Source organism: Loxodonta africana, chromosome 1, assembly GCF_030014295.1.
Source record: "Loxodonta africana isolate mLoxAfr1 chromosome 1, mLoxAfr1.hap2, whole genome shotgun sequence".
In the NCBI taxonomy this organism is placed as follows: domain Eukaryota; kingdom Metazoa; phylum Chordata; class Mammalia; order Proboscidea; family Elephantidae; genus Loxodonta; species Loxodonta africana.
The window spans coordinates 106,884,529-107,024,754 of NC_087342.1; the positions used below are offsets into that span (position 1 = coordinate 106,884,529).

The following is a 140,226-nucleotide window of genomic DNA, read 5'->3' on the forward strand; positions in this document are numbered from 1 at the left end:
CCTGGCACATAGTACATACCCAGTAGCTATCATAGCAACCCCACATGACAGAGTAGAATGGCCCCATCCAGTTCTAGGGTATAATCTTTACAAGAACAGATCGCCAGGTCTTTCTCCCACGGAGCCGCTGGGTGAGTTCAAACCATCAGCCTATCTGTTAGCTGTCATTAGGAAAGTACAAAAAGGCTCTGGGAGCAAAACCCCCAAAATAAACCACACCCTGACCTGGGACCCTTAGGAAGGGGGTTTACAGAGTAAGGGGCAGCAGAGGATCTGAGGCCACAGACCAGGGTGAGCTCTGTTCTCACTGCCCTCATATCTTGAAGGGGAGGGTAAGACAGCCACTGCTGCCATGCTGGCATCTTCCTGGAGGGTTCTGGGGGGTCCTGGGGGAACTTCTCTTCACCTCATGCCCTCCTCATTCCAGAGAGGGGAGGGACTCACCCAAGGTCACTCTGAGAGTCAGGGCAGAGGCAGGTCTGCTAACCCCAAGCCAACCTCCTCTTCCCAATGAGGCACGCTGCCTTGCTCAGAAGGAGTAGCCAGGGGCAAAGACTCCCTCAACTCCATGAGAGGGAAAGGACCTGGAAACCACATTCAGGAAGCACAGATGGAAAGCTTCACTCCTATTTCCACTCAGGGCTTTCACTAAGAACTCTCATGCCTCCTCCAAAGCCCAGACTAAAGGCGGCTTCTCTGGGAAGCCCTCCCTGGCCAGCAATGGAAGTGGGTCCAAGCTGAGTCCTGTTTGTGGTCTTCGAGGCTTTGGCCTCGTCACCACCCTGGTCCGTGAACCTGCTTCCCCCGACTGAGCTTGGAGTGTTTGAGGCCGGGGACAGGGTCTTAACCAGGCCTGAGGGAGGCTCCAGACCCAGGCACCAGGGTCCAGCATAGCACCTATGGGTGTGGAATAAACGAACCATGACCAGGATGGGCCAGGCCTGCTAGGGGCAAGAGGCCTCCAGGGGTGGTGACGGGGCTCTGTAGCAGTTGTCAGCCTGCTCCAACTTGCCCCTCCCTCCCCCCTTGCCTGGGCCCTGTGCTAAGAACTAATTTTTGGTGCAGGCTGTACCCTGTCCCACACGCCTGGCATTTACCAAAAGGGCAGGGACAGTGAGAAGGGCCTCACTTGTGCCATCTACTCATGAAGGAGCCAGTCACAGGCGGCGGGGGAGAGGAGTTAGATTTCAAAGTGCCTGAAGATGACAGAGGGACAGTGGATGCTCGCCAAGTCAGACCCACAAAGGACAAATACTGCATGACCCCGCTTGTATGAAATATCTAGAATAGGCAAATGCAGGGAGACCAGAGTAGATTAGTGCTTACCAGGGGCTGGGGGAGGGAGGGAAGAGGAGTTTTTGCTTATGGGGTACTGAGCTTCTGTTCGGGGTGATGAAAAAATTTTGGAAATAGATAGTGGTGATGGTTGCACAACGTGATGAATGTAATTAATGCCACTGAACTGTACACTTAAAAATGGTTCAAATGGCAAGTTTTGTTACATATATTTTACCACAATAAAATTTATTTTTAAAAATTGACAAAGGATTAATATCGGGACTAAATGATACAAGGAGTGTCTGCAGAGCAAAACGAGAGGACGGCAAGCGAGCCTAACCAAAAAAATGGATAAAGGATACAAAAGGCAACTAAAGGAAACAAAACCCTAAACACTCACAGGCATAAGAAGAGATGCTGAAAATTCTGAGATATCACTTTGCCTCAGGTAAAAAGATGGACAAAAATTAGAAAGCTGAATAAAGCCGGGGTTGGCAGGGATGCAGGGACACAGGAGTCCTCTGCTCTGCGGGTGGCAGGGTAGGCTGGGCAGCCACTGTGGATCGGAGCTGGCCATGCTTAGTCAGATTAAAAACACACATGACTTGTGACCCAGCAACTCCACCCAGGCTTACATTCCGGGAATGCTAACTCTGGTCCCAAAGGGCAGGTGAAGGGGTGATCGGGACAGCCTCATTCATGGAAGGCGTGGGCAGGAAAATGTGGGGTTGGTGTCATGGAGCGTAACACAACAAAGCTAAAATTTAAAAACAATGATCTATAATACAATAATATTTACCCAAGTCTTAAAAAAAATTTTACAAAACATTTACAGGAATAATACACACAGAAAGATCCTCATTGAATACTATGAGGGGAAACGGGAAAGAGATGAAAAGGAATAAACCCATAAACAAAACAAGAAAGGCCAGTGTCTTAGTCATCTAGTACTGCTATAACAGAAATACCACAAGTGAATGGCTTTAACAAAGAGAAATTTATTCTCTCACAGTCTAGTAGGCTACAAACCCAGGGTGTCAGCTCCAGGGGAAGGCTTTCCCTTTCTGTCAGCTCTGGAGGAAGGTCCTTGTGATACATCAGTCTTCCCTTGGTCTGGGAGCATCTCAGCACAGGAACCTCAGGTCCAAAGGATGCCCTCTGGTCCCAGCGTTGCGTTCTTGGTAGTATGAGATCCCCCTGTCTCTTTGCTAGCTTTTCTTTTATATTTCAAAAGAGATTGACTTAAGACACTATCTAACCTCGTAGACCTCATCAGTATAACTGCCACTAATCCATTTTATTACATCATAGTGATAAGATTTACAGCACATACGGAAGTCACATCAGAAGATAAAATGGTAGACAATCATACAAGGGAATCATGACCTAGTGAAGCTGACAGATATTTTGGGGGAACACAGTTCAATCCATGACAGCCAGTAATGCCAGCATGCCTGCTGTGAACTGAGTAAGATCAACTCTACACCTGAGGTCCACAAAGAGAAGGACAGTCCCCAAAGGTGTCAGCACAAGCTCGCAGGTGGATCCAGGAGTCTCTGTCCATGAGGTCAGAGCCAGGCCTAACCTCAGAGGTTGCCTCTCCCATGGCCCTCCACAGCCAAGCCCTGGGCCCTGGCCCTCAACACTGAGGCCCAAGGGCTCAGGTACAGGAACCACACCTAAGCAGACCTGGGTTCCGGTTCCAGCTCCACCTTGCGTGTGACCAAGTCCTTGGCTTCTCACTTTAAAAGCACCTGCTGGAAACAGAGGAAATGCCCACTGGTCTATTACCAGTGGGAGAAGTCCCTGCTGGCCCAGCCCCTCCCATCCAAGTCTCTCTTCTTATTGTGATTATTCACCACTGCTGCCACTGTCTCTCGTCTCCCCGTCTGTTTAATGGGGACTAGAACCACCAGGTGATTTTGAGGATGAAATGTGGCATCGTTTCATAAGTGCTCATAGTGAAGCTGTTGCTCACTCTGGATCCTGCTGCTGACTCCTGTTCGTCTGACCTCCAGTTCTTGAGACTTGAGCTAACAGATTACCTGCCGTCTTGCCTGCTGATTTTCGGATTCATCGGTCTTCACAGCCTGTAAGCAAGAGCCCTGCTGTCTGATCTGCTGCTCTTCGCTCGCCAGCCCCTGTGGCTATGTGATTCAGGAGAAGCCTCTATCCTAATCTGTGGACTTAGGACCACTCCAACCTCTACAGCTGCATGAGCCGTTTCCTTGATATAAATCGCTCTATATATATTTATACGCTTTACTGGTTTTGCTTCTCTAGAGAACTCAGCCTAAGACATTTGAAGTTGAAAAAGGATTTTACTTTACTTGGACCCACGATCAATGCCCATGGAAGCAGCAGTCAAGAAATCAAATGACTCATTGCATCAGGCAAATCTGCTGCAAAAGATCTCTTTAAAGTGTTAAAAAGCAAAGATGTCGCTTTGAGGACTAAGGTGTGCCTGACCCAAGCCATGGTGTTTTCAAAAGCCTCACATGCATGTGAAAGCTGGACAATGAATAAGGAAGACTGAAGAAGAATTGACACCTTTGAATTGCGGTGTTGGCAAAGAATATTGAATACACCACGAAACTGCCAGAAGAGCGAAAAAATCTCTCTTGGAAGAAGTACAGCCAGAATGCTCATCAGGAGCAAGGATGGAGAGACTTCATCTCACATACTTTGGACATGTTATCTGGAGGGACCAGTCCCTGGAGAAAGACATCATGCTTGGTAAAGCAGAGGGTCAGTGAAAAAGAAGAAGTTCCTCAGTGAGATGGATTGACACAGTGGCTGTAACAATGGGGTCAATCATAACAATAATTGTGAAGATGGCACAGGACCAAGCACTGTTTCTTTCTGTTGTACCTAGGGTTGCTATGAGTCAGAACCAAATACAGGGTACCTAACGATAACAACATGGCATCACCAGGACCCGAAAGAGGAGGGAGATGGCCAGGGTCACACAGCCAGGTAGTACAGAGCTGGGTGGTTTACCGGACACTGAGCTGGCACTCCCCCCTCCACCATGATGCCCACAGGCTGGTGGACAGAATGTCCTCAGCCAGAGTCTGGGGTGGTGTCCCCAAGGCCCTTGCCTACAGTTCCCAGTCCCACTCCTAGAGCAGCAAGCTCAGAGGAGCACCAGGAACCCTACATGGGCAAGATATAAGCCAGGGAGGGGAGGGCTGGGGAAAGAGGGAGGCAGAAGGCTTTATCCTGCTCCACAGGAACACAGAGGGGTCCAGAGACATTTTTCTGGGTGATAGTGCCCAGCTTCAGGGGCTCTATCATGGGGCTTCTGCGTGGCTCCTAAGTCAGGAGTCTTGGCCTTACCTGTCCTCTTTTTTCATAATAATAGCTAACATTTTTATAGCTCCTACTATGTGTGAGACAGTGTTGTATTTGCTTTGTGTATATTATCTCATTTAATTTTCACAGCAATCCTATGGGGCCAATGATATTATTGTTCCCATTTTACAGTTGGGAAAACTGAGGCACAGAAAGGATAAGTAATTTTTCCAAAGTCACTCAGCTTGTAAATAGCGGAGCTAGGATCTAATCCCAGACAATCTGCTTCAAGTCTGTGCCCTTAACCATCCAAATACACTCTCAGAGAGCATGGCCTTGACTTTTCCTGAGGCACTGCTTCTGATTTCCCGGGGGTCTTGTGGCTGCAGACAGGATGGAAAGAGGGGCTTGATCACACAATTGGTGGCAGGTCAACAGTCATGCTCATTCTCCAATGGAAGCCTGGGACACCACTCTCCATCTGCCCCCTGGGAGCCCACATGGTGGGGGGATGAGGCAAAACAGCAGTTGGTGCTACGTTTACACAACACATAGGTGGGGCCTTCACCCAGGGATAGCAATGCTGGATGTGGGCAGGGCCTCCACCTGACCCTGCTCCCCTCCCTGGAAAGCAGAGTGGAAGGTGAGTGAGTGGGAAGAGACAGCACCAGTATCAGAGAGGTGGGAGTCACTCTAACTTTTTTTTTTTAATTGAAGTCATTCACAAATAAGTTAACCAAGATCTGTAATAAATTACTTGTGAAACACCCTCACAACTGGTCAGAGCCCTGCCCTGGAGAAGCTATCCTCTAAGGAGTGGGAGCAGCTGGGATATCCTCCTGCACCCCTCTGTCACTTGCCCCTCCACAAAGAAGAGGTACACAGCACAGTGGTGAAGAGCATGGTCTATGGAAGCAGACAAAGCCAGTCTTGGGGTCAGTGCTGCCACTTGTAGCCATGCAACCCTGAACTACGTATTAGTTAGCCTCTCTGGGTCTCAGTTTTCTTACCTGCAAAGTGGGGATGATAATAGCATCTCACTCAGAGTTGTTACAAGAATTAAATGAAATAATGCATGTGAAGCGTACAGCCTCGTGCCTGACAACTAGTAGGTGTGCAGTGTTGGCTATTAGCATTACTGTTGCTATAAGGTGGAGCCCTGGTGGTGCAGTAGTTAAGAGCTACAGCTGCTAACCAAAAGATCAGCAGTTTGAATTCACCAGCAGATCCTCGGAAACCCTATGAGGCAGCTATACTCTGTCCTATAGGGTTACTATGAGTTGGAATCGACTCGACAGCAACGGGTTTTATTGCTGTCAGGACCAGCCCCCAATCAAGCAGTGAGCTCCTTTGGGGAAGGCACCACATCTTATTAACTTTTGTCTATCTCAGCATTCTCCACAGAGCTTAGCACACAGTGCTCTATGTCTTAGGTTGGGTTCTTCAGCAGCAGGCCCTGAGACGAGGATCCTTGGCTAATGACTCACCCAGGCGGTGCTCCCGGCGGAAACTTGACAGAGATTGGAGGAAGCTGGGAGGGAAGGAAGAGGCCAAGCAAGGGTGAGATTTCACAGAGTATGACTTCAGCCTGATTCTGCAGAGGGACTCTGGAGTATAAGTGACATCTCAGGGTTGTGTCCTCCAGAAGCAAGGGAGCTCAGTGGTCTCGTGCCTACACCCCAGTCATTGACTAAGGACTGCCTTGGGGGAGGTACACTTCCAGCACTTTCTGCTCTGTTCCAGTAGCCTGTCTCTCCATTTCCAGTCTGCAAAGGTTGGTGGAATGGAACAGGAACCAGACCTGACGCAACCTCTGAAGGGTCATGGTCATGCATAGCCCAGGGTGGTTGAGGCAGAGTGTGGACGGCCAGGCAGAGGGGAGCAACTCTAACTTACACACAGAGAGTCCCAGCTGGCCAGCCAGAAGGGTCCCCAGAGCAGCCAGTCCTCAACCCTAGCTGAGCAAGGACTGGCTGGGGCTGCCTGAGTCAGTCTTGAGAGCCCTACTATGTGCCTGGGACTGCTGCTAAAGTCTCTGCACGATTCACTCATTGAATCCTCACAACAGTCCTAGAGAGTGTCCCAATTTAGAGGCATAGAGAAGGTAAGGGACCTGTGAGGCACCCCAAAAATTTAAGGGGACTACCACCAATGACTGCCCAACAGGGAACACAATAGAGAATCCCTAACGGAAAAGTGAGATGTAGACCTCAAATTGTAGTAAAAAGACCAGACTTAATGGTCTGACTGAGACTGGAGGGACCCCAGCAGTCATGGCCCTTGGACTCTCTGTTAGCCTAAAACTAAAACCACTCTCCAAGCCAATTCTTTAGACAAAGATTAGACTGGACTATAAGACAGAAAATGATACTGGTTAGACTGGACTATAAGACAGAAAATGATACTGGTGAGGAGTGAGCTTCTTGGCTCAAGTAGACACGAGACTATGTGGGCAGCTCCTGTCTGGAGGCAAGATGAGAAGGCAGAGGGGGACAGGAGCTGGTTGAACGAACACAGGAAATATAGGATGGAGAAAAGAGTGTGCTGTCTCATTGTAGGGAGAGCAACTAGGGTCCATAACAATGTGTGTATAAGTTTTTGTATGAGAAACTGACTTGAATTGTGAACTTTCACTTAAAGCATTAAAAAAAAAAAAGAGTTAAGGGGAAAGATGAACAAAGTCATTAGTCATTGGGGAAGTGCAAATCAAAACCACAGTGAGATACCACTCCACACCTGGTAACCAGGCCAGCTGTTATCAAAAAACCTGTTGGCTAGGATGTGGAGAAAGGAGAACCCTCACGTGTTGCTGGTGGAGGCATTGTGGAAAACAGCCTGGCAGTTCCTCAGAAAGTTAAACACAGAATTACCATATGACCCAGCAATTCCACTCCTAGGTATATGCCAAAAAATTGAAAACAGGCATTCGAACAAAAACTTGTACAAGAGTGTTCACGGCAGAATTATTCACAAGATCCAAAAGGCAGAAACAACCTAAATGTCCATACATTCGTTTACGAATGGATAAGCAAAATGTGGTATATCCATACAATGAAACATTATTCAAGTCATGGAAAAGGAATGAACTGCTGTTACATGCCACGACATGGGTGAGCCTCCGAAGCATGCTAAGTGAAAGAAGCCAGGCACGAAAGACCACATATTCCATTTATAAGAAATATCCAGAATAGGCAAATTCAGAGACAGAAAGCAGAGTAGTGGTTGTTAGGAGATGGGGGAGGGGGATATGCAGAGTGACCGCTAATGGGTGCAGGGTTTCTTTTGGGGTAATGGAATGTTCTGGAACTTGATAGTGGTGATAGATTCAGGACATTATGAATGTACTAAATGCCACTGAATTGTATGCTTTAGAACGGTTAAAATGGTAAATTTTATGTTATGCGTGTATTTTAAAAGGAAAAAGAGTTAAGAGCAGGGCCGAGACCACAACAGCTCTGACCCATCCCTCCTCCGGGCCTGGGAGCTGCCGATGCAGGGTCAGCAACAGTGTTTCAGGATAGAAAGAACCAATCAAAACCAAGTCTGCTGGACTCTGTGCTGACACAGAGACGGGACTCCAGTTGTTTTTAAACATCTTTGTGTCTGCGGGGAGATAAAAGCTCCAGCCTGAGTTCAGACGGGCCTAGATGTAAATGCTAGTCTCACCACTGGCTGTGTGAGTTCGGCCAAATCACTGTGTCTTTGGGGGCCTCGGTTTTCTCATCTGCAAAATGGGAATAAAAGTAGGAAGCTTCCTGAGTTGCCGGAAGAATCAAATGAGTTAATCTGTGAAAAAGCCCCGACTATAGGATCTGACACACAATAAGGACAAGGCAGCAATGGCTGGTTCCCTTCCTCCTCCTTTTCCCACACATGCCCTTGACATTTATTGCAACCAGATTTCACCTGTACAAACACCTTCCTGGGAGGCTGTGTACATACAGAATTGTCCAGCTTCCCTGACTGACCCTGCCCATGGGATATCTGCACTTTCAAACAGAAAAAAAGTTAATTCACAGAAAGCCTACCTGAGAAAGGGAAATGAAGGATTTCTGAATTTATTCAGGAAATGTTTAGAATGGAGGACGTCTCCCTTTACCCTCCAATCACACCACTTAGGCAGCCACCTGCATAACCTCCATTTCCCTCCACGCGCACACACTCAGACATACACACCCCCAACCCACCAACTCCCTGATGGTGCTCCCACCTGTCCACAGCTCCAAATGTCCATGCGAGAATCCCAACCAACATTTCTAGGGAAGGAATAGGTATTCTGTACAGTATTTCTATTTGGTGATATTAAAATGTTCATTTTTCCAAATGTAATAATAGGAAAAAAATTTTTTTAATTATCCTTATGTCCATATTTGGCAAAATAAAATGCCAGCAACCCTATGTCAGTTCCCAGAACGACTTCTGGGAATTCTGTTGGTAAATTCTCAAATCCGAGGAGCACAGCTCTGCCCTGCTCCCTCAAGTCTCTCTCCCTCCTCCTGCAGAGATTGAGTCCCGCCCCATCTGTTCGGTGGGTGGGAGGAGGGCAGTGGGCCCTGGGTCCCCTCCTTGCCTGGTGGCTCTCTCTGATCCCCTCTCATTCTCACAGAAGCAGACAGGCAGTGGTCCTCCCTCCTCCTGGGAAGCAACAATTCCAGGCTGAGTACCACAGCTGGAGGGCTGCCTCTGCATCCCAGCAGACTGGTCCCTATGTCCTGATAACAGAAGCTGCTCCTCCCACATCACAGATGGGTGAATCGGAGCTATCACCCTCTCCTGTTTAAGAGACCTCTGGTTCAGCTGAAGAAGGGACAACTTTCCTCTTCATCAGATAAGGCCATTAGACCATGTGGACCCCACTCAGTCTGCACAACTACAGCCCAAGCTCCCCATCTGAGACAGGCTGGGCATCACCAGGCCGTTCTGGCCCTCTTCAAGCTCTCAGGTCACTCTGGGTCACTGTCCCACCACACAGGGTGATGCTGAGGGCATGATGAGAGAGGGGCCAGGGCCTCTAATACTACAGCCAGGAATGTACCCCAAGCCGCCAATTTAAAACCCTGTCCTTCCACTATTATAAGAACTCGAAAAATAGTTTAAACAGAGAAGAAAATATTCTTTGATGGTTACGAGAGTGGGGAGGGAGGGAGGGAAAGGGGTATCCACTAATTAGATAGTAGACAAGAACTATTTTAGGTGAAGGGAAAGACAACAAGCAATACAGGAGAGGTCAGCATAACTGTACTAAACCAGAAGCAAAGCCGTTTCCTGAATAAACTGAACACTTTGAAGGCCAGCGAAGCAGGGGCTGGGGTTTGGGGGCCATGGTTTCAGGAAACATCTAGGTCAATTAGCATAATAAAATCTATTAAGAAAACATTCTGCATTCCACTTTGAAGAGTGGCATCTGAGGTCTTAAACGCTAACAAGAGGCCATCTAAGATGCAGCAATTGGTCTCAACCCACCTGGAGCAAAGGAGAATGAAGAACATCAAAGACACAAGGTAATTATGAGCCCAAGAGAAAGAAAGGGCCACATAAACCAGAGACTACATCAGCCTGAGACCAGAAGAACTAGATGGTGCCTGGCTACATCCAATGACTGCCCTGGCAGGGAGCACAACAGAGAACCCCTGAGGGAGCAGGAGAGCAGTGGGATGCAGACCCCAAATTCTCATAAGACCAGACTTAATGGTCTGACTGAGACTAGAAGGACCCTGGAGGTCACGGTCCCTAGGTCTTCTGTTAGCCGAAGACAGGAACCATTCCCGAAGCCAACTCTTGAAACAGGGATTGGACTGGACTATGGGATAGAAAGTGATACTGGTGAGAAACGAGCTTCTTGGCTCAAGTAGACACATGAGACTATGTGGGCAGCTCCTGTCTGGAAGGGAGATGAGAGGGCAGAGGGGATCAGAAGCTGGCCAAATGGACACGAAAATAGAGAGTGGTGAGAAAGAATGTGCTGTCTTATTAAGGGAAGAGCAACTAGGAGTATATATAGCAAGGTGTATATAAATTTTTATATGAGAGACTGACTTGATTTGTAAACTTTCACTTAAAGCACAATAAAAATTAAAAAAAAAAAAAAAGTTGCTCCCTGATCCCCAGCATAGCAAAGAAAATAAAAAATAAAATCCTGTCCTGGGCTTTGAAACCAAGTGAGTGGCAGAGATGTGGGGCCTGGCTCTGGGACGCTCCCACTGTAGAGTGTCAGCTCCCACCTGGCATGCATTAGAAACCATCAGAACCATGAGGAGCCGTGAAGAGAAAAGAAGGAGGAAGAACAAGGACTGAAGGGCAGCCAGCAAATATCAGCTGAGGTCCTACTATGGGCCAGGCTCTGAGCTCAGTGTTAGAAATGCAAAAATGAACAAGACATAACCCCTGGTGCCACCCAGGGGAGGAGGAGAGGTCAGGACTAACATTTACCAAGGGCCTGTTCATCTTTCCTAACCCCGAAGATAAGAGCCCCATGCCCACGGAGCTGGCAACCAAGTCAGAAAGTGGGAACATTACAGATTGGGATAAGCCCTAGAAGAAAACGAACAGAAGCAAGACAGAGCAGAGTGGGCACAGCCATTTAAAGAGGGTACTCACAGAGGGCCTCTCTGAGGAGATGACATTGAAAATGAGGTGGAGGATGAAAAGGAAGAGAGTTCCAAACAGAAAATAGCTGTAGCAAAGGGTGGGGGACAAGAAAGGACTTAGTGTGGTTAAGGAAGAGCAAGGAGGAGAGTATGGTTGGAGTGTGGAGATCCATGGGGAGAGAGGAGGAAGGCAGATCAGGCAAGACCTCACAGTCTATGGTAAGGAATGTAGATTGTATAATAAGAGCAGTATCCCCATTTAGCAGATGAAGAAACCAAGGCTCAGAGAGGTTATAACTAACTTGCCCAAAGTCACACAGCTGGCAAGTGGCCAAGCTGAGATCCCACCACAAAGTCTGTTGAAAAATCCACACACTTTCTTTCCTCTGTCCACTGAACAGGCACTGGACTGGCTGTGCCAGAATGGGTTACCTGGTGATTAATGACACCTGGTTTGATAACAGGGGCATGGGAGATGGCCAGTTTGCCAGGAACAGCTTCATACAGGAGCTAACAACTAAACTGGGCCTTGAAGGATGAAGAGGATTTTGCCACGTGGAGAAGTGGGAAGAAGAGCATTCAAAGCAAAAAGAGCAGCTTGAGCAAAGGCCAAGGTGTGGGACACATAGCCTGTTCAGGGAATGAGAGGCAATGGCAGTTGCGAGTGTAAACGTAGTAAAGACAGTGTGAGAAGGCAGGTTGGGGTCCAACTATGTTGGATCCTGAATGCCTATCAAGGCATTGACTGTGCTGGCAATGGGGAGCCAAGGAAGATTCCTGAGCAGACTAAGCTGCTCTGTGCTTTAGGAAGATGACTCTGGCGCAGGAGCTAGAAAAGGCTGGGAAGCAGGGCTTCACACCAGTTCTTTCTGGTTCAGTCATGGCCAAAGACAGGAAACTGGAATAGACCTAAATTTTTAAATTTTGGATGAAGCAGAATGGGAAAAATTATGAGACAAAGCCCTACTAGAAACTTAATCTCCCTGTTAGAAAACAAGGGCAGCGTACTCATTGTATAGCAACCAAATCTCTTTCCATCTGATTTTTAGCAGAGTTGGAAACTGCAGTGCCCCGCTCAAAGATGGCGGCCTACTGCACTGCTTTGAATGTGTGTCACTCTCCACAGACCTGCCAGTAATCCAATCTCATGCATCAGGCTCCTGAAAGGCTCACTTCACCTCCTCAGAGTCTCTCGTTCCAGGGTTTTGACTTGAATTTTTCTGTTGTAGTTATCATTCTGGATCACCCAAATTGTAAAAATTTGGGTCTGCTCTGATTTCATCAGCCATGACTGAACCAGTTCGAACTGGTTTGAAGCCCTGCTGAGAAGTGAGAAAAGTTAAATTAAATGAAGGAACAGAGTCTGGAGGGCAGGAGGGAAGGAAAGAAGGGGGAAGTGGTGAGTATGGGCTGCAGAGGAGGTGGGGAAGAGCAGGGTCCCTCAAACCCCAGAGGTAACCAGCACTGCTAGTTTCTCCTGGACAGGGACATAATTACCCTGATCGCACATATCGTTGACAGTGTGGTTGATGGGTACTTGTGGGGGGACAGAGGAGCTCAGGCAGTAGACAGGGAGGCATTTTCAGAGGCTCCAAGAATGGGGTGTCCTCAGCCCCTAAGCCAGTAGCCCCAGGCCTCACCTGCTTCACTCCAGCCCCCCTCCCCAACCCTGCCGTGGGGCCATGGCCAGAGCCCAGCCCAGCCAAAAGCACCAGGCCTGCTCCCAGCGACCCCCATCTGCCCAGGGCACAATGCTTACCTGGACTGGGCTTTCCATTCATGCCCATGGCCCCAAGCCCATTGTCTTCCTCAGAGCTCCCAGTCTCAGGGGAGCATGAAGGGCAGAGTGGTAGCTTCACAGAGGGGCTGGTGACCCTCAGATACAACAGCAGCCAACACTTCACAGCCCTTACTCTGAGAAGGGCCCTGTTTTAAATGCTTTCATTTACTCATTCCATCCTCAAAACACCCTACAAGGTAGATTCTATTGTGTTCCGTGGAGGGGAAGCTGAGGCTTGAGGGCCTTCCCCAAAGGGTTTGGGCCCTGGCAGTGTGGTGCCAAGTCTATGCTTATCGAGTCCCCTCTGTGCTGCGTGTTCAGTCAGTCACTGTTCTCTCTGGACGTTGAGCATCTCGCCCGTCTTTATTCTCTCCTCTTTGCTTTCCTGAGGCCCTGCCAGATGCTCCGCTTCAGGTCGCAGGGAGGGCTGCACGGGGATTTGGCATCTGGGCCTCAGGAACCACCTGCCTGACTGCACAGCAGGCAATGACGAGCTTGCCCTGACGTTAGATGGTCCCTCCGGGAGGCAGGCAAGTCTGACTGTGCCCTCCTGTCTCCCTGTACCCGGTACAGGTACCAGAGCAGTATTCACCTGAACCTGGCCCCCAGCCACCCCCGCTGGACCTCACCCTCACCCCAAAGGGGCACTGCGTCCTCTGGCCCCAGGCTTCCAGCCCAGGCAGCCTCTGCTCAGGATGTCCTGGTGCCAAGGTCGTGGCATCTGAGCCCTCGTGCCCACTAGATGGCATGATTTGCACAGAAATGTGGGCATGAGCCGCCCCTCCCACCTGCAGAGGGATTCGATTTTCACAACCCTCCCTTCTCATTGATCTCAGTTCTACCACCATTCCTCATCCACACCCATAGGCAACCATTTGTTTGTGTTCTTGCAAAACAAGTATTCTCTCAAGGGCATGTATTTTTTAGGACTTGAACCTATCGATTCCAATTTGAACCCCTACCAAAAATTTGCATTTCTAACAAGTTCTCAGGCAGTGCTAATGCTGCTGGTGAGGGACCAAGTCTGAGAACCACTAGTAATACAGCAGTGGGTCTCGAAATTTATTACACGTAAGAATCACCTGGGGATCTTGTTAAAATGTAGATTCTGATTCAGTATACCTGGGGTGGAAACGAAAAGTCTCAGCAGGAGTTCAAACTAGAACTGGAATGAACCAGTCCAAAGCCCTGGTATCTGTTTAATTTCACCCTTAGTACATGATGTTGTTGTTGTGTGCTGTCAGTCAATTCTGACTCACAGCGACCCTGTAGGACAGGGTAAAACTGCCCCATAGGGTTTCCTAGGTTGTAATCTTTATGGAAGCAGGTCATGAGATATTTTCTCCCTCGGAGCAGCTGGGTGGGTTTGAACTGCCAACCTTTCAATTAGCAGCTGGGTGGTTAATCATTTGCGCCACCAAGGCTTCTGATTATTACTTACTTTTTCATTCAGCACCTTCTTTTAAAAACCCATCCCTGTTGCTGTGGGCACATCTCATCCCTGGTGGGCACCCTCTACATTTCTGCACTCGCTCTGTGGGTGACAGGCACCCAGGTTCCCTCCAACACCCCACACACAACCTTCCATGATCATCATTGTGCATGACCCCTTGTGGCCCTGCCTGAGAACATAGGAGCAGATTTGCTGGGTCACAGATATGCACTGATTAATTTCACACAGCCAGCTCTTAGCTCACCCAATTCTTAGAAGGTCCCTGGGGGAAAGACTCCCACCCAGCCCCATATCTCCCCACCCCTGCTGCTTGGGCCCTAGGGGACATGGAAAGGAGCTGGCCAGAGGCCTCTGTTAAGAGCATCTTGCAAATGTCAGACCTTTCAGTGCTGCTGTCTCCCTAACAATGACCATTCAGATGGCTTTTGGAGTCCAATACCAAAAACAGGGCTGAAGTGACACATGCAGACCTCCTTGCACACTTTAACACGTGTGCACTGTGACACACGTGACACGTGCGGGAGTGGACAGTCACCTCGTCTCATGTGTCACACTGCTAGTGTCTCATAGAAATTCTCAGCCTCGGAGCCTCTGCAGGCTTCAGGGGGCTTCAGACCCCAGAAATTGTAGGTAGTTATCTATGTGTACCTGTGCCTGTATCAGCGATTCTAGGGAGAAAGCCCATAAACCAAAACCAAACCAAACCTGTTGCTGTCGAGCCAATTCCAATTTACAGCAGGACAGAGTAGAACTGCTCCATAGGGTTTCTGAGGAGCAGCTGGTGGATTTGAACTGCTGACCTTTTAATTAGCAGCCAAGCTCTTAATCACTGGGCCACCAGGGCTCTGGAGCCCATAAAGCACCCCCTAAAAAGCTAAGCAACACTGACAAGCTGGCAGCAGACAGCCCCTTCTCTCCCAGCAGTTTTGCCAACAAGGATTCCATTGACTGCTGAAAGAGAGGATCTTCGGAACCAGGCCTGGATCCACCCCTCACTATGTGACCTTGTACAACTACTCAACACCCCAAACCTCAGTTTTCACATTACAAAACAGGACACACAACACCTGTGTCATGGATTGAATTGTGCCCCCCAAAAACATGTCAACTTGGCTAGGCCTTGATTCCCAGTATTGTGTGATTGTCCACCATTTTGAGATTTTCCTATATGTTGTAAATCCTGTCTCTAAGATGTTAATGAGAAGGGATTAGTGGCAGTTACATTAATAAGGCAGGACTCAATCTACAAGATCAGATTGTGACTTAACCCAACTTCTTCTGAGATATAAGAGAAGTGAACAGAGAGACATGGGGACCCCATACCGCCAAGAAAGTAGCGCCAGGAGCACAGCGTGTCTTTTGGACCTGAGGTTCCTGCATTGAGAAGTTCCTAGACCAGGGGAAGATTTATGACAACGACCTTCCTCCAGGGCCGACAGAGAGACAAAGCCCTCTCCTAGAGCTGGCACCCTGAATTTGGACTTGTAGCCTCCTAGACTGCGAGAGAATAAATTTCTCTTTGTTAAAGCCGTTCACTTGTGGTATTTCTGTTGTAGCAGCACTAGATGACTAAGACTGCCTTCTTCACAGGGTTGTTGTGAAGATTCAATGAAATCACTTGTGTCAAGCATCTAGCACATTAGCTTCACTGCTGGCCAAGATCTCTAGGCAACCAGGGCCCTCTGAAGGCCAGGACCAAACTCGCCCAGAGTCTGCAAACCCTGAGCTCAGAGCCGCGGCCTCGCCCAGCCTCCTCTGGATCACGCCACAGCAGCACCGCTGGGAGGCCAGGACAGGGCTTGTGCCTGAGGTGGTTCTGCTCAGGGCAGCTGCAATTGACATAGTGTGACGTTTGGGTGCATGTGCAAGTGTGCATGTGTGGGCATGTGAGTTTATATGCATGTATCTGAGTGTGTATGCACGTGTATGTATGTGTGTGCATACATGTGTGTGCATGTGTGTATGAGCGTATGTGTATGCATGTGTAAGTATATATGTGTGTACATGTGAGTGTATGCATGTGTGTGTGTACTGTTATTGTGTGTATGCATGTGTGTCAGAATGTGTGTGCACGTGTGTGTGAGAGTGTGTGCACATGTAAGTGCATGTGTGCCCATGTGCTGGGGAGGCAGAAATGAAAGCCAGGCTCAGGAATTCCAGGGAGGCAGGAGTCCTGCCCCTCCTTTTGAGGCGTTTCCAGGCTGATAGAACAGATACGTGCCAGTTACTGCTCCTGCCCTTGAGGAACTCACAAACCAAAAAAAACCAAACCCAGTGCCATCGAGTCGATTCCGACTCATAGTGACCCTATAGGACAGAGTAGAACTGCCCCATAGAGTTTCCAAGGAGCGCCTGGCAGATTCGAACTGCCGACCCTTTGGTTAGCAGCCATAGCACTTAACCACTACGCCACCAGGGTTTCCTAGGAACTCACAGCGGGACAAAAACAAGACAGCTTCTTTAAAGCAACATTTACAGGTGCCAGACATTGTATTAAGTGCTGGACATCCAAAAGAGACACGTTCCCTGCCCACCAAAGTCATACTTGACGTGTGCACTAGAGATAGACAGGTAATTCAACAAGAACAACCCTGAGCGTGGCAGCTGAGTGTTCAAAACACATGAAGAGTAGAGGAGGGTGGAGTTAACTGTCCTCGGGAAGCAGACCCTCTGGGACAGAGGGGGCAGTCCCCTGCCCCTGCCCTGCAGACCCTGACCCAGGAGGCCCCCAGCGCCTTCTATCCTCCCCCAAGCCCCACGCGGCCACTGAGGCCTGCTGGACAGAGCCCTGGACTAGCCAGGTGGGAAATCCCAGGACAATCTTTTTCCACCCTTGGGCAGCTTCCTCCCTCTCAGCAGCTGATTCCCACACCCACCCCCACACTCAGTGTGCAGCCTCCCTCTCCCAAGGCCTTTCACATGAACAACTTCATGGTCCTGCCCCCCAAGTACGCACTCATCTCCGGGAACACCCAGGCCACCCTCCAGGTTCAGGGAGTGAGGTGCCTTTCGCTTGTTCTGGTCCCCTGCTTCCTGGAGACCACCCATGCCCCCTCCTCAACTTCTCCCCCTTCAGGGATAAGTGCAGAGAGGCAGCACCAAAGGGTGGCTGGTTACATATTCCAGCCCCAACACTCCCGAACCCCGTGACCTCAGACAAGAAAGTCCACTTCTCTGAGCTTCAGTTCCTGTGTCTATGGCCCAGGGCAAAACCCAGTGAAACTGCCAGCACCCTCCTGAGGCTGTTGGGAAGATGAAAAGATACCAGGCACATAAAACACTTAGAACCATGCCTGGCAGGTAGAGGGTGTTCACTAAGTGTTATTTTTGTGCTTGTGACCCCTCAGCAACACCCACCATATGTGAAAGGGCACAAAGGCCCCATTCAACAATCATCAGATGATCAGAGACACAGTCTAGGGGATGGCGCCAAGCGGCTATCTTCTTTCGCCATCAAACCACCCTTCATCTGGCTGAGGCTAAGTCAGGGGCAGCCCTGGAACCCATCCCTCCTGGGGTCTTCCACTTAGCCCACCCAGGTCCCTGCTCTCCATCTGTCAGATGTGCTCCACTTTCTTCCTGGAGGGTCAACTTCCTCAGGCCTGCAGCGTGAAACACAGACCACACTAAAGGGTGCTATCTTGCCAATAATACTGGCAACTAGTCCTTACGCTGCCATCTTCTCACCAGCCAGCCCCTCACTGCAACAGGGAGAATCCATCAGTCTATAAAAAGCTGCTCCAGTCTCTCTTGTCTTAACAATCTCCTTGTGCAGCCCCTTCTCTCACCTTCCTTCTCAGCCACGCTCCTTGAAGAAGTCATGGGGCACTCCTGGTGACCCTCTCCTTTCTCCCTATCTCCTCAGCCCACTGCAGCCCACCTTCGGACCCCAGATCTCTCCCCCACCCCATGACAGCCATGTGTTCACTTCCACCTGTCCCACTGCAGACCTCTTCTCAAGGGCCTCTCTGCCACATTTGATGAGATTGACCGCTTACTTCCTCCTTGAAACTCGCCTCCTTGGCTTCCAGGACTCCACTCCTCCAGTTCCCCTCCTCCTTCCTCAACCATTTCTTCTTGATCTCCTGCCCAGCTTCCTCCTCTTCCACCAGCTTCTTAAACATCATAGGTGTTCTCCAGGGCTCTGCTCTTGGCTTACTGCCTCTCTCTTTCTCTCTCTCCCCCTCTCTCTTTTCCCTCCCTCTCTCCTTTCTCCTTAGGTGACCTCATGAAGTATCGCTTACATCCTGATGCTTCAGAAACCTCTGTTCTCCCCTGACCTGTTCAGTGTATCCCACTATCCCCAAAGCACTTACAACTCAACAGCCAAAAAACTCTCTTCTTTCCGTCCCCCCAACCCCTCCCAGAGTCCTGGACTCCATGAGGAGCCCATCCAGCCTCCCAAGCTGGACCTGGAAGGCACCTCACCTCCCTCCACCTCCAAGCATTTACCAAATCCTGTCCATTCCACTGTGTGGGTACTTAACAATTGGATGGCCCAGTCACTTCAAGACTCAAAGTGTAGGGATGCATGGATGCATTCTATTCCAAAGATAAAAGTACAGAGAAGGAGCATGCTCCTGAGTGCAAGGGCAGCAGAAGAGGGTAAGCTCCACATTCAGGCCACACGGCAGCCTGACCAGGCCCCATGGCAGCCTGACCAGACCCTGAGTAGTCTGCCCTCGCTGGACCAGGGATACCATGGCATTTCCCTCCCCTGTCTCAGACGAGGCCTCCACCAGCCTGGAGCTGGCTATCTTCCCTCCACAGCCCAGCCTGCCTGCTTGGGGGAAGCTTGCCCATGCTCACCCCGCCCATCCTCCTTCACTGTTTCCTACTGCACGGCTCCTCTGAACTCAAAGCTCACACTTCATGACCTATCCCACAATTACTTCCTCATCCCAACTTGAATTTCCAGGACCCCAGCCCTAACTTCCAAATGACTCCTCTAGGACAAGCTACTGCCACCTGCTCAATACCTGTTTCCCCAAAACATTCGATTCCCATCCTCCATTGCACCTTGCCCTACCATAGTGCTCTTACCCATTCTTGGACTTACAGATTCCCCTGCCTCCTGTCTGGTCCCCTGCCACCCCCAGAGAGGGGTTCTGTGGATGGCAGCCAGGGCCATCTGGACAAGTGTAAACCTGAGCTGAGGAACCATTAAGTTAAAGCACGGCCATGACGTGGTCAAAGCCTGCCCTGACTTGGCCTCTCCCTCCTCCTCAGCCTTGTTGCCACCACCCCCCTCTTCAAATGCCACCCTCTAGGAGGCCCAAACTTCTGGTAGATCACAGTTCACCCTGCTCGGTGTCATACTCTGGCTTTGGCTGGGATGGAAGTTGTTCCCACTGTAGGCTCCCACTTCCTCATCGAATCTTCTAGCTTCCCATCTCTCCTCGGGAAGTCTTTTCTGAATGCCCCAGGCTAACAGCTGCTATGGCACACATGCATCCTGACACTCACCATAGCGGAATTAAACTACTCATGGGCCCCTCACCCTCCCAGGAGCCTCTCCAGGGCAGAAGCCCGTCTCATCTGTCTGGGTACACACAGTAAGTACTGCCTCAGTCAGGCGCCAAGCGGGTAGCAGGTGGGCTGCTCTGATTAGGATAAGCTGAGGAAAGCTTAATAAAAGGACTACTTACAAAGGCAAGGAGCCCTGGTGGTGCAATGGCTAAGCGCTCAGCTGCTAACCAAAAGATCAGTGGTTCCAATCCACCAGCTTCCCTGCAGGAGAAAAGACCTGGCGATTTGCTCCCATAAAGCTTACAGCCTAGGAAACCCTATGGGACAGTTCTACTCTGTCCTACAGGATTGCTGTGAGTCGGGATCGACTCAACGTGGGCACAACAGCATTTACAAAGGCACAGGCCAGTGTGTGCAAACTATAAGGTACTGCAGTGCTATGGGGCCAAGGACCCTGGAAAGAGAACGTGGAGAGACAGCTGCCTTGAGAGGAACTGTGACCTTCAACTGAGGGATAGGCCAGCCCTGAAGGAGGAAAGCTGGAGGTGGGGGGGAATGACAAACACCCCAAACTCTTTCTTTCTCCTGTCCTCCCAGCTCCTGCTGCTACCTCCCACTGGCCAAACCCAACGGGAGGTCACTGCTGCAGTCCATAAAGGCCAGCCTCCAGGACTCAGAGCATGGTAGGAAAGAGCAAGAGCGACCCTGAAGGACAAACTAAGATGTCCAGCCCAGGGCTCCACAAATATTAGTTCATTAGAATTCAGCTGATGAGATGCCTGGGCAGGGCTCCACAGGGTGACTGACCACTGTTCCAGGGAGAAAAGGGCATTCTAACCCAAAGACATGCAAAGGCACACATGCTGGACACAGAGGCAGCAGTAGAGTGGACAGGGTTGGAAAAACAAGGAGTGAATTAGAGGTCTCTGAGCAGGTCAAGACCCCACCTCCATACCGAAAGGGACAGGTGAACAGAGCTCTTTGCCAACCTACAAAGGACTTCCTTGGCCTGGGTTCTCCCAGAGATGAGGAATTGCATTTGGAAAAGCAGAGAGGCAGCCTTTCACTGGAGCCCTGGAGTGGTGCAAACAGTTAACACCTTGGCTCCTAACCAAAAGGTTGGCAGTTCAAATCCACCCAGAGGCACCTCGGAAGAAAGGTCTGGTGATCCACTTCGGAAAAATCAGTCATTGAAAACCCTATGGAATGTATGTACATGTATATGCATCTGTGTGACTATATGCACATATATTCAGATACATAATAAAGCACACGAGGCACAGTTACAGATATTACTTAGACGTAACTAAACAACCTATAGGATTGTATTTCTGGGTTTGAAGGATTAGGATCATAGTCTCATGGGACATCTCAGTCAACTGGCAAAATATAGTTCATAAAGTTATGTTTTACATCCTAGTTTGGTGAGTAGTGTCTGGGGTCTTAAAAGATTGCAATTGGTCATCTGAGATATAACTATTGGTCTCTACTCATTCAGAGCAAAAGAGAAAAAAGGAAACCGAATAATCAAAAAAGAAACTAGTCTATAGGACAGTAGTCTCCATGAACCATGGCCTCATTTACCCTGAACCAGAAGAACTAGGTGGTGCCCGGCTACCACTACCAACTGTTCTAATCAGGGCCACAATAGATAGGCCCTGATAGAGTGAGAGAAAAATGTAGAACAAAACCTCAAATTCCTTTAAAAAAACAAATAAGTAAAGACCTACTGGACTAGTTGAGACTGGAAGACTCCTTCAGACTACTGCTCTGTGATACTCTTCGAACATTGAACTGAGACCAATCACTGAGGTCACCTTGTAGCTAAATAGTGAATTGACTTAAAAAATAATGAGGATCACCTATAAGTACTGTGTTCCTTTAAAAAAAAATCATCTATATGAGACGAAACAGTCAGCAATTGCTTTAAAACAAAGATGAGAACGTAAGGGGGCAGGGAAACTAGATTAATGGAAACGGGACAATCAGAATGGAAATAACGAAAATGTTCATGTACTGCAAAGAATGTAACCAATGTCACTGAACAACATGTGTAGAAATTGTTGAATGGGAACCTAAACTGTTATGTAAATCTTCACCAAAAACACAGTATTTTTTTAAAAAAGAAAGAAAACCCTGCGGAGCACAGTTCTACTTTGACACACATGGGTTGCCGTGAGTCAGAATTAACTAGCCTTACATTGGTAATGGGGAAGGGCCTCCACCCTTCCTTTGATAACTCACTCAGCAAACACTGAGAACCCACTCGGTACTGGGTGCTAAGAATACCATGGCGAGCTGAGAGAAGGCACCATCCCTAGGGAGCTCACAGAGGACATGATGCACAAGGTGGAAGACAGATGTCCAAGTTGCAGAATGACAGGAAACAGGGCTGTTAAATAAGGCAGGGAGCAGACCTCCACAGGAAGCACTGTGTCCAGTTTAAGCTGGAAGGAGCTGACCTAAGAGGCAACTGAAAACAACTGCAAGTTTCTGCAGTGGTCATCCAACTGATGCTTCCGGAAAATGAAAGCCTCCCTTTAACAGCTGAGGGAGGGCACATTACCAAGAAATATTTCCATAACAGATCAGTGCAGCAGAAAGAGCAGGAGCTATGAGGTCAGACAGTCCTGACTTCAGATCCCAGGCTGACACTTGACTACAAGTGTCTTAACTGTTTTCAGCCTCGGTTTCCTCCCTCAGAAGTCAGGCGTAACAATAATCGTGTGGTGTCACTGTGAGGACTACATGCAACACAATACGTGAAATGCCTAGCATAAAACTGGCACAAAGTAAGCCCTCAATAAATTAGATTCTCTCCTCTGCTCCTACTCCCAGGTGCTACAGACTCCAGGCTGAAAGAGAGGTGGGTCCTGCCTCCAATAGCTGCCTTGGGTGGGCATTGTGCCAAGACAGAGTTGGTGCCAAGTTCCAGAGGAGGAGTAATCCTGGGTCTAACATACGTGAATGGGCAGGACTTTGTGAAAACCAAAGACAGAAAGGGAAAAGTGGGACAAACCCAAAAGCAACTCCAAAGCTGTAAGGTTTGTAAGGTTGGAAGGATGCTGGTGCCACTACTAGGGCAGTCATGGAGGAGGGCAGGAGCAGAAACCAACACTCCGAGAAAAGCGACTAGGCAAGGTGATCCAACATGTCAGCGAGCAGCTGGGCCAGAGCTGAGCTTGGCCCCGACCCCCAGCCTGGATCAAGTCCCTCCATTGCATCGTTTGAGCCAAATGGCCTCAGCCCTCTGATGGCCTTGACTCTGTTGGTCTATTTCTCAACCCTCTGGCGATCCTGCACCCTTTCTAAATTCTCCATCAGCTGCTCCAGTTTTACGGCTCAAATCAATGGGTGACTGTAGGGTTTCATGGATTTCAGCATGGGTTTTGTTCCTATAATGTTATATGGTTATTTATGAACCAATGATTCACTAGAACTCCCAGATGCTCTCTGTCCCACTTACACACAACAGGTCTCACTTCGTCTTACCCCAGGGTTTCTCACCCTTGGCACTCTCAACATGTGGGGTCGGATAATCCTTTGTTGTATGGGTGGGGGGCAGCTGTTCTGTGTACTGTAGGATGTTTAGCAGCATCTCTGCTCTCTGCCCACTAAGTGTCAGTAGCAACTCCCAGTTGTGATAATCAAAAATGTCTCCAGACATTGCCAAATATCCCTAGCTGAGAACCACTACCTTATGCTTTGCATAACATTTTGTTGTTGATGTTCCTAAGCTTGGTGAAGAGTAAAAGACTCAACTTCAGCCATCATTAAGCTTGTTTATTCTACATCATTAAGGAGGGAGCAAGTAAAGGAAACAAGGTAGAGGGAGGTGGAGAAGCTTTGTCAACCAGAAGCAACCAACAGCCTGAACACTGCAAAAGCACTGAAGCCAAATGACGGTGACACTGTACCATTTTCCATTCCATGCACCTTGTTCTCCTCCCTTTCTACTGCTTGTGCTCCCTTTCTTTCTTTTCCCTGCCTGCCTAAGCGTGAAGGCTGACAATAGATGGCTTCCAAGGACGTCATTTAGGCCCACTGCACTTTAGCCAAGGATTGAGCTATTTCAATTTCATTTTACCCCACCCGTCATTCAATCGATCTTCACCCCCCTCCCCGAAGTGACTGCTCCCTGCCGAACCCCTGTGGAAGCAACTGCTTCATATGCCACCCTGGGACTATCTTTTTCATTGTTGTCTTGGACATTTGAACATATTAATATTTTTGTATGATTGAAAGCAAGTTTTGCATTGTCGTTGGGTGCCGTAAAGTCGATGCATAACGAACCCACACGAGAGCAGAACTACCCCACTGGGTTTCCTCGGCTGTGATCTTTGTGGGAGCAGATCACCGGGTCTTTGTCCCACAGAGCGGCTGGATGGGTTCAAACCGCTGAACTTTTCCTTAGCAGGAGAGCACCTAACCACTTGTGCCACCAGGGATCCTTAAGTTTAGGATAGGGCACTGTATTTTGTACTTGGAAACAAAAGAAACCAAGGTCCCCAGGTTCCAGTTAAGAGTTCCTTTGTCATGCTCACCTAGTCCTGGATAGAGACATCAAAGGTATAAGGTCACAAAGCCATGCCTCATCATGGGTTCTCTCCAGGGAAGCACACATTGATTCTTTGAACATGAATATAACTCCAGTTTAACCGGGTTACTGGTCTAGACTTGGCATAAAAGAAGTCCTATGAGCAGGAACCCCTGGGCACCCAGCCAGCGTGGATGAAGTCCAATTAGGGAAGGAGCCACGCAGAGATATGTGACCCCGTCCAGCACCATAAAACCAAACCCATTGTCTCTGAGTCACATAGACCCTACGGGACAGAGTAGAACTGCCTCATAGGGTTTTCAAGGAGTGGCTGGTGGATTCGAACTGCCGGCTTTTCGGTCAGCAGCTTAATGTTTAACCACTGTGCCACCAGGGCTCCAGCACAGTTTCTTGTAAAAACTCCATAAATGTCTTCATTTTCATTCACCCTCATTTTAGACATCTATACGCACACTTGCCTCAGTTAAGAATTCCAAACTTTAACCTACGAGCCTTCAGTTTTTTTTGTGCATATACTGAGCACCAGGGCTACAGCTGTAAACAAGAGAAACACTGCCCCTGACCCCATGGAGCTTGCACAACTATTAAGTGGTGTGACAAGTGTTGTGTTAGGGAGGTACTGGGCACAGCAGGGGGCCCACAGGGTAACAGGAGGAACACTGGGCCTGACTCCACTGCTTACTATTAAAATGGGGACATCAGCCCTACCTGAGGTTGCCCCTGAGGCCTGGAGTCAGATGTTCAAAGCTGGAAGAAACCTTAGCATAGGGATCCAGTAGGATCACAAAGGTTTGTCAGCAGTGATACCCAGAAATCACACGGATCCCAATAGAAGTGCCCTACTACTCAGAGAAAGGAAGAGAAAGCAGTGAGGTGGGCTCTGAAGCTCTCGGGCCTAGTGGAGAATGAAGTGGTCAAGGGAGGTGTCACAGACCACATCATCACACATGTCCTGCCTCCACCACCCCTTCCCAGCCACCACCACCCCTGTGCCTTGACAAGCTCAAACTGTCCAGTCACACCTGTGGTGAGGGGAACCTCACAACCAGCAGAGCAGATGAGCTCCTCCCAATTCTTTCCAAGTATGCCTGCTTCCAACCCCTATAGGCTGAAGCGGTATGGCCCCACCCAAAAGGGTACTTCAGTATCATATTTTTAAATTCAGTGATAAAAGCAGTGCTCGGTGATACTGTGTAATGCAGCAACAAGAACTGGGCCGGGAATCAGAAAACCCGAGTTCTTGTTCTGAATCTGCTACTTTCAAAAATCTGTGACATTCGGAGGGGGGAGGGTGCTTTTTGGCCCCCACGTCTACATAGTCTTTGTGATACTAAACTGGTGACTTCAGCCTTGTTTTGAAGTGAACTGTTCGTAAGTCCCGGGGGATGAACGCTGACAAATCCTTGCCCTTGGTGGAGAAAGCAGCCCTACTCATTCCCTAAAGCTCAGGACATGAAAAGTAAAAAACAATGCAAACACGATACTAACAGCAGTTACTTAGGAAGCGAAAGTCTTTTTCCCTTTAAAAACACGAGCAGAAGTAATCTGTTGATCCAGCATTTCCTGCATACCTACCTTGTACCAGATGTTGGGAACACAAAGTAAGAAGGGATGATATAGCCACATTCCTAAACTGAACGGAGGAGAGAATACAACCTAAGCCCAGGCCACGAGGAGTTGTGTGCTGTCGAGCGGATTCTGAATTCCTAGCAACCCCATGTGACAGAGTAGAACTGCCCCATAGGGTTTTCTTGGCTGTAATCTTTACGGGAGCCGATTCCCCCAGGTCATTCTCCAGGGAAGCCGCTGGATGTGTTCAAACCACCAACCTTTCAGTTAGCAGCCAAGTGCCTAACAATTGCTCCATCAGGCTATGGGTTGAGGAGAAGGGAAATGAGAAACATAGAGCCAGAAGCTAGCACGTGGCCAGTAGCAAGGGGACTCAGGCAGCCCCAGCTCCTGTTATCTGCACTGTTCAGTCCATGGGCTGTGCAGCCAGCCACAAGCTCAGATGGCCCGACCTGGGGAACAGCCAGCAGGAACACACATCAAACACAGGTTCGGTTTTATTATCAGAATTTAAAAAAAAAAGGGGGGGGGGAGGGGCTGTAATTTTTTATTATTTTTATCCCTGATGTTTTTTGAAAATGCCAAACCAAAAAAATTTGAAAGAATAGAACAATCGCCATACACCCCTCATTTAGATTCATCAGTTGATAGTATTTTGCAGTTATCATGATGCTTCACCCCCCAAATAGTTCAGTAGCAGTCTTTTAAAAAATGTAAATACATGATCTTATAAATAAAGGAAATGGGTAAGACTAAAATTAATTTTTATATATAACAAAAGGAAGAAAAAGTCTATATTGCCATCGAATCGATTCCAACTCATAGCCACGCTATAGGACACAGAGGAACTGCCACAGGATTTCTAAGACTGTAATCTTTACAGAAGCAGATTGTCACATCTTTCTCCCGTGGAGTGGCTGGTGGGTTTAAATTGCTGCACTTTTGGGCTGAGCGCTTAACCACTGCACCACCAAGCCTTCTTATATAGCAGTTGGGTATTTTTTTCCTTCATTTTGTTACATGTAAAAATTAATTTTTCGATATAGCAGTTACCCACTGCCATCAAGTTGATTTCAACTCACAGCAACCCTACAGGACAAGAGTAGAACTGCCCCACAGGGTTCCAAGGAGCAGCTGGTGGATTCGAACTGCCGACCTTTTGGTTAACAGCCAAACACTTAACCAATGTGCCACCAGGGCCCCAATATAGCAGTTAGCAAAATTAATTTTTACATGTAACAAAGGAAGGAAAAATACATACAGCAATACAGGTAGCAGTTACCTACCAAAAAGCAACTTAAGTCCAAAGGGAAGTCTATGGGACAGGCGATCTGCAGCAAAGGCTGTTCAAAGTAAACGGGCAGCTATGTAACTAATTCTCAGTTATTTGTATGTTGTGGGGACTCAATCCGGAGAAACAAAATCCACAGGGAATTTGAAAAACTCATTTCAATCAAGGGTTTCATTTTTTCTCTAGCAAACCTTTAACCAGAGCTGGAGGCAAGTAGATGAGTTTAATGCACTTGGTTAAGGACACAGTGTGCCTGAGTGTGCCTGCCTCGAGGGCGACGGCCACTGGCAGCCAGGAAGGGCACTCGTTTAGCCTGCAGGGTGGGATAGCACAGCCCATTCCCCACCTGGGAAGCCCATTGGCGGCCAGGAAGGGCGCTGGGTTAGCCTGCAGGGCGGGGCAGCACAGCCCATTCCCCACCTGGGAAGCCCACTGGAGGCCAGGTGCAGCATCTCTTGGAAAGGCCATTGGCTAGAAGAAAAGGTGACTTTGCTCCCTCTTCCTGTACCAGGTGGCTCCTCGGGAGGTGGTGCCAGTCAACAAGGAGCCCTGAGTGGAGCAGAGCGGATGACTCAGGCAATGGGCAGACCACAGACTGGATCATCAGTTCTGACAGACCAAGAATTGCCTCAACTTGTCATGTAAACATATGGCCTCAAATAATCACCAGCCCAGGTTTTGAAAAAAAAAAAAATTTTTTTTTTATCCCAATTACTCAGGAGCCCTTGTGAAACCCTCAGAATAAGATACATTTCAATTCAGTTGCATTAAAAAAAAAAGATCTTGTGGTATGTTTCATGAGACAGGCTGTCAAAATATCAAGCAAATGACAACAGGTTATCACTGTTCCTGAATCGGACTGAGAACCACTGGCTTTAAAAAATCATGAAGAACTGACTTGATGCTGAAAGATGAGAAGCAAACACATCACCACTTTCAGCCCAGAAGCCCAAATAATTTGGAAAACTACTAATATTTGGAAAAATAATATGACTGGGAAGTGGCCATAATGCTCAGGAGAACTGAGACTATGACCAATAATCACCCTCCAGAAGTGAACTGTGATCAATCGTGGGAAGGATTTCTTTTCCTAATCCTGCCACTTCTTTTTTTTTTTTAAGACTGAATTACAAAATTAGAGGAAGGAAAGAAACGAAGCTGCAGGGATAGACCTTGATCCCAGTATCATGCAAGTTTCTCAAAAACAAGAATTGTCAGCAGCTGAGAAATAACATGAGAGGACACTAGATGATGTCAGTAAAGGCAAGGAGACTGGAAGCACCAGGCAGCTACAGAGGCCGTGCATAGGTCAGGTCAGCATGGAGCAGCTGCCTGGCTCCTGTCTGCACCCTATCTAGGATGTTGCCCCGAGTAATCCCATTGCTCTAGCAATGCCCTGGGCACTCACTCCCCCCAGGTGGACCTTCTCACTGACAGAGGAGGAGGCATATGTCGATGAATTCTACCTAACGCTTTCAGAGCGGCCCTCACTAAAGCAAGTTGGGCTTGAGCACTTCAGGCAGGAACTGCCAGAGGTGGTTGGCTTCACCCTGTTTTTCTGGGAGTGTTGATGGCAACAGATGATCTCTGCACATTCTTTGGCTAGGTCCCATCTACAGCCAAGGGCACACCCTTCAGGGTGGCTGGGGTGAGGGCTGCAGTCAGTGGCCATGACGAGTCTACTCAGAGTCACACCCGCCAGCTGGGGCTCCTGAGCACCAAGCCATCCTACAGGCAGGTCCCCGGCTCCCCCAGCAGTGTGCCTTCCCAAAGTTACACAGCTCGTTAGCAGCAGGGTCATAACTGGAACCCACGTTTCCCACACATCATCTACAGCTTCCCACCACACTTCTTCAGCAGCAGTCTACCAGAGGGGGTCAAACCATGGGTGGAACTGAACATCTCAGCAAAGATGCTGCAATGAAACCTATGGCCCCAGAGAGATGAGGCTCTTTGACCTGCAAGAGGCAGCTTTTTAATGGCACAGAAGGGAAAAAAACAAAAGCAAGTTTATACTCATAGGGAAACATAATCTGTGATTATAAATATTTCATGAGCAAAGGAAGCTGTACTGGCTGAGACTAGGGTGGGGAGAGTGGACAGTAAATTAGATCCCAGTTTGCAAAGTGATAGGGCAGCTGGAAAAAAGCATAGCTGAGGCTATTCTGGGCTATGTGCTAAGGGCCTGCGTCATTGATGGAGTGCCTCCGGCCATCCAACTTTATTGAAACCACAGGCTTCCAGCGGTCAGCATAGAACACCTTGGGAGGAGTGGCTAGGTCCATGCAAGACACGAGGAAGGGGCATGGAGGACAGAGGCGAGTCATTTGAATGACTTTGGTAAGCCTCAGCAGCAGGGCGGCTGGTGAGGGGATGCTGCAGAGTGGCCAGCACCCAGTGAGCACGTGAAAGGATCAAGACACTGTGCTGACTAAGGGCCAAGGAAGAAGCAAGCCCAACCTCAGAAACCAAGTGACCTGAGAAGCCACTGGGCAGCTCAGGTCAAGCGGTACACGTTAGAGCAAAGTCCCAGCCCCTGAGCAGGAGGTGGTGCCAGGCTAAGAACAATTCGGCCTTCACTTCACCTCAAAAGAGGCTCTTCCTCCCACCACTTCTGGGAAGCTGCACAGAAAACAGAGAAGAGTCTGCTGAGTACCAGCTGCTACAGCTGGGAGAACACTCATCTCTGGCAAAGCAGGCCCTGGTTTTGGTATGATTCCTCCTCCTCCTTGGACATGTTCAACCACTGCAGCAAAGCATGTCAGCCACAGATCCTACCAGCCCTTCCAGAGGGCCAGGTGGAGAGGGGTATTAGCTCTTAAAATATCCAGTGGTCCTTGAATCAAGTTTAGTCAAAGGAGCCCGGGGGAGCAGTGCTCTTTTTCATTGAGAAGATATAGAACCAGTAGCCTCTCCTACCTTGCAGTCAAGGCTTACAGGGCAACAGGCTCCAAGGTATGTCCACTGAATTCAGGGAAAATCAGAAAGCCACCCTCTAGGACCTCAGATGGAGAGGACTCATCAACTGCAAAAATAGGACCCAACAATGCTGTGGGAAGATCCCTGAATTGGAAGTCACAGAATCTGGTTTTGAGATCAGCTTTACCACTTATTGGGGCCCTGGTGGCATAGTGGGTAAGAGTTCAGGCTGCTAACCAAAAGGTTGGCAGTTTGAATCCACCAGCTGCTCCTTGGAAACCCTATGGGGCAGTTCTACTGTGTCCTATAGGGTCACCGAGTTGGAATCAACTCCACAGTGATGGCTTTGGTTTTTTTTTGTTTTTTTTTTACCACTTATTAGCCGTAGGACCCTGAGAAATCACATTTCCGCTAAAACTCGGTGTCCTCATTTTAAAAATGCCAAGACTAAGGACTGTGATGAACACCAAGAATGCACATATGCAGGAGTGCTTTCAAAATATATTAAGAGCTATTCTAGTTAAAGAAACTATCTATACCCAGCTACCTGACAGCTCTTGGATGTTCCAAAGGAATCTCCATTCAGCTTGCCCATAACTCCTCAGGCTCCCCCATCCTCACAACCATGACCCTCTCCCAGATCACCCTAAAATCCATCCGTAGCCCTTCCCCATCATATTAATCCATTACCAAGCCCATTCTACTGTACCTCCTAAAGGCATCTACACCCCTCCACCACTACCACCCTGGTCCAAGATGTCATTATCTTACAGGAGGTTCACTGCAAGAGCCTGTTCTCGTCCATTCTGGCCTCTCCCAAGCCCCTCTCCACAGAGCCAATCTCATTATGTCTCCCCTACCAGTGCCCCTACTCCGCTGCCAAATACAAGTATATACCAATGCCCTCAGGATAAGACCTCGTTTGTGGGGCTTACAAGGCCCTTGCTTCTCTCCCCAGCCTTATCCTACACCATGTCCCTCCTATTCCGGCCGCGCTGGATTTTTCTTTCAGTCTCTGGTACTCATCCCATTTCCTCCTGCCACAGGGGTTTTGTATATGCCCTCTTACCCAGCTACTCATTTATTTTTATTAAGGTCTAAAGTATACAAGGAGCCCTGGTGGCCCAGTGGTTAAGAATTTGGCTGCTAACCAAAAGGTCGGTAGTTTGAATCTACCAGCCACTCCTTGGAAACCCTATGGGGTAGTTCTACTCTGTCCTATAGGGTCACTATGAGTCGCAATCGACTGGATGGCAACGGGTTTGGTTTTTCGTTGTAAAGTACATAAAGAGTAATAATGTGTACAACTCAGTAATTTTCTAATGTATACGCTCCTTTTTTGTTGTTGTTGTTACACACTCCTGTAACTCCCACTCGGATCTAGAACCGTTCCTGTACCCCATACGGTTCCGTCTTGCCCCTTTCTAATTGATGCCCACCCGTCCTTTCTCCCCGCCCCCGGTAACCACTACTCTAATTTCTATCACAACATCTATTCATTCTTCAGACTGCAGCTGATGTAACCCTTGCTCAGGGAAGCTGCCTCCAATCCCACTGAGAGTCTAATCCCTTTCTCACAGGCACTTGTTACACTTTGGGTTTCACATTTGTTTGTGTAAGTATGTGATTCATGTCTGTCTCCCAGGGGACAGAGTAAGCTCCAAGAGGGCAAGAACCATCCCTGCTTTTACTCACCTGTTTTCCCAGTGCTAACACATACAAGGCAGCAATACCACAAAGCAGCTAATACTTATTGAGTGCTTAATATTGCTAGGCACTAACTTCAACCTCACATCAATCCTATCAGGTATGTACCACTATCACATTCCCATTTCACAAATGAGAACACAGAGGCGCACAGCTAACTTGCCCAAAGTCATGAAGTGTTAAGTGGTAGAGTCAAGATTCAAGCCCAGGTAGCCTGGCTAGTCTGTGTTCTTAACTATTACACTATTCTGCCTCTCAGAGGCCATTTAGATTTAATGAGTAAGTGCTTGAGATATTTTGAATGAATAAATGAATTTATAAATGAGTTGATGAGATTCTATTGAAAGAACTAAGGAAGCCCCAAATCTACCCCAAGGAGACCAACAAATAAATGGAAGATAAGTTGTTGTTGAATCACCTGCACAGGCCCGAGACTATATCAGCGGCAAAACACGAGGACTTGCCCATTTCTCCGGCAGTCACGGGAGGAAGCGCTATGCTAGTGGGCTCAGAGGGGCCCTCTGGCCCCCAGGGGAGGGTACGGCAGGTAGAGAAGGGATTACAGCCTAGGTTCTACCGCAGCCTAAAAAAAATGTTATCCTAGATTAAACGAGGCCCTCTGCTCTTTTTCCATGCTGATACAGTAATATTCGTAACTATTTAATGTCTCGAGCCCTCTGACAGGAAGAGACTTTTACCTGGTTAGAAAGTGACAGACTCTACTGTATGTTTATAAATTGGCATTTGGTTTGTCCCTCAGTTTTCCAGAGCCTGACCATCCTGGATGAACTCATATTATAGGGTCCAAACCAGAAAAGCAAAGTTCAGACCCTGGCACCAACGCTACTCATATAAAGACAGCCATCTAGTATGGCATGACAGGCGCCAGCCACGTTTTAACTGCTTCCACACCATTCATCTCACAACCACATCCCAGAAAGCTCAGGAGGAAAACATACATGCAAAGGTTTATTTTCTTACAGGACACCATTATGCCCAATGTGAAGGGGGCAGCCACCTGGCCCCAAGTTCCCTCTCAGTGGAGGTGCAGTTCTCGTAACTACCGCATTCAAGAGCCCACTGCAGCCCGTGGCCTGGGTTGTCCTCACACAAAGTTCTGAGCAATGGCCAGCACCTTGGAATACTCGCCCTCTCTCTGGCGTAGGCTGGTGGGGATGGGTGTCTTAATTCGGGTCCCCACAGGGTTCCCATTGTCCTCAATGAGGACCACATTGTTGGAGTCGAACCTGGGGGTCATCTGGGGACCAGGCATGCGATGCCCCACAATGAGCGCCTTTCTCTTCTCTCCCCTGATGGCCAGCAGTATCTGGTCACCCACCTTGCCCACCCCATTCTTGGTATAGACGTGGATGCAGCGAGGAGGGCGGTGGTACGAGGTGTTCCCCAGGGTGCTGTTGTCCACCACACGCACCCGGGTCATCTTCTGAATGGCACTGAGACTCTCGGTGGTGCTGGCGAGAGAGAGAAAAAGGAGTCTGAGGTCAATGTCTCTCCTGGTCAAGGTGCACAGGCCTCCTAAGAGGTAAGGCCCGGGACAGAGTGTGCATCCGCAACACACAACCTGGGCACAGTACAACTTGGGTGGGTCCTTGGGAGCCTTGACAGAAGTCAGAAGGTTGGGAATACTTATCTGAACAAGGGGGCCTGGTGGTGCAATGGTTAAGCACTCAGTTGATAACTAAAAGGTAGCAGTTCGAACCTACCCAGTGGCTCTGTGTCAGAAAGACCTGGAGATCTGCTCCCGTAAAGATCACAGCCTAGGGAGCCCTATGGGGCAGTTCTACTCTGTCACCTGGGGGTCACTCGAGTTGAACTCAATGGCATAGAACAACAATACATCTGGGGCAATTAATTATTCGAAGTGAAATAAGAAATAAAAACGACTAGTTCTTACTTATCTGTACCAAAAACAGTCTCCTTGGCAATCACCAGCTTCTGCTGTTGAGTAAAGATGTCAGTTTGGATGGGTTTAAAGAGAATCCAGTTTTTCTGTTACAATGAACTCCATGACAGCCTTAACTTAAAGGTTTCTGTTTCCAAAAGGACTCTGAAGACGTAAAGGAATCCCTTTTATGGGCCAAGCCTTATTCAATGTTTATTCTACAAAATCTGCTCCCCAGAGCAACAATTTTTTTTCATCTAGATGTTTTGGGGAACCAGAAGACAAAAATAAGTAAGTTTGCTAAAGGAGTCCTTTTACACAACACAGCAGAAACTGGAAGTAAGTCAAGGTAACAATCTTTTGTTTGAACATTTTTTTCTCACCAGAAAGGAATTATTTTTTTAAAGAGTACCAATTAAAAGGCAGATAAACTATTAAGCGATCTGACTGATGTGGGATTTCTACTTTTCTGATGCTGGCACCTGAATGCTGGTGTTCTCATTCTACTTGCCTACTCTGGGCAAGTCTATCATCCCCATTGCTTCCAACTAGCAAATTCCAACTCCAGCCCCACGTCTCTCCCACACTCTATATTTCCACTCTCCTGAACTCTCCACAACAATCCTACAGAGACTACAAACTCTAGAGGGCCCAAACAGACCTCACTGTCTCCCCTTGCAAACCTCCTCCCGTTGCTGCATTTCTATCTAGACAACAGCTTCTCCAGACTTCAGCTCCCAAGCCATAAGCCTCTCTCCACCAATATCCACTGGCCACCACATCTTACTCACACTACCTCCTAAATACCTCTGTCCTTTCTCTCTGCCCCCCTGCCCAGAGCCTACTCCCCCTTCTCCTTTGGGAAGGCCGCCTCTCCATTTCCCTTTCCACCTCTTCCATTTGCAGCTCCTGTCTCAGGCATCCCAAAGCACCCTATGAACCTCCATTACTATACTCGTCACATTTTCTTGTAGTTATTTGTTTTCAAGTCTGCTACATTGGCCAACTGTGAGCTCCCTCACACAGGGAGTGATTCTTATTCATCTCTGTATGGCCAAAGCCAGGCATACCAATCAGGCACAGTACTCAATAAAGACTTGAGGAATGAGTGTGCAAAGGGGGTCAGAAGGCGTGGTTTGCCAACAGGAATGCAACCTGTGCTCTCCGTTCCTGGCTTAACCTCTAAAAGAAGGGGAGGTTGTCACACTTCCATCATGCTTCAGGTGTAGGCAATAAGCACGTATTGCTAGGGTAATTATTATTACTATTTTGTTCTTAAAAGAGAGAGTTTTAATACACTGGGGGAATGACAGGGTCCAGAGATGTCAGATTCACTACAAAAATCTTACGAAGACTGAAAATTCTACCATATCCCATTCCCTATCCCACCTCCAACAGCAGCATCATCTCCTAACCTATACCCACCACTGTGATCTCAACAAATCCCAGCTCAGCCTGATTCCCTGAGATTCTCCTGACCCCCATGCCCATCTCCCTGATTCTCTATTCCCCTTCTAGTCATCACAATCCCCAGCCCTGGCTCAAAACACTCACCTACTGCTCAATAATTTAGCCTACCCTTGATGTCTATCTCCCAATTGCTTCTAGATGAAGTCTGAATTGAAGGGAGAGAAAACATAGCATGCTCAGGAGGGCTTTCTCGGTAGGGAAAATTACCTGAAGCAGCGCTGGCTGAGGGCTTTGCTTATATGGGCGAGAGTGCCCCAGAGCCCAGGACAGAAAGCCATGGAGATCCCAAGATGGCAAATCCTGCAAGAAAAAGGAAAAAAAAAACAGATTTATTTCTAAGTTGGAGTCCTTACTAGAGCCAGTTTTCTTTATAAAAGAGTCTTGGGGACTTGTGTGGGAGAGACAGCCCTTCTAGTGCAAGATCATCAGTCACTAAATATGAATCTCAATGGTTGGAAGAGATACAGATGATTAGACAGTCCAAGGAACTCCAGCTCCAGTCTTGCCGATTCACGTTCTAACACTGGGGCTGGATAGTTGGAATGGCCCACAACAACACCGAGGACACCTTCATCATTGTATCACTTCCACAGGTAGAAGGAAAGCAGGAATCTTCTGGTATACATCCAGCCAGTGACCACTTCCCAAGTCCACTAAGGAGGAAATACTTCACACTATTGTCCTTGTGCACACTTGTGTGCCTTCTGAAACTTGAACTTTAACTCCCTGAAAGAAAGCATGTTATCTAAACAACTGGCCAAGTTTGCGGCCCAAGCTGTTACCATGTCACCTTTTCCCCAAATGTACAAGCTAGAACGTGTGTATAGCTCAAAGCTAGCAAAGCAGAGCTAAAAGCTGCCTTTGCTAAGTCACTGACCAAGGTCTACATTTGGGCTAAGCTCCCAAACAACACTGGAACATGGAAAAACCACATGCACCATATTATAGCTGAGAGCAGGGTTTAGGAGAGCAGGTTTGGGATGAAAAACCAAAAACCAACCCAAGATTCACAACTCCAGCTTGCAGAAACTCAACCCCATTGTTCCCTAACTAACATGCCAGTCCCCAGTTTAAGGGCATATTTAAGAAAAACTGACAGTCAGCTAGTAATTCTAGCTGCATAACATGCCTATTCTTCCATCTGGATGTTTGGCTACGGAGGGCCTCATTCAAGAGCTCTGCTGAGAAAGACTCTTGAGACTTGACCACTGAAGTATTTACCCATAACTTTGCCTTCCAGGAGTTCAAGGCACCTCAGATCAGATCTTATTTAATAAGGGTGGAGGAAAACAACCACTATTTACTGCCATAGGAATACCTAGACACTCCCTATATGCTTGACTGCAGCTTAATCTCCAATCTACATCTTTACACTCCAGTGTTTTCCTTAAGACAGCTCATGAAGCACTGGCCAAAATATAATCATGATCAGAAAATTAAATCAAAAGAAGGCAGCTAACTTCTTGAACTAGTAACATTTGACACTACAAAACCAAAGACTATCACATGAAGCCAGGTTTCCCTTTACTAGCTAGGTGACCCTGGACAACTTCTGAATTTTGGTTTCCCCATCTGTTGTGGTTATTGCTGTGAGATGCCATTGAGTTGGTTCCACTCACAGCGACTGACATACAACAGATGAAACACTGCCCAGTCCGGTGCCATCCTCACAGTTGTCACTATGTTTGAGCCCACTGTCGCAGCCACCGTGTCAATCCATCTCATCAAGGGTCTTCCTCTTTTTTGCTGACCCTTTGCTTTACCAAGTAAGCATGATGTCCTTCTCCAGAGACTGGTCCCTCATGGTAACATGTCCAAAGTATTTGAGATGAAGTCTCGCCATCCTCACTTCCAAGGAACACTCCGGTTGTACTTCTTCCAAGACAGGCTTGGTCGCTCTTCTGACAATCCATGGTATATTCAATATTCTTCAGCAACACCGTAATTCGAATGCATCAATTCTTCTTCTTTGGTCTTCCTTATTCATTGTCTAGTTTTTACATGCATATGAGGCAACTGAAAATACCATGGCTTGGGTCAGGTACACCTTAGTCTTCGAGGTGACTTCTTTGCTCTTCGACACTTTAAAGAGGTCCTTTGCAGCAGATTTGCCAAATATAATATGCCGTTTTTCTTGACTGTTGCTTCTGTGGGTGTTGATTGTGGATCCAAGTAAGATGAAATCCTTGACAACTTCAATTGTTTCTCCATTTATCATGATGTTGCTTATTGGTCCAATTGTGAGGATTTTTGTCTTCTTCATGTTGAAGCGTAATCCACAGGTAAGGCTGTAGTCTTTGATCTTATTCAGTAAGTGCTTCCAGTCCTCTTCGCTTTCAGCAAGGAAGGTTGTGTCATCTGCATATTACAGGCTGTTAATGAGTCTTCCTCCAATCCTGATGCTGCATTCTTCATATAGTTCAGTTTCTTGGATTATTTGCTCAGCATACAGATTGAATAAGTATGGTGAAAGGTTACAAGCCTGACATACCTTTTCCGATTTTAAACCATGCAGTATCCCCTTGTTCTGTTTGAATGACTGCCTCTTGGTTTATGTACAGGTTTCACATGAGCACAGTTAAGTGTCCTGGAATCCCCATTCTTTACAATGTTATCTATAATTTGTTATGATTCACATAGTCAAATGCCCTTGAATAAAACACAGGTAAACACCTTTCTGGTATCATCTGCTTTCAGCCAAGACCTAATAATGGTAACTACTCAGAAGGTAGTTACGAAGATTCAACAAGATAAGCCATGTAAAGCACTTAGCACAGTACCTGGCACTCAATATGTAGCCCTTTATACCCATTAGCTATCATCATAATCATTTAGTCCCATCTCATTTCATAGATCAGAAAACAAAGATATGGAGAAACTAAATAACTCATTTAAAGCTTCACAACCAGTCAGGAGCAGAACCAGTAGACCCAGCTTCTAGTCCAAGAGTCTTTCCACCACACTCAGCAGCCTCACACCGCTGTGCAAAGCTCATTTCCCACAAACAAACTCAGGGTGTAAAGCAACTTCAAGGGTCAGCTGGTCTCTGTTTTCTTTCCTCAGGATCACTTATTAGGCAGTTACAACGTGTCAGGTACTGGGCTAAGTGCTTTACATGTAGCCGCTAATTTGAATCTCACAAAAAAATCTATGAAGTGGGTACTATTTTTACGCCCATTTTATATATGAAGAAATAAGGCCCAAAGAGGTTGAATAATTTGCCCAAGGTCACACAGCTAGGAGTGACAAAGCTGAAATTTGAACGCCAGTAGTCTGCTTCCAGAACCCATGCTCTTAATCAAAAGAGTAAACCAGATGATTTTAATTTAAATACTGATATTGTTCCAATTGTTAAACCATTCTTGGGCCATCAAGAACACTCTGAAGTCACAGACACGCTCACACTCAACTCAATGCTCTGTCGAATCAACTGAAATGCTGACAAATGCCAGGTGAAAATTGTTCACTCTACTCAAATCTTAGTTTTGAAGACAATTTTTAGTGTAGTTGCAAGAAGTGCTCCACATTCTGAGAAATAAAAATTGGCTTAAAAAAGAAAACATAGCTCGGAAAGCAGCCCTTCTGGTCCAGGCTGTGGTGACCTCCAATCCCAGCCAAGCTTTCTCACCGGATCCTGGGAGAGGAGAGGCTGCTCACCTATTCCACAGAACCCTCAAGATTAACCCAGCACCACCCACGTTCCCTCTCCTGAGAGATGCGACACCTGCCTCTCCACACTTGAGCTGCTTCCTCAAGAACACTGATGTTTGGCCAAGAAATGCAGAGGCGTCTAGGGGCTTCCCAGAACTTTGCTGACTTGAGTACAATAGAAAACCCCACTACACAAGGCACCCCCTAAAATCTGCAGGGCTGTCTGTGCACAAACAGAAAGGGAGCCTTCCCAAGGCCGGGCCTCCTCCTGGAGCCTTGCTCACAAGCCACCCCCACAACCTCCGCTCATCTCCACCCAGCGAATCTGGCGACCCAGCTCCAAACACGCCTCCCCCAAGAAGCAACCCCTGTGAGAAGACTGTGTTCAACTATGGCATCGGTCCCACCTGTCCTACACGCCGAGGACACACAGGTCTCCTCTCACCACTCCACCTTTCACTAACTGGACTCAGACACTGAAAAAATTTGGATTTTTTTTTGTTGTTGTTGTTTTTTGAGATAAAACTGACATCCCTCAACATCCTATTTCCTGCTACTCACTCTCCAAGACTCAGAAACCAGAGATCCTGATATCACAGCACCTGAAGTCGCTAGAGGAATTCGGAAACCCAGGAGTTCAGGAACCCGCAGACTCATGGCGTGAGAATTATCACTACAGCCCTGGGTCACAAGAGTAACATTTCCATGACTCCAGGGAGCACGTCTACTCTCACAAGACTCGATTCAGTGACTTCTCGCTGGCTCTTTGGTAGATGTTACTGACCTCCAGACTCAGACCCAAAGGACTTAGACACCAAGCGGCCAGCAGAAAGTAGGTATTCCTGTGAACTTGAAAGCACAAAAGAACCAAATGTATTCATTTACTGTAAGTCTGTCTCTTATACAATCTCCCTCCACTCTCACCCCAGCGAAAGGCCCTAGCGGATTCTAGCACAGAACTTGATGGTAGGAGCACCATAAATATTTGTTGAATAAAACAAATGGGGTAGCCAACAGAAAGACAGACTCCCACCCAGACCCATGGCTCCACACAGAAATCTGGACACTGCAGAGCTCCCATGTGCATACCAGGAACCTGGACATGGCACACAAGCATGCTGTAAGACGCGGATGGTGCTGCTGGTGGAAGTAGCCCATGTTATGGTTACAGGGTCCAGGACCATCTGCCTGGCCTGATGCCTACACTGCCCACTGTGGAAAATGCCTCATCCCATCACTAAACAACTGGTTTCAATCAGGGAAGAGTAATGGAGGCAGAAATTTATCTCAAAGCAACTTTGAGCTTGATGTTATTTCCCAGCATAAATCCACCCTGTGGACACAGGCCCTGACTCACTCCAGATCCGGTCTATATATAATGGTTTCTTTCACAAGTAATGTTATTCTGAGTCTTATGTTTGCACAGGAGGCTAACCGGGATGACATTTCCTCCTCTACAACACTCTCACTTAAAGGAAGCCAGGTATTTGGACGATTCCAGAACTAGAGTTGGCTTTTCATGCCACTTCCTGGTCAACGCTGAGCATTACTCTCCCTTTTTATGGTACGAATCACAACCCCTCCCATCAAAGCAAAAATAAATAAAGAAGAGGAAAGGAGGGAGGAAGGGGAAGGAAGGAAAGAGGGAAGCAGAAGGAGAGAGGGAAAGAAGGAAGGTAGGAGGGGGGGAGGGAGGGAGGAAAAAGAAATGATCCAGTGCAATCCTAGAGTCCCCGCTCCTGTTCCATCTTGATTTATCAACACTTCCCTGTAGCTGTGAAGCCCAGGGAGGACCATGGATTTTGGAGACATGGAGGTGAATTTCTCACTTGGCATCAACTTATAGGTGCCATAGAACGTGGGCTCCATGAAGGCAGGGACTCTGCTGGCCCTGTTCAGCACTGTGTGTTCAGAGTCCAGAACAGTGCCCGGTACTTAACTGGAGTTTAGTGAATATTTGTTAAATTAATAAAATTAATCAGCAATTCATCCTCTGGCTCCAGAGATGCACCAGGTTTGCTAGGTTGGTGGTTTTCTTGTTCCCTTCACTCAGGCTCCCAGTGATTTGGGGGTGCCACCCATGCAAAGAAAACTCATTTTAGCAAGTTTTACTAATAGTGACTAACCTGGAAAAGCATAAAGAACCTACACCTTTGGTGGTTTGTGGAAAGTCCCCATTATATGACCTTTGAAGATCAGCAAAATGTTGTACTTAGTATCACAGCCCTACATATAATTATACATTGTTTCTACACAAACAATTTCAATTTTTAGGTGCCTGTTTGTTATACATTTTTAAGCCCTTTCAAGAGGAATGGGCCCTTTAGAAAAAGGACAAAACAAAAATATCAGCACAATCACAAAGGAATACTTAAAGTGAGATTCTGGTAGTATGTAACAAAAGGGGAAAGATAAACATTAAGAGAAATCGAATGCAAAACCCAGGCACAAAAAGGACAAGTTCCACTGAGTATGAAGGTGTAAATTTTCTTCTTAATCAAAGTACGGAAAAGCAGAGGTCTGGATGCTTCAAGGAGTCCAAAAAGAAACTCCCAAGACCCTCCAACCTGTCATCCAGACACAACCCCTCCCCGTCTACGGGCAGGTATCTCCCCACATCATTCTGGACCAGTAAGACTGGTAAGTACTATCCTTTATTAAAGGCTTGCTACTGTTTTGTTGTCCAACCTTACCCAAGTACAACATATTACAGTTCTCAAAGCACTTCCACACAGTTCCCGTTCTGTGATGATTTCATTCTTGAGCACCCAGTGCAAACAACAAAGACAAGAAAGAGTAATGGTGTGCAAGGAGCTCAACTGGCTAAGAATTTTCAACAGCTCTGCTGGTTCAATAGTCAGAATGAAATCAGACCCGCTAGCAGACTTGTCAACTTGTCCAAGCGGGCGGCCAAGTCCCAACTAGAGCCCAAGGCTGTTAGTCCACCCCGTACAATGCCTGTATGAAGATGCTGCTTTAACCACTGAAACCTGCCTGGAAACAGACACCCCACACGTACAGCCCGTACTCTTTCCCCCCCGATAAAAAGTATTCCAAATGAGGCTGCCACATAATCTCAATTTACTCAGGAATTAAAAGCTGCTTTTTGAATAAATATGGGCACTACATCCAGCAGCGCCTCAGTCTAAAACTGAAGCTGATTCTGATTCGCCCCGCTGAGGTGTGAGCTCACAGTGCCACTCTCGTTAAACAAAGCACCCCTCAATAGCCCGATGGGCTCCTTCTACCACCAACCAGAACGAGCTGCCATAGAGTTGATTCCAACTCATGGTGACCCCATGTGTGGCAGAGTAGAACTGAGCTCCACAGGGCTGGTTTTCAATGGCTGATTTTTCAGAAGCAGATCAGCAGGCCTTTCTTCCAAGGCACTTCTGGGTAGGCTCAAACCTCCAACTTTTTTGTTAGCAGCTGAGTGCAGTAACCATTTGCAAAAGAACCCACTTCTCAAGTTGATTTACAAAGAAAAAACATTCCCAGAATTCATGCCCTGTATTTGTTTAACTTATTCCTAACCTTGCTACAGAAGTATTTAAAGCAGAGGTTCTTAGTTTTTCTGGTAATTCTCAATTATTCAAGCTAGTTTTTCAACATATAGATTTTATCTGCTCTAGCTTTGCTCTCCACCTGCTGCCACCCATAGTCCAGAAATATTTAACAATCTCGGTATGGTCAAACTCAGAAAAATTGTACAAGGCAAAATTCTGCTTAATTAAACACATACGTCCTTCCTGTTAAGAAGCCCTGGTGGCATTAACAGTTAAGCACTTGGCTGCTAACTGAAAGACTGGCGGTTCAAACCCACCAGTGGCTCCGTGGGAAGAAAGACCTGATGATCTGCTCCTGTAAAGACTGTGGCCTAGGAAACTCTACGGAGCAGTTCTACTCTGTTATATAGGGTCGCTATGAGTTGGAATCAACTCAACGTCACCTAACGACAGCCCCTCTTCCTATTGGGGGCAGTGGTGGTTCAGTTGTAGAATTCTCACCTTCTATGCAGGAGACTGGGGTTTGATTCCCAGCCAGAGTACCTCAGGTGCAGCTAAACCCGTCGGACAGGTGAAGGCTTATGTGTTGCTATGTTGCTAAACAGGTTTCAGCAGAGCTTCTGACTAAAATGACCAGGAAGAAAGTCCTGGCAATCCACTTCCAAAAAATCAGCCAATGAAAACCCTATGGCTCACAACAGGACAATCCCATTCTGAATGGGGATGCCATGAGTTGGAGCTGACTTGACAGCAGTCAATGGCAACCCTTTCTGTTAGGACCTACACTTAGTCAGTGGCAAAGAACCAGGTTTGTGGAGATGTCAGGTGGGCAGCTGGGAGAAAGAAAAACCTAGGGGGTCCCTGACTCAAAGCAGGAATGCTGCTGATGGAAACCATACCTTCTCCACCCCCATCCTCTCCTTCTTTCTCCAGGCCTCAATGACTCTGTCAACCAGGGGTCCCTGAGAAGAGTAAAACAGACACAAAAATGAAAGTGCTTTATCTTCATTCATGTAAGGCACTGTTTTAATGTGGGGAGTCCCTCTCTGAACCATTCAGTGGGAGCCAGGCCTACAGAAGCAGCAGTTTGTTTCCCAGATCCTGGCTGGGGAGAACAGCATGGCTCCCTGGTTCTCAGGGCAGCACACAAGCATCTCTTTAAGACCACTCAGCTTTGAAAGTGTTTTTCAGCCTAAAGTGGACGTGGAGAAGCGCTCCATCTTTTCTAAAGACATGGATGATTTTTAAGTTTTTGAGGAGGCAAGCTTTCTTACTCTGAGTTGTGTTCTACTGGTGAGTAATAAATTTCCTGGTACTTTTCTTAATTAAGACAGCACCTTACCTGATCCAGAGCAACATTTCTGAGATCTGAACTGGAGTCCTTTCTCACACAATGGCTGCCTTTGAAAATACACATAAAATCAACTCAAGAAAAGCCACTAGCCTCTACAAAGGAAGGCTAAACCATAACCTGATTTTCAAGACCCTCCCAAGTCCCTACATAGCCACAAGAACTATCCAAGTAACACAAACAATAGGAAAACCACCCATCTTAGGTGGGTCTAGGTGTCACAATCCCTGAAAACAGGATCAGGGCAAGAAAGGGTTTAAAAGACTCTTACATCCTCTAAGATTCTATGAGGCTGAAAGACAGCTGCCGTGGAGTCAACTCTGACTCATGGTGACCTTATGCACAAGAGAACAAAACCTTGCCTGGTCCTGCATCATCCTCATGATCACCAGCATTTTCAAGTCCAATCTATCTCACCAGGCCTCTCCCTCACCTTCCCTGGCCCTCCACTCTGCCAAACATGATGTCCTCCTCCAAGGATCATTTGCTCCTGATGACATACCCAAAGCAAGTGAGACAGACGATATTCTGTTGGCTAATTTTCAGAAGCAGATTGCCAGGCCTTTCTTCCTAGCCTGCTCTTAGTCTGCTGAAACCTGTCCCCCATAGGTGAGCCCGGTGGTTTCTGAAATATCGACAGCATAGTTTCCAGCATCCTAGCACCACATAAACTAACACAGTATGACAAAGTCAACAGACAAGTGGTAGCTAAGGGCCTGAGGAGAGTCTAAACAACTGTGTTTAGTACCTGCAAAATGGACTCCAAAAAAGGTTTTCACCCTTGCTATTCAGGAGCAATAATAAAACATTTTGGCCACTGTCCCTTCACGGATTCCACAGTGCACTGATTTCGGTTCTCATTTCAGGCTGTCTGAAATGCTCCCTCTTCTTTCTGCCTGGAAAGTGTCATTTGATGGCATACACACTTCTTTAGGTCTGTTGTTATTATGTGGTGTTCCCAATTAGGCACAGGCAGAAACAGGTCAGGCATCTACCGCATGTTCAGATTCACAACTGTAACATTGAATTAAAAAAAAAGACATTTAAGTGATCCTCAGAAGGCTAAAAAGCAGGTAACTATAGCCTCCATTTCCAGCTTCCAGATACCCATTATCAGTGCTATTTGGACTCAAAGTGAACATTACCGTTCCATACAAGCAACAGACCATATCAACTTTTACAACCATCAAATCAACACAATATTTTAAAAGTTCCACAGAAAATATACACCCAAAAGGCTCAAAGGGTAGAATAAACAATTTCTTCCAAGAAAATAACAACCAGATTCCTTTTCATCTAAACTGTTCCTACCCAAAACAAATCCAAACCGACAAAGACTTCTCCCACCAGGCAGCGTACCAAACCCAGCTTCATCCCCATCTTCAATCACAGATGAAAAACTTGTTAGTTCCCCTCGAGTCCAGTCTGACTCACGGTGATCCCATGTGTGCAGACAGAACCGCCCCCAAGGGGTTTTCAAGGCTGTGGCCTTTTGGAAACAGATCACCAGGTCTTGCTTCTGAGGCGTCTATGTGGGTTCAAACTGCCAACCTTTTGGCCAGTAGTCCAGTGCTTAATCGTTTGCACCACCCCGGGACTCCTGATGAAAAACCACACTTCCCTAATTAGGCTAATCTACTTCCTAACACAGAGTCCCTGGGTGGTGAAAACAGTTATGTACTTGGCTGCTAACCAAAAGGTTGGAGGTTCAAGTCCACCCAGAGGTACCTCGGAAGAAAGGTCTGGCAAGCTACTTCCAAAAAAATCTGGCACTGAAAACCCTATGGAACACAGTTCTACTCGGACACACATGAGGCCACTGTGAGTTGGAATGACTCCACTGCAACTACTTTTTTTTTTTTTACTTCCCAATACAGACAAATCCTAGATATATTTCTATCCTCAACAAAAGCCTTGTTTTTCAATTGCACTGAATGAAAAGTAAACTGTCTTTCTTCCTGGGCAGTAAGTAACCTTTCTGAAGAATGAGACCCACACTTGACCATATGTTCCTAGTCTGCTAACTGAATTCTAATGGACGATTTTAACTGACTGAAAACTCAGGACAAGGAAGGCAAGAGGGCTAATAAAAGCATACAGAAGACCAGTGCTTTTCAAACTTCTCTGTGATGTACAGAAACATTTTGCACAACACTTGCTAAATATATTCATACATGAATACCTGAAACAAGTTAGTGTCAAGGAACAATATTTACCAAATGCAATGCACTCTTGACATTTTCTATTCTATTTCATTATTTTTAAAATGATAGTTGTGATCCACTAAACTGATTTCCACCTCACTAATATGACTCACAGTTTGAAATACACTGCCATAAACTGAACCCTACAGTTGCATCCCACAAGCTATTAACGAACTCTTTAAAAAGCCAGTGGACATCAACTGGCCTAACACAGCTCAGAAAGATAATGCTCTACATCCTAGGTTGGTGAGTAGCATCTGCGGTCTTAAAAGTTTGCAAGCAGCCATCTAAGATACAACTATGGGTCTCTCCCCTCTGCAGCAAAGGAGAGTGAAGGAAACCAAAGACTCAAGGAAGCAATTAGTCCACAGCACCAACTGCCCACACGAACCACAGCCTCCTCTAGGCTGAGACAAGAACTAGATGGTGCCTGGCTACCACTAACAACTGCTCTGACCCGGGACACAATACAAGGTCCAGGTTAGAATGGGAGGAAAATTGTAGGAACAAAACTCAAATTCCTAAAAAAGGTCAGACTTACTGGACTGATTGTGATTACAGGAACCTCCAAAACTATCGCCCTAAGATATCCTCTGAACTTGGAACTGAAGCCACTCCTGGTGGTCACCGTTCATCAAAATAAGAGATCAGCTTGTAAACACTATCATCATCGTGGTGGGAAAAAAAAGCCAGTGGACAGCAAAGACGCTGACCAATCACAGCAGACACTCCCAGGTAGGCTGTCTCCCTCCTATGTCTGGCAGCCACAGCTAGCCAGCTCCCCACCATCACCAGCAACCTAGGTTTAAGTATCTCCTAAACTCCCCGCTTTTCCCAGGTAACCCAGGGAGAATCTGTCGTATGCCTTTTTAAATCTCTATAAATTCAATCCATTCAATCTCTCACGGTGACAAAGTTGATTTACTGCCCACGGTGGAAAGCAATACTTCCTTTACATGCCCAAACCACCTCCCCTCAAGCTTAATGAAAAGAATGCCTTTCAGGAAGCCCAAGTGAAATGAACAGGTTGGTGCTCCTCATGCCTTTGTGATTTGTGTGGGTGAGCTATAGACAGAGTATGCACACATCTCTCAGCGCGGTGTTCATCTTCTCAGCCTTCGTCGTTGGCAGATCCAGCCTCTGGTGAAATGAGAAACCAGGAAACCCCCTGGATCCGGGGAGCCGCTCATCGGCCTGATTGACGTGAAACCAGGAAACTCGCTCACGTCCCACTGCACAGAAGCGCCTGGCAAACGAGTCAAAGCCACTTCAAGCCCCAAATCCTGAGGAGGGAAGGAGACACTCGAGGAGACGCGCCGGCGTGGCCGGCCTAGTTCAGGGACTAAAGCGGCTCGCCAAGGCCCGAGCGCAGCCCACCTTTCCCCAGGCCGGCCCCACTCCTGGGAAGGCAGGTGAGCGCGGGCCGCGGGGGACGCAGAGGCCGCGGGGACCACCGGCGCCCACGGGGTCGAGATGAGGAGCGTCCGGGTCAGGCCCGCGCTCCCCAGGACCCCTTCCACTGGCACTTCGACCCCAAACGGCCCACGACCCTTCTGCTGCGGCCTCCCCTTACCCACCCCCGAGAACTGAGCCTCCCCTACAGCAGAGAAGAAGGAGATGGGGGAAGAAGAGTTAGGAACGTGACGGCCCCGCCATACCGCTCTCGCCGCCCGGGAAAACCCCGTCTCGGGACCCCGGCCAAGCCCCGCCCTCCCCTCCCCCGCGTGGCCCCTCCCCTGCGCCTGCGCGCCGGGCCCGGCGGGGGCGGTGATCTGAGAGTGCGCGCGCCCTGCGTGTGCTGGCGTGGGGGGCGGGACCTGCGGGGCCCCGCCCCCTGCTCCCCTCCCTCCTCCCGCTCCCCCTCCCCCATACACTGCCGCGGCCGCCGCAGGAGCCCGGAGCTCCAGCCGCCCAGCGACTCCCCCTCCCCCTCCCCCAGCCCCGCCCCGCCCCAACCCGGGGCTCGGAGCCGGAGCCGAGTCTGCGCCTGGGGGTGAGTACGCGACCCCTCCCCAGCCCCCTCTTTTCTTTGAGGATCCCCCCACCACCCAAAGAAAAAAGCTGGACTCAGCTACGCGTCCCCTCCCTTCAACCTCCTGCGGGACCCGGAGGTACCCGGGCCCGCGGGACCCAGCGGTGGCGCGCGCTGTCCCCAACCCCGCACCATCCCGATCCAGATGTGAGTCCTCAGACCCTGCCGAGTGTCCAGATGTGCGCCGCCTTCTGTCCCCACCTCCCTGGAGATCCCAAGGGGTGGGACCCCCGGCCCCGACCTCCTAGCGCCACTCTCCTCCTACCTGCCCAGTCTAGGTGCGCGCGCCCTCGGTGGGTTCCAGCTGCGCCCCACCAGCTCGTCGCCGCTGTGGGGAACCAGCTGCCCCCGCCCCCGAGTTTTGGATTCTGGGGTCGCTGAGTACGATGCCCTCGGTCGCTTTTATCTTTTCTCCTGCTCCCGGATCCGAATATCTCCGAAGCCAGCCCGGGGTTGGAGCAGGGTTCGCGGGTGCTGGCTTGAGGCCGCCGCTGCCCGCGGCCGGTCTGGGGACTGGGCGGCAGGCCGGGGAGGTGGCGGGCCCCGGGAGCGTGTCCTCTCCTTGCGCCCCACACAGTGCAGTTCATTCATGAGCCGCTCGGGCCTGCGTTGGAGGGTGCGGTGGGGAAAGGACTGAGCCGCCGAGCAGGGAGTGGGGCAAAGGCCCTGCTGGGGGGAGGGGGCCACGCTTTGTTCTTCCTGGCCTTCTTCACTGCCGGGGGCGGACAGTCCCAGGGCTTTGGCCTCTTATTCCCCCAGAAAAGGAAAGGGCGCTTGGGAAATGGGGAGAAGAGGTCAGAGGGGCCGGCTGCCCTTGGAGCTCTGTGCCACCACCTGCCTGGGTCCCCTGGGCAGAGGTCTGGCTGCTCAGGGCAAGCCTGAACACTTCACCACCCTGGGGGCTGGGTTGTCCCTACCCAACACCACTCTCTACCTCTCCCTGAGTCTGCAACAGCCCAGGAAGAATGAGGCTATACCCAACCCCTCTCCAGGAGGGGCCCCCAGTCCTGCCTCCCAGACACAGGTGAGGAGGGGAATGGGAGTGTCTGCCAGGCTTCAGGTAGAGTGTCAGGTCAGCATGACTTGTCTTACAGGGCACCAAAAGGTCCAGACTCTGGCACGCCCTGGGTGGCACATCCTGGGGCCTGCTGTTGGCTCACCAGACACATCCTGGCCGGTGGGTTGGTAGGTGGGTGCGTAGAAATGTGGCAAAGCAGAAGGCAGGTGGTGGGTAGCTGAAAGCCCCCTTTTGGACATGGTACAAGTTTCCTCCAATTATACAGATTTTAGAGACCTGGGTTCAAATTCCATTCTACCATTCATTAGCTGTGTGACCTTGACAAGTTACTAAACCTGCCTGAGCCTCAGTTTTTATTAAAAAGTATGGTTACCACCACTTTCTTCCAAGGTTTATCGTGGGGTTCAAACTTGGTAACACAGGAAAAGAGCCTGGCACCTTGCCTGACAAGTGATCAATAACAGGTTCTCTTCTATGAACTTTTGACCCATCCTGGCATGGCATCACCCTGCCATGTCCCACCTCCCACCCTGCTGCAGATGGATCAGGCATATTTGAAGAGTTTGGGAGTATTCCCTGCCACTCAGTGACAGAGCACCTCAAACCTAAAAAAACCAAACCCATTATTGTCAAGTTGATTCCAACTCATAGTGGCCCTATAGGGCAGGGTAGAACTGCCCCGTAGGGTTTCCGAGGAGCCTCTGGTGGATTCAAACTGCCAACCTTTTGGTTATCATCTGTAGTTCTTAACCGCTGTGCCACCAGGGTTTCCAACAGAGTACCTAGCACAGTATAATCCCTTAGATCTGAACAAGAAGCTTCTCCTGAATGAGGGGTCTTATATTAAAATCTGTTTTTCCTTTTATTTTGATTCTTACCAGTTTTCCTCCACTAAACCAACCCCTTTTATTCCACACCTTATTTTTTTTTAAATAGCCTATTATGTGCCTTGAACGTATTAAGAGCTTTATGTAAATCATGTTTAATCCTCAAAACAACCACACAACTGGATTAGTAGCCCCATTTTACAGATACAGGTGATTAAGTAATTTGCCTAGGTTAGAAGCCGGTCTGTCTTCCCACTCCTCAGGCTGTGTTGCCTGTCCCCTATGCCTACCTCAGAACCTCGAATCACAAACCCAGTCCCTGAGCGAAGGGTCTCAGAGCCTGGGTGGAGGGTCTAGGAGCAGTAAGCAAGAGGGAAGTTGAGTGGGTTGAAATAGTGTGTAGCATTTCTCCAGAGTAAAAGCTGACAACTGCCAACCCCTGGCTCCCTGGTAGAAGTGGCTCCTGTGTTTGGAGAGGCAGCAAAGTGCAGTGGTTAAGAGCTTAGATTCAAGCAAGGCCGCCTTGGTCCATATGCGGATCTACCACATACTGGCTGTATGACCTTGGTCACCTTATGTACCCTCTCTGTACCTCAGTGTCATCTGAATTAGGATGGGGAGTAATTGAATTAATATTTGTAAAGTACTTAAAAACAGTGCCTGACAGAAAATAAGAGTTATATAAGCATTTAATAAATGCATTCTTTAACTACTACTTTTATTCTTACTTGTGGATACATATTTGCACAGCATCCTTCTAAAGGCCTTAGGGCAAGGATGTTAATATCCCTTAGTTACAGATTAGAAGACTGAGGCCCAGGTTACATAGTAACACAGCTCACTTCCGGCTTCTTTTCCGCGGTCAGGCCATACTGCCTTCCCATGATCCAAAGCCCTATATTTAATCTTCCCAAGTAATTCTATAAGAGAAAAAAAAAAAAAACTTTTAACTTACACCTCCCTACCCGCATCATGCACACACTTCTTAATGATAAAATAACCTTAAGTTAGCCTAAAATTCAGCTAGCTTCTGTCACTCTCTCTACACATTTCCAGCTAGTCTCAGAGCCTCAGTGTCAGACTAGAGAAATTCCAGGATATAACTGGCTCAAGCACCCCTGTAGAGGGGAGGAATTGCTCACCCCTTCTATCCCCCAATATCTGCCCAGGGGCAGGTTATCCAATAGGTACGGTAAGCATGGTGCTTACCTTGCTTACCACATCATCTGTAGTGAACAATTTCACATTTTTTCACCACATCAAGTGTTCTGCTTCCGGGTATGGCTGGCATCTCTCTCTCTCTCTCTCCCAACCCCACATCACCTTCCTACAGAATCAAAGCCTCTTTTCAAATTTACAATCCCTAACGGGGGCCGAGGAACCATGGTGGCGCAGTGGTTAAGAGCTATGGCTGCTAACCAAAAGGCCAGCAGTTTGAATCCCCCAGCCACTCCTTGGAAACCCTATGGGGTAGTTCTACTCTGTCCTGTAGAGTTGCTATGAGTCGGAATCAACTCCACAACAACAGGTTTGGTTTTGGTTTAACAGGGGCGGATGACCCAGTAAGCAAGGTAAACACGGGCATACTCGTGCTTACTTGCTAACCTGTAAACAATTTCACATGGGTTCATCAAAGATGTGGTGAAACCCATATGAAATTGTTCACTACAGATGATCTGGTAAGCAAGATAAGCACCATGCTTACCTTGCCTATTGGATAATCTGCCCTTGATTTCTGCCTCAGTCTTTTATCCTCTCAGCTGCTCAGCCCAGTGCTGGCTTTGAGAGCAGCTGGCCTTGATGAAGCTCAGCCCAGCAACTCCACCCCCTCAATTACAGAGGTTAGAGTAATCCTGTCAGCAGGCAGAGCCACAGCCTGGCCTCCACCCCTTATCTGCTCTTCCTCCCCTGTAAAATGGGCCTAGTGATCAGCATGTGCCCTGCCTTCCCTTCCACTTGGGATGGGTGAGAGGATCGGATGCAATTGAGAAAGGAAAAGTGCTTTGTGACTGTGAAGAGGGCGCAGTAGATGGACATGGGCATTTCAGTTACCAAGCACCTAGCTGGACCCTTACTCTCCCTGCTGGGTCCCCTTAATGTAGAAGTTCCTAGAATGTTCTACCTTCCTTAGGAGTGGAGAAGGAGCCTTGGTGGTGCAGTGGTTAAGCACTTGGCTGTTAACCAAAACTTCGGTGGTTTGAACCTACCAGCTGCTCTGCGGGAGAAAGATGTGGCAGTCTGCTTCTGTAAAGATCACAGCCTTGGAAACCCTCTGGGGCAGTTCTACTCTGTCCTGTGGGGTCACTGGGAGTAGATGGCAGTGGGATGGGTTAGGAGTGGAGGTATAAGGGGATGGCACTCGGGGAGGGGGGCACTGTACTTATTACATCCTGACCTGGTGGAGCCTCTGAGTTTGGGGAAAGAGAGGGGCAAAAGGTAGGAATGGTTGTAGCGATTATTTCTGGAGTGCACTGGAGCTGGGAGTTGAGAAGGGAGACTAGCGTAGAGGCCTGCTACAAACCCAAGATACCTGCACTTACCTTTCACCTTCCCTGACACACCATGGCTCTGCACATTTTCCGTTGACTTACCAAGGCTCCCAGACACACCCATGCACACACCCCACTTAGAGGCCAAAAGCTCCCTTCACTTCCGTGAACTGACATGCAGTCGCCTAGCTCCCCCTGCACACAGACACACGTCGGCATGCATTCGCATACCTGAACTCTCACATCCCCATAGTGTCCTTGTGTTCTCTGGCCAAAGAATGTTTAATAAGCATTTATTATGCTTCTGTGGTCTGCAGAGTCCTGTTCTGGGCACTTTAGAAAAGTATGGTGCCCTGAAAAGTGTCCTAGCTATAGAAGGAAGTTGACCTAGTTTTGAATTCAGGGTCCATTATTTTTTTCACAGTGTGACCTTGGGGAAGTTACTTAACCTCTCTGAGCCCCTATAGCGTCAGCTTTTTTTTTTTAAAGGAGGTAAATTTAATTTTATTAATATATTTTATATAATCCAATATATTCAAAATATTATCATTTTAACATATAATCAGTATCAAAATCATAAATGAAGTATTTTACTCTTCTTATACTAAATTGTTGAATCAGTTGTGTATTTTATACTTACAGGCCCATGGCCATTGAGTCGATTCTGACTCATTAGCTTCATCTTAAAATGGCAATGACATCCAACTCATAGAATTGTCAAGGACTGAATGAAATTGTGTCTGTGTTATTCCTGAAACAGTGGGCACTCAATAAATAGTGCTCACTACAATGACTAAATTAGTGGGTTTTCTTTGTTTTTTAAGGCGGATTGGGCTGGGAAGGAAAAGGGAGCCATATCTCACACAGAGCAGTTACTCACTTAGCCTTTCTAAACCATGCTTTCAGAGACTCCCTGGGACCCATGAAACAGATAAACAACCTCAGCCTCCCCTTTTACCTGAGAGCTTGAGCCTCTTGCCCTGCAATTGGGGCACCAGGAAGAGGACGGGGGGTGGGAAAATAGGAACTGGTGGGCAGGAGAAACACTGAGTCACCCCAGGGGGCTGAGGGACCCTTGCCCTTAGCGTTGCTGTCATTCGTTCTAGGTTTGTTGTTCTCTCTCTTTGTCTGGTTTCTTTTCTCCCCTGGGGACCCCCTCCCCCCAAGGCAAAACTTCAGTGTTGTCAGCAGCAGGAGTCCCCAGGGGCCCCCAGTAGGGCGGGGGTGGGGCACCAATGCCCTGGCCACACTATTCCTCCTCTTCCTCCTCCCTGGGAGCCTCCCCAGGGCTGGCTCAGCTCTGTTCCCAGACACTTTCAAGAGCCGGTGTGTCCGAGCCTCATTGCCCTTCAGGGGGAGATGGGGACTTTGTCCATCCATCCCTTTTCCCCCAAGATCCACCTTGAGGAGTGAGTGATGAACTGCACAGCCACAGCCGTGGCAGGGATCTGGGCAGAAGGGCAGCACCCTGGCTGCCAGGGCCTTGGATGGGCTAAGAGGCCTCGCCCACTCTCCTCTCCTTTGCAAATGGAAAAACTCACTGGAGGGCATGGCATTCCCAGCTTGCCCTGCTCTGGAGGCAGAAACACGGCACTCTGGGAGTTGTAGTTCTCATGCCACTCAGGTGATCCCTGTGCAAAGATTGTTGGGGAGAGGTGAGGGAGCTAGAGGGGAGAAAGGTGTAGCTGCTTCTGCGCCAGGGAAGACAAGTGAGGGTAAGCAGGAATGACTGGTGCCAGGCAGGTAACACAACTTAGAAGTCCTGCTTTTTAAGTGACTTCCTACTCTGACTCCATCCTCTGACCCTGACTCTGAGGGCAGAGGGGCAGCTCTGGAGCAAAACACCTTGTTTTAAAGCCAGTTATATTAGAGAGGCGATTTAAGGAGTTGAAAACCCTAAGTGAGTGAAATCATGCCATTTTTCTAATAGGGTAGAGATTATGATGAGGCAGCTGCTCCTGACCCATCATCCCCCAGCCTGGGGGCCCTTCCTCTTAGCCCCAAATCTTCAGGCTTAAGACCCCTCCCATCTTCCCTTAGGCTCAGCCCTGCCCCCTGCCAGAGACAGAGAGAAAGAGAGTGTGTGTGTGTTTGTATATGGGGGGTGGGGGGGAATGATAGAGAAGCACAGACAACTTCCAGCTTTGAGGAAGTGGTCTCCCCAGTCCAGGCCCAGCCTAGCATCTGGGCCAAATTCTCCCAGGCCCAGGGTGGGGCCACAGCCTGGGGCCATGGAAGTAAATCCACATGACTCAGCCCTCTCCTCCCCAAGCCCTTATCTCTGTAGGCCAGAGCTTCTACCTACTCAGGCAGCCTGGGGATCAGCCCTCACTGCCCCCCCACCCCACACCCACCCTGCAGGGACCACGAGGAGGATGGGGGTGAGCCCGCTGATCACTTTGCCCTCTGCCCAGGAGGACCATGCGGCAGTAGCAGCCATGCTGCCCTTCCTGCTGGCCACACTGGGCACCACGGCCCTCAACAACAGCAACCCCAAGGACTACTGCTACAGCGCCCGTATCCGCAGCACTGTCCTGCAGGGCCTGCCCTTCGGGGGTGTTCCCACCGTGCTGGCTCTCGACTTCATGTGCTTCCTTGTGAGTGTTCACATGCCACCCCCCACCCCTGGCACCCACACGCTGTATATACATGACAAAGATCTCTAGTCCTACCACTCTCCTATCTGACCCTGACTCCCTAGGCTTAACAGCAGGGAGAACCCCTACCAACCAGACACCAAACCCTAGCCCAAGCCTAGCCTCTGGCCATTCACCCAAGCCAGGATCAGCCCCTTCTAAGACAAGATTATTGCCCCTTTGCCCCCACACCCCATGGCCAGCCCCGTGGGTGGTAGCCTCTCCCCCTGCCAACCACCCCCTCTTCCCTCAGGCACTGCTCTTCTTATTCTCTATCCTTCGGAAGGTGGCCTGGGACTATGGGCGGCTGGCCTTGGTGACAGATGCAGACAGGTAAGGCTCTGGGGCCCTTTTCCTATCCCTACACATGTACAACACCCCTTGTTCCACAGTCCTCCTCAAGGATAGGAAAGAGCCAGCCCTCACTCATCCCCCTTTCTTAGGGGGATGAAGAGGGACCAGTCCTGGAGGAGCAGGCATGGGGGCATGCAGGGCCCTTAGTTGGGACACTGCCCCTTGCCAGTCCTCAGGGACTTTCCGCCACCCTTGCTAACCCTGTCTGTTCTCTGTCCCCAGGCTCCGGCGGCAGGAGAGGGACCGAGTGGAGCAGGAATAGTATGTGGGGCACCCGCCCCCTGATCCCTACTAAACCACCTTTTCCTTTTCTTCTCTAATGCTTCTCTTTTCTTCCTGCCAAGTTGCTGGTTTCTCTTTGCAGTTTTCTCATCTGCAGGCTCATGTTTTGGATTAACGCAGGCGGTGTGCTTTGCAGGGCAAGGGGCTCCCCAACTTGTCTTTGCCTCCCCCTCCTCCTTCATCTCTCCCTCTGGCTCTGTGTCTGGGAAAAATCCCTCCCTGTGTGCCCTAGCGCTTCTGGCCCTGGTTGGCTGGAGGGAAGGGGCCATCCTCAAGGAAGTACAGCACAATTATCCCATTAGCAGCAGAGACAAACCACTGAGCATCACCGTGGTTTCCCTCCCCCTAATAGCTAGCTCTTCATATTTCAGGCTTCCCTGCTCACCTCTTCTGGAGGCCAGGAGGGGGGCTGCCCGAGGAGGCCCCAGTCTGGCCCTTTATGTTATATTGTGGTCTCTGTCTATAGAACTGGAGCTGGATTTGCAACAACTGCTGGAGTCAGGGAAGAGGGAGGCTAGGAGCCCAACCTGGAGACGGCCCCTTTCTCCCCCAACCTCTCCAGGATTCTCCCAGTACCTCCTTTCCATCTCCTCATGGCCCTTTGCTTAATATTGTCTTTGTTGCGCCCTCTGGTGGTCAAGTCCAGAACTTCAGGGCCCTTTAGTGTTCCTGCTTCAACTTCTGTAGAGAAGATAATGAAGATACCCTCATTCCTTAAGGCTGCCTAGTGTCAGGTCCCAGGTTCCCCTGAAGGGAAAAGGGATATTTGAGGGGGGCAGGGTAGAGGGCAGGCATTCCTCCTCGCTTCAGCCTCTGCGCTTTTCTGTGCCTTTCTGTATCCCTGGAGCTCAAGAGTGGGAACCTCCCCACTTCATCCCTGCCCCCAGGGGCTCAGACTCACCAAGAACTCTGATCTCTCATCTCCTCACCCCCAGTGTGGCCTCAGCTATGCACGGGGATAGTCATGACCGGTATGAGCGTCTCACATCTGTCTCCAGCTCCGTTGACTTTGACCAAAGGGACAATGTGAGTGCCCTCTTCACACTCCCTTCTCCTCCAGGGCAAGTGGGCTCAGCAACCTCTAACTTCCAGTGATACGGAGTCAGGGATGCTGGGGTGGCCTTCTGTTCCACAGGGGAGTGACTTGTCTAAGATCCACAAACCACCAGACCTGGAACTCCTGCCTCCTGTCCAACATGTCACAGCCTCTAAATGAGTGTGACCCAACATCTGGGAATTCCAAACGTTGTTTGACACAGTAGAGTTCCATGCCCACATCTGCTGATTAACCCTGTTGTTGTTGGGTGTTGTCAAGTCACTTCCTACTCCTAGCGGCCCCATGTAACAGAGTAGAACTGCCCCATAGGGTTTTCTAGGCTGTAATCTTTATGGAACCAGATGGACAGGTCTTTCTCCCATGGAGCTGCTGGGTGGGTTAAAACTGCCAGCCTTTTGGTTAGCAGCCAAGCACTTAACCATTGTGCTACCAGGGCTCCTCTGATTGATCTTAAGGACACCTTTTCCTCAGATGTGGTTTTAAAGAAATAATAATGAACCTTCCAGCCCTGCTTAGCAAAACATAGAGAATCCATTGTGTTGCTCAAAGGTTGCAGACTCGTTGCCCTTGGTTGTGTGGGGCCAGTTGACGTGCTTATGGATCAGAGCTGAGTGGTTGCAGCCCCTTTAGACACGGCATATCCATGGTGGTCACAGCAGTCCCCACTACTCCCTTTCACATCAAGCCTTACACACTGGTGTTACCTGCCTTGTCCCTAACACTCTGTGAGGGTGAGAACCCTGCTCAGGTTCTCAGGTGAGAACCCAAATCCTCAGACCCTGGGGTGGCCCTGATTAGCCCGGCTAAGGCTGGGGGCCCTTGCAGCTCCCATAACAGCCCCAGCAAAAGAAGGTGGTCGGCTTCCTGAATTGAACTCCTGCTGGTAAGCGGCAAGACAAAGGTAGCATCCCGCCAGCCAGAGGTGTGTAATGGTCCCCAGTTTCAGGTGATGTTGGCAGCAGGCTACATAGTCCTGCAGCTTGGCTGAAGGGCACCTTTCTCCCCCATCCTGTGCTAGCCTGAACTTCTCCTGGTAGGAGGCTAGGAGAGGGTTCTGCCTGGCCCTCCCCCCACACCCAACTCTCCTGCTGGTCCCTGCCTGAGGCAGACCTGGGGGCTGGCAGGGGGGAGCTTGCAGCTCACAGTGGCCTTGTGTAGCAGACCCTCCCAGATAGGTGGCAGAAACATGGGTATTGAGACCCACCCTCTGCTTTCAGTCATCTGGAGGTCTGGGGGTCCCTACCTCCCTTCTAGAAGCCCAAAACCCACCCATTCTTAACCTAGCCCACACAACTGTAGAACTTCCTTCCAGTTCTGTTGCCCCATTGGGTATTTGCAGGGCTCTATGGCTTGAGACTGAGGGTCTACAGATAACCAGCTTGTCATTGGTCCTTTTTCTTCTTTGAAGCCTGGGACTTTGCCTCCCCTTCCTTCTCCCCTCATGAGCTTGTTCCTGGGTATGATTTTGGAGGGGGTGCTATGCCAAAGTGAGCCACAGCCTAGGAGTAATTGTGAGCATGGGTGGGTGAGACTTGGGGAGGGAGGTTGAGGCTGGCAGGATAGGGGCTCCAGCTGATAGCCCTCTGTCTCCCCAGGGTTTCTGTTCCTGGCTGACAGCCATCTTCAGGATAAAGTAAGTGAACAGTCTTCAAGCTCTAAAGAAAGAGAGAAACAGAGAGAAACTTCAGAGCCTGTCATCTCCCTACAAAATGCAGAAGCCAGCAGCTTTGAGGGCCTTAGCGCTCCTAGCCAGCCCAGCACCCTCTTCCTTACTCCAGGAGGCCAGGGCCTGGGGGCCCCAGCCTGTGCTGTCCCCTCAATGCTCACTTGCCCCAGTCTCTTCTGTGACCTTGCCTGGGAGGCCAGCTCTGCCCTCATCTCTCCCTGCCCCTGCCCCTCCTTGAGAGCAGGGGCTGGAGCCCCCACCCAGAGCCTCCTCCGTGCAGCCAGCGGGTGGGGGCAGCAATCAGGCTGGAAGCAGCCAGCCAGCCACAGGCAGGAGCAGAGCCCAGCAGGCAGAACTCAGGAGACCGAGCCAGAGTCCGGCAGGCAGGCAGTGAGCGCTGAGAGAGGCAGGAAGCTCGGACAGGTCAGCACCGCCACAGCCCACTCCCCCTGGCCCCCAGGGCCCTCCCCAACTCTCCCGGGCTTTGCCACGCCAAGCCCACCCAGCACCCCTAAAGTGCTGCTTCTTCCCTGGACCCCCATCCTCTCTCCTCCTTTGAGTCCTCCTCCCTCCACTTCCTCCCTTTTCAGGTCTTTCTCTTTTCCCTTCCCTTCTCTATTCTCCATGTTTCTTCCTCCCCTTCCTCCCTCTCCAGTCTCCCTCCTTTATTCCCTTTCCTTCCTTCTTTCCTTCTCCTTCCCTCCCTCTTTCCTTCCTTCCTCCTTCCCTCTTTCCTTCCTCTTACCCTCCCTCTTCCACCCTCTCTCCATCCCTCTTTCCTTCCTTCTTTCCTCTTTCCCTCCCTCCTTCCTCCTTCCCTCTTTCCTTCCTTCCTCTCTCCCTCCCTTTTTCTTTCCTTCTTCCCTTCTTTCCTCCCTCCCTCTTTCCTTCCTTCTTTCTTTTCTTTCTCTCTCTTATCTCTTGCCTTCTCCCTCCAGTCCACCCCCTTTCCTCCCTCCCCTCCCAGAAAATAGGGGACAGATACCATTTCAACCCCTTACTGCTGCCAGTGGGCAGGGGCTAGGGTGGAGGGGGCGCAGGATGGGTAAGGATAGGCACGTTGTGGCCCCTCTCCACCTGGCCTTTACCTCTGTGCTCCCTGCCTGCAGGGATGATGAGATCCGGGACAAATGTGGGGGTGATGCCGTGCACTACCTGTCCTTCCAGCGGCACATCATCGGGCTGCTGGTTGTCGTGGGTGTCCTCTCTGTGGGCATCGTGCTGCCTGTCAACTTCTCAGGGGACCTGCTGGGTCAGTGAGGACCAGGGTGGGAGCGGGGCGGGGACAGGAGAGCGCAGGACCAGACGTGCCCTGATCCTTTCCCTCCTCCCACCACCTAGAGAACAATGCCTACAGCTTTGGGAGAACCACCATTGCCAACTTGAAATCAGGGTAAGGCTGGGAAAGTGGTCCATGTGACTGAGGTCCGCAGCCAAAGTCTGGGCCATAACAGGGAGGAGAGGCAAGGGGTTATGTCCAGGAGAGGAGTGACTGAGACTGCAGAGAGGGCTTTGGGTCCCTGAGGGTTTAGGTTGGAGGCAGAAGGGGTAGATCCCTAATGAGGATCCCCAGGATGATAGCATAATGAAGAGGGGGTGGGTGTAATTTTGGGCCGGGAGGGCTGGCTGGGGGCAGCTGGAGGACAGTGTAGCCAGCAAGTAGGACAGGGAGAGAGGTCCTCTCAGGGACATTCCAGTTGGAATGGAGCAATCTTGGCCTCTGGAGGGATGTGGGACATAAGGCTCAGTGCCTGAAGACAGGTGGTAGTAGAGGGGCCCTATAGCGAGGGTTTATCACCAGGAAGTTGGGGGCATCTGAGTGTGTTTCCAGCCCCAGTGGCCACCATGTGCCTCCCTGCACTCCCCCAGGAACAACCTGCTATGGCTACACACCTCCTTCGCCTTCCTGTACCTGCTGCTCACCGTCTACAGCATGCGCAGACACACCTCCAAGATGCGGTACAAGGAGGACGACCTGGTGAGTGGGCGGAGCCCGGGTCCTCCACATCCCCAGCCTCCCAGCCTCTTCCCTCCCTTCCAGGCCCCTCTTGCCTCAGCTCCAGAGTTAGGCCAGCTGGGTTTGAATCCTGCCATAGCAGCTCAGCTGTGGAACCTTGAGCAAGTTACATAAGCTCTTCAAGCCTCAGTTTTCTCATCTGTAAAGTGGAATCACAACAGTACTTCTCTTAAAGTTGTTGGGAATGGTGAAGTGAGGCAACATGTGGAAACCCCCCATGCTGTGCCTGGCACTCAGTAAACATTAGCTGCGGTCGATGTGATGATTTTGATTATTCCCTCCCCTTCTACATTCATTCACCTAGCCAGTACTGAATGCCTGCTCCCTGCCAGCACTGTGCTGGGTCCTGGAGCCTCACAAGAGTGAAGTCAGACATGGCCCCTTCTCTGGGAGCTCGTGTCTAAGGATCTGAGAGTACCTCTTCCAGTCCCCCACTAAACCCCTCAGAGAACAAGAGACCAGATGGCTCATTCATTAAGCTTGCTGCCTGATTTCTGTTAGAAACTCTTCACCCACTTTCCCTCGGACCTGGCTTACCCTTGAGGCCTCCTCCCACCCCTGTCATCTCCTCTGTGTTCATCCCACTCCCCATCCCTCAAAACACAGCATCCTCCCACAGCCCCTCCCTCATCCTCTGGGGTCAAGCCTCAGGAAGACAAGCCCACTCCCCTGTCACCCAGGTGAAGCGGACTCTCTTTATCAATGGAATCTCCAAATATGCAGAGTCAGAAAAGATCAAGAAGCACTTTGAGTGAGTAAGCACCCTCGCCCCCTTGCTCATATTCCAGCCCCAGGAACACCCTCACACTCCTCAACTTGGAGGTGCAGGGTTACGGGGGGAGGGAGGAGGTTGGGCTAAGTAGGAACTCTGACTCCGAAGTGGTCTAGCACTTGGGCTGGGTGGTAGGCCTGTTAAGAAACAGTAGAAATACTAGAAATACTTTAAGGCTTCCTCTTCCTTCTGGAGTGGACTAGGCCATGGGTTATTGACTCAGGGTCCATGGGCCCTTTGAGACGTATGTCTTCGTCAAAATTGTATGTGACATTCTGGGGTTCATGTGCAGACATGGCAGGGAAAAGTTCTGTGGCTCTCAGTGTTCTCAAGGAGTCCAGGAGAAGCTGGGCTAGATATTCTCAGAGGTTCTTTTCTGCTCTGGAATGCTGTCTTAGGAGAGAGGGGAACATACACCCCAGATTGTAAGGTGGCCAGAAACTGGAGAAAAGGGAGGAAACCCCAAGAGGCAAAGGGAGAACTCATCTGCTTGCCCCATGGCCAGGGTGCCTCTTGGGGCAGAGTTCATGGGGAGGAGGAGGAGGGATGAAGTCAGAAGGAAAAGACCATCAAGGGGGATGGGATCCCACCACGCATTCATCTGTTCCCTCAGCAAACGTTCTCAAGTGCCATTAGCCATAAGTCACCTAGGTAGGGGGAGGGCCCTGACACTATCTCTCAAGGGGTTCATAGTATGGTAGTCAGCCTTAGGAGCAGTCCGGGATCTGATCAGAGATTGACCTAAGGTCATGTCATTGGGCAGTTTGGGGTCAGAATTAGGAGTTGGTCAGTGGTCATGATAAGGGACATTTGTGGTCTGAAGTCAGAACCACGGCTCAGCCTATGGTCAGGATTAGGGCTCAGTCGATGGTCCAGATCAGCTGTCAGCTTGCCTGGATCAGAGATCAGTCATTGTCCTGGATCAGGACATACATGATACGGTCAGGGATAGTGTTTGGGCAGGATCAGATCCTAGGCCCCTCATGTAACAGAATTAAGGATCAGTTTGTTACCAGCATTTAATGGATGAATACTCGTTTATTTGACATGCATTAGACACAGGTCCTGCTTTTATACAGTTTACAGAATGGTAGTCAAAATCAGGTTATCCTTCATCAGTATGAGAGAACCATTTGAGATCGTACTGGGGGTTCAAGCTGTGATCAGCATTAGGGGCTGGGTCAGGATCAAGAACAGTGTGTGCTCAGAATTAGGTGAGATCTTAATATTACCATCCAGTTGGAATCAGCTGTCAGTTTGTACTGAGATCTATTCATTTAATAACAAATATCTATTGGAGCATCTATTATGTGCCTGTACGGAGTAGAAGCTGGGGATACAGCAGTAAGCAAACAAAGACAAAGCTGCTGCCCTCCTTTTGCTTACGTTCTTGCAGGGGAGAGAGGTGTACAAACAATGAACAATTGAACCAGTAATAGATACTATGTCAAGTGGAGATAGGCCCTAAGAAGAAAATCAGAACTGGGTCAGGGGCAGGGTGAGAGTAGTCAGGAAGGGTCACTATGTCAGATAAGGTGGGCAGGATGGGCCCCTGACAGGGTGACATTTGAGCAGAGACCTGCTAGTCAGTGCTCCATTCATTTACACACTGTGTTGTGCACCTTCTGCCAGGAGACCAAGAAGAACCAGACTGACTGGTGTCCTTGGGGAGCTCACTGTCCTGATGGTCTGTTTAAATGGGTGGTCTGTGAATTTGTTTAGGAAATGATCTGTGACTAAAATTAGTGGTCAGCCTATAAACAGGAGTAGGGGAGAATACTAATTAGAGTTTTCGGGATCTGTGGGGTATTATGGAATAGTCATTTCACTGATCCATTCATTCAGCTTTTTTTTTCTTTTTTTAAATTTTTATTGTGCTTTAAGTGAAAGTTTGCAAATCAAGTTAGTCTCTCATATAAAAATTATATACACCTTGCTCTATACTGATAGTTTCTCTCCCCCAAATGAGACAGCACACTCCTTCTCTCTACTCTCTATTTTTGTGCCCATTTGGCTAGCCTCTGACCCCCTCTGCCCTCTCATCTCCCTCCCCAGACAGGAGCTGCCCATATAGTCTCATGTGTCTACTTGAGCCAAGAAGCTCACTCCTCACCAGTATCATTTTTCTATCCCATAGTCCAGTCCAATCCCTGTCTGAAGAGTTGGCTTTGGGAATGGTTCCCGTCTTGGGCTAACAGAAGGTCTGGGGACCGTGACCTCCGGGACCCTTCTAGTCTCAGTCAGACCATTAAGTCTGGTCTTTTTCTGAGAATTTGAGTTCTTCATCCCACTGTGCTCCTGCTCCCTCAGGGGTTCTCTGTAGTGTTCCCTGTCAGGGCGGTCATCAGTTGTAGCCGGACACCACCTAGTTATTCATTCAGCATATGTTTATTGAACACCTCCTGTGTGCGAGCTATTGGGCCAGGTCCAGGTATACAGTCATGAGTAAGTTGCAGCCCTTGTCCTCGTGGAGTTCCTTGGCTATTTGTCAGTATTAGGTAAGGCCTGCAGTCCAGGTCCATAAAGAAAACAAAAATCCTCACAACTGGACCGATAAGCAACATCATGATAAGTGGAGAAAATATTGAAGTTGTGAAGGATTTCATTTTACTTGGATCCACAGTTGACACCCATGGAAACAGCAGTCAACGAATCAAACAATGCATTGCATTGGGCAAATCTGTTGCAAAAGACCTCTTTAAAGTATTAAAAAGCAAGGGTGTCACCTTGAAGACTAAGATGTCCCTGACCCAAGCCATGGTGTTTTCAATTGCCTCATATTCATGAGAAAGCTGGACAATGAATAAGGAAGACAGAAGAAGAATTGACACCTTTGAGTTGTGGTGTTGGAGAAGAATATTGAATATACCACGGACTGCCAAAAGAACGAACAAATCTGTCTTAGAAGAAGTACAACCAGAATGCTCCTTAGAAGCGAGGATGGCAAGACTTTGTCTCACATACTTTGGACATGTAATCAGGAGGGATCAGTCCCTGGAGAAAGACATCATGCTTGGTAAAGTGGAGTTTCAGCGAAAAAGAGGAAGACCCTCAAAGAGATGGATTAACACAGTGGCTGCAACAATGGGCTCAGGCATAACAACAATCATGAGGATAGCACAGGTCCGGGTAGTGTTTTACTCTGTTGTACACAGGGTCGCTATGACTCACAACTGACTCAGTGATACCTAACAACAATAAAAACCACGTGGTCCAGATCCAGGGTCTGTTTGGTTTGGAGGACTGTCTCAGCATAATTAGGGATATCCAGTGTACAAAATCAGAGGCCTTGTGTGGTTGGGATTAAGTAGGGATTAGTCTCGTAAGAGATTCCTAGGTGGTGCACATGGTTTGTGCTCTTTGACTAACCAAAAGTTTGGTGGTCCGAATCTACCCAGGGCCACCATGGAAGAAAGGCTTGGCAATCTGCTTCCAAAAGGTCTTAGCCATTGGAAAACACATGGAGCATTGTTGTACCCTGACACACGTGGGTCAACATGAATCGGAACCAACTTGACAGCAACAAGGTTTTTTTTTGGTTTAATCTGATAAGAAGGAGGGCTCAGATTGTCACAGGGGCTGAAGGCCTTTCCAAAGAGGAAACCTACAATGGTCTGAGCAACGATAGTGTCAGGGGAAAGGTCAACCTCCTGGGAAGTATGTTTACAAAGCCCCATCTAAGACTGAAGTTTCTAAATTCTCATGGGTTTATGAGGTCTGCCTTGCTACTTTGGAACCATATCTCACATATCTTTAATACTTAGTGATCCTTCATTAAAAATAAAAAGATGGGGACTCAGCCTATGTTAGGATTAAGGAGCAGTATGTAGTCAGAATTGAAAAATAACTGTTTCTTCACTCAGCCAGCAAGCATCCCTCCAGCCCTGCCAAGTACAGGTCCTGGTGCGCCTGGACAGGCTGCCTGGTCAGATTAAACATGGGTCAATCTCAAGTTAAGGTTGGGGTCAATCTCAGGTCAGGGTTAGAGCAGATCTCAGGTTTTGGAGAGAGGTCAATTAAGGGTCAGTCTCTGGCCAGGGTTGAAGTTCAGTCTCAGGTCAAGGTTCAGGATCAATTCTGGTCAGTCTTTAGACAGGGTCAGAGATCATTCTGTAGGCTGGGGATCGATTAGTGATCATTACTTGGGGTCAGTCTGTGGTCAAGGCTAAGTGATGGACTGTGGCCAGGACTTCTGGAACAGGGTTAAGGGGACAGCCTATGATTGGATAGTTTCCCTCAACTTGAAGTTCACAGGCCTAGGCACGGTCAGATGCAGCCTTGGCTTCACCACCTCCATGCCAGTGTGTACTCATGTACCCAGGCGTCAGCTCACCCACAGCCCCTCATGCGTACAGGCACACTCTCCCCACTCACATAGGCATGGGGAGAAATTTCAAAGTCTGTTCTTGGGGAGCTCTCATTTTTGTAGGATAAAGGAGTGCAGATTAGGAATGCGTGTTTTACAGGTCATAGGGTCATGGATGAAAGTCAGGGGCAGGTGAGCAGGGTCCCTGCAGGAGGTGATGGGGGTGCTGTGTTTCAGGGAGGCCTACCCCAACTGCACGGTTCTTGAAGCCCGCCCATGTTACAACGTGGCTCGCCTTATGTTCCTGGATGCGGAGAGGTAATGAGGGCTATACCCAAGGGGCCCTGCCCATGGTGGAGGGTGTCCTCGCTGCCACAAAGGAGCCTGGTTCCCCTTTCAGGTTTTTCCCAGAGCATTTGGTATTAAATTCCACCTATGGAATGCCTGTTAATTCAGCTCCAGAAAGAACAAGGCCTGGGTGTTAATTTGTTGCAAGAGGAGGAGACCTAAGTCCCCACCCCATCTGAGCACATACTCTTCTTCAGTTACAGCATGAGAAATTCAGGGCAGACAATAGGATGAACTTCTGGACCGCAGGGGATGACTAGGGAGACCCTGGGCTGGGGGTGTGTCTGAATCATGCATCCTAAACAAATCCAAGAATAACAAGATAGCCCCTGTCCTCGGGGAGCAGACTAGATGACCCCCAGGCTGGGCTCCCTGCCATCCTCCCACCCAGAAGCAGCCCTGGCTGGGTGGTGGGTAACTAGGCACCTGGGTCCTGCAGGAAGAAGGCCGAGCGGGGAAAGCTCTACTTCACAAACCTGCAGAGCAAGGAGAATGTCCCCACCATGATCAACCCGAAGCCCTGTGGCCACCTCTGCTGCTGTGTGGTGCGCGGCTGTGAGCAGGTATGATGTGGGCTGGACATGCCACATGAGCCTGGGAAGGAGTCGGACAGGTCCAGGGGAGACAGGTCACAGCATACAGATGGACGTTTCCCATGGTGGAGCCCTGTCCCACAGCCCCAGGAACAAACACACACAAGCAGGCCTTGTACAGAAACACCCATATGCAGGTAGACTCCCAGAGAAGGCAAGGCTGGGGCCTGGAGGGGAGCAGGTTACAGCCCCTCCCTCAGGGAGTCCCACCTGTCCTTGTAGTCCTTGAAGCCCCAGTTCCCCTGTCCGCACAGTGACCAAATATTCAAACCCCGAAACACAGGAGGTCAGCCAAGGGATAGCATTGTGCTGGACTTACTAGCTGTGTGACCCTGGACAAGTTTCTTAACTGCTCTGTGCCTGTTTCCTCTTCTGTTGAATGGGGCTAAGGAGCCCTCGTGACTTGACTGGTAACCCAAAGACTGGGCAGTTTGAACCCATCCAGCAGCTCTACAGGAAAAAGACCTGACGATCTGCTGCCATGAATACAGCCAAGAAAACTCTATGGGCCAGTTCTGCTCTGTCACATGGGGTTGCTATGAGTCAAAAATGAACGAGACAGCACCTAACAACAACAGCAAAAAAATGGGGCTTATTGCCCCTACCTTATAGGGTTGCTGTGAGGATGAAGGGAGTTGATACATATAAAAGAGCTTAGAGCAGCGCCCGGCATAGAGTGAGCTCTGGATAAGTGTCAGCTGGGTGCCACAGGCATGAGCCCTGCCCACACCCACCCTTGGCAGGTGGAGGCCATTGAGTACTACACAAAGCTGGAGCAGAAGCTGAAGGAGGACTACAAGCGGGAGAAGGAGAAGGTGAACGAGAAGCCTCTTGGCATGGCCTTTGTCACCTTCCACAATGAGACCATCACCGCCATGTGAGCCCCCACCCCACCTGCCCTCCCCGGCCCTTGCCCCCAGCTGTTGGGGCTCCCAGGCCCCTGCGCTCACCAGCAGCCGTTGGCAGTGGGGCTCCGGCTGGTACCACAGTAACCCAGTGCCCACCCACCAGCATCCTGAAGGACTTCAACGTGTGTAAGTGCCAGGGCTGTGCCTGCCGTGGGGAGCCGCGCTCCTCATCCTGCAGTGAATCCCTGCATATCTCCAACTGGACTGTGTCCTATGCCCCCGACCCCCAGAACATCTACTGGTGAGTGAACAGTGGGGATAGCAGGGGCAGGCCAGGTGGGACCTGGGGTGGGCTCCAGTGGGTGGATGGGGGGACAGGGAAGTTGATGGGGACGAGTCAGGCCCTTGTTCCTGGGGCGACCTCCTCTCTGCCTCTCCAGGGAGCACCTCTCTATCCGAGGCTTCATCTGGTGGCTGCGCTGCCTGGTCATCAATGTCGTCCTCTTCATCCTCCTCTTCTTCCTCACCACCCCGGCCATCATCATCACCACCATGGACAAGTTCAATGTCACGAAGCCCGTGGAGTACCTCAACGTGAGGCCCATGCCCCGCCCCCCACACCCCCTACACTGTCACAACACAGATACCAGGCCCCAACTCCGTCTTCCAGCAGGAAAACCAGAGCACACCCTGCCCATCCTGGCTCCTGTTCTCCTTGGTCTAGCCCCAGCCCCACCAAGGTGCTCCCACAGGACCTGGGGCCTTCAACCCTTGGGCTCACCATCACCTTCCCGCATTGGCTTTGTACACACCTAGAGAAACATCCAAGAGTCCCTGGGTGGCTCAAACGGTTAAGTGCTCAGCTATTAGCTGAAAGGTTGGTGGTTCAAACCCACCCAGAGGCACCTTGGAAGACAGGCCTGGCAATGTGCTTCTGAAAGGTGACGGCCTTCAAAACCCTATGGGGCAGTTCTACTCTGCACGCATGGGGTTGCCATGAGTCAGAATCAACTCAACAGCAATTAACAACAGATATCCAGGGAAGAAAAAGAGCCTGGTCAGCCTTGATTGGCCACGTGACCTCAGATAAGTCCCTTCCCTTCATCTCTCCATTTCTCCAACTGAAAAATGGGAGGTTTAGACTAGATCATTGGCTTGCTAACTTAGATTCTGACCCCTTTTTTGTAAGGCATCTTACATGACACCCAACATGGAAAAGCAAGGCTGCCCAGATGCAGTAGGATGGGAGCCACTTCTGCCTGTCCCCCCTCACCCCTCCTGCCACACACAGCATACCTCCCTGGATCCTCACAGTTCAGAGGAACACAGTGGGAAAATCACTGAGTGATGATAGCTTAACAGATACTACCCAGACTGCCTGGGTTCAAATCCCCACCCTACTGCTTACTGGCTGGGTAAGCTATTGAATCTCTTTTGTCTCAGCTTAGGCATTTTAAAATGAGGTAATGTCATTGTTTTGAGAAACGGTACATACAAAGTATATGATCAGTAGGTATGCCCTTAATACTGTTACAGTTATTCACCCTGGGGTTGACACCCTGGTCCCCACCCTCACCCCTGACCTCCCAGATGTTCTGGACCTCTGATATGAGGCCCTGGGAGCCATGGGACCCAGAGCTCAGTGGGGGAGAGGGTGGGTAAGCAAGGCAAATAACCTGCTAGACTGCCCCCACCTTGTGCCCCTCCTGCAGAACCCCATCATCACCCAGTTCTTCCCTACCCTGCTGCTGTGGTGCTTCTCGGCCCTGCTCCCCACCATCGTCTACTACTCTGCCTTCTTTGAAGCCCACTGGACACGGTGAGACACCCCCACACCCCGTGCCTCACTGTGACCTCTCCTAGATGTAGCCCCGTCCCCACTGGACAGCTCTCTGTCCCTTTAGGGTCCCTGCTCCGGGCAGTTCCAGAGTGGGCAGAGGAGGGATGGTACCCAGCATCCTCACCTTGGGAAGCGCACTTTTCCTGGGGGCCCGCACTGATGCGGGAGCAGGCATGTGGCCAGGCTGACCTGACCTCTGTCCCGTCCCCCCTGCCCCACAGCTCCGGAGAGAACAGGACCACCATGCACAAGTGCTACACCTTCCTCATCTTCATGGTACTGCTCCTGCCCTCGCTGGGGCTGAGCAGGTGAGTTCCGGGGGATGGGACAGAAGCCAGGTCGTGGGGGTTCACTGCTGGGTGCAGGGAGAAGGGGCAGCCAGGCTCCCCTCTGCTCCTTCCCTTCCCCACCTCCCCCACAGAGCAAGGGGCACAAGACCAGAAGCCTGGACATCCTCAGACATCTGAGTTACCTGCCCCACATCTGGGGGACTTCCCCAGAGGTTCCCCCGAACCCCAGCGTTCTGGGCCATTCTGGCTCCTCACCCCACCTCTTCTCCCCTCCAGCCTGGACCTCTTCTTCCGGTGGCTCTTTGACAAGAAATTCTTGGCTGAGGCGGCTGTTCGGTTTGAGTGAGTCACCAGGGCCCCCAGGGGAAGGGTCCAGATGGCAGGAGTGGGCTTGCCTGGGGACACTGCTAGCCCCCTGGGAGGCAGCAGCAAAGCTTCAAGCCCTGGGATGGGGAGGAAGAGCTTCCACTCCAGGCCTGACCCGTCATCTCAAAGGAAGCCACATGCAGGGTGTCTTGGGTGTATACATGGGGGGCATCCCTGGGGTCTGTGTTGGGGCCCATCTCTGGGAACATCTCTGGATTCTGAAGCTCACCTTCACAGTGTGTTTGGGGCCCTGGGGCCCACACTTAAGGTGCTTCTGTGGGGGTCTCTGGGGCTCATATTCTGGGACTAACTATAGGAGCCTCTGGAATTTCACTTGAGGGGAAGGGTTTGGGGAGGTATCTGTAGTGGGATCTGAGCTCATACTTTGGGAGTGACTTGGGGGTCCTAGAGGTGTCACTAAAGGTCTCTGGAGCTCACACTTTTGGGTATCTATGGATGGCTCTTAGGCTCACAACTCTGGGAAAGTCTATGGGGACCCTGAGTCTCACACTTTGGGGTGTTTATAAGGCATATGTCTGGGAACGTCTCGGGCTCTTATCCAGAAGTGATTGTGGAGTTCTTTATGGGCCACCTTCTCTGGGAATCCCTGCAAGGGTGCTTTGGGAGGCACATACCATGGCTGTATATATGGGCACAAGCTGTGGGGTCTTGCTCTAGGCCATCTGTGATCATCTTGGGCTCACACTTGGGGTGTCATGGGTATCTGCAAAGGTTCAGACCTCTGAAGATGGTCTGAAGCTTATGTTCTGGAGGTGTCTGAGGCTCATGTTCTGGAGGTGTCTGAGGCTCACACTCTGGGGAGTCCAGGGGGGAAACTTCTGGGTGTTCCTGGGGCTCACACTCTGGGGAGTCCAGGGGGGAAGCTTCTGGGTGTTCCTGGGGTTCACACACTGGGAAGTCCGGGGGGGGAAGCTTCTGGGTGTTCCTGGGGCTCACACACTGGGGAGTCCAAGGGGGGAAGCTTCTGGGTGTTCCTGGTGCTCACACACTGGGGAGTCCAGGGGGGGAAGCTTCTGGGTGTTCCTGGGGCTCACACACTGGGAATCTTTGGTGGTCTCACCGGGACTGTCTAAGGAGATCTCAGGCAGTCTTCTCCTGAGCACTCTGGTGGCCCTGAGGGTCTCGAGCACTCTCTCCCAGGGTCTTTATGGGGCATGAATTCTAGGATTCCCTCTGGGCTCACACACTCGGGGTGCCCATTCGCAGTCTAAGGGTGTCTGGGGCTTACTTTGGAGGCATCTGTTCACACTCTGCTGTCTGTTTCTGGGTTCACACTGGGGCAACTGGACACAGGTGCTTGAGGGGTTGGGCTAGGGGGCCACATGGAGAACGGCATGTTGGGGGTGAGGGCATGGTGTGCCCTTAGGCCAGCAATGGGCAGGTGGACACCGGGCACCCAAGGGTGCAGTACTGGAGCACCTGGTGCCCGCAGGTGCGTGTTCCTGCCGGACAATGGCGCCTTCTTCGTGAACTACGTCATTGCCTCTGCTTTTATCGGCAACGCCATGGACCTGTTACGCATCCCAGGCCTGCTCATGTACATGATCCGGCTCTGCCTGGCGCGCTCGGCCGCCGAGAGGCGCAACGTGAAGCGGGTATGGCTGCCTGGGGCAGCAGCGTCCTGCACAGCGCCCCCTTGTGGGCCCAGCAAGAAACAGCAGTAGTCAGGCTAGGGTGTGAGGCCCAGGGTGGGCTGGAACTTGGGGACCCCAGTTTGGCTTCTACTACCTGTGTGGCCCTGAGCCCACCCCTTCCCACCTGGGGCCTCAGTTACCCCATATGTACAGCAGTGGGTCGACATAGATAACCCAGAAGGGTCCTGTCCATTCTGATAGTCTAGTGTTCTGTGATGGGAATTGGGCAAGATCTGGGTCCCTAGGAACTCTGCTCTAACCCCACAAGGGGGTTCTGGGCGTCTCATTCCCATGTCCACGCGACTCTTCCCTCCCACCCACCAGCCCAGCCCATTGAAGGCCCCTCCTCACCCCCGTCACTGCTCCCTCCCTGACCTCCCTTTCAGCCACAGCCCATGTCTCCATCTGCTCTGCCCTCCCTACCTATACATGAGATTCCTTTTCCTGATGGCTGTGCTCCTGGCTCCCGTCCCCTTCCCACTGGCCTTGTTCCCCTTCCAGCCTACCCCTCCCCTCCCTCAGTCTCCACCTGCCCGTCTCCCCCCCAGCATCAGGCCTACGAGTTCCAGTTTGGCGCAGCCTACGCCTGGATGATGTGCGTCTTCACGGTGGTCATGACCTACAGTATCACCTGCCCCATCATCGTGCCCTTCGGTAGGCACCGCCGCGCCGGGACCTGGGCCCTGCTCGGGGGGACCCAGGACCTCACCCACTCCATGCTAGCAAGGCAGGCCACCCTGAGTGGACAGGGCCCGGCTGGGAGCCCGGCTCCTCGGGCCTCCCGGCCAGTCCCTGGCTCAGTCTGGGGCCCGGCCTGGGGGGAGGAGGGAGACAGCCAGCTCAGCACAGGCTAGACCCAGCTGGTATGCTGGGTCCTTGGGAAAAGTCACCCCAACAAGGCCGTACTCCACTGTCTCTACCCAACTGGATACTTGAATACACACGATATACCCACTAACCTGTTCAGGAACACACACAAAACACACACACACACACCCCTACACAGGCACCACGGGCACACCGTCCACAGCCCTATAAACTCAGAAGAGGCCTTTGGATTCCAGCGGGGAATGGGTCCTTGCTCCTCATTGAGATACTTGCCATAGCTGAGCTGCGTGATGGGCAGTCTTCTCCCTTTCTGAAGAAGTTAGCAAGTTTGTCTTCAGCTGTTCCCCCTGATAACATCCCAACCCCTTAACCAACCTCCCTGATTATAGAAGGCTCCACTCCCAACTCCCAAACTAACCTCCCTACCCTCCTTCAAAAACTCCTGTTCCCTCTGCCTCCAGGGAAATAGAACTTATCACCTAACTTATGCTCTTCTGTTTAGGGACAGGGGTAGGAAAAAGGCTATAGGTTTCAAGAGAATGCTTATTGGCCCAAATGAATGCATTTCTAATAGAATTTCTAGTGAGGGGCTGCAGAATGGGGGTTGAACCAGAAGAAGCTGAAGTTCTGTGAGGATGCCTCCTTGAACTGGGGCTGGGGTAGGAGAAGGGAGGCCGACCTTTCAGTGATCTCGGAAGGACCAGGACAACCTGTGGATGGACACACAGCTGTCCAGCAGCACTGGTTCCAAGGTCAAGGCCCATGTGGCTGTCCCCCAGGACTCATGTACATGCTGCTGAAGCACCTGGTAGACAGGTACAATCTCTACTACGCCTACCTGCCGGCCAAGCTGGACAAGAAAATCCACTCGGGGGCTGTGAACCAGGTGGTGGCCGCACCCATCCTCTGCCTCTTCTGGCTGCTCTTCTTCTCCACCATGCGCACCGGTGAGGGCCGCCCACCCACCCTCGGGGAGCTGTGGTGGGGAGGGGCTGCCCCCAGCCAGCATCAAGGCAGAGCAGACCACAGAGGGTCCGTGATGGCCGGGGTCTCAGGCAGGGGCCTGGGAGAGGCCCAGGCAAGGCTGCAGATAGCACAGGGTAGGTGCTAGGAGGGCGGGGGATGGCACTCAGATAGTAGAAGTGGGGTGGCGAGTCCCCTGGGAGGCACCTCAGCAGAGGTGGCAGCCCCTTTCTTTCCCCCCACACCAGGGTTCCTGGCCCCCACGTCCATGTTCACGTTCGTGGTCCTAGTCATCACCATCGTCATCTGTCTCTGCCACGTCTGCTTCGGACACTTCAAATACCTCAGTGCCCACAACTACAAGGTGTGGTGCAAGGGGTGGCAGGGATGGCTCAGGACGGAAGCTCAAGGAGCGCAGAGGGTGGAGGGTGGTGGTTGGGAGCCGAGGGGTGAGGCTGGATCAGCAGGGCTGCCGAGAGCTGGAGGGTATGGGGGTCATGAATGTGGCTGGGGGCAGGGGCATGCCCCGTACACCCTGACTCATTCTGGCCCCATCAAGATTGAGCACACGGAGACAGACACCGTGGATCCCAGGAGCAATGGACGGCCCCCCACTGCTGCCACTGTCCCCAAATCTGCGGTGAGTGCCCCACCCCATGGCCGAGGGTGGGAATCGGTCCGATTGAGACACACCAACTCCAAAGATGGCGTCCCATTAGTCCCCCAAAGGAGGAGACTATTCCAGACCCCAGGAACAGGGAGAGATCTGGTCACTGGAAGGCTGCCTCCCCTCCCTCTGCAGGCCTGTCCTCTTTGCCGTCCTCATAGGGCCCTGAGATACCCCAGTCACCCACTGAAGGGCAGCCACTGTTCACCTCACCCCCCTCTTCTCCTCCTTCAGAAATACATCGCTCAGGTGCTGCAGGACTCCGAGGTGGACGGGGATGGGGACGGGGGTCCCGGGAGCTCGGGAGATGAGCCCCCATCATCCTCGTCCCAAGATGAGGAGCTGCTAATGCCGCCCGATGGCCTCACGGACACAGACTTCCAGTCTTGCGAGGACAGCCTCATAGAGAATGAAATTCACCAGTAAGGGGAGGGGGGCCCTGGTGGCCACCCCTGCCCCCACCCCACCCCCACCCCCATGGACACTAAAACGCTAATAATTTATTAGATCTAAAGCCCCCTCCTCCCCAACCCCTTGCTTTCATTAAAGGTATTTAAACCTGGGGATCTTGCCCCCCTCCCCCACCACGGAGAAGGGGGAGTCCCCCAACCTCAGTGAGGAGAGCCCCGAGCCGGCCCCGGGGCAAAGAGGGGTATGGAGGGAGTTCCCTAGATCATTGCACCCCAGGCTAGTAATGTAGCCAGGAAAGGGTTAATGAGAGCCAAGAGGAGTACCTGGTGCCATGGCTGGAGACCTGGGGTGGCAGGCAGATCAAGGGGCTGCTCCCCAGTTCCACCCTCCCCTAAGTCCCCCCTGGGATCTGCCAGTCCAGGGAAGTGGAGCCTCCTGCCCCTACAGGTTGCATGAGAGGGGAGGGGGTGCTGAGTGGGAGGAAGAGCCAGGCCCCAAGCCAGGTGGGTGACCTGGGGGTGGGGGGTGGGCATGGCTGACACTGGAATATGGGTTTTTGCACTGTTGTTTTTTTTGTTTTGGGGTTTTTTTTTTTTTTTCCTTTAAAATAAAAATGAAAAGAAAAGCTCTGGGGCACGTGCCTGATTTGTGCTGCTGCCCTGGCCACATGGACTGGGGCCGCTGCACCCTCCTGTCAGTCTGGAGTGCCTGTCCAGAGTCCCTGCATGACCTAGCCAAGGGACATCATGCTCAGAGCCTTGGTTTCTCCATGAGGGAAAGCAGCAAGTGGGGGGCCCAGGAGATACTTCAAGGGGCTGTCAGAGGCAGAAGGGGCCTGCTGCTCTGCACCAGCTCTGACCCTTCCCTGTGTCTCTCAGTTCCACCCACCCCTGCCCTGCGGAAAGTATGGGACCAGTCAGACTGAGGGACAGGATACATGCCTACACTCTGAGTCCCCAGGAGAGACAAAAACGGGACAGAGATGCAAGGGAGAAAGACTGTGCAAAACCATGAGTTCGACGCTGGTCCAGGGAGACAGCTTCTAGCAGACCTGCTTCTAGAAAGGCTGCTCTGGAGGGGGAGAGGCAAGAAAACAGGGCCACAGTAGCTGGACCCAATACTGCAGGGCATTTGTTATCATTGCTACAATTTATTGAGGGATATGTGCCTAAGGAGCCCTGGATGTTGGGCACTCAGCTGCTAACTGAAAGGTCAGTGGTTTGAACCCACCAGCTACTCCGCTAGAGAAAGATGTGGCCGTCGGCTTCCGTAGAGATTACAGCCTTAGAAACTCTATGGGCAGTTCTACTCTGTCCTGTAGGGTTGCTATGAGTCAGAATCAACCTGATAGCAACTGGTATCGTTTTATGATGTGCCTGGGCTTATGGTAAATGGTTTACATGCTTTATCACATTTACTCAAAGAGCTTGCTCAGGGGGGTCAGGCATGGGCTTGCTTTGAGGATTGCATGAGATAACAGGCTCACTTGGCCTAGGGGCTGGCACACAGTCAGCACTCAGTAAATGGTGATGTTGTTAGGTGCTGTCGAGTTGATTCCAACTCATACAACCCTGTGTACAACAGAACAAAACACTTTCTGGTCCTATGCTATCCTCACAATCATTGCTATGCTTTGAGTGTATTGTAGCCACTCTGTCAATCCATCTCACCGAGGGTCTTCCCCTTTTTCGTTAACCCTCTACCTTCTTGTGTTGTTAGTTGCTGTTGAGTTAGTTGCGACTCATAGAGACCCTATGTACAACAGAACAGAACCCTGCCTGATCTTGCACCATCCTCACGATTGTTACGCTTGAACCCATTGTCGCAGCCACTGTGTCAATCCATCTCATTGAGGGTCTTCCTCTTTTTTGCTGACCCACCACTTTACCAAGCTTGATGTCCTTCTGCAGGGACTGGTCCCTCCTAATAACATTGCTTCTAAGGAGCATTCTGGCTATACTTCTTCCAAGACAGATTTGTTTGTTCTTCTGGCAGTCCATGATGTATTCGATATTCTTCACCAACACCGTAACTGAAAGGCATTTTTCCTTCTTCAGTCTTCTTTATTTATTGTCCACCTTTCGCATGCATACAAGGCAATTGAAAACACCATTGTTTGGGTCAGGCACACCTTAGTCTTCAAGGCGACATCTTTACTTTGTAACACTTTAAAGAAGTCTTTTGCAGCGAACTTGCCCAATGAAATGCATCATTTGGTTTTTGTTGTTTTTTTTTTTTTTTTAATTTTTATTGTGCTTTCTGTGAAAGTCTACAAATCAAGTCAGACTCTCATACAAAAATTTAAATACACCTTGCTATATACTCCTAATTGCTATTCCACTAATGAGAGACAGCACACTCCTTGCCTTCACTCTCTTTTCGTGTCCATTCAGCCAGCCTCTGACCCCCTCTGCCCTCCCATCTCTCCTTCAGACAGGAGATGCCAAAGTAGGCTCATGTGACTACTTGATCCAAAAAGCCCACTCCTCACCAGTACCACTTTTTATCCCATAGTCCAGTCAAATCCCTGTCTGAAGAGTCGGCTTTGGGAATGGTTTCTGTCTTGAGCAAACAGAAGGTCTGAGGACCATGACCTCCGGGGTCCGTCTATTCAGTCAGACCATTAAGTCTGGTCTTTTTATGAGAATTTGAGGTCTGCATCCCACTGCTCTCCTGCTCCCTCAGGGGTTCCCTGTTGTGTTCCCTGTCAGGGCAGTCATTGGTTGTAGCCAGGCACCATCTAGTTCTTCTGGTCTCAGGCTGATGTAGTCTATGGTTTATGTGACCCTTTCTGTCTCTTAGGCTCATAATTACCCTGTGTCTTTGATGTTCTTCATTCTCCTTTGCTGCAGGTGGATTGAGACCAATTGATGCATCTTAGATTGCCACTTGCTAGCATTTAAGACCCCAGATGCCACTCTTCAAAGTGGAATGCAGAATATTTTCTTAATAGATTTTATTATGCCAATTGACTTAGATGTCCCCTGAAACCATGGTCCCCGAACCCCCGCCCCTGCTGCGCTAGCCTTCAAAGCATTGAACTTACTCAGGGAACTTCTCTGCTTTTGGTTTAGTCCAGTCGTGCTGACTTCTCCTGTATTGTGTGTTGTCTTTCCCTTCACCTAAAATAGTTCTTATCTACTATCTAATCAGTGAAAACCTCTCTCCCTCCCGCCCTCCCTCCCCACTCTCCTAACCATCAAAGAATATTTTCTTCTCTGTTTAAACGATTTCTCCAGTTCTTATAATAGTGGTCTCATACTATACTTGTCCTTTTGGAACTGACTAATTTCACTCAGCATGTATTCCAGATTCCTCCATATTATGAAAAGTTTCACAGATTCATCATAGTTCTTTATCAGTGTGTAGTATTCCATTGTGTGAATATACCATAATTTACTTATCCATTCATCCGTTGATGGGCACCTTGGTTGCTTCCATGTTTTTGCTATTGTGAACAGCGCTGCAATGAACATGGGTGTGCATATATCTGTTCCTGTAAAGGCCCTTATTTCTCTAGGATGTATTCCAAGGAATGGGATTGCTGGATGATATTTCTAGTTTTTTAAGGAAGTGCCAAATCAATTTCCAAAATGGTTGTACCACTTTACGTTCACACCAGCATTGTTTAAGTGTTCCAGTCTCTCCACAACCTCTCCAACATTTATTATTTTGTGTTTTTTGGATTAATGCCAGCCTTGTTGGAGTGAGATGGAATCTCAGTGTACTTTGATTTGCATTTCCCTGATGGCTAATGATCGTGAGCATTTCCTCATGTATCTATTAGCTACCTGAATGTCTTCTTTAGTGAAGCGCCTGTTCATATCTTTTGCCCATTTATTAATTGGGTTATTTGTCTTTTTGCAGTTGAGTTTTTGCAGTATCACGTAGATTTTAGAGATCAGGTGCTGATCGGAAATGTCGTAACTGAAAACTTTTTCCCAGTCTGTAGGTAATCTTTTTACTCTTTTGGCGACATCTTTGGATGAGCATAGGTGTTTGATTTTTAGGAGCTCCCAGTTATCTGGTTTCTCTTCTGCATTGTTAGTAATGTTTTGTATACTGTTTATGCCATGTATTAGGGCTCCTAACATTGTCCCTATTTCTTCTTCCATGATAGTTATCGTTTTAGATTTTATATTTAGGCCTTTGATCCATTTTGAGTTAGTTTTTGTGCATGGAGTGAGGTATGGGTCTTGTTTCATTTTTTTTGCAGATGGATATCCAGTTATGCCAGCACCGTTTGTTAAAAAGACTATCTTTTCCCCTTTTAACTGTTTTGGGGCCTTTGTCAAATATAAACTGCTCATATGTGGATGGATTTATGTCTGGATTCTCAATTCTGTTCCATTGGTCCATGTATCTGTTGTTGTACCAGTACCAGGCTGTTTTGACTACTGTGGCAGTATAATAGGTTCTAAAACCAGGTAAAGTAAGGCCTCCCACTTCATTCTTCTTTTTCAGTAATGCCTTATTTACCTGGGGCCTCTTTCCTTTCCATATGAAGTTGGTGATTTGTTTCTCCATCTCATTAAAGAATGTCCTTGGGATTTGGATCAGAATTGCATTAAATGTAGAGATCGCTTTTGGTAGAATAGACATTTTGACAGTGTTAAGTCTTCCTATCCATGAGCAAGACATGTTTTTCCACTTATGTCGATCTCTTTTTTGGAAACCCTGGTGGCGTAGTGGTTAAGTACTATGGCTGCTAACCAAAGGGTCGGCAGTTCGAATCTGCCAGGCACTCCCTGGAAACTCTACGGAGCAGTTCTACTCTGTCCTATAGGGTCGCTATGAGTCGGAATCGACTCGACGGCACTGAGTTTGGTTTTGGTAGGTCTCTTTTGGTTTCTTGTAGTAGTGTCTTGTAGTTTTCTATGTATAGGTCTTTTACATCTCTGGTAAGATTTATTCCTAAGTGTTTTATCCTCTTGGGGGTACTCTAAATAGTATTGATTTGGTGATTTCCTCTTCAATGTTCTTTTTGTTGGTGTAGAGGAATCCAACTGATTTTTGTATGTTTATCTTGTATCCCAATACTCTGCCGAACTCTTCTATTAGTTTCAGAAGTCTTCTTGAGAATTCTTTAGAGTTTTCTGTGTATAAGATCATGTCATCTGCAAATAGAGATACTTTTACTTATTCCTTACCAATCTGAATGCCCTTTATTTCTTTATCTAGCCTAATTGCTCTGGCTGGGACCTCCAGCACAATGTTGAATAAGAGTGGTGATAAAGGACATCCTTATCTGGTTCCTGATCTCTAGGGAAATGCTTTCAGACTCTCTCCATTTTGGGTGATGTTGGCTGTTGGCTTTGTATAAATGCCCTTTATTATGTTGAGGAATTTTCCTTCTATCCCTATTTTACTGAGGGTTTTTCTCATGAATGGGTGTTGGACTTTGTCAAATGCCTTTTCTGCATCAATTGATAAAATCATGTGGTTCTTGTCTTTTGTTTTATTTATGATAGATTACAGTGATTGTTTTTCTAATGTTGAACCATCCCTGCATACCTGCTATGAATCCCACTTGGTCATGGTGAATTATTTTTTTGATGTGTTCTTGAATTCTATTGGCTGGAGTTCTGATGGGGATTTTTGCATCTAAGTTCATGAGGGGTATAGGTCTGTAATTTTCTTTTTTTGTGTTGTCTTTACCTGGTTTTGGTATCAGGGATATGCTTGCATCATAGAATGAGTTTGGGAGTGTTCTATCCTTTTCTGTGCTCTGAAATATCTTTAGTAGTAGTGGTGTTAACTCTTCTCTGAAAGTTTGGTAGAACTCTGCAGTAAAGCCATCCAGGCCAGGGCTTTTTTTGTTGGGAGTTTTTTGATTGCCTTTTCAATCTCTTCTTTTGTTATGGGTCTATTTAGTTGTTCTACCTGTTTGTGTTAGTTTAGGTAGGTAGTGTATTTCTAAGAATTCATCCATTTCTTCTAAGTCTAAGGTGTGTCTTTTGTAGGCAGCATATAGACGGATCGTGTTTTTTTATCCATTCTGCCACTCTCTGTCTCTTTATTGGTGCATTTAGTCCATTTACATTCAGCATAATTATGGATAGGTATGAGTTTAGTGTTGTCATTTTGATGACTTTTTTTGTATGTTGTTGACAGTTTCTTTTTCCCACTTAATTTTTTGTGCTGAGTAGTTTATATATTGTCTTTTCCTCTTATTCATTGTTGTTGATTTTGTTTCTGCTGAGTCTCTATTTTTTTCTTTATTTTATTTTGATGAGTAAGATAGTTAGTCTCCTTTGTGGTTACCTTAATACTTACCCCTATTTTTCTAAGTTTAAACCTAACTTTTATTTCTTTATATCATCTTGTCTTCCTCTCCGTATGAAAGATCTATGACTACATTTCTTAGTCCCTCTTTATTGTTTTAATGTTGTCTTCTTTTACATAATAACATCACTGTTTCCTTGTTTTGAGCATTTTTTAATCTTGATTTTTGTGATTTCCTTGTCTGGGCTGACATCTGATTGCTCTGTTCAATGTTCTAGTCTTGGGTTGATACCTGATATTATTGATTTTCTAGCCAAAGAACTCCCTTTAGTATTTCTTATAGTTTTGGTTTGATTTTTATGAATTCCCTAAACTTCTGTTTATCTGGAAATGTCCTAATTTCACCTTCATATTTGAGAGACAGTTTTGCTGGATATATGATTCTTGGTTGGCAATTTTTTTCCTTCAATGCTTTATATAAGTCATCCCATTGCCTCCTTGCCTCCGCGGTTTCTGCCAAGTAGTCTGAGCTTTTTCTTATTGACTCTCCTTTGCAGGTGACTTTTCATCTATCCCCAGCTGCTCTTAAAATTCTCTCTTTATCTTTGGTTTTGGCAAGTTTGGTTATAATATGTCTTACTGACTTTCTTTTAAAATCTACCTTATGTGGAGTTCAATGAGCATTTTGGATAGATATCTTCTCATCTTTCACAATATCAGGGAAGTTTTCTGCCAACAAATCTTCAACAATTCTCTCTGTATTTTCTGTTATCCCTCCCTGTTCTGGTACTCCAATCACTTGTAGGTTATTTCTCTTGATAGAGTCCCACATGATTTTTAAGGTTTCTTCATTTTTTTTAAGTACTTTTATCTGATTTTTCTTCAACTATATTGGTGCCAAGTTCTCTATCTTCAAGCTCACCAATTCTGCCTTCCACTTGCTCAGTTCTGCTCCTCAGACTTTCTTTTGAGTTGTCTAATTCTGTAATTTTATTGCTAATCTGAATTTCTGATTTCTGTTTTTTTTTTTTTTATGGATTCTTGCAGCTTATTAAATTTTTTATTATGTTCTTGAATAGCCTTTTTAATTTCTTCACGTGCTTTATCTGTGTGTTCCTTGGCTTGTTCTGCATACTGCCTGATCTCATTCCTGATGTCTTGAAGAGTTCTGTATATTAATCTTTTGAATTATGCATCCAGTAATTTCAGGAAGACACCTTCATCCAGAAGATCCCTTTATTCTTTGAGAGCTTGTTGAAACAATCATGGTCTGTTTCTTTATGTGACTCGATATTGACTGTTGTCTCTGAGCCATCTATAAGTTATTGTATAAGTTTATTTATGTTTGCTTACTGTATCCTAGCTTCTTGCTTTGTTTTGTTTTGATATGCCCAAATGGGTTGCTTGAGTGAGCTAGCTTGATTATTTTCACCTATGAACTTCTGATGTCCTGTCCTCAGATGGCTAGAGCTGTTATCAGGTATATCAGTCTAGGAGTCCATTCATTCACTTTTCTTGTATGAATTCAGCTCAGGTGTCCAGGTAGCTGATCATCAAGTGTGTGGTACAGGCTCTGTCCTACAGTCTTAGAGGGGCAGGCGTGATTGGTGTAGGTAGTGGTATCTGGTTGCAGCAGGGGGTCATGCTGTGAACAAGGCAGGGGGCTGAGAACCATCCCCTGAGTGTCTCTGAGGAGAGCACGTCCCTGTTCCCTACAGCATACAGGTGGGTGGGTTCTGCAGACAGACCATGGGGACCCAATGCTTTTGGTTGTAAGGACTGGGAGGTACCAGTTATCCTTAGACCCCTGTCACGGGTGGGTGGGTGACCTGAGTGGAGCCACCAGTCCTTAGGCCCCTGATGTGGGTAGGTGATGACCCTGTTTAATAGGCAAAGCGTGTCAAATATCAAACACCCACCTCTCCACCACACAGCTGAAACAGCTGCAGTTCGCCAACAAGGGCCTATGCTCCTGAAATAGGCCCACACAGGTCCATGCAGTGGGGAAAGTTATTCAAAGTCCATGGACCGTTTACGCCTGGACGGGAGCCGCTTCAATCCTGAGCTCCCTGGGTTAGTGGAGTTGGCAAATTATCTTTTCCCCCAGTTGTGAATTTATTCCTTCTCCAAGGCCGGAAGCATGGCTCCTCTAGGCACTCAACAGGGCCTATCTCAGGCCCAGGGAAATCCACAGCTACTGAAGCCCGCTTGGGGGTGGGGGATATGGTAACGTATACACAAATAATTAGCTTTTGCCGAGAGCGCCATTCTTCTCTGGTTCCGGAGGTATGAGTAGGCTGTGCAGCTGGCTGGTTCTCCCTGAGGAAACTTAGGCCGAATGCTACTACCAGCCCACTGCAGCCTTCCAAGGAGCACTCTGGCTATACTTCCAAGACAGACTTGTTCATTCTTCTGGCAGACCATGGTATATTCACAATTCTTTGCTAGCACCATGATTTAAATGTGTCAGTTCTTCAGTTTTCCTTATTCATTGTTCAGCTTTCACATATATACAAAGCAATTGAAAATATCATGGCTTGGGTCAGGCACACCTTAGTTCTCAAAGTGATATCTTTGCTTTTCAACACTTTAAAGAGGCCTAGTGCAGCAAATTTGCCCAATGTAATATGTCATTTGATTTCTTGACTGCTGCTTCCATGGCTGTTGGTTGTGGATCCAAGGAAAATGAAACCCTTGACAACTTCAATCTTTTCTCCATTTATCATGATGTTGCTTATTGGTCCAGTTGTGAGGGTTTTTTTTTTTTTTTAGTGTTGAGTGTAATCCACACTGAAGGCTATAGTCTTTGATCTTCATCAGTAAGTGCTTCAAGTCCTCCTCACTTTCCGCAAGCAAGGTTGTGTCATCTGCATAATGCAGGTTGTTACTGAGTCTTCCTCCAATCATGATGCCGCATTCTTCATATAGTCCAGCTTCTCAGATTATGTGCTCAGCATAGAGACCGAATAAGTATGGTGAAAGGATAAAACCCTGATGTATACCTGTACTGATTTTAAACCACCCAGTATCCCCTTGTTCTGTTCAAACAATTGCCTCTTGGTCTATGTACAAATTCTAAATGAGCACAATGTTACCCATAATTTGTTATGATCCACACAGTCAAATGCTTTTGCATGGTCAATAAAACACAAGTAAACATCTTTCTGGTATTCTCTGCTTTCAGCTGAGATCTGACATCAGCAGTGATATTTGTCATTCCATGTCCTCTTCTGCATCTGGCTTGAATTTCTGGCAATTGCCTTTCGATGTACTGCTACAACCCTTTTTAAATTATCTTCAGCAATATTTTACTTGTGTGTGATGTCGTTCGATATTTTCTGCATTCTGTTGGATCACCGTTCTTTGAAAGGGGCACAAACATGGATCTCTTCCAGTTGGTTGGCCAGGTAGCTGTCTTCCAAATTTCTTGGCATAGATGAGTGAGCACCTCCTGCTCTGCATCCGTTTGTTGAAACATCTCAACTGGTATTCGGTCAATTCCTAGAGCCTTGTTTTTTACCTGTGCCTTCAGTGCAGCTTGAACTTCCTCCTTCAGTACCATAGATTCTTGGTCATATGCCACCTCCTGAAATGGCTGAATGTCAACCAGTTCTTTTTGGTACAGTGACGGTGTATTCCTTCTGTTTTCTTTTGATGTTTCCTGTGTCGTTCAATATTTTTCCCATAGAATCCTTCAGAATTGCAACTTGAGGCTTAAATTTTTTCTTCAGTTCTTTCAACTTGAGAAATGCCAACTGTGTTCTTCCCTTTTGGTTTTCTAACTCCGGGTCATTGCACATTTCATCATAATACTTTACTTTGTCTTTTTGAGCCACCCTTTGCAATCTTCTGTTCAGCTCTTTTATTTCATCATTTCTTCCATTCGCTTTAGCTACTCTATGTACAAGAACAAGTTTTTTTGGTGTTTTCTTTCTTTGCTGTCTCTTTAATGACCTGCTTTCTTCGTATATGATGTCCTTGATGTCATTCCACAACTCATCTGGTATTTGGTCATTAGTGTTTGATGCATCAAATCTATGCTTGAGATGATCTCCAAATTCAGGTGGGATATACTCAAGGTCGTATTTTGTCTCTCGCGGACGTGTTTTAATTTTTTTCAGCTTCAACTTGAACTTACATATGAGCAATTGATGGTCTGTTCTGCAGTCAGCCTCTGGGCTTGTTCTGACTGATGATATTGAACTTTTCCATCATCTCTTTCCACAGAGGTAGTCAATTTGATTCCTGTGTTTTCCATCCAGTGAGGTCCACATGTATAGTAGATATTTATGTTGTTGAAAATAAGTATTTGCAATGAACAAGTGACCGGTCTTGCAAAATTCTATCATGCAATCTCCAGCATAGTTTCTATCACCAAGGCCATATTTTCCAACTACCAATCCTTCTTCTTTGTTTCCAGCTTTCACATTCCAATCGCCAGTAATTATCAATGGATCTCGATTGCGTGTTTGATCAATTTTACACTACAGAAGTTGGTAAAAAAAAATCTTCAGTTTCTTCATCTGTGGCATTAATGGCTGGTGCATAAATTTGAATAATGGTCGTAATAACTTGTCTTCCTTATAGGAATGTGGTTATTACCCTATCACTGACAGAATTGTAATTCAGGATAGATCTGGAAATGTTCTTTTTGATGGTGAGCATGACGCCATTCCTCTTCAATTTATCATTCCCGGCATAGAATACCATACGATTGTTTGATTCAAAATGGCCAATACCAGTCCATTTCAGCTCACTAATGGCTAGGATATCGATCTTTATGTGTTCCATTTCATTTTTGATGACTTCCAATTTTCCTAGATTCATACTTTGTACATTCCACATTTCAATTTTTAATGGATATTTGTAGCTGTTTCTCCTCATTTTGAGTCATGCCACATGAGCAAATGAAGGTCCCAAAAGCTGGACTCCATCCACGCCATTAAGGTTGGCTCTACTTTGAGGAGGCAGCTCTTCCCCAGTCATGTTTTGAGTGTCTTCCAACCTGAGAGGCTCATTTTCTGGTACTATATCAGACAATGTTCCACTGCTATTCCTAAGGTTTTTACTGGCCTTTTTTTTTTTTTCCCAGAAGTAGACCACCAGTTTTTTCTTCATAGTCTGTCTTAGTCTGGAAGCTCTGCTGAAACCTGTCCATTGTGGGTGACCCTGCTCGTATTTGAAATACTGGTGGCATAGCTTCCAGCATCACAGCAACATGCAAACCACCACAGTATGACAAACTGACATAGGCATGGTGGCAATAAGTGTAAGCTATCATGAATACTGGTATTATTATAAATCAACCCTGCAAGGCAGGGATGGCTTTCTTCCTTTTGTGGATGAAGACACTGAGGCTTAGGGAGACTGTGGGGTTTTTCCAAGGTTACTGGCCTGGTAAGGATCCTCAAAAGTCCCTGCTGAGACACCAGAGGAGCCAGGGCCCATTCCCACAGTCACTTCTTCCTGAGTGCCTGAGGCCTTCCTGGAAAACCCCCTTCCACCTCCCAGGTAAATCTTACCCATCCTTTTAAGACCTAACTCAAATTCACCTTCTCTAAGAAACTTCTTGTGACCACCCTAGCCTACTTCAAAGGCCTATAGAGCCATGTAGTCAAACCCCAAACACACAGCATGTACTATGTGTACACAGGAGCCAGGAGTCCAGGTTCTGTCACTCACTTGCTGTGAAAGCCCAGCAAAGGTGCCTCTCCCCTCTGGACCTATTTCCTCATCAGTCAAATTAGGGACTATGACCAGGTGTCCCCTAAGGCCTTTTGGAGCATCCTTCTGCCTGCCCCCACCTGTCACCCTCCACCTACCACCAGGACCCAGAAAACAAGAAAGTGAGTCAAGGAACTCCCAGAGGGAAGAAGAAGAGAGACCTTGGAGGAGGAAAAGAAGAAACAGGCACTGCAAAGGCCTCCAGTCAACAAGGATCGACCAGCAGTGGGGACAGCAAACATCCCAAGGAGCTTGATAAAGACGGCCGAAGCACCTCCAAGGGACGTGAAGGCAAAGAGTGCCCAGAGTCAAACCCAGGCCATAGAGAGATACCATCTTCACTACAAACATGGTGGAGGACAGTGTTGACTGGCGGCTATGGGCAGTGGGGATAAAAGTTGGGGCCCTGGCCCAGGCTTTAGACTTCTCGTGTACATCTGACCTGCGGTCCTGTGAAATGAGAACTCTCAGGTGGGGTCCCCAGAGTCCTGGGGCCCAGGATGCTGCCAGACCAGGGCTGAAGGAGCAGAGTTCCAGATGGTGGGTGGGCTGTGAGTTTTGAACAGGGAGCAGGCGCAGCAGACCCTGCAGGTGACCAACAGCAACCTTGCCCTCAGTTCCTCCACCTAACCCTCCTGAGCACCTACTGTCCACTAGCCCTGCCTGCACGGGGTACAGGGGATACAGTGAGGAGAAAGGCTGGTCCCTGCCCTCCAAGCACCCATGGCCCAGTGGCAAGCCAGACAGTTAGACACAGTTCCAAACATTCCTATGTCTAACTGTTCCCAGTGCTCTATATGAGTTAACTAATTTAACTTGTCTTAGCTAGTGCTACTGTTAACACAAATAGCACAAGTGGGTGGCTTCAAAGAACAGAAATTTATTTTCTGATTCCGACTCATAGTGACCCTATAGGACCGAGTAGAACTGCCCCATAAGGTTTCCAAGGCTGTAATCTTTACAGAAGCAGACTGCCACATCTTTCTCCCTCATAGTGTCTAGAACCAAAAACCAAACCCAGTGCCATCAAGTCGATTCCAACTCATAGCGACCCTATAGCCGGGTTCAAACCATCAACCTTTTGGTTAGCAGCCAAGTGCTTAACCACTTTACCACCAGGACTCCTTCCTACACTGGTATGGCCTCATCAACATATCAAAGAAAACCCTATTCCCAAATGAGATTACATCCACAGGTCCAGGGATTAAGACTCCAAAACATATTTTAAGGGTACACAATTCAACCCATAACAAACCCTCAAAGAAGCCCCAGCCCAAATGTATAGATGAGGAAACTGAGGTACACAGCAACGCTATCACTTGCCCCAGCTAACACAGAGGAGCTGGGATAAAAGGGAAGAATCTGAGGATGCTGTGGGAGCTCAAAGGCAGGATACCTTGCCTCATTTAAACTTTTCACTTTACAGCTGAGAAAATTGAGACCCAGAGAGGAGTGACTGCTCAGGGGCCCACAATCAGTAAGGCCAAAGTGCCAGTGTGGTGCCAAGCGCCATTGTTGGGGTCATTTAGTTCAAACCAGAAATACTCCATTGCCTGCTCTGAGGCTGGGAATGGAGATGTAGGCTGCGAGGTCTCCCCTCATAGGGTCAGGCTGAAGTTCATGGGATAAAAGTCCAGGGAAGGCCAAGTGAGGCTGAGGAACTGGGGTGGGGCAGGGAATGGACAAGTGGGGGATGGGACTCCCAGGCAAGGACTGACTGGCACTGCCTGTGGAGGCTGAGGTAACCAGAGAAACTTCCTGGAGCTGGCGCCCTGGGGGTGGCCTCCAAAGGTTGCACAGCCTCCAGATAAGTCCATCTGAACATAAGCAGAGGAAGGAACAAACCAGATGTGTTCAAGAGACTGGTCATCTGGAAATGACAACCGGTGTTGACTGAGAGTGAGGTCAAGGAGGGGTCCTAGAGGACATGCTTTAACAAGCTGCCAGGACCAGCCTGGCTGTGTGAAGGCCCCTTGGTGTCCCGAAGCCTGTTTTCTACACCGCAAAAAGCTGCCATTTGCCTGGCAAGCCCACTGTCTGCACAGAGAGGCCTGGATGGACCTCAGCCCAGGCCTCTGGTCAGCCAAGACCCCTCATTCCCTCACATGCCCCCATGCCTCCTCTTCCCTCAGTGGAGGGTCTCCCGGAATCCCACCTCACAGGGCTTCCTGGCAGGGCCTGAAGTTCAAAGCCATGCTCAAGTGTTTCCAGATGTGAAACTCCAGATAATGCCCAAACAACACAGACAGGGCAAGGATTGGAGAGGGCCCTACCCTAGGGTGGGAGGCTGTAATGGGGGAGAACGGCCATTCCCACCCACACCCTGTCCCTGGCGCCTCCTCACAGACAGAGCCCTGGACAGGAGGGGACCAAAAAAAATGAAACCTCTTGTCATAGTGTTGATTCCGACTCATAGAACTGTCCCGTAGGGTTTCCAAGGAACGCCTGGTAGACTCGAACTGCCAACCTTTTGGTTAGTAGCCGAAGCTCTTAACCACTGCACTACCAGGGTTTTGGTTTGAGAAATGTTTGTTGAGCAGGGACTGAGTACCTGGCTCTGTGCTGAGTGCTGCAAGGGGCACAAGAGGTACAATGGTGAAATCATGGAAGCGGGGAGGCCAGTGAGCCCCAAAGTCCACTTCATGGCCTCTTCTTACAGCTGGGGGCAGTGGCGGATAATGGCTAAGAGCTGGGGCTTTAGGTTCAAATCGTAGCTCAGCAACTAGCTGTGTGACCTTAGGAAAGTTGCATCACACCTCTGAACTTCACTTTTCTCATCTGTAAAATGGGAATAATGATACGGCTTCATCTAGCATTTTAAGGATTAAATAAATGGAAAGTTCTTAGCCTAATGTTTGGTACATAATAAGCATTTGTTATTAAAAAAAAAATTTGTTATTAGGTACTGCCAAATCAATTCCTACTCGTAGTGACCCCATGTGAGAGAATAGAACTGCCCCACATGGTTTCCTAGGCTATAATCTTTACTTGACCAAATCACTGGATTTTTCTCCCAGCGAGTCACTGGGTGGGCTCAAACCACCAGCCTTTCAGTTAGCAGCGGAACATTTAACCATTTTCACCACCAGGACTCCTTAATAAGAACTTAAAACACTCTAATATTCTAACAATTGAGGAAACTGAGACCAACCCAGAAGACGAGTGGGCTGTCCAAGGTCAGCTGGCGTTGGAGCCTGCAACGAAGCTCCACATAATGCCATTTGGTTGCTGAGCACCCACCCTGTACCCAATACACCACCCGCCAGGGCTGAGGGGGACTGGGTGACCTCCTCAGTCCCTGTCTACAGTGAGTGTACCTGCTGGTGAAGACGGTAATGTGGACAGAGTGCCCAGAGCAAAGAGCTCACCTTTTCGCTTGAAGAGGCCTGAAACAGACCAGTGGCCAGACTGCAGTCAATCAGGAAGGGCTTCCTGGGGGAGAGGGCCCTGGAGGTGGTCTTCGAAGGAAGGGCCGCGGGCCAGACCATACATGGAGGCCGTTTATATGCAGTTAGGGCACAGCTGGTGGTGGCCACAGCCCCCGGTCCTCCTGTTCAAAGCCGCCTCCTGGATTAAACACTAGGTCCCTGTGTGGGGCAAACAGCTTGCACTAACCTACTAACCTAAAGGAACGCTGGTGGTACAGTGGCTAAGACCGTTGGTTAGCAGTTCAAATCCACTAGCTGCTACCTGGAAACCATATGGGGCAGTTCTATTCTGCCCTGTAGGGTCACTATGAATTGGAACTGACTTGACAGTAATGGGTTTGGCTTTTAGATTACCAACCAAAAGGTTGCCGGTTCGAACTCACCCAGTGGTGCCGCAGAGGAAAGGTCTGGTGATCTGCTTGCATAAAGATTACAACCAAGAAAACTTTATGGGGCAGTTCTACTCTGTAACACATGGTGTCACCCTGAATTGGAATCAACTTGACAACAATGGGTTTGTTTGTTTGTTTTTACTAGGCTTAGGCACTGTACCCTGTGCTTTAGTCCATGAGTCCTCATCATTCTCACAAAAGCCTCTTTTACAGAGAAGGAAACTGAAGCTCAGTGCGGGTAAGTCACTTGTCCACAGTCACTCAGCTGAGAAGCAGGAAAGCCAGGATTCAAGCCCAGTTCTGACTGGCGCCAGAACTGGGGTCTCCTCTGCACCCGCACTCCAATGCAATTGGCTGGAAGAGGCACTGTGCAGCTAGGGAGGAAGGCCCCGCAGTGCAGGAGAAGGAGCGGGAACGGACTAACGACACCATGGCCAAGCCTCTCCCAGGATATGCTGCTCCCAGATTGCACCGGGATGCCACACGCACCAGGAGGCGGGGTTGCAGGGCCCAGGACCTCCCCACACTGTCAGAGGAGCCACAGAGGAGTCATCAGGGAGGCCTGCCATTTGGGTGCCGGGTACACACCTGCCAGGCCTCCTTTTCTGGGCGCCTCCTGAGAGAAGCCAGGCCAGCCCTGGGGACAAACATCTGGCAGTAGGTGTCAGGGGCTGAGCTGACACAGGGCACCTCTTCCTGGTTGTGACCGAGGGTGTCCAGGCGGGTCGGGGGAGAGGCAGTTGGTCAGTGGGAAGGTGGCTTTTGGAAATGAGGCTTTCAGGGTAACAAGGTCAAGTTGGACAAGTCCATCCTGGAAGCCTTGGGCTGAAGGAGAGGGACTGGGACCTGCCCTGATGGGGTGACATGTGAGGACTGCCAGCCTGGAGGCTGCCCAGGTGGAGGGTGCAGGGCTGCCTGTCCCCACAGGGGGATGGACCTCGGGCTGGCTGATCAGGATTGGGCAGAAGGAAAGGGGCTATGTTCCTGGAAGTCTGCAGGGAGGCAGAAGAGAAGGGGCAGGCAGCTGTTAAAATGCTATGTGAGAGTTCTGAGGTGGGGGTGGGGTCTTCCCCTCCCACCAGAACCTTCAACTGTCAAGTACCATCCGCCAGCATGTTCTACTCTGCAGGTAGGTGCTAATGGGGCTTCTCCCATTGCTATATCTCCTCCCTCATTAGACAGGGTGCACCTCCAGGGTGGGAATTGTGGCTCCTCCATCAGACAGATGCTCCCTGAGGGCAGGGGATGGGCTTCTCTCAGACTTTCAGAAAAGAATGGGAGGGGAGTCAGGCCTGCTTCCTGCTTCTCTCCACTAAGAGGTTGGAATTGGGGAGTGGAAAGGGGCCTTGGGTCTTCCCATTGTCTGTGGCTGCCTGGGGAAAAGGGTTTGTGTGAGCGAAGTCCTAGCAGCCATCATCCTTAAGGCCACTGAATTTTCTTAGTCGGGGCCAGGAGCCTCCAAGCCCTGGAGACCCCAAAGGGACCCCACCAAGGCCTTGATGCTGTGACCAGGGCCTTCCCTCCTTCCCGCACCAGCTCTCTGGTTTCCCTGGGCTGAGCCAAGCTTTTATGTGTCCTGAGCCCACACGTGGGCCCATGGTCAGTACTGAGTTGGAGTCTGGTGTCCCACCATCTACTGGCCCCTGCTCTGGGATGGGAATCCCTGAGTCAGCTGCTGACTAAAGTGTTGGAGGGTCAAGTCTACCTGCTGGGGGAGTGGGGGGAGCCTTCCCGAATGGACAGGAGGATCCCAGGGATGAGCCACGTGCACAGCTACCCCTTCAATGGATGGCGTCCAGGCCCTCCTCCTGTAAGAGAAATTCCTCCCTTCCCGGAGCCTCTGGGGAAAGTTATTCAAAACATTTACTGAGCAGCTACTATGTGCTCAATACAGCAGCAGGAACACACCAGCAAACAAAATGGACAACAATCCCTGTCCTCATGAGCATTCATTCCAGTGAGGAAGGCAGACAGAAAACAGGATACACAGTCTATCAGGGACTATATTAGGGGGAGGGACTCACATTGAGTCGAGTCCACACGGGGTCGCCAAGAGTCGGAATTGATTCAACGGCACCTAGTAAAAAAAAAAAAAAACTATGTCCTAAAGGAGCTAGAAGAAGTAAGGGGCTCAAATACTCACTCAAAGGTGGATGTGGTGGTAACTCCATACCTGCTGAATTAGAGAGGGTCTGTGAAAGCTAAGAGCTCATTTCAGGGGCTACCATAGGGTCATGGCCTAGGACAGTGATGATGACAATGGAAAATTAGGGTCCTGCCCTAGGAGGGGACTTACCTGTGCAGGACTCAGTAGCTATTTTGATGTGGAAAGATGGTGTGTTGGAAACTTGGGGGACTGGGAGGACAAGGGTCGTTTCCAGAACTAGGGAAGTCCTGAGGGGCACTGACATGGAACAGGAGGATGTGTTTGCTTGGTTGGGACAGTGGGAAGAATAAGGAGGTGTCAAGAGATCAAGTTCAGTAACAAATCCCCTGTGGATCCCCTTAGTTAACAAAGATAGCTGGCCAAGCTTTCCTGCTGAGGAGAAACGCCTCCCCCCACAAGGCAGTATGCATAATAAAGGTTACAAGCATAGTTTGGACCCTGGAGTCAGACTTAATCCCATGCCCAACCCTTACTCTGTAACCTTGGGTGAGCTACTAACGGTCTGGGTCCGCTCTTCCTATTCTGGTTGTTGGGGGGTTTTCATGACCCCTCCGAAAAAATATATATATATATTTTTTTTCTCCTAAGGCTGCTGTTCCTGGTACAGAGTTTGTGCTTAGTACTGTGTTAGCTCTCTGTTATAACTATTCTCCTTGTGCAGTTAACTGGAGGAAAGAAGAATAACTGAGACCCCCTCCTTTTGCCTCTGAGGAACTCAACACTTTGTTGGTTCAATCTAGGTCTCCCAGAGCCCTCTGGCCCCCTTCTGTAAGCTGCCTGCCCATCTTTTCCTTGCTGTAGATGTCTCCCACTTCCCCGAGCTCCATCTGGGATCTATTTAACTTAGACCACAGCTCTCCCTATCCCTCATCTCTTCCTTACTGTCATTTCAACAGAAATTGTTGCTATTATTTGAGAGGACGGGGAGGATGAGGAGGGAGAGGAACCTCTTCAGTTTGAGCTGCATCTCACTACCTAGGTGGCCACTCTCAGGCTGGAGAGGAGGGGAGGGCTTGATGGTAGCTCTCACATTCATCACCATCTCACAACTCCTCAGGGGCAGAAACCCCCAGAGAGGGGACCTTCATACCCTGAAGCTCTCTAAGCCTTGGAGATACCACCAATGTGTCCTCTGTCCCAAGGCTGGTTAGATGCTCTGTAGAGGACTCCAAATCGAATGCCATTTCCAGTACCCTACAGCTTCTCTTCTCATTTTCCATCTCTCTTCCAGGGATCTTCTCCTCAGGCGGAGACCCCAAAGTGTGTTTTTCAGATTGAATCCAACCATTAGGGCTGGTGGGGTCTGATGGCAGGGCCTGATGCCCGAGGGGAGATGGATGGGGTGGGAGGGTGTGGGGGCTTGTGGTCCTATGCCCCCCCCACACCAACAGGGAACCTCAGAGTTGTCTTCCAGTTTTACCTGCCCCCTCACTTCCCAAGTGAAAGTTAAAGGCCAGGATTGCAGGGGCCTTGTCTGGGGGAAGGGTGCTGGAAACCACGTCCTCCCTCGCCAAAGAAGTGAGTCAGTCCCCAAGTGACCCCTCCTCTCCTCAGTGTGCACCTCCCACTGTGTCTCAATCTCTCCAGAGAGACTCCTGCATCTTTGCATGTTCCCCAAAACTGAGTTCATAGCATAGCAAACAGCTGACTTGTTGACTGTGGCCAGCCAAGGGGCACCCCTGGTGTGTGTGGTTTGGATTCAAAAGGACAGGCCCACAAGGGACAAGGAGGGTGACAGGTGACTCTGGTATAAGTGAGGAAGCTGGGGATGCCCAGGCCCCCCACCCCAGCTAGGTCGCATGTCACCTGCTGCCCACTCACCAGGCTGCTGGGCTAACAGCCCAATTGCTGGCAAGGGCTCTGGGGGCTCTGCCCAGCGCTGCCTGGCACCAGAATGGTGATAGTGATCACCTCTTCTGCCACCACACCCTTCTAGCCCAGGCCCCTGCCCTTCCACCCCACCCAGGCCCACTCCTCAGCTTTTCCTTCTCATCCCCTTCTCAGGCTTAGAACAGATTCTGTTTAGTAGGCTCGGACCCAACCAGATATTGAGCTTTTTTCAGAGCCCTGTGTACCCCATAAGGAGCCCTGGTGGCGCAGCGGTTAAGAATTCGGCTGCTAATCAAAAGGCTGGCAGTTCGAATCCACCAGCCCCTCCTTGGAAACCCTATAGGGCAGTTCTGTTCTGACCTATAGGGTCACTATGAGTCAGAATCGGCTCAATGGCAATTGGTTATACCAGGGCTTAACACCAACGGACCTCTTTTGCATGAGAACTTAAAATATTTTTTAAGCCGCTGGATACATGTGGTTATTATATCATATCCTTCATAAATCAAGTCCTGGAGAGGTCTCAAATGGCGACGGGTTTGGTGGTTTTTTAATCTTTATGGGAGCAAATTGCTAGGCCTTTTCTTACAAAGTACCACGAAACCAAACTCATTGTCGTCAAGTTGATTCCAACTCGTAATGATCCTATAGGACAGAGTAGAGCTGCCCCACAGGGTTTCCAAGGAGCAGCTGGTGGATTTGAATTGCTGACCTTTTGGTTAGCAGCAAGCTCTTAACCACTGTGCCACCAGAGCTCCCACAAGGTACCATTGGGCAGGTTCACACCTCCAACCTTAGGTTAGTAGTCAGCACAAACCTGTTTGCGCCGCCTAGGGACCTTTCTTGTCCTCTACACCCCATTATTTCCACTCTCACCAACAGGACAGCCTTGGATGGTCTGAAGGCCTTTTTTTTAAAAAAAAAAAAAAACAGCTTTATTGAGATATAATTCATATACCACACAATTCACCCATTTGAAGTATAAAATTCAATGGCCTCTAGTATGTTCACAGTTGTGCAGCCATCACCACAATCAACTTTAGAACATTTTCATCACCCCAAAAGAAACCCTGTACCCTTTAAACAATGCCCCTAATCCTCTCTAGGCAAGCCCTAGGCAACTGCTAACCTGTTTTCTGCCTCTATAGATTTACCTATTGTGGACATTTTATATAAATGGAATCATACAATATGTGGTCTTTTTTGACTGGCTTCTTTCTTTTAGCATAATTTAGCAAGGTTCATCCCTGTTGTTGCATGTATCAGTACTTCATTCTTTTTATTGCTGAGTAATATCCTACTATACGGATATGCCACATTTTATTTATCCGTTCATCAGTTGACAGACATTTGGATTTTTCCCGCTTTTTTACTATTATGAATAATGCTGCTATGTACGTTCACATTCCGGTTTTTGTGTGGACATATGTTTTCCAATTCTCTTGGGCATATACCTCGGGGTGGAAGTGTTGGATCATATGGTAATTCTATCTTTAACCGTTTGAGAAAGTGCCAGGCAGTCTCAAAGCACCTACACATTTTATATTCCCACCAGTAATGTATGAAGGCTGCAGTTTCTCCACATCCTTTCAGCAATTGCTCTTATTTCTCTTTTTTTATTTTAACTATCCCCGTGGGCGTGAAGCTGTGTCTCATTGTGGTTTTGGCTTGCATTTCCCTGATGGCTAATGATATTTGGCATTTTTTTATTGTGCTTATCAGCCATTTGTCTATCTTCTTCAGAGAAGTATCTATTCAGGTCCTTTGTCCATTTTTTTCCTCCTTGCAGATGCGTGACAAGTTCCTTTTTTTTTTTTTTGTGGTAAAAATATACACAACAAGACATTCACCAATTCAATAATTTCTACATGTATAAATCAATGACATCGATTACATTTTTCAGGTTGTGCAACCATTATCTCTATCCTTTTCCAAATTATTCCACCACCATTAACATAAACTCAACACCTCCCAAGCAAAAACTCCTCTCCCTTTAGCCGCTGTAACTACTAATAATTTTTGGTTTCTACACACTTGTTTATTTCACATAAGTGAGATCTCACAGTCTTTGACCTTTTGCGACTGTCTTATTTCACTCAGCATCATGTTTTCAAGATTCATCCATGTTGTGGCATGCACCAGGACTTCATGTCTTTCTTTTTTTTTTTTTTTTGTAATAAAATTCTATTGTGTTTTTGGCAAAAGTTTACACAGCAGTTTAGATTCCCATGCAACCATTTCTACAGAAGTTGTTCAGTGACATTGGTTACATTTTTCACATACGTGAACATTCTCATTATTTCTGTTCTGGTTATTCTCTTTTCATTAATCTAATTTCCCTGCCCCCTTACAGTCTCATCTTTGTTTTAAAGTAATTGTTGACCCTAGGGATTCATTTCTTTTTATGGCTGAGTAATAGTCCACTGTATGTATATATTACATTTCATCCATTCATCTACTGATGGGCAGTTGGGATGTTTCCACCTTTTGCCTATTGTAAAAAGTGCTGAAATGAACATTGGTGTACATTGGGTTCCTGCTTTCACTTCTCCTGGGTATATATGCCCATTTTTTAAATTGGGTTATTTGTGTTTTTATTACTGAGTGGGGGTCATTTTTGCTAGTAAGGGAATGGCGGCTTCCATAAACCGTAGCCGACTCAAGGCCAAGGGCCTGGGCCAGCACAACAACGCTGAGAACTACAGAAACCAGAACTTTGAGGAGCTGCATGCAGCCTGTCTGAAGAAGGGGGAGCTTTTCGAGGATCCCTTATTCCCTGCTGACTCCACTTCCCTGGGCTTCAAGGAGCTGGGACCCAAGTCCAATAATGTGCAGAGCATCTCCTGGCAGAGGCCCAAGGTAGGCACTGGGAGGGTGGCACGGACTTGTGGTGCCAGGCCCCAGTCACCGTGGTAAGCTCCAATCCTCCACCACCCCAGCCTGGCCCTGGCACTAGGCTCCACCTCCATCAGGGCTGGGGATAATTCTGATCACTCTTAGGCAAAAACTCCCAGATAACTCTTGGGAAAGTCACCATAGCTCCCACCAGCCTTTGCTATCACAACCTACAGCTATGCTAAGCTGACCCTGTGCCCTCCCCACCCTCCACCATGTCTTCCCCTAGAACTTCAAGGTGGGCATTCCCGGAGGGTGGGAAGGAGGTCGGGGGAAACTATGTCCTGAGCTCCCTGAAACCACGATTCCTTCACTGCAGGAAATCATAAGGAACCCTCAATTCATTGTAGATGGAGCCACTCAGACAGACATATGCCAGGGGGTACTCGGTGAGTGGGGAGCAAGAAAGCTGGTCTCCACCAGGAGAAAGGGATGGCTCAGGGCAGGCGGCTGAGTGTCTTTTGAGGCTGGAGAACTGAAGCCCCTAGGTTCAGACAACCTGCTTCCATTTCCTTGTCCCTCTCCTAAGAGTGTCAGCTACATTTTCTCTGCCCCTCCCCTAGTCTGAATGCCACCCCCCACCTGCTGCAGTCTGGATCTGGGGAGCAAGCTGGGGTGGTGTTATTACTTATATAGTACTACATAATAAATTACCTCAAAAGTTAGTGACTTAAAACAACAATAAACATTTATTCTCTCACATTTTCTGTGGGTCAGGAATTTGGAAGCAACATAGCTGGGTCAGTCTGGTTCAGGATCTCTCATGAGGTTGCAGTCAATATGTCAGCTGGGGCTGCAGTCATCTGAAGGTTTGACTGGGGCTAAGAATTCACTTCCAAGATGGCTTCCTCATATGGCTGTTTGCAGGGGGCCTCAGTTCTTAAGACTACTTGAGTGGCCACACAATATGACAGTTAGCCTCCCCGAAAGTTGGCATCCCCCTGGAGCCCTTTGAACCTCCAGTATTATGTGGGTAACCTCCGGGAGAGAGGCCTTGGGCCCTTAATCACTGCACCATTGCACTTATGGGGTAAGTGTGGGGTGTGAGGGGAGGTGACTGGATTTGTTCAAAGGATGGGAGAGGCTTAGTTCTCTCCCAGAGAAAACAGGTCCCAGAGTGAGGAGCAAGACCTTGAGGGTAAAAATACTTCCTCCCCAGACTCCAAAAGCGAAAACATTTGGCTCTAATTTGTGAATCTCTTTCTACCCTAATAGAAAAGATGCAGAAACTCACTTCCCTGGAGCCTGTCCCTCTGCCCTCAGTTTCTCCCTACTGGCCTCCTTCCTGAACACTCCTTAGGGGGAGGGCAGAGGGAAGGTACAGCTCTGCCTGTGCCCCCCGCACCCCACTCCCACAGAGCCAGGTTCCTGCTCCTCTACGGCCTGAATTCCAGAACCCCACCCCACTCACACACACACATACAAGGGTTCTCCAGAGGGCAAAGCCTAGTGGAAACACCCCTGGTTGACTTTTCAGGGGACTGCTGGCTGCTGGCTGCCATCGGCTCCCTCACTATCAACCCCAAACTGCTGAACCGAGTGGTGCCCAAGGGGCAGAGCTTCAAGAAAAACTATGCTGGCATCTTCCATTTTCAAGTGAAGTGAAATTTAATAGCTACAGTTGCTTTGTGGGGTGTGTGTGTTAGAGGAAAGAGAAAGAACTTGAGCATGTGCTTTGAAGTTTGTCATTTTTCTTTACTTTTTGAAAAGTAACATTTATTGGAGTGAGTTTTTTCCTAATTATCAGAGAAATATCTGCTCCTTGAGAAACTGTGCAAGCTGGTTTTTTTTTAAAGCCCAAAAAGAAAATCACAATTGTTATCAGTTTGTGGTTCTCCTCCTCCTCCTGCTTCCCTCTCTCTCTATACATATGTGTATATATATATATATAATAAACTGCTCTTTAAGTTGAGCAACATATGGACAAATTCCCCATGACATAAAATATTTCTAAATAACAAATGATAAGAGTTTTTAAGATCTTGGAAAACCTAAAGTCCAGCTGTCTTTTTTTAGAGAAGGGCCTAAAATCAAAAGGTGGGTGAGGTCACCCTGGAGACTGTGGCAGAACCTGGGGAGGAGTCGGGGGTCTGAGTTCAGGCTTGTCACTGCCTTTCACAGACACTCTATGGGGTGGGACTGCTGACACTGGTGTAGAACCCAGATGTGACCACCAGGAAGCACTCTGATGACAGGGTTCCCATGCAAGGGGTGTGTGTGTGTGTGTCTGTGTGTCTGTGTGTCTGTGTGTCTGTGTGTATGAGTCTAGTGTGGGAGGGACAGAGGGACTGTGAGGCCAAAAGATGCCCCACGTTCCACTGAGACCCACCTTGCTGCCCACAGATCTGGCAGTTTGGGCAGTGGGTAGACGTGGTGGTGGATGACAGGCTACCCACAAGAAATCACAAGCTGATGTTCCTGCACTCAGCTGAGGCCACTGAGTTCTGGAGTGCCCTGCTGGAGAAGGCATATGCCAAGTGAGTGCCCAGAGCCAAGGAAGGGGGCTTGCCTTCATGCCTCCCCAGCAGTTGGCAGTCACAGGGGTAGCTGGAATCAGAGGAAGGAGAGGGGTGGTGGCAGGGCATCTCTCCTTCCCTCTGATGTCCATGTTCACACCACTATCCCAGAGCCCAAACCGTGCCCTTTCCATGCCCACAGGCTGAACGGATCCTACGAAGCGCTGACAGGGGGCAACACGGTGGAAGGCTTTGAGGACTTGACTGGCGGCGTGGCCCAGAGCTTCCAACTCCAGAAGCCTCCTCAGAACCTGCTAAGGCTCCTTAGGAAGGCTCTGGACCGATCCTCTCTCCTGGGCTGCTCCATCGAAGTAAGCCAAACACCAGTCCCCTCAAAGGCCAAGTTTGGTCCTGCCTCAGGGACCAAGCACCTGCTGTTGCTTTCACCTAGAAGCTTCTTTCCCCAGATGTCTGCATGGCTACCGCTTTATCATTCACATCTCAATTCAAATACCCCTTCCTCAAACTGGCCTTCCCTGCCTCTCAATCTAAATTAGCTCTCTCCCCGCCATTTACTCTCTACTTCGTTCTGATTTTCTCCCCCACATTTATCATAACCTGAAATGATCTCACTTATCTACATATTTATTCCTAGTCCATCTCCATCAGACAGTTTTCACACTCCGTGAGGGCACTGAACTTACTCGTCTCTGTCGTTACTGGATCCCGGTCATGTGGAACCTGGGACGGTACCTAGCATATAATAGGCTCTCAACAATTATTTGTTCAAATAAATAAATGACCCAGCAATTGGACTCTTAGGCATTTATGCCAGAGAAATGAAGACATGTTCACACAAAAACCTACACAAATGTTCATAGCAAATACTGAAAACAATCTAGACATCCTTCAGTGGGTGAATGATTAAACAAACTGTGGTACATCCACACCATGGAGTATTACTCAGCAATACAAAGGATGAAACTGGCCAACAATTTACTTTAAAAAAGGATGAGAATGTTAAGGGGCAGGGAAACTAGATTAATGGGAACAGAACAACCAGAGGAGTAACAATGAGAATGTTCATGCATTGTGAAGAAAGTAAACAACATCACTGGACAATTTGTGTAGAAATTGTTGAATGGGAACCTAAAAGGCTGTGTAAACCTTCACCAAACACACAATGAAATATTATTTAAAAGAAGAGAGTAACATTTTGTGACACATGAGGATTACATGAAATTCAGATTTCAGTGTGCATAAATGAAGTTCTGGAAACCCTGGTGGCATAGTGGTTAAGAGCTACAGCTGCTAACCCAAAGGTCAGCAGTTCCAATCCACCAGGCGCTCCTTGGAAACTCTTATGGGGCAGTTCTACTCTGTCCTATAGGGTCGCTATGAGTTGGAATCGACTCGATGGCAGCAGATCTGGTTTGGTTTTTTGGAAATTAAGTTCTTTTGGAATACAATCACGCTCACCTATTTAGACTGTCGCCAACAATGCAGAGCTGAGTTGGGGCACCAGAGGCCTCAGGGCCGCAGAGCCAAAAATATTTTCTACCAAGCCCTTGACAGAAACAGCTAGATGAACCCAGCTTTACCGCTCTCCACACCGACTGAGCCTGCAGTGGGTCTGGAGCCAGAGTCCACATTCCCTCAAAGGCTCATGGGTGAAACAGGGGTATGCAGACTTGGGACGAGAAAACAACTACCGATAGGGCCTGACCTTGAACTGAAATTAGCATTTTCTTCCTTTATGAACAGAGGCGACAAGCCACAGCCAGTGAATCGGAGGCACCTTCCTATCACGTTGTCAAGGCAGCTCAGGGAGAAGTATTTGCTCATCTCTGTAGGAAATGACGGTCACCATCAGACCCACCGGTGGCTCTTGCTAATTAATTCACAGGTTAACAAATACATCCAAAAAAAAAAATGGAACAAACTGTCAATGCACGCAAAAACTCAGATATAGCTCAAAGGAATTACTGCTGAACAAAAAAGGCTAATCCCCAAAGGTTCCATGCTATATGATCCCATGTATACAACATACTTAAAATGACAAAAATATAGAAATGGAGAAAAGATTAGCGCCAAGGGTTAAGGAAGAGGGTGGGGTGGGAGGAAGGTAGGTATGTATAAAAGGGCAACACGAAGACTGCAGGTGGCGCTGGAAATGTCCTACCGCCTAACTGTGGTGGTGGAGACATGAGCCTACACGTGATAAACCTGCATAGAACACACACAAATGAGCAAACGTAAAACTGGGGAAATCTGAAGAAGATTGCTGGATTGTATTCACGTCAGTTTCCTGGGATGTTGTACTGTAGTTTTGCAAGCTGTTACTACTAGGGGAAACTGAGCAAAAGGTACCTGAGATCACTCTATACTATTTCTTACAACGGCACGTGAATCTACAATTCTCTCAAAATACCAAGTTTAATTAAAAAAAAAAAAAAAATGAGCCCAGGGAGTTGTCACCTGTGTTCAGGTGCTCCAGCGCCTCTGGGCAGATCCTGAGCCCCTTCCCTTCCTCTCTCTTCTGTAGTTCAACAGCAGCGATGACTTGGAATCACTGACCCAGAAGAATCTGGTGCGAGGACATGCTTACTCAATAACTGGCATTCAGGATGTGAGTCCTGGCAACTGCCCCCTACCCGGAAGGGCATGAGAAGAAGGAGAAGCCCCTCCTGACCCTCTGCCCCTGACCTTTAACCTCCCACCTACGCAGGTCTTCCACCATGGCAAGATGAAAACACTGATTCGGCTCCGGAATCCCTGGGGCCGAATTGAGTGGACTGGAGCCTGGAGTGACAAGTAGGTAGCCCCAGCCCAGTGGTCTCAGGTAGGGGGTGGTCAGAGGACCTACCAGGCCCAAGGAGCAAGGCAATGCCACAGGGAGACCTACCGGTGTCCTGTCTGAGGCAACAACCTGGGCACCAGAGCACGCCTCTCTATCTAACTCAGGACCTCCAGTAGGCTGGCATTCCAGGGTGAGGGAATCCCTTGGGGAAAAGAAGCTGCCTCCTGACCCGTGCCCCTCTCCTTCTACTGCTGACCTCTGCCTCAGCTCCAGAGAGTGGAAAGAGGTGCCCCCAGACATCCGGAAGCAGCTGTGGCACAAGAAGGAGGATGGAGAGTTCTGGTCAGTGTGGCTTGAGTGGGCTTCCTATTTCCCCCACATCCTGTTTCTTCATCTCCCTGCCATCCTCCCACCTGTGCCTTGGACAGAGAGGCTCCACGGGAAACAGGGGCCCCTGGGTGTGCCAATGACAGGCTCCACCCCCCACTCCCTCCACCCCAGGATGACATTCCAAGATTTCCTGGACAACTACACACTCCTGGAAATCTGCAACCTGACACCCGATGCACTCTCCGGGGACTACAAGAGCTATTGGCACACCTCCTTGTACGAGGGCAGCTGGCGAAGGGGAAGCACCGCGGGGGGCTGCAGGGACAACCTCGGTGGGTAAGGGGACTCGAGGGCAGGGAGTGAGGGACGGGCCACTGACTCACCACGAAACCAGAACTGGGCACCATGTCACAGGGGTCAGCGTTCACAAGGTCAGGGGCCAATGAGTTCCCCCTCACCCCAGCCCATGAAGGAGGCAGGCATGTGCCTGGGGAATCTGGGTCCATCCTGGGAAGAGCATAATCATCCTGACCTCTTCTTCCACAGACACGTTTTGGACTAACCCCCAGTTTAAGATCAGTCTCCTCGAGCAGGACGACCAGGAAGACAATGAAGTCGTCTGCACCTGCCTGGTGGCCCTGATGCAAAAGAACTGGCGGCGGATGCGGCGGTTTGGTGACGTGGAGACCATTGGATTTGTCATCTTCTCAGTGGGTGCCCCAGCTGGTCCCCCAACCACTCTTGCTCCCTCACCTGGCCCCGCACTTTAAGACCCTTCCTCTTCAGGGCCACTGCCCCCACCAGGAGTGGCACACACTCCAACATTGCTCCACAGTCCTGGCTTTTGAGTGGTGCTTTGTGCTTTGTGATACAGGGCTGGAAGTTTTCTTTTCACAGATCTCAAAATCTAAAACACTTAGGTAGCACTTTCTCTGTGCCAGGCATTGTTCCAGAGGCTGTCAACTGAGAGGAAGGAGATTCAGGGCTGGTGAGGTGAGGTCACTTGCTTAAGCTCACATACCCAAGTATCAGGAACAGAGCCTATGTCCTGACTGCCAGGCACGTGGAGATTTCTCCACAGCCCCCCTAGAAGCCCCTCCAGATGCCCCACCCACCACATTGACTCCAAAATCAGAAAATAACCAAACCTGTTGCCGTTGAGTCGATTCCAATTCATAGTGACCCTATAGGACAGAGTAGAACTGCCCCTTAGAGTTTCCAAGGAGTGGCTGGTGGATTCAAACTGCTGAACTTTAGGTTAGCAGCTGAGCTCTTAACTACATTAATCCCAAGGGTCAGGAAAAATCCCCAGTAAGTTTTTCCCACACCATGTCTTGCAAAATTCTAGAAACAGCCATTTATTCATTCACTTAGGTAATCGCCAAATATTTCTTGAGTATGTCTGGAGTTCCTGGGTAGTACAAACAGTCAATACATTTGGCTGTTTGGTCGGAGGTTTGAGTCCACCCAGAGGCACCTCAGAAGAGAGGCCTGGCAATCTACTTCTGAAAAATCAGTCATTGAAAACCCTATGAGTTGCAATCCTACTTTTACACACATGGAGTCACCATGAGTCTGTGTTTGACTCACAGCAACTGGTTGGTTACCTTATGTCCAGCTCCAGTCCAGTTTCCAGGGGCTCCATGGTCAGCAAAAACACACACAAGCCTTGCCCTCCTCTGAGGCTTTCAGTCCACCAGATTAACAGACACACCTCCAGACAGTCTCCAAGTTTAAACAAGGTCAGGAAAGGCGATATCCTCTACCTCCAACGCAGGGCTCTGGGGCGCACATTGGCATAGTAACAGTTTGTGGTAGAGAAACCTATTTAACTTAGTTTATCTCATCTTCTTACAGGTTGATTTGTCCTCTGTACCCATCCCCCTTCTAGTAACTGTTAACTTCCTGCAGGATATGAGCAGTCCAGGAAAGGGTGTTTCACAAAACACTCTCCTAGGTTTTCATCCCAGCTCTTGCCCTTTTTAAGCAATGTGAAGCTGGGCAAGTCACCTCACCTCTTTAGAATTGCATGATAAAAATCTACCCCAGCAAAACTTTCTGAAGTGTACTTCACTGTCCAAAGCAGAAGGATTCTCAATGCCAGGACCATTTAGGACCCCCACCCCACCCCCACCGCCTCAATACCCTTAATCCCCCCTCAACACACACACACACTACTCACAACCATCTGGCTTCTGCAGACCTGAGTCCCTTCACCCTTAGAGACCTGATCTTCCTCTTTCTTCCCTTGCCAGGTCCCAAAGGAGGTACAGAAGACATGGGGCTTGATCCGGGCAGGCCCCCCACCACCCCTGGCTACATGGGGTTGAGCAAGCAGTAGAATTCGGCGAAGGGCTGTGTGGGCACTAGGTTGGGACTTCTAGCCCTCTTGGGCACTGGATGGGGGTTGCAGAAGCAAGAGCCCATATTCAGGTTACCTGCCGCTTGGGTGGTGTCTAAGCCAAGCCAGTTGGTGGTAGTGCCTCCCCTTAACCTGCCCAGCAGACTTCAACTTGGGACCCTTCCCATGCCCCTCCATGCCAACCTGTACCCACCTCCAGGGCACATATAGTTTCAGAACATCAAGAATATCCACCTGAAGAAGGATTTCTTCCTGAAATATCAGGACCAAGGCTTCTCAGAGATCTTCTCCCACTCACGGGAGGTAAGCAGCCAACTCCGGCTATCTCCGGGAGAATATATCATTGTTCCCTCCACTTTCCACCGGAACAAGGAGGCCGACTTCCTGCTTCGGGTCTTCACAGAGAAGCACAGCGAGTCCTGGTGAGTGGACCACCATCCTGCCCCAAGGCCACCCGATGTCAAGCTCAGAGAACAACCATCTCGTCCTCCCCTACTCTGTCCCTATTTTGCAACCAAGGAAACTGAGGCATGAGAACGGGCAGTCCCAATTAGCGATGGAGCCAGAACTAGAGCCCAGGTCCCATGGAGCCTGTTCCATATGGCTTCAGATACATGACTTGACCTCTCCTTGACCAACCTCTCCCTGACCACCCCACTGAAACCCCTACCTCCCTGACCCTTGGTAGCCCCTGAGCCGCCAATCACTTTTCCCCAGTGAACTGGATGAAGTCAATTGTGCTGAGCTACTCCAAGAGGTGAGGCTAGAGACTGGAGGGTTGAGGGGTTGGGAGGAAGCATCTGGGTGTGAAGGAGTTGGGTGTCAGGCTTTTTTGGACCAGGCCTCGCATCCCCTTTCCCACTCCTTTCCCTCCAGGAGAATGTCTCTGAAAATGACTTAGATCCAGACTTCATACATTTATTTGAGGCAGTGGCAGGACAAGTGAGAGAGCTATGGGCTGGGGGGCTGAAGGGAGGTGGATGTGGGTGGGACTAAAGGGCCAGAGCTGGGGTTTACAGTCCCCTTTCCCAGGACAAGGAAATCGACGCATATGAGCTACAGAAGCTGCTCAACAAAGTAGCCACCAAACGTGAGTCAGCGACCCCACAACTCACAACCCTTCCCCCACAGACTGTGCCCCATCTTGACCACTCCCTGTGCCCCCGACAATACCCCTTCACTCTCTTCTCCCTACTCCTTCCCTTCTTCACAGTCAAAGAACTCAGGACCAAGAGCTTCAGCTTGGATACCTGCCGCTGTATGGTCAACCTCATGGATGTATCTTCCTGTCCAGTGCGCCTCCTGCCCTCCCACCCCTGCCACCCCCAGCCTGGCCCAGAGTTGGCCATCTCTCTGGCCAGCCCTGCCCTTCCTCCTGGTGGGGACTAGGCTCTGGGGTAGCCAACAATGCTTGTGCTTCTTGTCATTACCATATGGGGAGCCCTGGTCTTGTGCTCCCTTCTGGGCAAGCCTCTCAGCCCTGGAATACCCTCTTAACCCCTTCTCTGTTATCCTTGACCACCGTCCCCTCCCCCAGAAAGATGGCTCTGGCAAGCTGGGGCTTCTGGAGTTCCAGATCCTGTGGAAAAGAATAAAAAAGTGGACGGTAAACGGCACTGAAGGGGCAGACTATGGGGTGAGAGAGGGAGGTCCTTGAAAGGAATGAGGGTAGTAAGGGTGAAGCTAGCGCTGGCGCCCCCAACAACACACATACATACACACACGGACACATTCACACATGCACATGTGCACACACATATGCACACCCACACATGCACGCATGTACACCTGTGCACACATACACATGCATGCACACACATATGCATGCACACAGACACATTCACACACACACACACACACGCACCAGGAGAATCTGTTGGAACATTGGTGTAGTAACCAGTCTATATGTCTGACAACTAGTCTGGCCCAGGTGATCAACCAATCATAAAGGAAGATCCGGGCAGTGAGCACTGGATAAGGTGCCCGATGTGCCAGGAATTCACCCTTTGGTCATTAGATGTTGGGGAGATTGGAGGTTTGGGAGGTGGGCCAGGGAGGGGAGCCCCTGCGGTCTTGAGCAGCAGTGTGAGCCACCTGTACTGAAGTATTTCAGTATTTTAACAACCACCACCATGCCATGCATATGGTCCTACCACCTCTGCCTGTCCTTTTAGGACATCTTCCGGGAGTGTGACCAGGACCAGTCAGGCACCATGAACTCCTACGAGATGCGCTTGGCGATTGAGAAAGCAGGTGGCCAGGGGTCAGGAGTGGGCTTTGGGGCAGAGAGAAGGAAGGCAGTGGCCGGAGAGCTGAATTCTCCCTGTCCCCACACCTCTCTCTCTCAGGCATGAAGCTGAACAACAAGGTAATGCAGGTGCTGGTGGCCAGGTATGCAGATGAGAACATGGCCATGAGCTTCAACAGCTTCCTCAGCTGTGTCCTGAAGCTGAAGGCCATGTTCGGTGAGTCAGGTGCCTGCCCACTCCCCTGCCTAAGCCCAGGGACCACTGACCCTCCCTGACGCCCACCCCCGGAGGGCTGCTCCAGAACCACCTCCTTTTACAGAGCACAGACCCTGGCCCCAGGTGAACTAGCTTCAAATCCCAGCTCTACCACTTACGGATTGTGTGACTTGGCCAAGTCACTTTATCTCTCTGTGTCTTTATTCCCTCATCTACAAAATGTGGATGATAACAGTACTGCCCCCACAAGACTGAAGTGCAGATTAAAACAAGTTAATATCTGGAAAGCATTTAGAACTGGCTGGCTCACGGCAAAGCTATCTAACAGTTGTCATTAATTGTCTGCCAGACTAGGGGGTCTAGCTGGGGAAGAGCAAGGAACAAGGCTTCTTATGCACTTTCTGACATCCTGCCTATTTGGAAGTGGATCTTCAGACCACTGGTTTAGCTCTCAACCCCTTCTACCCCTGCCTCCTCTCCAATACAGCATTCTTTCTAACCATGGACCCCAAGAATACTGGATATATTAGCTTGAACCTGGACCAGGTACATAGAGGAGGGGATGGGAGGGGATCTTCCAGCACCCTCACCCCACGACCCCACCCACCCTCTGCTCTCCCTGCCACCCTGCTCCACCCCACCCCTTCCCATCCACAGACCTGTTTCTTCTCTCCCCACAGTGGCTGAAGATGACCATGTGGGGATAGAGGAGCCCCAGGAACCTGGCTACCTACCATGCAGCGTCCAGCGAGATGGGGAGTGGGGAGGGAGGGGGTCCGCCTTGCAGTCCTCAGCTCTCCAGTCTCTGGTGATGGAAGGGGCTCCAGGCGGGCAGCGCCTGGGCCCCAGATGCCATGTTAACTCTATCGGTGGGACCTACATGCCCACCCTAACAGCCAAAAGGGTTTCCCTTCCCACCCAGCCAGGTTCCTGGTGGCTGGATTTACCTCACCATCTCTCTGTCTGTCTGTTTCTCTCTGTCTCTGCCTCTGTAGCTCTCTCTCTCTGAGTATATTTTCACTTAAGATTACGTGACACTTCCCCAGTCCCCACCCTCTGGCTGAGGAGCCCAAGAATAGGAAAATGGGCTTGAGCCTGCTTCAAGCTCTCCACGATTTCTGTCCTGCTCACATCTAGCCACCACTCTTGGTACAGTCCCTCTCTTTTCTCCATCACCCGCGGGCACAATAAACAGCGCATTCCACTGGCTTCAACGTCTCCGTGTTTCTATGCCAAGAAAGGCTGGCAGGGTTGGGAGGAAGTCACTTCCTCAGCACAACTGAGGGGATCCAGTAGCTCTCCACCTCCAGCAAGCATTTAGAAATGTGTAGTTGTTACAAACACTGTTGTTAGGTGCTGTTGAATCACTTCTGACTCATAGTGACCCTATGTACCACAGAACGAAACACTGCCCAGTCCTGCACCATCCTCGCAATCGTTGTTATGCTTGAACCCATTGTAGCAGCCACTGTGTCAATCCATCTCATTGAGGGACTTCCTCTTTTCTGCTGACCCTGTACTTTACCAAGCGTGATGTCCTTCTCCAGGGACTGATCCCTCCTGACAACATGTCCAAGGTATGTAAGATGCAGTCTCCCCATCCTTGCTTCTAAGGAGCATTCTGACTGTACTTCTTCCAAGACAGATATGTTCACTCTTTTGGCAGTCCGTGGTATAGTCAATATTCTTTGCCAGCACCACAGTTCGAAGGCATCAATTCTTCGGTCTTCCTTATTCACTGTCCAGCTTTCACATGCATATGAAAACCCACCCTTTTGCCGTCAAGTCAGTTCCGGTGGGTTTTGTTACACGCATATGAGGCGATTGAAAATACCATGGCTTGGGTCAGGCGCACATCATTTTTGCTTTTCAACATTTTAAAATGGTCCTTTGCAGCAGATTTGCCCAATGCAATGAGGAGTCTTTTGATTTCTTGACTGCTGCTTCCACAGGTGTTGATTGTAGATCCAAGTAAAATGAAGTCCTTGCCAACTTCAATCTTTTCTCTGTTTATCACGATGTCGCTTACTGGTCCAATTGTGAGGATTTTTCTTTTCTTTATGTTGAGGTGTAATGCATACTGAAGGGTGTAGTCTTTGATCTTCATCAGTAAGTGCTTCAAGTCCTCTTCACTTTCACCAAGCAAGGTTGTGTCATCTGCATATTGCAGGTTGTTAATGAGCCCTCCTCCAATCCTGATGTCCCTGGGTGGTGCAAATGGTTACCACACTCGGCTGCTAATCTAAAGGTTGGCGGTTCAAGTCCTCCCAGGGGTGCTTTGGAAGAAAGTCCTGGCAATCTACTTCAAAAAAATCAGTCATTGAAATCAGTCATGGAGCACAGCTCTACTCTGACATGGATGGGGCCACCATGAGTCAGAGTCGACTCGATGGCAACTGGTTTAATATTACCTGCCTGTCTTCCAAAGGTGTTGGATTTTTGTCCCTGGAGACTCCTGTGAGCCATCAGCTGGACCCTGGGTATGAGACTGAGAGGGGTGACAACACGTAAGTTTGTTCCCTGCCTTAATGGCATTCTGATTCAAATTATTATTCTTGTTTTTAGAAAATGCCTGACTGCTAAACCATTGCCCTCACTGAAGGGATCACAGGAGGGGTCCTTGAGCCCCCTTGGTGTCTTTGCTGTAGACTTACCTCCCTCCCCTAGCCTTCTGCTATAGTGAGAAGACTGAGGCCACCCACAACAGCCCCTCGACTGCACTTCTCCCCTCCCTCCTGATCTTTCCATAGATGCCCCCTCTGATCTCACCCTGAGACCTCGCTGAGGGGTGCTGAGGCTGGGGCCAGGGCATGTGAGCTTGTCAACCTTAGGCAGAGATAGCCCACAATTTCCCTTAGATCAAACCAAACCTGTTACCATCAAGTGGATTCTGACTCATAGCAACTCTACAGGACAGAGTAGAAGAACTGCCCCATAGGGCAGAACTGTCAACGTTTCGGCTAGCGGCTGAACCCTTAACCACTGCACTACCAGGACTCTTCCCTTAGATTAGGGGCCTGTCAACCCCATATGAATCTAAATTCTTCCTGTCTCTATGTATGCTTTCAGCATCCTGGGGTAACCAGCCTCAAGTTTGCTTCTACAGCAGTGCTCCGCTATCTTCTGTTTGCACTAAGCCCACCCTTTGTAAACTTATTGGCTGGGAAGAGGAAGTGGGGGCTGAGATTCTGCTCTTCCTTGATGTGGTGTCTGCAGCCTGCCTTCTTTGTGACTTCAAAGACTAAACCAACAGCCTAAATATAAAGCGTCCCCTCCCACCATTACCTCCCCCGCCAGGGCCTCCTGAGGAAGCATTTCCTGTCCAGCCACCCCCTTCTCCCTTCCTCTCTCATCTCCAGTCTTATCTGAGAGATACTGTCACATGCCCTTAAGAAGCCTTTTAAAAGACTCAACAACAAAAACTCAACAACAAAAAGACAAACAACCCAATCAAAAAATGGGCAAAGGACTTGAATAGATTTTTTACCAAAGAAGTACAAATAAGCTCATGAAAAGATTCTCAAGGTCAGTGGTCTCAGGGAACATCTAGCTCAGTTGGCATAACATAGTTTATGAAGAAAATGTTCTACATTTTTCTTAGTGAGTAGCCTCTGGGGTCTTAAAAAAGCTTGTAAGCAGCCATCTAAGATACTCCACTGGTCTGACCCCATCTGGAGCAAGGAAGAATGAAAACTAAAGACATAAGGGAAAGATTAGTCCAAAGGACTAGTGGACTACAACTACCACAGTCTCCACCAGCCTGAGTCCAGTACAACTAGATGGTGCCTGGCTACCACCACTGACTTCTCTGACAGGGATCACAATAGAGGGTCCTTATCTTCAAGGACACAGACTGCCGCATCTTTTTCCCATGGAGACAGCTGTTGGGTTTGAACTGCTGATCCTTTGGTTAACAGCCAAGTGTTTAACCACTGAGCCACCAGGGCTACTTAGTGGAATATTACTCAGCCATAAAGAGAAATGAAGTTCTGATACATGCTTCAACATGGACGAACCTTGAAAACATTATGCTGAGTGAAATAAGTCCAACCCAAAAGGACAAATACTGTATGATCCCACTTATATGGAAGATCTAGAACAGGAAAATGCATACAGACCAAAGTTTAATAGTGGTTACTGGGGCAGTTGGAAGGGGGAAAGGGGCAGTTATTGCTTAAAGGGTACTGAGTTTCTGTTAAGGGTGATAAAAAATATTTGGAAATGTATAGTGGTGACAGTCACACAACACATCAAATGTAATTGACATCACTGAATTGTACACATAATAAAAATGGTTGAAATGGCAAGTGTTTTGTTTATATAATTTACCACAATAAATTTTTTAAAAAGACCAATTTCCCCACTCCTTATGTTCCCTCTCTCAAAAGGTTGGTGCCCACCTAATCTCACAGAGCTTCTCTAAGGATCAAAGGTCCGTGGCAGGTCTGGGGACCATGGTTTCAGGGAATATCTAAGTCAATTGGCATAATAAAATCTATTAAGAAAACATTCTGCATCCCACTTGGAAGAGTGGCATCTGGGGTCTTAAACGCTAGCAAGCAGCCATCTAAGATGCATCAATTGGCCTCAACCCACCTGGATCAAAGGAGAATGAAGAACACCAAGGACACAAGGTGATTATGAGCCCAAGAGACAGAAACGGCCACATGAACCAGAGACTACATCATCCTGAGACCAGAAGAACTAGATGGTGCCCGGCTACAACCAATGACTACCCTGACAGGGAACACAACAGAGAACCCCTGAGGGAGCAGGAGAGCAGTGGGATGCAGACTCCAAATTCTCATAAGACCGGACTTAATGGTCTGACTGAGACTAGAAGGGCCCCAGTGATCATGGCCCCAAGACCTTCTGTTTGCCCAAGACAGGAACCATTCCCGAAGCCAACTCTTCAGACATGGATTGGACTGGACGATGGGTTGGAGAGGGATGCTGCTGAGGAGTGAGCTTCTTGGATCAGGTGGACACTTGAGACTATGCTGGCATCTCCTGCCTGGAGGGGAGATGAGAGGGTGGAGGGGGTTAGAAGCTAGAGAAATGGACACGAAAAGAGAGAGTGGAGGGAGAGAGCAGGCTGTCTCATTAGGGGGAGAGTAATTGGGAGTGTGTAGCAAGGCGTATAAGGGTTTTTATGTGAGAGACTGACTTGATTTGTAAACTTTCACTTAAAGCACAATGAAAATTATTTGGAAAAAATAAAAGTCCCTGGCAGGAAGGCAAGAAGCAGTCAGGGAGGTCCTTTGAGTTTCCAAGACACCCCAGGCAGCCTTGGTGTGCTCTGGGAATCCCCCATTGTTTCTTCCTTCCCTCTAGGGTGAGATGTTGCCAACTTCAAGCCAGGATGGGAAGGAAGCATGAAATTTGCAAATCAGGGCTATCACTTCTGGTTTATAAACAAAACTCAAGTGACTCCAAAAACACTTAAATAGTGGCCCCAGCCACAGATTCACCCTACCAGCTGGGTGACTCTAGGCAAATTATGTCACTTCCCTGGCAGGGTCTCCTTTTCCTCATCTGGAAAGCAGGGAAAACAATGCCTATCACAGAGGGGTGTTGTACAGACGATCATAAAAGTGAAGTGCTAAGTTCAATGCTTGGCACAGAGCCAAAAAAACAGCAGTTTCCATTCAGTTGACTTCAATTCATATTGACCACATATGTGTTGAGTAGGGCTGCTCTCCATAGCATTTTCAATGGCTGATTTTTCAGAAGTAGATAACTAGGACTTTCTTTCAAGACGCCTCTGGGCAGACTTGAACCTCCAACCTTCCTGTTAGCAGCCAAGTTTATTAGCCATTTGTGCCACCCAGAGACTCCTGGAACACACAAGCCTTCAACAAATGGTAGTACTTCATTCTCATATGCAACGCTTAAATTCCATCAGAGCCCCCATACACAGCTTGTACACCGAGAACTAAAGTGGTCCCCATTCACTTAGACTGTGATGTGAGGGGCACCGCCAGAACTGTAGGACATGATAGCCCTGTATTCCAGAAGTTAGATGAATTAGCATTCATTTAATAAATACATCACGTTCTTCCATATCCAACAAATACACCACACACCTCCACATCCAAATTTGAAAACAGAAATCCCCCACCACTTCCTCCTCTCTCAGCTACGATTCCTGTCCCCGAGGCCTTGCCACTCCCTCCTGCTTACCAAACCTGGTCTCTGCCCTCTTCACCATTCTGCTGGGTCCTCCTGGCTCTATCCCAGTTCAACTTCATTGCCTCCTTACCCAGCCCTAAGAAGCTAATCCAACTGTATCCTTACTATCTCCTAAGAGTCCATCACTACTATAGCCCCGCACTTTCTGCTCTTGTAGTCCTCAGCATGGGTAACTCCTCTGCTCACAGTGCTACCAACTGCCGTGAAGTCGGTTTCAACTCACGGCAACCTAATGTGTTCCAGAGTGGAACTGCTCTCCATAGGGTTTCCAGTGGCCGTGACCTTTCCGAAGACACCTTTCTTCTGAGGCACTTCTGGGTAGGTTCGAACCTCCAACCTTTTGGTTAGCAGTTGAGTGCTTAACCATTTGCACCATCCAGGGACTCAAGTTCTAAGGGCTGAGTTTTGCTGGGGAAGGGCACTAACCCATGCTGCCTGCATCCCCCACAACTCATGCTGGTTGACCTTAAATGGGGCCACATGGTAATCTAGATTTCATCACCTAATGACTATCATTCCCTACTCTAGTTCTCCAGTCTCCCCCAGAAGCCCCTCCACAGCCTCCAATTCTACTAAGAAGACTGAACCCAAATTGCAGGAACAGCCTCAACCTCACTTCTCCCCTCCATCAGAATATCTCCATTTTCTCTGATCTCTGAGAAAGTGAAGTCTAAAATGTGCTGGACACACTATGGAATACCATGCAACAGTTAGAAGCAATAGACTAGATGCACTCACAGCAACAGCTGTAGATCCTGAAAACATGTTAAGCGGAAAAAAGTAAAGCAGATGAGCCCCTAGCATGAGCCTATTTATCATATGCACACAAAACAATATCCATTTTACAAGAATATATGTGAACAAAAGGTTACACGCAACAGGTTAGAATGGTTGCCTAAGGAGAACAGAACTGGGCAATGGAGATAAATGGAACCAGTCAGTCAATCAATCAGTTGAGAGAACCTTACGAGGACTACAATGACAGTGAGCCAGGAGCTAAGGGGGTTGATTAACTCAAACTTCTGCATTGAGTGAAAGGGAGGAAGAAGGAAGTCACTCATAAGATTCATCAAGTCACCCTCTTCCCTTCTTCTCTCTCTCTTTTCCTCCCCTCCCCTCCCCCTATCTTCCTTCACCAAATCTCTTTAAAGACGATGCAATGGATGGGCTGAATTAGCACTCAGCAGTCATCTCACCTTCTTCCTGGGGAGCCTTCCATAGATCAGAAGCAGGAAAGTAAAAAACTACGTTTCCCAGACTTCCTTGCAGCTAGACTTCTGGACATGGTTTAGAGTATGCCCATCAGATGCACTTACTCCAGTGCTTCCTTGGCCTCTGCTGTTTTTGCAGGCAAGCACAATCATGGAAGCATTTTATTTTTTCTGAGGTAGTGTTAATAGAAATCAAGTGTCTAGCACTTGTCACTGGCTTTCAGGTGTCAAGGGTCAGGGCATGGGGCATCTACCACTCTCCTGGAGTAATAGCAGCACAACATAGTTTAGGAGCCAGCAATAGCCACAGCTTCCAGCTGAACCAGCAGGTTTCTGATAGGAGAAGAGGCAGTGGCTTACTTGGGGGCCAGAATCTGCAGTATGGCTTTGGGCATTGCTTCTGAACCCTGAGAACGATTCTGTAAGCCATTTAACACTCTGTAATAAGTCTCTTCCTTCTTAATTACAGGCGTGGATTCTGTTTTCTACAACTGAGTGCTGAATGACACAGCACCCAACAACTAAGCTGCAGCCTCAATTACCAATCCATCAGATTCTTTTATGTGTGTGCATATAAACTTTTTATTTTGAAATAATTACAGATACACAGAAAGTTGCAAAAAATAATACAAAGAGATTTCATGTACCCTTCATCCAGTTTCGCCCAGTGGTAAAATCTTGCATAACTATAGAACAATATCAAAGCCAGGAACTTAACATTGTTACAGTTCACAGGCTTTATTCAGATTTCCATGCACTCATTTATGTGCATGTGTGTGTGTGTGTGTGTGTGTGTAGCATATTATACACATCACTCTGCACCTCCTTTTTTCATTTAAAAATATATGTCTTGGGGAGATCAAAGATAGCAAAGAGAGTAGGCTAGAATGATCTATGTTGTAATAGATTATAGTTGGAGACATCAGTATGAACTAATGTTTACCTTAATGTAGATAAAGATGGTTCCATAAAGAAATATTTATAGCTATGTGCATATACCCAAATATGCCGTAAAAGACCTCTTTAAAGTGTTAAAAAGCAAAGATGTCACCTTGAGGATTAAGGTGTGCCTGACCAAGCCATGGTGTTTTCAATCACCTCATATGCATGTGAAAGCTGGAGGATGAATAAGGAAGACTGAAGAAGAAGAATTGATGCCTTTGAATTACAACTTTGGTGAAGAATATTGACTATACCATGGACTGCCAAACCAACAAACAAATCTTTCTTGGAAGAAATACAACCAGAGTGCTCATTAGAAGCAAGGATGTGAGACTTCGCCTCACGTACTTTGGACATGTTACCAGGAGGGACCAGTCCCTGGAGAATTACACCATGCTAGGTAAAGTAGAAGGTCAGCAAAGAGAGGAAGCCCCCAAAGAGATGGACTGACACAGTGGCTGCAACAATGGGCTCAAGCATGATGATTGTGAAGATAGCACAGGACAGGGCAGTGTTTCCTTCTGTTGTATATAGGGTCGCTATGAGTCAGAACCGACTCAATAGCACTCAACAACATCAACACGTGTATATATTCAGAGTGATGGTTAATTTTATGTGTCAATTTGGCTAGGCTATGGTACCCAGCAGGGCCAGATTAAGGCATGTGAGAGCCCTAAGCACTGATAATCTGTGATGCCCCCTCCTCTGCTTACACATTCAAATGGGTTTATATATATATACACACACACAGGAAATCCTGGTGGCATAGTAGTTAAGAGCTACAGCTGCTGCCCCAGATAAGTAAAGCACTATTGAAAAAGAAGAATAAAGTAGGAGGACTCTCACTACCTGACTTCAGAACCTGTTATACAGCTATGGTAGTTGAACAACCTGGTACTGGTACAACGACAGATACATTGACCAGTGGAACAGAATTGTGAGCTCAGATGTAAATCTTCCATCAAATGGGGAAAAGACAGTCTTTAACAAACGATGCTGGCAAAACGATGTCCATCTACAAAAAAATGAGACAGTACCCATACCTCACACCATACACAAAAACTAATTCAAAATGGATCAAAGACCTAAATATAAAGCCCAAAACTATGAAGTTCATAGAAGAAAAAATAAGATCAATGCTAGATCCCCTAATACACTGAATTAACAGGATACAAATCACAACCAACAACACAAACTCCAGAAGATAAGCTAGATAACTGGAATCTTTTAAAAATTAAATATTTCCACCCATCAAAAGACTTCACCAAAAGAGTAAAAAGAGAACCTACAGACTGGAAAAAAAAAAATTGACCATTACAAATCAGACAAAGGTCTAATTTCTAAAATCTACAAGAAAATTTGACATCTCTACAACAAAAAGACAAATAATCCAATTAAAAAATGGGCAAAAGAAATGAACAGACATTCAAGTGGCCAACAGACACATGAGGAAATGCTCGAGATCACTAGCCATTAGAGAAATGCAAATCAGAACCACAATGAGATGCTATCTCACCGTGGCATTACTGGCATGCATCAAAAAACAGGAAATAAATGTTGGAGAGGCTTTGGGGAGATCAGAACTCTTATGCACTGCTGGTGGGAATGCAAACTGATACAGCCATTTTGGAAAACAATATGGTGCTTCCTTAAAAGGCTAGAAATAGAAATACCATAAGATCCAGCAATCCTGCTCCTAGGAATATATCCTAGAGAGTAAGAGTCATCACACAAATAGACATATGCACACCCACATGCACTGTAGCATTGTTAGCAATAGCAAAAAGACAGAAACAACATAGAAGCCCATCAACAGATGAATAGATAAAACAAACTGTGGTACATAAACACAATGGAGTATTATGCAACGATAAAGAACAACGATGAATCCATGAAGCATCTCATAACATGGATGAATCTGGAGGGCATTATGCTGAGTGAACTAAGTCAATCGCAAAAGGACAAATATCGTATGAGACCACTACTATAAGAAACTCATGAAAAGGTTTACACACAAAAAAAAAATCTTTGATGATTACGAGGGAAGAGAGGGGTGGGAATGGAAAAAACACTAAATAGACAATAGATAAGTGGTAACTTTGGTGAAGGGTAAGACAGTACACAATATTCGGGAAGCCAGCACAGCTTGTACAAGGCAAGGTGGTGGAAGCTCCACAGACACATACAATCTCCCTGAGGGACCGAATTGCTGAGCTGAGAGCTATGGGGACCGTGGTCTCGGGGAACACCTAGCTCAACTGGCATAACATAGTTTATAAAGAAAATGTTCTACATTCTACTTTGGTGAGTAGCATCTGGGGTCTTAAAAGCCTGTGAGTGGCCATCTAGGATACTCCACTTGTCTCACCCCATTGGGAGCAAGGAAGAATGAAGAAAACTAAAGATATAAGGGCAAGATAAGTCCCAAGGAATAATGGACCACATATATCATGGCATCCACCAGACTGAGTCCAATACAACTAGATGGTGCCCGGCTACCACCACTGACTTCTCTGACAGGCATCACAATAGAGGGTCCTGGACAGAGCTGGAAAAAAGTGTAGAACAAAATTCTAACTTAAAAAGAAAGACCAGAATTGCTGGCCCAAGAAAGACTGGAGAAACCCTGAGAGTATAGCCCCAACACCCTTTCAGCTCAGTAATGATGTCACTCCTGGGGTTCTCCCCTCAGGCAAAGATTAGACAGGTCTATAAAACAAAGCAAGACTAAAGGGGCTCACCAGCCCAGGGGCAAGGGCAAGAAGGCAGGAGGGGACAGGAAAGCTGGTAATAGGGAACCCAAGGTTGAGAAAGGAGAGAGTTGACGTGTCATGGTGTTGTTAACCAAAGTCACAAAGCAATATGTGCACTAACTGTTTAATGAGAAACTAGTTCTATAAACCTTTATCTAAAGTCAATAAAAATTAAAAAAAAAAAAAAGAGCTACGGCTGCTAACCAAAAGTCAGCAGCTCAAAACCACCAGGCACTCCTTGGAAAACATATGGGGCGGTTCTACTCTGTCCTATAGGGTTGCTATATATATACATACATACATGTGTGTGGCATTTTGTCAGTGATGTTTTCAGCTTCTTTTTTTTTAATTCGTTTTGTGCTTTAAGTGAAAGTTTACAAATCAAGTCAGTCTTCCATATAAAAGTTTATATAAACCCAGTGCTATACCCCTAATTGCTCTACCCCTAATGAGACAGCCTGCTCCTTCCCTCCACTTTCTCTTTTCATGTTCATTCCACCACCTTCTGACCTGCTCTGTCCTCTCATCTCCCCTCCAGACAGGAGATGCCAACATAGTCTCAAGTGTCTACTTGATCCAAGAAGCTCATTCTTCACCAGCATCTTTTTCTATCCCATTGTCCGGTCCAATCCCTGTCTGAAGAGTTGGCTTTGAGAATGGTTCCTGTCTTGGGCTAACAGAAGGTCTGGGGGCCATGACCACCGGGGTCAGCTTCTCTTCTGATATCTCCTTTTTATGTCCGATCTTCAGCAATATTTTCTTTTTTTTTTGGTTCTGACTCATGATGACTCCATGTGTTACTGCTCCATAGGGTTTTCATGGCTTTAGTCGTGTGTGTGTGTGTGTGTGTGTGTGTGCTTTAAGTGAAAGTTTACAGCTTGAGTTAGTATCTCACACAAAAATCCATACACACATTGTTATGTGACCCTAATTGCTCTCCTGTAATATGTCATCACACTTCTCCATTCCACCCCGGATTTCCCGTGTCCGTTCAACCAGCTCCTGTCAGTTTCTGCCTTCTCATCTCGCCTCTGGGCAGGCGCTGCCCATTTAGTCTCATCTATCTACCTGAAGCACACTTCCCACAAGTATCATTTCATGTCTTATAGTGCAGCCCAATCTTTGTCTGTGGTCTTCAGCAATATTTTCTAAGGCATCTAAAATCTGAGCGTACAATTCCAGGATTGTAGTTGTTGCTACAGCATGGGCTTCCCATCATGTATTAGAAAGACATTTTAATGTTCAATCATTGCCTAAATATGTTTTAAAGAACTGCCCATTGGTGAGCAGAGGCAGCAAAAAACATGTAGGGTGAACGAACAGTAGAAAAAAAAAAAAATCCACTGCTTCCAGAAGCCAATCTATTGTGCTACGTCCTACAAGATTAAGTGAAAGAGCAGCATATGGTATGAAAATGGTATATTCATTATGTTCTAAAATTTTCTGCTGCATGCCTTTATAACGTCTTGACACGCTGGCGGCGTTGTCATAGGACTGGCCTGTGCACTTAGAAAAATCAATTTTGCAAACTCCACATAGACAGTGAAGTACTTGATTTGCAATTTCTTCAGTAGGATGACGTTTTTAAGCTAGTAAATGTGATAAATCACTCAACACGCTTTCTACCTGTTGGAGACACGTATCCTAAAACAATACTTAGCTTATCTGTATGAGAAAGATCAGAAGTGGAATCTACAGACAAACTGAAATATCTAGCTATCCACCCACTCCTTACTTATCAACATGGTTAGGTTCCAAATACCAGGTCATTATACAAAAACTGGTATTATGCAAAAACCAGTGTTATGAGAAAATGGAGGATGACCACATCAGATCACAAAATATTATGTGGGACACATGTGTCCCTCTGGACTCAAGAGGTGGAAACTGTAGATGGGCACTATATGTCCCACTAGTCATGCAAGAATTGCTGCCAGACTACATAATTACTGTGCGAAATAGTCAGATAATAGATTTTCTGCTATTGTCATAAATGTGAAATGTTGGGTAATAAGACAGTCAGTAAGTGAGGAGTAGGTGTACTTATTTCACTGAAAATAGTTAATTGGACTTTATCACTTACTAAGTTTTTTAATTCTTCACATGTTGTTTTAGACATATATGATGGGTTGCCCTTTTCTGTGTTACCATTTTTGGAAACGTGACCTGCTAAAATGGATCAAACTGCTGAACGAGTTCAAGCAAACCCAAAAAACTTCCATTTCCAAACAGTTCATGTCTTCCTTGAAAATATAGTCCATGTTTAACAATTGTTATAACGACAGCAACAACATGTTGCAAAACAGCTTTCCAATACTGATGTTCTTCATTAATTTGTGTTTCCAGTTCATGAGTTAAGCCAAAACCATGTCTTTGGTTTAGATATGACAACATACATACAATCTCTGTGAATTGACCTGTTTTCATATTTATCAAACATATTCAAGTTATGCCAATCGTTAAATTCATCCATAGCAAATTCAGAATTAAATGATTTAGACTTAATAGTTTGCAAACAAAACAACATACAGAGTTGACTGATGGAGAATACAGTAGCCACTGCCTCTTACAATTTTCACCATTAGCTTTGCACCCTGGAAATATATTTTTGCTACAGAATCTTGTTTGTTTGCCATCCAGAAATTTTCAACTTGAATTTTCAAATGGTCCACTGTAATATTGGCAATTGCTTGGCCCTCTTTCTAGCCAATAATTTACATCATTAGAATAAAAATTATTCCCCAAAGCAGGATCTGTATTTCTATTATTTATGGGGTGTGCAGGTGTGACAATTTCAGATTCTAAAATAGTTTCACTTTCTAAACTATTATTAATTTTTTTACTACAGCAAGGAATAGATGCAGAATTTGGAACAAATTCTGTTGTATTCGTATTGCTATTAGTAATTTCAGCACTAGTGGTACTAGTACAATGATTTGCGCCCATTAAACTTGAGCATTCAATGGAAGAAGTCTTTTTTGATTCACTACGTTTTAAAAAGGAAGTTAATTTTGGAATTAGCTTTAGGTCTTTAGGATTCACAAATCCTTTTCTTTTTATATTCTGCTAGCTTTTGGTTTTCACTTAGTTGAAGCTGTTTTATTTCACCCAGATATAAAATTACATCGCTTTTTAAATTTGATTCTACTGTAGCAAATAAATTTGAATAATTGAAAAAAATAGAGTTAATAAAACAAGTAAAATTCATAAAATAAAATTTACATTTGAATTTGGACTTTAACACAAAATTTATATTTGAAAATTAGTAAGTTAAAAAAATGATTTGGAACACGTAATTTTGTTCTTCAGGTCTGAGACAGTCAAATAGTATTTACAAAGCAGTAGAAATAATTTCATTCATTTGTTGTACAATGTTTGTTGGTGGGCCTTTCAAAGATCTCCACAGGTATTTTTCATCTTGAAATTATGCTTAAAATTTTTCACACTCACTTTCCATCCTTTGGTGCTGCATGTTCACAATTCATTGGACTACTACTGATACCCAGTGGAGGACAGATCGATCACAAAGAGCATGATACAAGGGTATGCTCAACCTGAGGACGTGTTTTGGTTCGCTTTGCAAAGGACAGGACCAGATACATCACGAGTCACATGATTATAGTGCCGCTGGTATGTTCTTATGTGGTTGACAAGAGAGAGCTGAATGTGAGGTTACACCCGACAGGTCTGAAATAAAGGAAAATATAATTGTTATCGTGTACAAAATTTATAAAATGCACATTTTATTTCTTTGTGGAATAGTTCAACTCCCATATTCAGAGACAAGTACATAATTGATGTAACAACAGCACCACTTCTCAACAAGCAAGTTTGTTTTGTAAGTCATAACAATATCAATCAGTTTCTTGGAAGAAAGTCAGTCTGAAGGGAAATGGAAAATAAAATATATTTATATAATTTTTATTATCTAACTATTCATTTAATTTATTTCCTTAAGGAATTGTTCAATTTCCCTACATGGAGCTATGTAAATATTCTGACAAAATATAAATGTAATGTTCTAATAAACATCCTTTGTAGCTTTGGGAGCCCTGGTGGCGCAGTGGTTAAGAACTCGGCGCTAACCAAAATGTTGGCTGTTTGAATCCACCAGCTGCTCCTTGGAAATTCTATGGGGCAGTTCTACTCTGTCCTATGGGGTCGCTATGAGTTAGAATCGACTCGATGGCAATGAGTTGTTTTCTTGGAACACGAATTTAGGAACACTCGTTGCAAAATAGAAACTTATTTTGCATGATAAATATATGGAATTTTGCATCCTCTTAATGTGCCTAATGCCTTGTTTATTCACATATATCGAGTAGTATCAAGCACTGTGTCCCAGACAACACACGATAAAAAATAAAACTCACTTGATACCTAAATTAAAACGTTTCATGTTAGATAAATATTAATATTTCTGGTATTTTTGGACATTTGCTATGTTAGTATGATATTAAATAATTACCCCATTAGTATTATATTAAATGTTAGATTGTGTCCACTAGTATGCCAAACATATTTTAAAGTTAAAATTATAAATATTATTGTTTATAAAACTTAGGACGTAACTCTACACGTAAATGCTATACATATAAAAATTCATTGCAATGATCAACTTATTCGAGCTCCCTTGTTTCTGCACATCATTTGGGACTGGCATTCTCGTTGGATATTTACCAGGATGTGCACAAGAGCATACCCTTGTGTTTGGATGATGGCAAAGAGCATTGCTGGCCCTCCCAGATGTGGATGCACAAAACTGTTTCTCAAGATGGATCAGAGACCTGTAATCTATTAACATAATCTGTCCTTGCCCGGTAATGGCTCATGTTGGATCCAGTTGCATACCAGGTGAATGTAGCAAGAGATAGACTCAACAGCCCACTCCAACCTCTTGTTTATTAGTGCCTGAGTTATCTAGTGCTGCTATAACAGAAATACTACAAGTAGATGGCTTTAACAAAGAGAAATTTATCTCCTCACAGTAAAGTAGGCTAAAAGTCTAAATTCAGGACATCAACTTCAGGGGAAGGCTTTCTCCCTCAGTCGGCTCTGGAGGAAGGTCCTTGTCCTCAACCTTCCCACAGTAGAGGAGCTTCTCAGGCACAGGGACCCCAGGTCCAAAGGACGCGCTCCACTCCCAGTGCTGTTTTCTTGGTGGTATGAGGTCCCCCTGTCTCTCTGCCCGTTTCTTTCTTTTATATCTCAAGAGATTGCCTCAAGACACAATCCAATCTTGTAGGTTGAGTCCTTCCTCACTAACCCAACTGCTGCCCATTCTCCCTCATTAATATCATAGAGGCAGGATTTACAACATATAGGAAAATCACACAACACCAGGAATCATGGCCCAGCCCAACTGATACACACATTTTGGGCGGGACATAATTCAATCCATGACAATTAGAAAGAAATATCATACTCCCAAGAGACCAACTGAGATCAGGCATTTCAATTGCACAGGAGGAGACCATAGGAGACAGATGTCAACAAAGATGTTGAAGTGGTAGGGGCCTCATAGCTTAAACAACGTTATATGTGGATGCCCTCATGACCCTGCATGAACTTTATTTCTGGCCAGCACATTTTCATGCACTGGAGCTAGTATCAATGTCAGTGGGAGGGAATGCCAGTTCCCTTCCACTGTGGCACTCTCTTTTCCTCGTGTCCTATCTACTTGATATCTATGGGTCTTTGCTTTGGACAACTGATGCCCCTGTTTTGTTGATGTCCTAAACACATGCTTACCTTGCTAGGTAATTTGTCCCTGATACACAGTTATTTGGTCAAATACTAGTCTAGATGCTTCCATGAAGGTATTTTGTAGATATGATTAATGTTTACAATCAGTTGACTTTAAGTAAAGGAGATCACTCTGGATAATGTGGATGTGCCTCATCTAATCAGGTAAAAGCCTTCAGAGCAAAAACTGAGGTTTCCAGGAGAAGAAGGATTTCTGCCTCAAGACTGTAGCATAGAAATCCTGCCTGAGTTTCCAGCCTGTTGGCCTGCTCTAGAATTTCAGACTCAAGTCTGCAACATCAACTCTTCCCTGAATTTTCAGCCTACTAGGCTGCCCTACAGATTTCAGTTTTGCCAGCCGCTACAATCACGTGAACCAATACCTTAAAATAAGTCTTTTTCTCTCTCAGTTCTGATTCTCTGGGGAACCCTGATTGATGCACACAGGTTAGTATAAATCAAACTCAATGCCATCGAATCGACTGCGACCCTATAAGCAGAGTAGAACTGCCCCATAGGGTTTCCAAGAGTGGCTGGTGGATTTGAACTGCCAGCCTTTTGGTTAGCATCTGAGTTCTTAACCACCATGCCACCAGGGCCCCAGGTTAGTATAAAAAATATACACACTTATATTTCCTTACCCTGTCACTCTGTCAGCTGAGAGGGCCTAGAAGCAATGACACTCCAATAGCAACAAGCATACCTACCACCCAGATCTTGGTTTCTGATAAGCAGAACCAGGGCTCATTGGGTAAATGTCTCAATTTAGGACCAGGCCAGAAAGTATACAAAAGTACCTAGAGCATCTTATAGCGCCAAAAAGTAAGGAAGTGCTTTAAAAAAAAAAAAAACAACTCACACACAATGATGGGAATATGTCAAAGGGTCACAGGAGCCAACAGAAAGAGTTCCCAGTGGCCAAAGGACAAACAATTTAAGCAACAAAATAAATAAAGATGTACTAGCTTATAACCCAAAGTATAAAAAAAATCCGTAAGAAAGAAACTAAGGAACAGGAATTGACAGATTCCTCTGAGTGTATAGGAGCGTTCACAAAAGTCACTGAGATATAAAAGAACAGATTAGGCATAGAAGATAGCAGAGAGAAGGGGAAGACCAACACTATACGAACAAAGGAGACAGACAAGGCTACAAGCCCAGGAACTCCAGGGATGGCCAGCTAGAGAAACTGAAACAAGGATCTTCCCCCACAGCCTACAGAAAAAGAGTCTTCCCCTGGAGCTTGTGCCCTGAATTCGGACTTCAGGCCTCCTAAACTGTGAGAAAATAAACTTCTGTTCATTAAAGTCGCCCACTTTCTTTTATAGTAGCACTAGATAACCAAGACAGAGGCAGAGCATAACTTCCCACTCTTTAAGTGTGGGCTGTGCACAGTAACTTCCTTCCAAAGACTACAGTATGTAAAAGGGCAATGAAGAAGTAACTTTACTGTGGTGAGACCTGCAGACACGACCTCAGTCAGATGACCAAGGTCAACATCAACAGTGATAAGTTATGTTGATAGTATGTGCCTTCGATATGATGTGATGAGAAACGCACTTTGCCTCTGTTGACTCCCTCCTCAAGACCCTAACCCTAGTCTAAGCATAAGAAAAACATCTGGCAATTCCCAATAGAAAGACATTTTACAAAATACCTGACCAGCACTCTTCAAAGTTGTCAAGGTCATCAAAAACAAGGAAAGTCTGAGGAACTGTCCCAGCCAAGAGTTTAAGGAGACGTGACAACTGAATGAAATGTGGCGTCCTGGCTGGGATCCAGGAATAGAAAAAGTTCATTAGGGAAAAACTAATGAAATATGAATAAAGTATGCGCTTTAATTAATATTAATGTACCAATATTGGCTCCTCAGTTGTAACAAATGTACTATACTAATGTTAGACATCTTTGCTTTTTAACACTTCGAAGAGGCCTTTTGCAGCAGATTTGCCCAATGCAACGTGTCCTTTGATTTCTCAACTGCTGCTTGCGTGGGCACTGATTACTGACTGATTCAAGGAAAACGAAGTCCTTGACAACTTCAATATTTTCTCCGTTTATCATAATGTTGCTTATTGGTCCAGTTGTGGGGATTTTTGTTTTCTTTATGTTGAGATGTAATCCATACTGAAGGCTGCAGTCTTTGATCTTCATCAGCAAGTGCTTCAAGTTGTCTTCACTTTCTGCGAGCAAGGTTGTGTCATCTACACATTCCAGGTTGTTCTGAAGGAGGCTACCCGTAAGGGTAGTATCAATTTACACTCCCACCAGCAACATATAAGAGTGCCTATGTTTCCCACAGCCTCATCAACAGGGTGTGTGGTCAAATATTTGCATATTTCTAATCTGATAGGAGAAAAATGATATCTCAGTTGTAATTTGCATTTCTCTTATTGCAAGTCAGACCGAGCAAATATTCGTATGTTTTCCCTGCATTTCATTTTCTATGATTTGTCTGTTTTGTATTCTTTGTTCATGTTTCTACTGAACTTTTATGTTTTTTCCTCTACAAATTCTAAGAGCTATTGATATAGTAGGAATATTAGAACTTCGTTTGTAATGTTGTTGTGGCTAGTTGCCATCGAATCAGCTCCCGCTCATAGAGACCTTACATATAACAGAATGAAACACCACCTGGTCCTTTGCCATCTTCATGATTGTTGGTATATTTGAGTCCATTGTTGCTGTTATTGTGTCATTCTGTCTCATTGAGGGTTTCCCTCATTTTCACTGATCTTCTACTTTACCAAAGACGATGTCCTTTTCTAGCAATTGGTCTTTTCTGATGATGTATCCAAAGTAAGCTGGCTAAGGTCTTGTCATCTTCGCTTCTAAGGAGCATTCTGCTTGATTTCTTCGAAGACTCATTTGTTTGTTCTTCTGGTAGTCCACAGTATGTATATTCAATATTCTTCACCAACACCACAGTTCCAGTGCATCCATTCTTCTGTCTTCATTTTTCAGTGTTCAGCTTTTGCATGAATTTGAGGCCATTGAAAAGACAATGGCTTGGGTCAGGTGCACCAGAGAACACCAGGAAGATGTTTATCTGTGTTTTATTGACGCAAAGGCATTCAACTGTGTAGAATAATGGATAATATTAGGAAGAATGGAAATTCCAGAACACTTAACTGTGTTCATGTGAAACCTGTAAGTGGACCAAGAGACAATTGTTCAAACAGAGCAAGGGAATACTTAGTGGTTCAAAATTAGAAAAGATGAGTGTCAGGGTTGTATCCTTTCAACTTATTCAATCTGTATACCGAACAAATAATCCAAGAAGCTGGATTATGTAAGGAAGAATGCGGCATCAAAATCGGAGAAAGATTCGTTATCAACCTACAGCATGCAGATGATGCAATCTTGTCTGTCAGAGGGGTTGTAAATATTTCCTTTTGTTTGTCACTTTTCTTTCCACTGGGTTTTTCACACCTGCCACATGGACTCTGCCCCTTCACTCCAATAGAAGGGCTCTCCCAAGGAGACCTGGCTCCTCCCAGAGCCACATCACCCTTCCTGACCTCCGCCTTCATTCCACTTCATTGTGAAGATTCTTCTTGTGTGTAGGGAACATGAATTATGTCCTGTTTCTGATTTCAGAGGTTACTAACTGTCATTAGAACATAGAAAATACAGAAAAACACACAGAAGAAAGCCAAAACTCACTTTTTACTCCCCGTCCCAGGGTAACAATTTCCTGTTCTTTTTTGATGGATATGTGTTTTATATATGTGTTTATTTATATGCCTTAAATTTATTCAGTCTCGTTGGGCATCTATAGCTGTACTTTCCTACCTCTTGAATTGTCCACGTGCTTATTCTATCTCAAAAAGTAGGTGTCCTGGCTTGGGGATGTTCCCTCTTGCTTGTCCCTGCAGCAGCCTCATTCTCTCTCCTCGACCCGTTCACGTTTCTCCTGTCACCCCTTCTCTTCCAAGCTTTAATGCTGCCCTCGCTGCCTGCCAGAGAAGTCAAACTCTGGGTCCTATGGAGGCTTCAGGATCATCTTATTGGGACCTGAGTTCATCATCCCCTCCTGGTTTCTCTGTTCCTGTTAGTAACACCAGCCGCAAGGAAAGTCCAGAGTTCACCCAGCCATTGTCTCTGGCCCTCCCTTGGGTCCCTTCTAAAAATTTCCTGAATTCACTCTTCTCTTTTTGGCCTTTGCACAACAGTTAAGCATTTAGCTGCTAACTGAAATGTTGGCAGTTTGAACCCACCCAGCAGCTCTACAGGAGAAAGACATGGCAATCTGCCCCCATAAAGATTACAGTCTACGTACGAAACACTATGAGGCAGTTCTATTCTGTGACTTGGAGTCGCCATGAGGCAAAAATTGACTCAAAGGCATCTAACAACAACTGTTTGGCCGTAGTCTTTGCCCATGCTCTTTCTCACCTGGACCCTGCACACTTTCCCAGCATGCCTCCCCACCACTGCTTGTCCCTTTCTACCCATCCTCTCTCCCCAGTACACCTTCCTCTCCTCCTTTTCCTCCTATGTCGTCTCTGAAGCCCCCTCTCTCCCTGGCCACTCCTTCAGGCCTCAGCTTAGAAGCTGTGTCCTCCAGAAAGTCTTCTCTGACGTTCTAACATGCTCGGCCCAGGCCCCACGCTGGTCAAGTGCCCTGGACTCCTGAGGTGCCGGGCACTTCCCCTGGTCAAACACCTATCTCTCCGTATTGCCATTTCCTGTTTACTCTCTGTATCTCCTACTGACCATAGGTTGAGAGAAGAACTGTCCTTTTCATTGACATATTTCAAGTGCCTGCACATAGTGAACATTAATTTTTGGCTAAATAAGGGAATGATTGTTCCAGCTAATGTGACTGTGCCATCTTGCTAGCTGCCATTGAGTTGGCTTCTAACTCATGGCCATGCACAATGGAACTAAATGCTGTGCCATCCCCATGATCTGTTGCTGATCAGACCATTGTGATCCATAGGGTTTTTACTGGCTGATTTTTGGAAGTAGATTGCCAAGCCTTTCTTCCTAGTCTGTCTTAGTCTGGAAGCTCTGCTGAAACCTCGTTCAGCATCACGGCAATGCACAGACCTCCACTGACAGGCAGGAGGTGGCTGCACTTGGGGTGTATTAGCCAGAAATCAAACCTGGGTCTTCTGCATGGAAGGTGAGAATTCTAGTAATGAACCCTCAATGCTCCCATGACCAGCCCATTTTGAACCTTTTAAATTCTCTGGCTGTCTCTCAACAATGCCACTTCAGAAGGTCTAGGTGGTCCAACTGGAATTGAAACTAACTCTCCCAGGTCTGATGTGCAAACTCCTCCACCTCGTCTGTGTTCCTACCACCCCTTCTGAGTGTCACTGAGCCCCTCTCAGAATCTCAGTCTACTCGTCTATCTAAAGAGAACACTCATGGGAAAATTATAAAGATCAAATGAACCATACACCTTGGGAATTGCAATGTGATAAACGAATATGAAGTGTAGTTATGTTATTAAAAAAAAAAGGAGTGCTACCATACATTGAACATATTTTCTATACCAGGCACTGTTCTAACATTTAACTTGTATTAACACCCTTAATCCTAATCGATCAGCTCCCTTTCACAGAAAAGTAAACTGAGGCACAGAGTGGTTGATGCCTTATTTGCCAAAGATTTCACAGCTGTCAGTGGAGAAGCTGGGATTTGAACCTGGGCTGCATAACTCCAGAGCCCATTTGCTTAACCACCTCCTCATATCACCTCCCTGTTAAAAAAAAAAAAAAAAACAAACCCAAGTGTCTGTCAGTTTGTTGTACCATGGGGGCTTGCGTGTTGCTGTAATGCTGGAAGCTATGCCACTGGTATTCAGAGGCCAGCAGGGACACCCATGGAGGACAGGTTTCATCTGAGTTTCCAGACTAAGACAGACTAGGAAGAAGGAGCCGGCAGCCTACTTCGGAAAAGCATTAGCCAGTGAAAACCTTATGAATAGCAGCGGAACATTGTCTGATATAGTGCTGGAAGACAAGCCCCCCAGTGCGGAAGGCACTCAAAAGACGACTAGGGAAGAGTTGCCTCCTCAAAGTAGAGTCAACCTTAACAATGTGGATGGAGTAAAGCCTTCAGGACCTTCATTCGCTGTTGTGGCACGACTCAAAATGAGAAGAAACAGCTGCAAACATCCATTAATACTCAGAGCCTGGAATGTAAGAAGTATGAATCTAGGAAAATTGGAAATCATCAAAAATGAAATGGAATGCATAAACACCGATACCCTAGGCATTAGTGAGCTGAAATGGACTGGTATTGGCCATTCAGAATCAGACAATAATATAGTCTACTGTGCTGGGAATGACAACTTGAAGAGGAATGGTGTTGCATTCATCCTCAAAAAGAACTTTTCAAGATCTATCCTGAAATACAACTCTGTCAGTGATAGGATAGTATCCATTTGCCTACAAGGAAGACCAGTTAATACGACTATTATTCAAATTTACGCACCAACCACTACGGTCAAAGATGAAGAAAGAGAAGATTTTATCAGCTGCTGCAATCTGAAATTGATCGAACATGCAATCAAGATGCATTGATAATTACTGATGACTGGAATGAGAAAGTTGGAAACAAAGAAGAAGGATCGGCAGTTTGAAAATATGGCCTTGGTGATAGAAACAATGCCGGAAATCGAATCATAGAATTTTCAAGACCAACGACTTCTTCATTGCAAATACCTTCTTTCACCAACATACATAGCAACTATACACATGAACCTCGCCAGATGGAACACACAGAAATCAAATTGACTACATCTGTGGAAAGAGACGATGGAAAAGTTCAATATCATCAGTCAGAACAAGGCCAGGGGCTGACTGTGGAACAAACCATCAATTGCTCATATGCAAGTTCAAGCTGAAACTGAAGAAAACCAGACCAAGTCCACAAGAGCCAAAATATGTCTTAGAGTACATCCCACCTGAATTTAGAGACCACCTGAAGAATAGATTAGATGCATTGAACACTAGTGGCCAAAGACCAGATGAGTTGTGGAATGACATCAAGGACATCATCCATGAAGAAAGCAAGAGGTCACTGAAAAGACAGGAAAGAAAGAAAAGAACAAGATGGATGTCAGAGGAGATTCTGAAACTTGCTCTCAAGCGTCGAGCAGCTAAAGCAAAAGGAAGAATTGATGAAGTAAAAGAACTGAACAGAAGATTTCAAAGGGCAGCTCGAGAAGGGAAAGTAAAGTATTATGATGACATGTGCAAAGAGCTGGAGATGGAAAACCAAAAAAGGGCGTTTCTCAAGCTGAAAGAACTGAAGAAAAAATTCAAGCCTTAGTTGCAATAGTGACGGATTCCATAGGGAAAATATTAAACGACGCAGGAAGCATCAAAAGAAGATAGAAGGAATACACAGAGTCATTAGAATTAGTTGATGTTCAACCATTTCAAGAGATGGCATATGATCAGGAACCGATGGTACTGAAGGAAGAAGTCCAAGTTGCTCTGAAGGCATTGGCGAAAAACAAGGCTCCAGGAATTGATGGAATATCAATTGAGATGTTTCAACAAACAGATGCAGCACTAGAGGTGCTTACTTGTCTATGCCAAGAAATATGGAAGACAGCTTCCTGGCCAACTGACAGGAAGATATCCATATTTATGCCTATTCCCAAGAAAAGTGATCCAACCAAATGTGGAAATTATAGAGCAATATCATTAATATCACAATCAAGCAAAATTTTGCTGAAGATCGTTCAAAAACGGCTGCCGCAGTATATCGACAGGGAACTGCCAGAAATTCAGGCTGGTTTCAGAAGAGGACGTGGAACCAGGGATATCATTGCTGATGTCAGATGGATCCTGGCTGAAAGCAGAGAATACCAGAAGGATGTTTACCTGTGTTTTATTGACTATGCAAAGGCATTCAGCTGTGTGGATCATAACAAACTATGGATAACACTGCGAAGAACGGGAATTCCAGAACACTAAATTGTGTTCATGAGGAACCTTTACATAGATCAAGAGGTGGTTGTTCTGACAGAACAAGGGGATACTGATTGGTTTAAAGTCAGGAAAGGTGTTCGTCCGGGTTGTATTCTTTCACCATACCTATTTAATCTGTATGCTGAACAAATAATCCGAGAAGCTGGACTATGTGAAGAAGAACGGGGCATCAGAATTGGAGGAAGACTCATTAACAACCTGTGTTATGCAGACGACACAACCTTGCTTGCTGAAAGTGAAGAGGACTTGAAGCACTTACTAATGAAGATCAAAGACCACAGGTTTCAGTACGGATTGCACCTCAACATAAAGAAAACAAAAATCCTCACAACTGGACCCATGAGCAACGTCATGATAAACGGAGAAAAGATTGAAGTTGTCAAGGATTTCATTTAACTTGGATCCACAATCAACAACCATGGAAGCAGCAGTCAAGGAATCGAAGGACACATTGCATTGGGTAAATCTGCTGCAAAGGACCTCTTCAAAGTGTTGAAGAGCAAAGATGTCATCTTGAAGACTAAGGTGCACCTGACTCAAGTCGTGGTATTTTCAGTTGCACTATACGCATGTGAAAGCTGGACAATGAATAAGGAAGGCCAGAGAAGAATTGATGCCTTTGAATCGTGGTGTTGGCAAAGAATATTGAATATACCATGGACTGCCAAACGAACGAACAAATCTGTCTTGGAAGATGTACAACCAGAATGCTCCTTAGAAGCAAGGATGGCAAGACTGCATCTTACATACTTTGGACATGTTGTCAGGAGGGATCAGTCCCTGGAGAAGGACATCATGCTTGGCAGAGAACAGGGTCAGTGGAAAAGAGGAAGACCCTCGACGAGGTAGACAGACACAGTGGCTACAACAATGAGCTCAAGCATAGCAATGATTGTGAGGATGGTTCAGGACCGGGCAGTGTTTCGTTCTGTTGTGCGTAGGGTTGCTATGAGTCGGAACTGACTCGACGGCACCTAACAACAACAACAACAATTTAGAAAAAAAAAGCAAAACAAAAAATGCATTGCCTTTGTCATGGATTGAATTGGGTCCCCAAAAAATATGTGTCAACTTGGTTAGGCTATGATTCCCAGTGTCCTGTGGTTGTCCTGCATTTTGCAGTTGTAATTTTCCTACGTGTTATAAATCCTAACGTTTGCCTGTGGTTAATGAGGCAAGAATAGATTGTGTTAAAGAGGATTAGGGTGGGATTGTAACACCCGTACTAAGGTCACTGCCCTCATCCAAGGGAGCTTCCCTGGGGTGTGGCCTGCACTGTCCTTTTGTCTTATAAGAGATAAAAAGAAAAGGAAGCGGGCCCAGAGTGGGGGACTTCATGCCACCAAGAAAGCAGCTCCAGGAGCAGCAGAGCACGTCCTTTGGACCTGGGGTTCCTGCTCTGAGAAGCTCCTAGTCCAAGGGAAGATTGATGACAAGGACCTTCTTCCAGAGCAGAGAGAGAGAGAGAAAGCCTTCCTCTGGAGCTGACACCCTGACTTTGGACTTGTAGCCTGCTAGAATGTGAGAGAATAAGTTTCTTTGTTAAAGCCGTTCACTTGTGGTATTTCTGTTATAGCAGAACTAGATGACTAAGACGGCCATCAAGTCAATTTCAGCTCATGGTGACCCCATGTGTTACAGAGTGCAATTGCTCCATAGAGTTTTCTTGGCTATAATCTTTATGCAAGCAGATTGCCAGGCCTTTCTTCCCTGGCGCTGTTGGATGGGTTCAAACTACCAACCTTTAGGTTAGTAGTCAGATGCTGTTTGTGCCACCCAGGGACCCACCCCTCTACTAGATAATACTATTGGTTTTATTTGGAAAGAGAGCTGTCCTCTCTGACTAAAACTGACCCAATCGCACAAAACCACCCTCTCCCAGTACAATTCTAATGGTCATTTCTGTAGATAGATTTTTGTGTAGATACCCACTTGTCTATTCTAAGAACGGTGATATGTTAAAAATTCAGCTCTTGAACAAGAACCGTGCCTATATTTCCTGTTCTTCCACATTTGCATTATCAGATTCAGCGGCATCACTAGGGTTGGTGTCACCCAGTGACGTAACTCATGGTTTCAACCCCCCACCCTGGATGGGTGGGTACTGCTGGCAAACTCCCCACCTCCTGCCCCTGTGGGCCGCTCCCTGCAGTTCCTCCCATCTCCCATTGGCCAAGGTGGGGACCCTCTTTTTTGCCTGATGGCAAGCACCATAGCCTGCACTGTGACTGTCGGGTTATGGGAGGTGACAAGTCACCATACTGGGTGACACCAACCCTAGTGATGCCACCGCCTTGGCTGCCTCTCTCCCAGTGGCACCAGCTGGCTCACCACCGCTGCCACCCCAGACCCTGGGATCACTTTGGTGTGACCCCTTCTGACAATGTCAGGGGGTACAGTCCACCACACCGCCCCCTTTCACCTCCTGTCTTAGTCATCTAGTGCTGCTATAACAGAAATACCACAGATGGATGGCTTTAAGAAAGAGAAATTTCTTCACAGTAACGTAGGCTAAAAGTTCAAATTCAGGGTGTCAGCTCCAGGGGAAGGCTTTCTCTCTCTCTGTCGGCCTTCTCATCAACCTTCCCCTGGACTAGGAGCTTCCCTGAGCAGGGACTCCGGGTCCAAAGGACATGCTCTGCTCCCAGTGCTTCTTTCTTGGTGTATAAGGTCTCCAACTCTCTGTTCGTTTCCCTTTCATCTCTTGTGAGATAAAAGGTTGTGCAGGCCACACTCCAGGGAAACTCCCATTACATTAGATGAGGGCTGTGACCTTAGTAAGGGTGTTACAATCCCACCCTTATCCTCTTTAATATAAAATTACAATCACAAAATGGAGGATGACCACACAATACTGGGAATCATGGCTCAGCCAAATTGATACACACATTTTTGGGCAGACACGATTCCATTCATGACATGATCAGATTCAAATAGAATGAACACTCATCAGTTGAATTAAGCACAGGGAAGCTTAAGGACAACGGTTTTGTCACAATGGGTGTGGACTTAACGTCAGTGGTACAGACAGAAGTGTTTTCCCTAAACCTATCATTCCAGGTCCTCCAGGCATTCTTAGGATGAGATTTTCATTCCCTTCCCTCCTATTTTCAGAATTCTTTCACTCAGAGAGAAGATGGAGTGGTGAGGGAGGGAAGAGGGCAGTTTGGGTGGGAGATCTCCACCTGCATTCAGAATATGCAAAACCCAAAACCAAACCCAGTGCCATCGAGTCGATTCCGGAGCCCACCAAACCTCTCCTTGGTGGGTACCACATCCTCCTGGACCCAGAGCTCAGGGAACAGGCTGTGCTGAGCTGATGTGGAGGGTGCCATGTCAAGGTCACTCCCACTAAGCAGGTGTCCTCAGCCTCCCTCCTTCGTCTTTCCTGTTCCCACTACCCAGACTCATCCTAGATTTTCTGATCCCTGACACAAAGCACCAACTCCTCCCTGAGGGGCCGGTGAAGAGAAGGAGGGTGGGAAGGGACCATCTCTGGACATCTAAGGAAAGACTGTGAAGAGAAAGGAGGATGCTTCCCAGGGGGGAGCTGGAAGCAAGACTCCTGGATCCCAATGCCACCCTCTCTAACTGCCAGTCCACACTGCCTTTATTTGGGGGGGTGGGGGGGCCAGAAACGTGTGGGAGGCAGGGAGGCAAAAGAGTTGGGCGATCCAGAGACAGAGGGCAGAGTTTAGGCTGGACAGTAATGTTCCCCTATTAAACAGTTGATATGCAGAATAATAATAAAATACAGAAAAGGACGGCAAATACACTGATTCTCACTAACCGACTCTCTCTCCATCATTTAGCATCTGGGCAAACACTGGGTTTATTTTGTGCATTAAGGACCCCGCACACCCTCGCCATGGACAGCTCCTCCAGGGGCTCGCTGAGGAAGAAGCGGCACTGCCCCCGGGGCACTTAAGCCCTGTCTGGAACCCGCAGAGCACCAGTTGCGCCTCTCCTCATGGCTCATTCCAGGCATACCCTACCTGGACTTGTCCTGCATGTGGACACCGGTCGGCAGGAGCCAGGAGCACGGTTAAGGCTGCCTCTGGCCACGTCTGCCGTGCACCGCCCAGCCAGCGCGGCCCCGCTTGCTGCACCAAGTGCACCATTGAGCCCGAGCTGGGACACCCGGCAGGTGAGGACGCCTGGCCAGTCACCGGCAGCAGCAGCATGGATTCAGATTCCAGCGAGCTTAGCGAGGGCAAGCCCGTGACTGCAGCAGGTATGGGGCCAAGGCCATCCAGCTGAGAGGGCTGGAGCCAGGGAGGAGCGGAGGCCGGGCAGGAAATCTCGAGTACTTTGCATAATGCCGACTTTCGCATAAAGACCTGGTCTTTGAAACCTAACCATGCCAATAAATAAGTAGATTGTAATATAACAATATTTCTGTGTATGCACCCTTGAGATTAAATAGGTGTTAACAATTTGTCACATTTCCTTCAACTTTCTTCCATTTTTTTTCTTTTTAATTGTGGCAAGTATACCTGGTGATATCATGTGTGCCAGCTTAGAACTGCGCTCTGTAGGGTTTCAATGGCTGATTTTTTTTTTAAAACTAGATCGCCAGGCCTTTCTTCTGAGGCATCTCTGGGTGGACTAGAACTGCCAGCTTTTTGGTTAGCAGGGACTCCAAATAATCTATAACAAAATAATTGGCATGGCAACATTTGTACAAGTTACATTCATCATGCTGTTCAACCATGACCACAACTGGTTTCCAAAGGAAAAAAATGTTGACAGGAATAAAACACTGTAGGCACAGCTCTTCCCTCATCACTTCTCCCCTGTCCCTTCTCCCTTAGAGGAAGTCACTCTCCCAGAGTTGGTCTGTCTTTCTCATCCAGGTTTCTACTTTTACTACACGTGTATGTATCTAAACAATATAGTGAAAACTGTGAGAGCCGGAACTCAATGGGATTGCCTTGTCTTTTAGGACTGGTGAGTTTTCCGCCTTCGAAAGGGTGCGGTCTTACTATTTTTCTATTGATCTCTATTACCGGAAAATATCTGAGTTTTCCTTCTCTGACAGGTTTTTGCCTTACACGGTGTCATGGATTGAATTATGTCCCCCCAAAATATGTGTATCAATTTGGCTGGGCCATGATTTCCAGTATTGTGTGGTTGCCCTCCATTTTGTGACTGTAATTTTATGTTAAAGAGGATTAAGGTGGGATTTTAACACCCTTGCTAAGGTATAGTTGGAATCTATGAGTTGGAATCGATGGCACTGGGGTTTTTTTTTTTTTTACTAAGGTCATATCCCTGATCCAATGTAAAAGGAGTTTCCCTGGGGTGTGGCCTGTACCACCTTTTATCTTACAAGAGATAAAAGGAAAGGGAAGTGAGCAGAGAGTTGGGGACCTCATACCACCAAGAAAGGAGCGCCGGGCACAGAGCACATCCTTTGGACCTGAGGTTCCTGTGCTGAGACGCTCCTAGACCAGGGGAAGATTGATGATGAGGACCTTCTTCCAGAGCTGACAGAGAAAGCCTTCCCCTGGTTATCTAGAGCTGCTATTACAGGAATACCACAAGTAGATGGCCCCAACAAAGAGAAATGCATTCTCTCAGTCTAGCAGGCTAGAAGTTCAAACTCAGGGCATCAGCTCCAGGAGAAGGCTCTCTCCCTTTGTGTGCTCTGGAGGAAGGTCCTTCTCATCAATCCACCCCTGGACTAGGAGCCTGTTTATGCAAAGGAGGCACTCTGCTCCCGGCACTACCCTCCTAGTGGCGTGAGGTGCCCCTGTCTCTCTGCCCGCTTCTCTTTTTTATATCTCAAAAGAGATTAGCTCAAGACACTGTCTAATCATATAGATTTCATCGATGTAACTGCCGCTAATCCATCTCTTTAACATCGTAGTGATAGGATTTACAACACACAGGGAAATCACATCAGACGACAAAATGGTAGACAATCACACAATACTGGGAGTCAAGACCTAGCCAAGTTGACAGATATTTTGGGGGGACACAAGTCAATCCATGACACATGGTGTCTTAGTTATCTAGTTCTGCTATAATAGAACTACCACAAGTGAGTGGCTTTAACAAAGAGAAATTTATTCCCTCACAGTCTAGGAGGCTAGAAGTCTGAAATCAGGGTGCTAGCTCAGGGAAAGGCTTTCTCTCTCTATTGGCTCTGGAGGAAGGTCCTTATCATCAATCTTCCCCTGGTCTAGAAGCTTCTCAGCATAGGGATCACAGGTCCAAAGGACACATTCCCCTCCTGGCTGTTCATTCTTTGTGGTAGGAGGTCCCTCTCCCCTCTGCTCACTTCTCTCTTTTATATCTCAAAAGAGACTGACTCAAAATACAACCTAATCCTGTAGATTGAGTCCTGCTTCATTAAGTTAACTGCCTCTAATCCTGCCCCATTAACATCATAGATGCTAGAATTTACAACACATAGGATAATCCCACGAGATCACAAAATGGTGGACAACCACACAATACTGGGAATCATGGCCTAGCCAAGCTGATACACATTTTGGGGGGACACAATTAAATCCATGACACACGGGTTCTGGCTTTCACAGGTTTTGCTATATATAGTATTGCCTCGTGTGTGTCTCAGTTACCTAGGCTATCATAACAAAAAAATACAAGTGGGTGTCTCTAAGGAAAATAAATTTATTTCTGCACAGTTCTAGAGGCTAGAATCTGAATTCAGGGCATGGACTCGACAGGAAGGTCTTTCTTTTTCTCTTTAAGTTTCTAGTAGCTACCAGCAGTTCTTGGCATTCCTGGACTTGTAGACACACCTGCCTTTGTCTTCAGATGTCGCCTTCCTCGTGTGTGTCTATCTCTGTGTCTGTTTTGTTCTTTTTATGACACCATTCAGAAGTGATTATATTTAGAACCCACCCTGCTCTGATATGACCTCATTAACGTAGCAAAAGAAAGCCTCAATTTCCAAACCTCAATTTACAGGTAAGGGGCTAGGACCTCCAGTTTTCTTTTTGGGGACACAATTCAATCCAAACAATGTGTTTTAAATTTTTGCATAAATTTTACTTTCGGCCTATATACCTTTGCCACATGGCTTTTATACTCAACCTCATGTTTTTGTTTTTTAATTGTGGTAATAAGTATATATAACAAAACATTTGCCATTTCAACATTTTTTACCTGTACAATTCAGTGACATTAATTCCTCATGTTGGGCCACTGTAAAAATGGTGTGGCATCTGATCTCTAACTTCACAAGAGGGAAGGAGAATCAAGATCAACAGCCCAAGGCTGATTCCTATGAGGCAGAGGTCACACATATCTCATCTTTCCAACCTTTTTACCAATTTTAACATCAACCGTTTCTCCCACAGAAACCCTGGTGGCGTAGTCGTTAAGTGCCACGGTGGCTAATCAAAAGGTTGGCAGTTCAAATCCACCAGGCGCTCCTTGGAAACTCTATGGGGCAGTTCTTCTCTGTCCTATAGGGTTGCTATGAGTAGAAATCAGCTTGATGGCAATGGGTTTTGTTCCTCCCACAGCACTCCATACTTCTCTACTGGGTTCGATAATTCACTGTAATGGCCACACAGAACTCGCAGAACATACTCACAGGTTACTGTTCAGGTTCAGGAATGCTCAGGATACAGTTCTTTGATCAGGACAGCCTCTTCTTAGCTGTGCCTACAGGCAGGTCTCTCTCTGGCCCTAGGCCCCTCAGCCTCTGCCTGCTCAGGCAGGTGTTACAAAGCTCTTTTATCTCTGCCAAAAAGTGCCCCCAAGACACTCCACTCCACCAATAAGCCTCAGCCCAAAAGCACTCAGCTCTAGCTCCACGGTCTGCAAACCTAGCTTCACCATTGCCTGGAAGCACTCTACTCTGCCAGCAAGCCTCCTGCCTAAAGTGCTCAGCTTTCTCACTCTGTGGGCGGAGAAGCCCAATGCACCATCTCCTGCTGGTCTCCTGCCTCTGCTACCACTGTTTCTCTGCCACTGCTTCTTGCCATTTTCAGTGTAATAGCTCTCTCTCGGTCTCCTGGTTCCAGGAGCTTTTCAACACAGGGGTCTTGGGTCCAAAGGATACACTACACTCCTGTCTCTTCTTTCTTGGTGGCTGTGAGATCCTCCTCTGCTCT

At 47.8% G+C, this 140,226-nt stretch overlaps 3 protein-coding genes across 8 annotated transcripts; 2 read left to right on the forward strand and 1 right to left on the reverse strand.

Moving 5' to 3' along the window:
• Positions 1–32,847: 32,847 nt before the first annotated feature.
• MRPL14 (mitochondrial ribosomal protein L14) lies at positions 32,848–47,733 on the reverse strand. 3 transcript variants are annotated; one of them, XM_023545367.2, is made up of 4 exons: positions 44,535–47,040; positions 43,335–43,397; positions 35,486–35,578; positions 32,848–33,377 (listed from the first exon to the last, which is right to left on the reverse strand). In XM_023545367.2, exons 3-4 carry the CDS (start codon positions 35,554–35,556, stop codon positions 33,011–33,013), a joined length of 438 nt encoding a protein of 145 aa, XP_023401135.1. In that variant the 5' UTR covers positions 35,557–35,578; positions 43,335–43,397; positions 44,535–47,040; the 3' UTR covers positions 32,848–33,010. The 3 variants fall into 3 exon arrangements, with proteins under 3 accessions (XP_023401135.1, XP_003403942.1, XP_023401136.1); XM_003403894.3 differs by lacking the exons at positions 43,335–43,397; positions 44,535–47,040 and adding an exon at positions 47,649–47,733; XM_023545368.2 differs by lacking the exon at positions 43,335–43,397.
• Positions 47,268–74,849, forward strand: TMEM63B (transmembrane protein 63B). Of its 4 annotated transcripts, none has more exons than XM_064286685.1 (24): positions 47,268–47,402; positions 54,718–54,953; positions 55,246–55,325; positions 55,569–55,607; positions 56,564–56,654; positions 58,281–58,318; positions 59,461–59,603; positions 59,693–59,744; positions 60,221–60,329; positions 61,049–61,119; positions 65,684–65,764; positions 66,234–66,357; positions 67,131–67,264; positions 67,399–67,536; positions 67,676–67,829; positions 68,948–69,054; positions 69,297–69,383; positions 69,642–69,707; positions 71,185–71,347; positions 71,935–72,040; positions 72,994–73,161; positions 73,426–73,541; positions 73,737–73,817; positions 74,079–74,849. In XM_064286685.1, the coding sequence occupies exons 2-24, from the start codon at positions 54,732–54,734 to the stop codon at positions 74,268–74,270; spliced, it is 2,562 nt and encodes an 853-aa protein (XP_064142755.1). In that variant the 5' UTR covers positions 47,268–47,402; positions 54,718–54,731; the 3' UTR covers positions 74,271–74,849. The 4 variants fall into 4 exon arrangements, with proteins under 4 accessions (XP_064142755.1, XP_064142761.1, XP_064142768.1 ...); XM_064286691.1 differs by having other exon boundaries at positions 54,771–54,953; XM_064286698.1 differs by lacking the exon at positions 47,268–47,402 and adding an exon at positions 47,893–47,983 and having other exon boundaries at positions 54,771–54,953.
• A 21,698-nt stretch (positions 74,850–96,547) lies between these two features.
• On the forward strand, positions 96,548–108,036 carry CAPN11 (calpain 11). The gene is made up of 21 exons (XM_064286716.1): positions 96,548–96,880; positions 97,236–97,305; positions 98,394–98,512; positions 99,260–99,393; positions 99,575–99,743; positions 101,918–102,001; positions 102,101–102,186; positions 102,440–102,514; positions 102,674–102,834; positions 103,049–103,212; positions 104,758–104,769; positions 105,075–105,286; positions 105,582–105,621; positions 105,741–105,806; positions 105,897–105,954; positions 106,078–106,142; positions 106,402–106,470; positions 107,039–107,117; positions 107,213–107,329; positions 107,817–107,875; positions 108,010–108,036. The coding sequence occupies exons 1-21, from the start codon at positions 96,653–96,655 to the stop codon at positions 108,034–108,036; spliced, it is 2,094 nt and encodes a 697-aa protein (XP_064142786.1). The 5' UTR covers positions 96,548–96,652.
• The last annotated feature ends 32,190 nt before the right edge of the window (positions 108,037–140,226 follow it).

Bases quoted from the DNA above. Each gene is read 5' to 3' on its own strand.
- MRPL14 (XM_003403894.3), bottom strand. From the start codon at position 35,556: ATGGCTTTCTGTCCTGGGCTCTGGGGCACTCTCGCCCATATAAGCAAA. The intron at 33,378-35,485 runs GTAATTTTCCCT...CTCTCTCGCCAG, and splicing joins CTCAGCCAGCGCTGCTTCAG to CACCACCGAGAGTCTCAGTG.
- CAPN11 (XM_064286716.1), top strand. From the start codon at position 96,653: ATGGCGGCTTCCATAAACCGTAGCCGACTCAAGGCCAAGGGCCTGGGC. The intron at 99,744-101,917 runs GTAAGCCAAACA...TCTCTTCTGTAG, and splicing joins TCCTGGGCTGCTCCATCGAA to TTCAACAGCAGCGATGACTT. The intron at 107,118-107,212 runs GTGGCCAGGGGT...TCTCTCTCTCAG, and splicing joins CTTGGCGATTGAGAAAGCAG to GCATGAAGCTGAACAACAAG.
- TMEM63B (XM_064286685.1), top strand. From the start codon at position 54,732: ATGGGGGTGAGCCCGCTGATCACTTTGCCCTCTGCCCAGGAGGACCAT. The intron at 54,954-55,245 runs GTGAGTGTTCAC...CTCTTCCCTCAG, and splicing joins TCGACTTCATGTGCTTCCTT to GCACTGCTCTTCTTATTCTC. The intron at 67,537-67,675 runs GTGAGTGAACAG...CTGCCTCTCCAG, and splicing joins GACCCCCAGAACATCTACTG to GGAGCACCTCTCTATCCGAG.